Source organism: Equus asinus, chromosome 20 (genome assembly GCF_041296235.1).
Source record: "Equus asinus isolate D_3611 breed Donkey chromosome 20, EquAss-T2T_v2, whole genome shotgun sequence".
Lineage (NCBI taxonomy): Eukaryota > Metazoa > Chordata > Mammalia > Perissodactyla > Equidae > Equus > Equus asinus.
In genome coordinates this window covers 60,344,422-60,488,600 of record NC_091809.1, presented here as the reverse complement: position 1 = coordinate 60,488,600, position 144,179 = coordinate 60,344,422, and the positions used below count along the sequence as shown (strand labels likewise).

Sequence of the window (144,179 nt, the reverse complement as noted above, 5' to 3'; positions counted from 1 at the left end):
TGAGGGACTCCACAGGACCACTGTGACTACGAGGAGGGGTCCAGGCCCAGTCAGTAACAGCTGACAGGGTTCCTGGTTGGTGCAATCCAAACAGCTGCACCCCCCCACACACACCAGTCGCAACAAGCGGAAGCAGCGACCAAACTCTATCTCTATGCAGAGGCACAAATCCACGCCATCAAGCAGTATGAAAAAATATATTAAATCTCCAGAACAGAAGAAAAATGATAAGCACCCAGAAAACAATCCCAAAGACAATGAAATCTATAACCTAAATGATGATGATTTCAAAACTGCCATTATGAAAAAACTCAAGGAGTTAAAAGAGAATTCAGATAGACAACTCAATGAGTTCAGGAGCTATGTCACAAAAGAGCTTGACACTATAAAGAAGAACCAATTAGAAATACTGGAGATGAAGAACACAATGGAGGAGATTAAGAAAAATCTGGACTCTCTGAACAGTAGGGTCGATAATATGGAGGACAGAATTAGCAATTTGGAGGATAGGAAAATAGAAATGCTGCAGGCAGAGAAGGAGAGAGAACTAAGACTAGAAAGAAATGAAGAAGCTCTCCGAGAATTATTCAACTCAATTAGGAGATGCAACATAAGGATTATAGGTATACCAGAGGGAGAAGAGAAGGAGAAGGGTGCAGAAGGCCTGTTCAAAGAAATAATAGCTGAGAACTTTCCAAACTTGGGAAGAGAGATGGAACTTCATGTAACAGAAGCCAATAGATCTCCAAACTTTATTAACTCAAGAAGACCAACTCCAAGGCATACAGTAGTGAAACTAGCAAAAGTCAATGACAAAGAGAAAATACTAAGGGCAGCCAGGCAGAAGAAAGTAACTTACAAAGGAAACCCCATAAGGCTATCAGCAGATTTCTCAGGAGAGACCTTACAGGCTAGAAGAGATTGGAATGAAATATTCAAAACTCTGAGGGACAAAAACCTGCAGCCAAGAATACTCTACCCAGCAAAAATATCCTTCAAATACGATGGAGAAATAAAAACTTTCCCAGATAAACAAAAGTTAAGGGAGTTCATCACCACAAAACCTCCTCTTCAAGAATTGCTCAGGAAGAAACTCATTCCTGAAAAATCAAAAAAAGGAAAGGGGTTACAAAATCCAGAACAAAGGAGATAAGCAGAAGGACAATAACACAAAGGAACAGCTCTCCATCAGGACAAACTGCAAAAGAACTGGAAAACAAGTGATAAAATTGCAACAGTAGGCCCCCACATTTCAATAATCACACTAAACATGAATGGATTGAATTCTCCAATCAAAAGGCACAGAGTGGCAGGATGGATCAAAGAACAAGATCCAACAATATGCTGCCTCCAGGAAACACACCTCAGCCCCAAAGACAAACACAGACTCAAAGTGAAGGGATGGAAGACAATACTCCAAGCTAATAATGAACAAAAGAAAGCAGGTGTTGCCAAACTTATATCAGACAAAGTAGACTTCAAAGCAAAACAGATAAAGGAAGACAAAGAGGGGCAGTATATGATGATAAAAGGGACGCTCCACCAAGATGACATAACACTTATAAATATATACGCACCTAACACAGGAGCACCAAAATTCGTAAAGAAACTATTAACAAAACGAAAAGGAGACATCAACAGCAATACAATACTAGTAGGGGACCTCAACACCCCATTAGCACCAATGGACAGATCATCCAGACAGAAAATCAACAAGGGAATTATAGAATTAAATGAAAAATTAGATCAGATGGACCTAATAGATATATATAGGACACTTCATCCAAAAACAGCAGGTTACACCTTCTTCTCAAGCATGCATGGAACATTCTCAAGGATAGACCATATCTTAGGAAACAAAGCAAGCATCAATAAGTTCAAGAGGGTTGAAATAATATCAAGCAGCTTTTCTGATCACAATGCTATGAAACTAGAAATCAACTACAGGAATAAAGCTGGGAAAGGGCCAAAAATATGGAGACTAAACAACATGCTACTGAACAAACAATGGATTATTGAAGAAATTAAAGAAGAAATCAAATATTATCTGCAGACAAATGAAAATGAAAACACATCATACCAAATTATCTGGGATGCAGCAAAGGCAGTCATAAGAGGGAAATTCATTGCAATACAGGCTCACCTCAATAAGCAAGAAAAATCTTACATAAAAAACCTCAAACGACACCTAACGGAATTAGAAAAAGAAGAACAAACAAAGCTCAAAGTCAGTAGAAGTAGGGAAATAATAAAAATTAGAGCAGAAATAAATGATATTGAAACAAAAAAGACAGTAGAAAGGATCGATGAAACAAAGAGTTGGTTCTTCGAAAAAATTAACAAAATCGACAAACCCTTAGCCAGACTCAGTAAAAAAAAAAAGAGATTAGTCTCAGATAAATAAAATTAGAAATGAGAGAGGAGAAATCACAACAGATACCGAAGAAATACAAAGGATCATAAGAGAATACTATGAAAAACTATATGCCAACAAATTGAACAACCTAGAAGAAATGGCTAAATTCCTAGACTCATATAACCTACCCAAACTGAATCGGGAAGAAATAGAGAATCTGAATAGACCGATCACAAGTAAAGAAATAGAAACAGTAGTCAAAACCCTCCCCAAAAATAAGAGTCCAGGACCAGATGGCTTCTCTGGAGAATTCTACCAAACATTCAAAGATGATTTAATACCTACCCTTCTCAAACTGTTCCAGAAAATAGAGGAAGATGGAGCACTCCCTAATACATTCTATGAAGCCAACATCACCCTGATCCCCAAACCTGACAAGGACAACACAAAGAAGGAAAACTACAGACCAATATCACTGATGAACATAGATGCAAAAATCCTCAACAAAATTTTGGCAAACCGAATACAGCAATATATCAAAAAGATTATACACCATGATCAAGTGGGATTTGTACCAGGGACATAGGGATGGTTCAACATCCGCAAGTCAATCAACGTGATTCACTACATTAACAAAATGAGAAACAAAAACCACATGATCATCTCAATAGATGCAGAGAAAGCATTTGACAAGATCCAACATCCATTTATGATAAAAACCCTCAATAAAATAGGTATAGAAGGAAAGAGTACCTCAACATAATAAAGGCCATATATGACAAACCCACAGCCAACATCACACTCAACAGACAAAAACTCAAACCCATCCCTCTCAGAACAGGAACAAGACAAGGGTGCCCACTTTCACCACTCTTATTCAACATAGTACTGGAGGTTTTGGCCAGAACTATTTGGCAGGAAAAAGAAATAAAAGGAATCCAAATAGGCAATGAAGAAGTAAAACTCTCGCTGTTTGCAGACGACATGATCTTATATATAGAAAACGCCAAAGAATCTATAGAAAAACTATTAGAAACAATCAACAACTACAGCAAAGTTGCAGGGTATAAAATCAACATACACAAATCAGTAGCATCTCTATATGCTAACAATGAACTAACAGAAAAAGATCTCAAGAACCTAATCCCATTTACAATGGCAACAAAAAGAATAAAATACCTTGGGATAAATTTAACCAAGGAAGTGAAAGATCTACAAAAACTACAAGACCTTCTTGAAAGAAATCGACGATGACATAAAGAGATGGAAAGACATTCCATGCACATGGATTGGAAGAATAAACATAGCTAAAATGTCCACACTACCTAAAGCAATCTACAGATTCAACACTATCCCAATCAGAATTCCAATGTCATTCTTTACAGAAATTGAACAAAGAATCCAAAATTTCAGATAGGGCAACAAAAGACCCCGAATTGCTAAAGCAATCCTGAGAAAGAAGAACAAAGCTGGAGGCATCACAATCCCTGACTTCAAAACATGCTACAAAGCTACAGTAATCAAAACAGCATGGTACCGGTACAAAAACAGATGCACAGATCAATGGAACAGAATTGAAAGACCAGAAATAAAACCACACATCTATGGACAGCTAATCTCTGACAAAGGAGCTGAGGGCCTACAATGGAGGAAAGAAAGTCTCTTCAACAAATGGTGCTGGGAAAACTGGACAGCCATGTGTAAAAGAATGAAAATCAACCATTCTTTTTCACCATTTACTAAAATAAACTCAAAATGGATCAAAGACGTAAAGATTAGGCCTGAAACAATAAGTTTTCTAGAAGAGAATATCAGCAGCACACTCTTTGACATCAGCTTCAAAAGAATCTTTTCGGACACCATAACCCTTCACATGAGGGAAACAATAGAAAGAATAAACAAATGGGACTTCATCAGGCTAAAGAGCTTCTTCAAGGCAAGGGAAAACAGGATTGAAACAAAAAAACAGCCCACTAATTTGGAAAAAATATTCACAAGTTATTTATCCAACAAAGAGTTAATCTCCATAATATATAAAGAACTCACACAGCTCAACAACAAAAACTCAAACAACCCTATCAGAAAATGGGCAGGGGACATGAACAGACATTTCTCCAAAGAAGATATACGGATGGCCAATAGACACATGAAAAGATGCTCATCATCACTAATCATCAGGGAAATGCAAATCAAAACTACACTAAGATATCACCTTACACCTGTTACAATGGCAAAAATATCCAAAACCAAGAGTGACAAATGTTGGAGAGGCTGTGGAGAAAAGGGAACCCTCATACACTGTTGGTGGGAATGCAAACTGGTGCAGCCACTATGGAGAACAGTATGAAGATTCCTCAAAAAGTTAAGAATAGAAATACCTTATGACTCAGCCATCCCACTACTGGGTATCTATCCTAAGAACCTGAAATCAGCAATTCCAGAAGTTCCATGCACCCCTATCTTTATTGCAGCATTATTCACAATAACCAAGTCATGGAACCAACCTAAGTGCCCAGCAACTGATGATTGGATAAAGAAGATGTGGTATATATATACAATGGAATACTACTCAGCCATACAAAAGGACAAAGTCGTCCCATTCACAACAACATGGATAGACCTTGAGGGTATTATGTTGAGTGAAATAAGCCAGACAGAGAAAGACGAACTCTGTATGACTCCACTCATAGGTGGTAGTTAACATATGGACAAAGAGAACTGATCAGTGGTTGCCAGGGGAAAGAGGGGTGGGGAGAGGGCACTAGGAGTGAAGTAGTGTACCTACAACATGACTAATAATGATGTACAACTGTAATTTCACAAGGATGTTAACTTTTATAACCTTAATAAAAAAATTTTTTTTAAAAAGTAATACAAAACTAAAAAAAAAATGGGAAGAGGATCTGGATAGACATTTTCGCAAAGAAGACATACAGATGGTCAACAGGTACATGAAAAGGTGCTCAACATCACTAATCATTAGGTAAATGCAAATCAAAATCACAGTGAGATGTCACCTCATAGCTGTTAGAATGGCTGTTATCAAAAAGACAAGAGATAGCAAGTATTGGCGAGGATGTGGAGAAAAGAGAACCCTCGTGCACTCTTGGTGGGACTGTAAATTGGTGCAGCCACTATGGAAAACAGTATGAAAGTTCTTCAAAAAATTAAAAATAGAGCTACCTTATGATCCAGCAATTCCACTTTTGAGTATTTATCTGAAGAAAACAAAAACACTAACTCAAAAAGATATATACACTCCCATTGTTCATTGCAGCATTATGTATAATAGCTAAGTTATGGAAGCAACCTAAGTGCCCATCCATGAATGAATGGATAAAGAAAATGTGATTGGAATAGTATTCAGCCATAAAAAAGGAGAAAATTTTCCCATTTGAAAGATATGGATGGACCTTGAGGGCATTATGCTAATAATATTATCTCACAAGTCAGACAAAGAAAGACAAATATCATACGATCTCACTTATATGTGGAATCTAAAAAGCAAACTAACTAAAAACCAAACTCATAGATGCAAAGAACAGATTGGTGGTTGCTAGAGGCAGGATGTTGCAGGGTTGGGGAAATGGGTGAAGATGGTCAAAATTGGGATGTGATGTACAACGTGGTGACTATGGTTAACAATACCGTGTTGTATATTTGAAAGTTGATCAGAGAGTAGATCATAAAGGTTCTCATCACAAGGAAAAAATTTGTAACTATGTGTGGTGATGGATGTTAACTAGACTTATTGTGTTGATCACTTCACAATATATACATATCAAATCATGTTGTACACTTGAAACTAATATAATGCTATATGTCAATTATATCTCAATAAAAAATAAATAAAATAATATGAGACAAAAAATAAGCTAAAGGAAAGATTGCCCACATTACAGAAGAAATATAAGAAATACAAAAAGACCCAAGATGAAAAGTCCAATGTCTGTGAGGGAAAATGCACTGAATGGAGTAGTAGATAGACATTGAAGAAGAAAAGATTAATGAGTGTGGAAACATAGCCGTAGATGCTATCCAGTATAAAACATAGACAGAAAAAAGACCGAAAAAAAGTGAACAGAGGATCACAGAATTGTGGACAACTTTAATTGGCTCATATGTAGGTGTGCGTGTAATTGAGTTTCCAAGGTGGGGAAGGATAAAAAAGTCACAGAAGTAATGACCAAAAGTTTCAAAATTTGGAGAACACTGTAAACCCACAGGTCTAAGAAGTTCAACAAATCTCAAGAAAGGAAACATGAAGAAAACTAAACCAAGCCACATCATAATTCTGAGAGGGAAATTTATGGTTTTTCTATGCTTATGTTAGAAAGAAGAAAGCTTAATATCAATGACCTAAGCTTCTACGTTAAGAACTTAAAACAATCAAACCCAAAACAAGTAGGAGCAAAGGATTAAAAAGAGTAGAAGTAAATAAAATAGAAAACAGACAAGCAATAGAAAACATTGACAAAGACAAAGGTTGGTCCTTGGAAAAGATGAATAAAACTGATACACCTGTTCTAAAAGTGATAAAAGAAAAAGAAAGAAAACACAAAGTTCCAATTTTGGAATAAAAGAGGGATAAAATTACAGACCCTATAGATATTTAAAAGAAAGTAATGAATAACTTTATGCCAGTAATTCAACAACTTAGGTGAGAAAGGCAAATTCCTGAAAAAAAGAATGCTGACCAAAGTTATGTGAACATTCTAGCAATAAAAATTGGCTTTGCAAATAAAATCTTGTCACAAAAAAAACTTAGTTGCAAACGACTTTACTGATAAATTGTCTAATATTTAGAGAATAAATATATCAACCTTACACAAACTCTTTACGAAAATTGAAGAAGGAACACTTTCTAACTCATTTTCTAAAATCAGCAGAATCCCAATACAAAAAACCTGAAGAGGACATTACCAGAAAGAACGTTACAGAACAATATCTTTCAATAAGATATAAGCAAAAATCCTTAACAAAATATTACAAAATCAAGTCCAGCAATAGATAGAAAGGATAATGTGTCAAGATAAAAATGGGATATATCTCAGGAATGCAAAGCTGGTTTAACATTCAAAAACTAATCAATATAATTTACCATATTAAGAGAATAAAGGAGAAAAAACATATGATAATTTCAACAGATTCAGACAAAAAGGCTTCATGATAAAAACTCAGCACAACCTGATAAAAGACCTCTATGAAAACCTACAACTAACATCATGCTTATAGGTAAAATATTGGATGTGGTTCCCCTAAAATCAGGAACAAGACAAAGATGTCTGCATTGACCATTTCTATTCAGTAGTGTACAGAAGGTCCAAGTTGGTGTAATAAGGCAAGAAAAAGAAGTAGAAGGAATAAAGATTAGAAAGAAAAAGTTAAACTCTGATTATTTGCAAAAGTTATTATTGCTTATGTATAAAATCCTAAGGAATCAATAGAAAAACTGCTAGAACTAATGGGTTAAGTTAGCAATATTTTAGGATGTAAGATCTATAGGCAAAAAATCAATTGCATTTCCATATGCTAGCAAAAAGCAATTGGAAAATAAATGTAAAACAAAATAATTTGCAATATATCAAAAAATGTAAAATATGTAAGAATAAACTTTTAACCTCCCCAAATGTGCAAAATCTCTACTCTAAAAACTTGAAATCACTGCAGAGAGAAATTAAAGAGAAGCTTAATAACTAAGAGCTACACCATGCTCATGAATAGAAACCTCAATAGGACTAAGATATTAATTTTCCCCAAAGTGATCCATAGATTCCAAAGCCAAATCGAAATCTCAGCAGGCATTTTTTTGTAGAAATAGACAAGTTGATTATAAAATATAGAGAGAAATGCAAAGAATCTAGAATAGCCAAAATAATCTTTGAAAAGAATAAAGCTGAAAGATACTATCTGATTGCAAGATTGATTATAAAACTACAGTAATCAAGATGGTGTGGTATTGTCACAAGGATGGGCATATAGATCAATAGAACAAGATAGAGAGTCTAGAAGTAGACTCATTCATATATGCTTAATTGGCTTATGAAAGTCTTTTTAAAAGATGGTGCTGAAACAACTCAATATCCATATGGAAAAACGGTACCTCATTCCCTATCTCACACCATACAAAATTAATTTGAGATAAATCATAAAATCTAAATCTAAAAGACAGACCCATAAACCTTCTAGAAGAAAAAAAGAAGAGTATCTTTGCAATCTTGAAAAAAGCAAGTATTTTATAGGACACAGAAATCATTAACCATAAAAGAAAAAAAAATGATAAATTAAGCTCTAATAAAGTTTAAAAAAATACTCCTGCTCTTAAAAGAAACCAATAAGAAAATAAAAAGCCAAATTATATATATTTATATGTATTTGTCTCAACTTTTGTCCTACAGGATTAAAAAAAATAGGCAACATACTTAAACAAAAACTGCAAAAGAAGATATATGAATAATCAATAAATACATTATAAGATGATCAATATCAGGAAATACAAGCATAAAACCACCATGGAGTACAATTTCAAACTTATGGGTAGAATTAGAAGACTAACAGTGTTGGCAAGAATACACAGCAACTGGAACTCTCATACATTGTTGGTGAGAATATAAACTGATATAACCACTTGTAAACAGTTTATCAGTTTCTCTATACAGTTAAATATGCACTTGCACAGGACACCCCAATTCCACTTCAGACGTTTCCCAGGAGAAATGAAAACGTATGTCCAAAAACCACTTACAAAGTCTCAAGTCCATTCATAAAACTTCATTCATAAGAGTAAAAAAGAAAAACATAAAATAATCCACATATTCTACCAACTGTAGAATGGACAGATTTTGGTGCATTCATTCAATGGAAAACTACTCAGCAACAAAAATGAACAAACTACCAAAACACACACAAGTTGATGACTCTCAAAAACATACTGGATTAAAGAAACAGTATACAAAGAGAAAGGATTGATTAGGAGGAGGATAGAGGGAATGCTACAGAGAGATGATTTGTAAGGTCCTCTATCTTTATTTGAGATGGTTTTGTTACATGAGTGCTTACCTTTATCAAAACATATTGAACTGCACACTTATAATTTACATGCAATAAAATGAATAGATTTTAGCTAAAACAAAAAAATCAGTGGCAGATTTAAGACCGTCATCATTTTATGTGCACGTATTTTAGACATCCAGATAAGCCACCCAGATTCCTCTTTGAAAAAGGACTTGCTACTCAGCCGTGGAAAGTACCGTCTGCAGGCAGGCTCCCAGGTCTCTGCAACTGAGGCAATGACTGAAGGATCTGGCATGCCCAAAGTCGCGTCCTTCCTGGGACAGCCTGCATCCCGTGACTGAGCGAGTCTGGGGTATAAAGGCCCAACCATTTTGGCCTGACCTGGGTAGTAGTGAGAAACAGTACTTGTCCTAGCGCTCCCCCTGCCCATCCTCTCCCCACCCTACCCTCACCCACACTGGGTTGGCCACAGCTTTGCTGAACTGTGACACAGGCTTTATTTCTCTCTCTATCCAATCCTGCTTCCTCTTCTTTCCTTTCACAGGTGTTGACCCCTGATACATATCTCACACTCTAAACTCCTTCTCGGTATTTACTTCCAGAGAACCCAACTTGTGACACCAATGGCATCGCATTCCTGTGGAATTTCTCTGGTAAGTTTCTTTGCCACATGCCTCAAAATCCTTGCTTTGTGTACATTCTGCCTAGCTTGCCTTGGCAGAATGTGAACAGCCCTTCCAGCTGGACTTCCTGAAAACTGATGCCCACCTTTTTACCTTTTCTGATAACACATTGGAATCTTTTCTGGCTGCTCGGCTTCCATTCAGTAGTAAATCAAATCAAGGTAGCAGGAAATTGATGGCATACTCAAACTAGATAATTGGGAAGAACAATTTATAAAGGTTGGACAGGCCGTAGGGAAATCAATGAGGGATAATTCAGTACACTAAGTCTAACACTAATAGGAAATCCTAAGAAACCCCCACTGAGCCTGAAAGTGTAGAGAAGAGTCATGGTAATTGGAACTAGAAGCAAATAGATTTCTGTGCAAAAGGCTGCTGAGAATTACCATGTTTTTTAAGAATAATTTATAATTATTACATAATTTCATTAAAATACTAATCCAATTCAACATTAAAGCTTATAAACAATTGTTTGGCCAATAGTTGTAGGCCAATTATTTTATTGATCCTCTTTGCAGTCACCATCCTTGTCCCCATGACCATTCCATTCCAGTTCAGAGTGACCAGTGGAAAGGCTGACTGATGTCAACTGATCAAAAGATATTATCTATGTTGTTATTCAGTGCCTCTCCTATGGTGGGTACTTGCTTTCTGATGGGCATTTTATGTGATATAAAAATCTTCACACTTCATACCCACTCCCACATGTCCACTCACAAGTCGCTCTCAAACTTCCCTGTATATAATCTTTTAGTTCATTTACTTTCAGGTTCCTGATCAACCAGCCAGACCATTCACCACTGTCCGGGAGTATATATGCGTGTATGTATATGCATACACACATATACACATACAAACATACACACACACATATTCCTATTCTCACCTCAGGCCGCTTATTCTACACAAAGGTAATAATCAGGTTCAACACTTAAAACTCCACAATTAGGGAGGTTATCCCAGCCACCGTCTTTCAAGTACACCTTTAAGTGTGGCTATAATGTACCAACCATTCATTTTTGGATTGCACCCACACCCACATACCAATCCAACCAATACATAAACCAACCTTGGGCTCCTTATCTAGTCAACATGACTCCCCACATGGCCTTAGTTGCAAGCTGAGGAATGGTGCTAACAGCAACCCTAAAAGTGATATGGAGTATGGGCTACTATTGATTCACAAACTGGCTGCCCATACACAGAGGACAAGGAGAGACTGAAGAAAGAGGTAGACCACTCCAGACTGGTGGGTGGCAGTGTTAATAAGCAAGGGAACTTACATGAGAGGCTTGTCTTGGGTGACCGCAGGACGAGTAGATCTACACACTCGCCAGCGAGAATCTTACAAGTTTATAGAGAGGCCTTAACTGAGTTCAGTCACGTGTACCATCCAGATGGTCTCAACAATACTTTGCTCTCTCAAGGCTGCATCCTTGAAAACAGCTCTCACCCAGGGAACAGTGTGTAGAGTGTACATTCCAAGGACAGGGGAGGGGATGTGAAGCCTCTGATTGCCCAGGTCCAGCTTACAGGTCCACCAGTGGTCACATCCTCTCGATGACCTCCTCCAACACCTATTTGCTCGTGCACCTGACTGATGTGCTATAGTCCAGCTTATGCTCAATCCCAGATGTGTCGTTTCCATCTTAAAATAGCTTACTGCTGGGCCCACTCAATATTACAATTTGGTAGTCTAAGAGACTCAGATTATAATTGCTAGTTCTGGCAGTACAGTCATTTGGTGGAAAAGGTCAAGTGTTTCTACTTTACCAGAAACTAAATTTACACCAGAAACTAAATCTCTACTGCTGAAGGCATGGTTATGCTCCAGAAACCCAGGGGTTTGCATTGTACTTCTACCATTGGGGTTTGCTAGAAACTCCGTACTGCATCTTTTCCCACAACTGACGTCTCTAATAGCATAGGGTCAAAATAATATGGCCGAAGCAGTAGAACTAATTGCACCAAAGCCTGGTCCTGATACAGAAATATTTCTTGCCCAAGCCCTACTCAAATCTGGCATCCTTCTGGATTACCCAGTATATAGTCTAGAATACAACTCCTAGGTATGGAATGTGTTGCCCTCAAAACCCAGAGACCTAACAGACTCTGTGCTTCTTTCTTTGTGGTAGAGGATGCAAAATGCAGTAAATTATCTTTCATTTTGGAATAGATGTCCCAGCATGACCCTGACCACTGGACCCCTAAAAGATTCCTTAGTGGCAGGTCACTGAATCTTTTAAAGGCTCATCTCCCATGGTCTGGAACGCAAGTTTCTTATCGTGGTCTCCAGCATGCTAGGCACATCTTGTTCATCTGGCTTAATCAACAAGATGTCATCAATGTAATGGATCAGTGTGATGTTCTATGGGATGTTCAGATGGCCCAGACAGATCTCTTCTGACTATATTATGACAGAGAACCCTGGGGCAAAACTGTCATGTATATTTTTGCCGGTTCCACATAAATGCAAATGGTTTCTGATTTTTTTTTCTGATTTGGATAGAAAACAACACATTTGCCAAATCAATGTCTGCATACCATGTGCCCAAGACCTTATTAACATACTCCAAAAATGATTCCATACCGAACACGGCAGCTGAAATAGGGGCTAATACTTAGTTGAGCTTGTAGTAATCTATAATCTCTTTCGAGGATTCATCTAGCTTTTGTAGAGAGAGACAAGTGAATTAAAAAAACAGATGATGGAGACCACCACCCCTGCATCCTTATGATCTTTAAGGTTGGGACTAATCTCTGCCATATCTCTTGAGATTGAGATGTAATATTGTTTTTTATTTACTATCTTGGCAGAATTTAGAGGGTGGCAGGGAATGTATGCAGTTTTAGAGGCTCCCACTTGGCTTCCTCACTATAGGTCAAGGCCCGGTATGGCAGTTATTCCAATTGCTGTGTATATAAATTCCATTTATACATTCCTGAACTGAGGAAACGATCATCAGACTCCTCAGTCTTGGACTCAGTAGACCCACTGTAAGCTAAAACTTGCCCACTATGCAATTTTTTGCCCAATATGGGGCCACAGTGAGGCTTCTGTTCTCCTGGTAGCAATGTCGACTCAAATCCTGTGTCCAATATTCCTCAGAAGGTCTAGTGCACTGTCACTTAAGTAAATAGTCATGGATCCCTTTGGGAAAAAATCAGAAGAATCATCACTGTGCATATTTGTTGTGATATTGTGCGATCCTTTCTCCAAAAGTAGGGTTGCCAGATTTAGCAAATAAAAACACAAGACACTCAATTAAATTAAAGCACATCCATTCCTGGGAAATGCTTATGCTAAAATATTATTCGTTATTCATCTGAAATTCAAATTTAACTGGGCGTCCAGTATTTTAGCTACCAACCCTACCCTGACCACCTCTTCAGTCAACAAGTTCCAGGTCTGAGAAATGGATTAGGTTCAGGTGCTGATCAAGATATTGTAATGGGGTGAGAGGGAGCGTGACTGACCTCAGTCTCCTGTCCATATATTCTTGCCTCTTTCTGCCTTTTGCACGTAGGGAAAAATCCTATTTTGCCCCTGGGGACACCATGTTCTTTAATCATCTCCATAATTCCCTCAAGGTCAAGCCACTTTGGGGACTGTCTTTCCAACCTTGCTGAACCTTACAGTAATTGTGGCCACCCAGCTTCTGGAAGTTAAACACTACCAACCTCTATTGCTTTGTGGCCCCATCATCATCCTTACTGCAATTAACAAGCCCAGCTCTATGACCAGTTGTCCTACTGTCAACCCTGGCCTGCAGAGAAGAGTCACCACAACACTTTTCAGTGACGCTGGTTTCCCTCTCGCAGGCACCTTCCTGATGATGAACACATCCCTTGGGCTCTCCAGTGAAATAATATAATTTCCTGTTGGGTCTTCTGGCCTCACATAACTTATGTCTCCTTTTCAGCATGTCTCCTTTCCTGCATCTTTTAGCAATTATAAATTTGGATTTTATTTACTCTGTTACAAAATTGGGTGAGCAGGGGCGTATATTTGCACTCCAAAGTTACTTACAGCATACTACCAGTGGTTGGCACCAAGTGGTGACATTATAGGAGAGTTTTTCCTTTATGCTTTTAAATATTGTCAAAGGTCGTTTTTCAGAATAAGGAAAATAATTTTAAAAAAATTAAAGCAACGACAAAAGTAAGCACACTGGAAAAGATACAGAATACCCTTGAGCATCACAAAACATTTCTTCCTATTGTTAGTTTCTGTGGCTGTGCTGGGTTTCGAATACTATACAGAGTAAAGCAGTTTGATGGGTATAAGTACAATGGATGTCAGAGAAACCTAGGAGATCATTTGTAACACTGTTGTATAGGAGCTAAGGAAAATTAAAAGCTCACAAAATTGAAGTAGTATTTTTTAAATTAGAGCCAAACTATAATTCTCATAAAATTCAATCAGTTTTCATTCTTATCTGGAATTATATCATACCTTCTCTCGCTTTAATAGGATTAAATAGATTTAGACTGTGAAAGTAGAAAGCAGGTAGCTCTTTTTCAATTTTATGCAATATGAACAAATTCTCTATTACTGATTGATCTTTCGAACTGCAGCTCTAATTTCATTATTTGGAAATGTACTGGTAGGCACAAGTATTGACTAAGTTTTTCTTAAAACACTGTATTTAATAGTTCAGAAAAATGGAAGAATCACAAGAGATGACCTCTGCACCCACCTCCCACACCAAATATCAGAAGAAGCTCTTTTTTCCAGCCACTTGCCTTTATTTATAATGTGCCCAAGCTACCAGAAAATAAGAGAATCAGGAAAAGACTGAGGGAAACTGGGCCAGAATCATGTATAACCACTGGATTCTCTGTGTTTCTCTTGGCTCATTCCTCCTAGCAGTTTGCAACCAAGACTGAGCAGCCAGACCATATCACATCAGCCTTCACCACATAATGGCAGTTGTAATCACAACTGACACCAAAAGGCAAGTAATTATGATGATGTAACACAATATTCTTTCTTCCCGCCTCATCCTGGTTTTCAGAAGCCTGAAGCAGTAATCCAAGAGAGTCAAATCTCCCCAAAATAAAAAGGTCTCCTGAACCTGCCTCCTTTGTTCCATCCCCATCATTACTATTACTGCAGTGTAAGATTTTGGAGTTGGACAGTCTTGCATTCAAGTTCTAGTTCTCATGTACAACTTTTGACATTACTTAACATCTTCAAGCCTAGATTTCATTATCTATAAAATGAGACTATCTACTGTGTGGCATATTTATAAGGATAAAAGGTAATGTTTAGTAAGTACTTAGCATTATAAGTAGCACAAAGTAGGTGCTCAATAAAATGGTGGTTAACTTGTGTTTCACACTCTCATGTCTAATCTAACCTTGATTATATGACATCCTCCTAATGGGACTCTCTGTCTCTTGTCTCTTCCCTCTTCAGTCCACTATCCTCTCTGTTTTTGCCAAAGTTCCTATATTTAAATCATCATCACACTATTTCCCTACTGAAAAGTTGTATCACAATGCTTACAGAACAACTCTCAAATCCTTGTCTCACCATAAAAGGCCTTTAGGGCTTGACTCTCATTTCTTTCCTCTCCTCTCAATCACTGAGCCAGTGGCGACATTTGAATATCACTATATGCCAGGTATAGTGGATGTGCTGGTAAGCGAGACCCACATCGCTCATATTCATGGGACACACGTAATAATAAGTCACTGCAGTCACTATCAAGTGTTCACTCTTTCCTGGACAAAATGTTTATTTTCTCCATTTTTTTACCTTATTTACAAAGGCATAAATATTCCTGCCTCCAAGTATCAAATAGGGGCTGCAATGGGGACAAAGCTGAGGACAGGATCAAATCTTATCGAGAAAGCTTTCAGAGGAAATGAAGACAATATTAAAATGGTAAATTCTGCCTCTGTTTGGTTTTTACACTAGCCGGGTAGAAAAAAGTACCACAGGAGCCAATGGAGGTATGTACAGCTGGAGGAGAGTTCAAATGCCTTACAGGTGATTGTCAGAGAGAATTCCTGAACAAATTGTCATTAGTGCAGGGCCTTAAAGGTAAATAGAATTTCTACAACTAGAGGAGGTATGACATTCCAACCAGTAGGAAGAGCATCAGACCAGGCCAACCACCTTGCTAGCCAAGCTTAAAGTTACCATCAGAGAAACAAATTGCTCAAGCGGCAATCTTTAGGATTGTTCAGCCACAGGAATTCTGGTTGTCTTAAAACAGCCATTCTCAAACTGCAGTATCAGTCAGCATCACCTGGAGAGCTAATAAAGTATACAACGGCCCAGGTTCATTGAAGTGTGCTAGGATCTGAGCCTATATTTTTCAATTTTCCCAGGTAATTGTGATATACACAAAATATTGAGAACCACTGCCTTAAAAGAGTTAAGCCAATGCTTTGCAACATGTTTCACGACCAGAAGCGTCACCACCTGGGAGCTGGTTATAAATGCAGGAAATCAGAACCCACCCCAGATCTGCTGAATGAAAATCTGTATAAGATCCTCTTGTGATTCATACGGAATTTAAGAAAAACTGATCTAAACCAGTGGCTCTTAACCCTAGCATTACATGAGCATCACACTGGGAGCTTTAAAAATTACTGATACCTAGATCTCACCCTCAGATTCTTGTTTACTTGGTACAGGTGTGGCCTGGATGTGAGCATTTTAAAATCTTCCTAGGTGATTCTAATAGGCAGTAAAGTCTGCGAATCTCTGCTCTAAGCAATTTCAAGGTGTTCCCGATTCTTTGTAAGTATACCAAAGTAATACAGGCTCCTTAATAGTTCTTAGTTTGCCCTGTAAATTAAAAAAAAATCTAACTGAAGGAATTTGACTTAAATTATAGAATACTAGAAGAAACTAACCTTTTCACTAACTTCATTTGACATATATGTACGCATGATTAGTTTATCATATATGTTATTAGAAGGAAGTAATAGAATTTAACAATGTATCATATATGTAAAGCTCTTCAAGTTATAGAAGTGTCCAGATCCAAAATTTAGCAGGTGGTTGCAAAAGTTTCTAAGAATTGTTTAATTGGTTGGGGAAAGCACCTGACTTTAGAAGGACTGCCCTAACGAGTAAGGTCTGACATTTAAAAGAGGATATCTTGAAACTTAGAAATCAATAGTACTTGCATATAGACCATGCCTGAATTGTCATAAATTCAGAATTGGCAAATATAATTTAGTTTGGTTTTATCATTAAACATGTACTCTAATGATACTATACATTTTAAAAGTCATAAAATTAATGACATTTTATGACTTTTAAGTAGACATAAAAAGAAAAGCCATAAAAAGTCTTGGTGCAGGAAAATCATATGGGTGAAACTGAATTTAATGTATGGATTTAATATTTATTTCCATCTTCGGTAAATTATTTAATCATCTGTTACCAGTAATATTTAAGATTATATTGCCATCTGCTGGTGGATATTATAAAAAGAGAATACTTATTTTGTTTTAAATTAACTTTTTGCTATTGTTTTCAATGAATGTGTGCTTCACATTAAAATGTAAAACCTCATAAGAGAAAAACATTGAACCATTATATAAATCTGGAACGTAGTTAAGGCATGTTACAAAATATGCTCTGGGAAAATACACAAACTGAGGATCTGTGAGGAATATTGATTTACACTCAGGGTTTGGCCCATTGTCGTCCTCAATTCTAAGGCTACAGGATACTTGGCCATGCCACTAAAGCTGAAGTTGTCAGCAACCAGAGATAGAGATGCATTCTTTGACAAAGGCATTGAAGCAGAGAAAGCAGACAAGTCCAGCTTTCTTGGTAATCATGAAAGTACAATGCTCTCATAAAAACAACTGGTGGCAAAACAAAAAGAAAGGCAGAGAGAAACAGAAAATCATATATTTGTATTTATATTAGGAGGAAGGTTAAGACTTGTATAGAAAAATATAGGAGATCATTCTACCCCTCTGGATGTCGTTGGCCTCCCGTACCTGAGGAAATAAGTATGTGGAGTCCATAGAAGGGGTCAACATGTGTCTCAACTTTCAAAGCTGGGATCACTCTCTTAGATCCGGGATAAGGCACTGACAGCATTGCTACTGATACAGAGACACTTACACAGACTATCACATACTGAATGCCATCAGTATAGCTCTGTGAATAATTTCCTTTCCTTAAAAATGAAGTATGGACAGGGGCTGGCCCCGTGGCCGAGTGGTTAAGTTCGCGTGCTCCGCTGCAGGCGGCCCAGTGTTTCGTTGGTTCGAGTCCTGGGCGCGGACATGGCACTGCTCATCAGACCACGCTGAGGCGGCGTCCCACATGCCACAACTAGAAGGACCCACAACGAAGAATATACAACTATGTACGGGGGGCTTTGGGGAGAAAAAGGAAAAAAATAAAATCTTTAAAAAAAAAATGAAGTATGGACAGCTGCTAATGTTTATGGCCAGTTTTTAAGTATATGTCCAATGATAAAGTTCACAAATGTTGATTGATACGAATAAGGATAGCTAGTATACATAGGTATTAACATAAGTTAGATGAAGACAAAGCCTAAATAGACTGTGAGCTGAGAATTCTGTTATTTCCTAAATTATGGGTTTGATTTTGTTATGTTCACAGTAACCATTATTATCCCTATGGAGGGAACCTACATGTGTAATCTAAGTAACCTTATAAAATAGGATGGTAACTTCACTGCAAAAAGTGAACATGTTTACATTCCAACTGTTCCCATGCTGGAATCCATGGAATATGGTATCATGGAAAGAGTTAAGAATGCCAGCTTTACCTATATTTTGCAGTGTAGTCTGATGCAAGCCAATTCATCTCTGCTTTCTCAACTGTAAAATTAATGAGTTGAGCAACCTAAGGAAGGCAACCTGTTTTTGTAGTGTAAAGGTTAATTAATTAATTTATTTATTTACTTTTGGTGAAGAAGATTGTCCCTGAGCTAACATCTGTGCCAATCTTCCTCTATTTTGTGTGTGGGATGCTGCCACAGCATGGCTTGAGGAACAGTATGTAGGTCTGTGCCTAGAATCTGAACCCGTGAACCCTGGGCCACCAAAGCAGATCACACAAAATTAACCACTACACCACTGGGCCAGCGATGTTATGACGATGATGTGATGGTTAATTTTATATGTCAACTTGGCTAGACCAGGTTACCCAAATATTTGATCCAAAATTATTCTAGATATTTGTGTGAAGGTATTTTTTAGATGAGATTAGCATTTAAATTTTTTAAAAATTTTGGGTAAAGCAGATTGCCCTCCATAATGTAGACGGGCCTCATTCTATCAGGAGAAGGCCTTAACAGAAAAAGAAAGAGATCTCCTATTGGCTCTGTTTCTCTAGGAAACCCTAATGGTAATGGATTACCGTTAGCTAAAGTTATAAAGAATGTTCATTTATAGGTTAAAATGAAGCGTATTATTCCCTAACACTTTTCCCCATCAAGATAACTGATAAGGCCAAATTAATCATCAGAAAGGGAGATGAATGGCTTTGAAGAATAAAATATTCTAGGCACTTGATATGATAAGGTTATTTTCATATATAGTGCACATTTGCTAGTTGTTTTTTTTTTCAGCTGATCAGTATCTGGGAGGTTGTGGTCAACATACTCTAAGGGACACTTTAAGGTGACCCTTAAAGTAAGTCATGCTGTTGTAGCCCTGGAATATTCTCCCCATCCCCCGGTGTGGGTGGGACCTATGACCAACTTCTATACCAACAGAATATGGCAAAAGTGATGAATGTCACTCTCTTGATTAGCTTACATTATATAAAACTCAGTCTTAGCTAAATGGAAAGAGATACTCTCTGGCCAGTTGGCCTTAAAGAAACAGCCATTTGGGAATGGCCTATAGAGAAGACCACATGAAGGAAACTGAGGGCTTCGGTCCTACAGCCACCAGGAAATGAATTCTGACAAGAATCTTCATGAGCTGGAAGAGGATTCTTCCCTCAGCAGGCCTCCAGATGAGAACTCAGTCTGGCTAACACCTTGATTGAATAAGCTTGTGAGATTCTGAGCAGAAAACACAGCTAAGCCATGCCCAGACTCTGGCCCCACAGAAACTGTGAGATAATAAATGTGTTTTGTTATAACTTACTAGTCTTTAGTAATTTGTTAAACAGCAATAAGGAACTAATACAGAGATGTTCTCATTGTTTTAATCCTGCTATGAGGTTGTGCTCTGCCTCGTACTATTGAGGCTGAAGGAAGTCAGACATTCTCTCTATCCTCCCCCAGCACTGAAATCAGAATTATGCATTAGGTTTGTTCAATGAGATGCTGTTACTGCACAAAATTGGGGTTCTCTTGCCTGATGTGCATAAACAAACAATTAATTATACCCTTTGGGAAAGAAATCAGCTTTATTCTATGAGATCAATCTTCAGGGAGGCAGGAGGCATGTGCCCTCAGATTTGTCTCCCCAATTCAGCATTGGTCTCTGTTGCTGGCAGGCTGAACATTGAGAGGCAGCAGTAGGTAGATTAGCCTTGGTAAGTGAAAGCCCACACTAGTGGCTCATACATAGCTCCATATATGACCCTATAGCCATTTCGTTCATGTGCCCATTGTGCCAACACAGGGGTGGTCAGTGTGGAGGCTGGCTGATGTCAATTGGCCAAGTCATTTTGTAATTTTGGTTGTTTAGTATTTCTTCCATGGGAAATGCTTTCTGGTGAACAGCATCATGTGATACAAAAACATTTTGTGCCCACTTTAACATATTCATCCAAATGACTACCTTAGAAGTCTTCGTCTCTAATTTTCCAAGTTTTTTCTTCTAAGCACCTGACCAACTGGCCAGGCTTCTTGCAAACTGCCCATAAGTTCCCGCAGAATATAATCATCAATTGATTATTCCAGCTATATATGGCATATCAATTACATCCTGCCTACTTCCCTAAGCCTTTTAATCCCTCCTTCTAAGTGTCTACATAATAATTAAAGCATTTCAACTTCACTCAACTTTAGCCATTTTGTTTTTCCTGCTTCTAGACCCTTCCTAATAGTAAATTTGCCTCATTTCCTGGTGTCCTTGCCAGTCTTAAATGTTTTATCTCAGGAGAGCACTATTAAGTCAATAAACTCTTTCATATTCAATTATGTATATCAGGCCCATGGTAAGTACTGTCACAACCTAGTCTCAGGTTACCCCTCTAACTCCTGCTGGATACTTCTGCACCTCCTTTGGGGTATATTCCAGTTCCTCCCGTATCAAATCCAGCACCTCTCAAACTGGCTTATTCTGTAACTTAACCATGATAGACCTACCGGCCAAATCCAGAGATGGGAAGCAGGTTCTGAGGAGGACAAGCATTAACTTTGCAGGGGAAGTGCCTATGCATTGACTTTCAACACAAGAAACCACTAGCTCTTAATAGGAAGTCATGGGCCATTTCTGCAGATTCAGAGAATTCTGGGGAGCCAAAATTTAGGGCGTATCTACCCAGATATCCTCATCTCAGGTGTTAGGAGTCCAGATTCTCCCACCCAGGGCCCTAAGCTTGAAGTAACAGCTCTGCCTTGATTGGGCATTTCAACCATCTTTGACATTCTATCACTTAGACAGTTGGATCCTGGACTTGGTCATCTTTCTCTGCCTTCCTGATGCAGGAAATAAACATTTCTTCATGTACAATTATACAGGTCCCCTGGATTTCACACCTAATTTCAGTTCCTGTTCATTAGCTTTCTGAAGCATGAAGATGCTCAGCAATAGCCATCCGATTCATTGATTCCTATAGCTTCCATTTTCTCCATTTCTCAAACACCTAAAACACTGCACTTACTAGAGCTTTCCTTTCTCGTGGTAGCTTATCACAACATACCACCACTGAAACTTTGTAAGTACTCCTCCTACCAACAGTGATGAGATCCACATTACCAGTGGGGAAGTGAGTGTTCCAGCTCCAAAACCCCATCTTATCACCTTTTTTTTCTGTCAGTACCACTTCTGGTACTAATTGTGGCCGCTGGGTTTTCCAGAAGCTGTCTGACACTCAATTTTGGGTGCAAGATTTTTTTAGGAATTAGCTCTTATAAGGGGAAGGGGAGGGAAGCAGTAGTGGGCAGAAAGAGAAGTCAAACTGCAATGCAAGCCCAACAAATCTTCTAACCAAACAAAAGGACAGCTCAAGAGTGACTATGGCACACCAGGGCTGTCCTACTTCAGGCTGCAATGCCAAGCCTTTTTCACCATGCGTTACTCAGTCACTGGGTGTGAGTTTCCCTGGCCACTGAGGCAGACCCTGAAGGAGCTGGCAGCCGGAAGCTGTCCGTGCAATGCACTCCGCGACAGTGGTGAGTGGCGCGGTAAATCCTGGAGTGATTTGGGCGGCACATCTCTATGTCTACCACATGGTGGCAGTAGAGGAAGACCTGGGCTGAGATGATAAAAGGAAAACATCTGCCAAAACAATGGCAGGACATTGCTACCTGAAGTTGGCAAAATATGAGAAACGTGTATGGGATTGGATTGGAAAATGTGAAGCTGCCGGACAAAGCAAGTATTAAGTTTTATCTCAGGCTTTATGTAGTGATATGGATATAATTACCAGATTATAGATTCAACCAGAAAAGCTGAAGCAGCTAGATGTTGTTTTCTTGCTTCTCAACTAATTGATTGAAATTTTAACTCAAAGGTGGCTCCTGCTAGGTTCTGGCTTTTATAGTGTCAACAAAGATTTTCTGTCAGTTAAGGACTTCACAAGATAGGAATCCTAAGTGGATTTATAACAGATGAATTAGACAATCACTACCTACCCTCAATTGTCTTCTATTAAACGAGGCGGAAGGCACATTGTCTCCATCAAGACATAGGAGAGGAACATGCCAACATGTTCAAAGTACAGGGTGGTGGTTCTCTGTAAATCAGATATACTAGTGGAAGATGCTGAAAATTAAATGGCCTCCCTAATTTCAATGGTATGAAGGTAATTATGCAGTGGCAAAATCAAGGAACAACACTTCACCAGAAAGCCATATAGTTCACACCTTTCTGTATCAGAGAACTCTACTACGTTTTATAGAAATTATGCTATTTGTTTAAGGTTAAACATTTGAAAATCCACAAGATATTTTTTTGGGGGGACGGGAGGGGGCTAGGAAAGATTCACCCTGAGCTAACATCTGTTGCCAATCTTCCTCTCTTTTTGTTTTTCATCCCCAAATCCGCAGTACATAGTGGTGTATTCTAGTTGTAGGTCCTTCTAGTTCTTCTGTGTGAGCTGCCACTACAAGATGGCGACTGACAGGTGAGTGGTGTGGTTCCACACTGGGGAACTAAACTCAGGCTACCAAAGCAGAGTGTGCTAAACTTTAGGCTCTGGCCATCACAGCTGGCCCAAAATTATGCTATTTTTGACTCTGCTAATTATTTAAATATGAAACCACTAGGATCAAAATATACGGGCAGCCCAATAATGTTCAACTTTATTTGTATAACAAAAATTCTAAGTCTTGAGAATAAGAGTCTAATTTAAGCCTCCAATGCAGAAAACTATAGGCTTTTGCCAAATTCCTAGAGCTCTGTCAGTTCACAGACCAAGAACACTTTGAATACAAGAGAGGCCAGCAGGACCACCATATACAGATAGCAAAATTGTGCACTGCACCACTTTAGAGGGCGCCATTCACTATTACTCTGATTTTGCAGGATTAGGCAATAAGGTTTCTTCAGAACTAAGTGCTGTTTTCAAATCTATCCAAAGTTAGTACTAAAAGAGAGATATACCTGATGGCAAATCCTGCTTTAACATCACAAGTAGGTATGGTAATTCATCCTCCTAGTGTTCTCCAAAAGGAAAAAGCTTAAATTTTCAAGACTAACTGTACATGGAGAAAGGGAAATACCCAAACCTTTCCAAGATTGTTGGACATTGGCCCTCATGTTAATTCCTGGGAAACCAAAATGCTACTGTGGTCTCCTTATCATAATAGAGACTTATGGAGATTAAAATATAAGTGGATATTTGACCCGAGACTGCTCTATCATAAGCCCCCTGGGACCCGAAGACACCACATGGTTATTTCCCCAGTTCCCTCAATGTTTTATTGAGTGGATATTCTCAGCAACTGGCAGAATCTGCACAATAGTTTGGTAGAAAAAGCCAAACAGAAGCTCCTTTGGCTCTCCAACTCTATCAAGAATAAATCAAAAGCAATGCCTCATCCGTGTCATCATCTCTAAAGTCTTGAAGAAATTCAGGGTAACGATTCATTCCACTTCCCACTTAGTTTCCCAGTTTAGCCACTGCTGAATGTAGATAATTCTTAGAAAATGAGAGAGAAATATTTTAAGCTTACTCAGGTGGAGATTCCCTTTATCCATTCTTGTGCATGAAAATCTGATAGAATGTAACTGGATGAATCTGCTACTCTTTGCCAAGGGCTTTCTTGACTGAGTACAAAACAGACCAGAAGTACCAGAGAGTAGCCATCAACCAAGGACTTACGGGATCCCTTGGCTGGGATAACTCTGAGATAATTTCTTCACTGCCTCCCAGAGTTTTCCAGAATGATTGAGACCCAGTTGACCACAGAAGTATCCTACTTGAAAACACACCCCATATTGTTTTCCTTTCTTTTGTTGTTTCCTTCATGCCCCTACTCTCTTACTGGTGCTTCCTGAGATTATCTCCCAAATAATCACTTATATTTAAATCATTGTCTCAGGATTTTCTTCTGAAGGAACCCAATACAAGAGAAATCTATGTCAGTTAGAAACAATGGATTGTAAGTCAGTTCTTTTAGAATTAAAGGAAACTTTGTTTAGAGGGAGAATACTTAGGAATATCCCAAGATCTCATTTATAAAATCATCCCATTACAGAAATTCAGCAATACATCAAGAAGAAAAAGCATTGAAAGATAGCCTCAGCTTGTGAGCCCTCATTCCTGATTTGAAATATCAGGACTCCTCAGCCTCCAGTTCTCTCATAGCTTATCACTGCTATCATGGTCCCTGTGGTCCCCAGTTTCTGAACCTTGTTCCAAGTTGATCTCAGGTTCTTACAAGATTATTCTGTCAGCTTCCCTCCACAGATATAAATGCACATACCCCAGAGGTTGACTTCTACCAAAGTGCTATATGGCCCCTCCTTTCTCTTCCCTTTAATCACATCTGCTTCTCCTCTGCTCAAACCCAGACATCTTGTCACACTAGCCACTCTATAACAGCCCCAAATTCCATTAGCCACTGCAACCAGCTTTGGAGAAGCTAAATGCTCTGTCTTTGAAGGTAATCTGAAAGTCTAGGAACACCTATCTATCCACTTCGATGTGGGGCAGGAAGATGGACATAAGGTATTATAGACCCTGAGCAATTGATGGAGCAGAAATTAAGCTGCAACGTGGATTAGCTTTAATGGGATGTTAAGAAAAGGCCACCGCATTTTGTCAGGATCCATTATCTGAGCAAATTAAATACTTGCTCTCTGCTCCACCATGGCTTAGGAGCATGCTACAATGATGTTGAGGGAGTAATACATAACCTTGTCCCACTGTAGTAATGGGCCTAGAGTGACACCAACATAAAGGGTAAGACTTGAATTCTTGTTTAAAAGTAATGAAAACTCAAGCTCATCTAGCTAAATGGGGCATTTATTTTAATGGTAGTGTCAGTGAAGAGAGAGAAGACCAAGAATCATAACAGAAATTCCTGCTGCCCACCTTCAGGCAGAAAACTGAAAGCCTGTGGTCTGTGCATACACATGTTCCTAAAGGTCAGACTCTAGCATTGGGATCCTATCAAAGAGGATGGATGCATTGCAAGGAGACATCCCTAACTTGTCCCTGGCCCTTAATGACATATAGGGATGGATTCTCCAAAATAGGATCATACTTTAATGTTTGTAAATATATCATCCTAAACCCACCCCAACTGGTGAAACAGCCCTCTCACAGTGAGTGAAGACATATTGAGCCTAGACAAGTATTAGAAACAACCCTATAAACACAAGGAGAACTTCTCACTGATCTCAAACTCTTTCTCTAACGCTCTAAACTCAGGCTGCATTTCTATTACCTAAATGAATTCCTAGGGAGAACATGGCGATAAGGAAGGACACAAGACGAACTTAAGGTTGCAAGAGAAAAGGAAAACAAGTATTCTCCACCCTGTGATGCAATCCCAGGCCAAAGCACCTGTGGATAGGAGCTACTAAACAGGCTCTAGGGGAAAACTTAGACTGTCAGGTCCACTGTGGCCCCACTAGAGGGATCATGAGCCAAGTTGTAGCTGAAGTCATGAAAAGATGTCTGTGCTAAATATGTCCTGATGTTCTGACATTTTGGAGAAGAAGACTAGATAAGACTGGAAAATTAATAGATGCGTGGACTTCACAGGAGAGCAGGAGGGGCAGTCCAAGAACAGAAGTGAGAAGCTTCCACCATGGGGCTGTTCCTTGAGTAGCCAAGGAGTAACCCAAAAACAGCAGGAGAATTCCATAAGAATTCTATTGATATTTTCAATCAGCTGTGGCCATTCAAGAGAAAATCCAGGCCGAATTTGGGACCACATGCTTCAGGCTTTAGGGAGACTTAGAGCAATTCATCCTTCCTTTCTTAGTTAGCAAAGAGGATCAACCTTAAATATAGTGGCAACATTCCCAGAATATAATGCAAGGCCATTATGAATTGGCTCACCCTTATGCCAGGCAAGACCCTGCATTTAACTGTGGCTGATGGTTGAGTTCTTTTCATGCTGAGGTTGTCCTTGAAGATGAGTTGATGTGACTTTTGAGTATATGCCATGAACCCTGAAATCTCACTTTTATAACTTCTCCTAGCAGTAAATTCTGAAGGTACGGTCACTAAGATGGAAGCCGTCACTACATAGTTCTAAGCAAAGTTTGGACAACTAATTGGCCTTCCTTTCCTAGGTTCACAGTTCCTATAGCTATAATTAGTTGTCAGGATCCCTGTTGAGGATCCCCAGCATAAGATGATTTTCTCCCTGTGCCCATGGATATCACTCAGCCTGCTTCATCAGAAGCTTAATCCATAGCTTCTCCCTGACTTCCAGAAGAAAGATGTCATTTGGAAGCTCAAGGTTTTTATACCCTTCATTACCAACACTCTACTCCAGCCTATCCCCAAATGATTTAAATTCCTAATGTAGTAGACATTGGATATTCAAAGGAGACTCTTCCATCAATGCATCAAGCAAGCGAGGAATGTGTTGAAGTTCATAACGAGCCCCTTCTCCCACATTTGAGGCCCTTCTCTATCAAGAAATAAGAATGGCTCTTTCCATTTCAGACAGAAACATTTTGCTACTCACAGGAAATAACCATTTCTAAACTCAGGAAGATAAACTCCTTGTTTGAAAAAGCTTAACTCCAAGCCCTCCTTGGATAAGGGCCTACTCTGTTATTAGCCCTTGTGGGCCCATTTGAACTCCATCCACCCAAACTATAGACCATAGCCACCACAAGACCCTTCCTCACTTCCCACCATATCACTCCCTGTCAGGAGGACATAAAGGGAACTCTGCCTCTTCTGATACTATGAACCATACACAGAAAGCTAAGACATCCCATAGAGGCCAAATTTGCATAAGTTCCACACAAGACAGGTCTCTACTCTCTCAATTGTTTGTACATCACTCAACAACAGCTATTAACTCTCTTGCTTGGGCAGAACTCTCAGGTCCAGCATAGTATCTGGCACACAGGTTGGATAAACCCATCTGAAAAAAGACTCTCCAGCTCCCATGTTGGAGTGGGAGAAAATAAAAAGACCTCTATGCCTGCCCACAGCTGGAGAAGCTGTCCCTCTGCAGAGCTTCAGGCCTGGAGAAAATCAGAGCACCAGGGCATCTGGCAGCTTAGGAAAGCCGTAATTGACCACTGACCCACCCACCCAGGATAAGCCATTTTCTTAGAACAAGAGGCAGATATGCTATAGGGTCATAAAGGAAGTGTCCTTCTAGCCTGAAAGGACCTGAGGCCAAGGTATTTTGAGCATCCAGGGAAAGGGTGCCTATATAGAACCACTATAATGGAAATCAGTAAGAACAATAAAGAAGAACAGAGAGGAAGGGGAACCTGAGGAGGCCTAGGAATAACTAGGGACCAGAACTCTCCCCCCTCCCCACTACAACAGCAGAATATTACTTCAATACAATGATGCACAGGTTCCAGAGCTCATAACTGTTTAGTGCCTTGTTCTTTAAAAAGATTAGATTGATGCTAAATAGCCAGCAAGTCAACAAAGAAATCAAAGAGGAAAACAAAAAAATACCTTGAGACAAATGAAAATGGAAACACAAAGTTCAAAAATCTGCAGGACATAACAAAAGCAGTTCTAAGAGGGAAGTTTATAATGAGGCAGGCCTACCTCAGGAAATGAGAAAAATCTCAAATAAACAATCTGAGCTTGCACCTAAAGGAACTAGACAAAGAACAACCAAAACCTAAAGTTAGTAGAAGGAAAGAGATACTAAAAGTCAGAATGAAAATAAATGAAATAGACACTAAAAAATAATAGAAAAGATCAATGAAGCTAAGAGCTGATTCTTTGAAAAGAAAAACAAAATTGATAAACCTTTAGCCAGGCCAATCAAGAAAAAAAAGAGACAGGGCCCAAATAAATAAAATCAGAAATGAGAGAGGAGATGTTACAACCAATACCACAGAAACACAAGGGATCATAAAAGATTACTACAAACAATTATATGCCAACAAATTGGACAACATAGAAGAAATGGATAAATTCCCAGAAATATACAATCTCCCAAGACTGAATCAGGAAGAAATAGAAAATCTGAACAGATAGCATACTAATAAGGAAATTGAATCAGTAATCAAAAAACTCCCAACAAACAAGTGTCCAGGACCAGATGGCTTCACAGGTGAATTCCACCAAACATTTAAATAAGAGGTAATGCCTAGGCTTCTCAAACTATTCCTAAAAAGTTGAAGAGGAAGTAACTCTTCCAAAATCATTCTATGAAGCCAGCATTACCCCAATACCAAAACCAAAGATATTACAAAAAAAGAAAATTGCAGACCAATATTCCTAATGAAAATAGATGCAAAAATCCTCAAGAAAATATTAGTAAAGTGATGATGAAAGCAGTTCAAATGAAATGTTCCATGCAAGCTTACTGCGGTAGGTTGTGGACTGGAAGGAAGGTTGGAAAGGAAAGGCATCCACAAACATTTCTCTTTCTGGGACTTGGAGGCAGAGGTAAGGATGAAAATATGTCAATTGCTTGAGAGTGAAATTAGGATATTTTAGAATTAAGGAGAATGTTATGTTTGTGTGCATATAGTGTTTGCTGTTAATTAATTAACAATCATGAATATGATCTAATATCTACCTTTTTTTTCAAATTTCTGATTTACACACACACAAAAAGTTTCTCTTAACAGGTGATTAAGTTAGAAACTAATTAAAATTTACACAGTTTTTATTGTGTGTGTATATATATATTAGAAAAGTGAACTCAACAATACATTAAAAGGATTGTACAACATGTTCAAGTGGGATTTATTCCAGGGATGCAAGATGGCTCAACATCCACAAATGAATCAATGTGATGCACCACATTAACAAAATGAAGGATAAAAATCATATGATTATCTCAATAGATGCAGAAAAAGCATTTGACAAAATTCAACATCCATTTATGATAAAAACTCTCAACAAAGTAGATAAAGAGGGAACATACCTCAGCATAATAAAGGCCTTGTATGACAAACCCACATCTAGCATCATATTCAATGGTGAAAAGCTGAAAGCATTTCCTCTAAGATCAAGAACAAGACAAGGATGTCTACTCTTGCCACTTTTATTCAACATAGTATTAGAAGTCCTAGCCACAGCAATCAGACAAGTAAAAAAATAAAAGGAATCCAAATTGGGAAGGAAGAAGTACAATTGTCACTATTTACAGAAGACATGATAATATATACAGAAAACCCTAAAGATTTCACCAAAAAAATCAGAACCAATAAACTAATTCAGTAATTTTGCAGAATACAAAATCAATATACAGAAATCTGTTGCATTTCTATATACTAATAACAAACTACCAGAAACAGAAATTACGAAAACAATCTCATTTACTATTGCATCAAAAAGAATAAAATACCTAGGGAAAAAACTAACCAAGGAGGTGAAAGAACTGTACTCTGAAAACTATAAGACATTGGTGAAAAAAATTGAAGACAACACAAAAAATGGAAAGATTTTTCATGCTTTTGGATTAGAAGAATTAATATTGTTAAAATAACCATACAGCCCAAAGCAATCTGCAGATTCAATGCAGTCCCTATCAAAATACCAATGGCATTTTTTACAGAACTAGAACAAGTAATCCTAACATTTGTATGAAACCACAAAGACCCTCAAGCCAAAGTAGCTTGAGAAACAAGAACAAAGCTGGAGGCATCACACTCCCTGATTTCAAACTATACTACAAAGCTGTAGTAATCGAAACAGTAAGGTATGGACACAAAAACAGACACATAGATCAATGGAATAGAATAGAAAGCCCAGAAATAAACACATGCTTATCTCATCAATTAATCTATGACAAAGTAGGCAAGAATAGGCAATGGGGAAAAGTCTCTTTAATAAATGGCTTTGGGAAAACTGGACAGCTACGTGAAAAAGAATGAAACTGGACCACTTTCTTACACCACATACAAAAATAAACTAAAAATGGATTAAAAACTTAAATGTAAGATCTGAAGCCATAAAACTCCTAGAAGAAAATATAGGCGGTAAGTTCTTTGACATCCCTCTTAGCAACATTTTTTTGGATCTGTCTCCTCAGGAAAAGGCAATAAAAGCAAAAATAAACAAATGGGACTACATAAAACTAAAAAGCTTTTCCACAGAAAAGGAAACCACCAACAAAACAAAAAAGCAACCTATGGAATGGGAAAATATATTTGCAAATGATATATCTGATAAGGGGTTAATATCCAAAATATATAAAGAACTCATACAACTCAATATTGAAAAAGCAAACAACCTGATTAAAAAATGGGGAGAGGATCTGAATAGACATTTTTCCAAAGAAGACATACAGATGGCCAACAGACACATGAAAAGATGCTCAACATCACTAATCATCAGGGAAATGCAAATCAAAACCACAATGATATATCACCTCACATCTGTCACAATTGCTATTATCAAAAAGACAGCAATAACAAGCGTTGATGAGGATATGGAGAAAAGGAAACCCTCACATACTGTTGATAGGAATGTAAATTGGTGCAGCTACTATGGAAGGCAATATGGAGTTTCCTCTAAAAATTGAACCACCATACGACCTGGCAATTCCACTTCTAGGTATTTATCCAAAGAAAACTGAAATGATAATTCAAAAAGATATATGCACCCTATGTTCATTGCAGCATTAATTACAACAGCCAAGATATGGAATCAACCTGACTGTCCCTTGATAGATAAAGATGATGTGGTATATATATAATGGAATATTACCCAGCCATAAAAAAGAATAAAATCTTGCTATTTGAGACAACATAGATGAACCTAGAGGGTATTATGCGAAGTAAAGTAAGTCAGACAGAGAAAGAAAAATACTGTATGATTTCACTTACATGTGGAATCTAAAAAACAAAACAAAACAGAAGCAAACTCATAGGTACAAAGAACAAACTGTTGGTAGCCAGATGCAAGAGGAGTTGGGGAGTGGGCAAATAGATAAAGGAGAATAAGAGCTACAAACTTCCAGTTATAAAATAAATAAGCCAGAGGGATGTAATGTACAGCATAGGTAATATAGTCAATAATATTGTAATAACTCTGTATAGTGGCAGATGGTTACAAGAGTTGTTATGGTAATCATTTTATAGTCTACATAAGTGTCAAATCACTATGTTGTACACTTGAAACTAATATAATATTGTATATCAACTATACTTCAATTTAATTAATTTATTAATTAAAAAGATTAGATTGAGGGAATGAGAACTTTACCATCCGTCAGGGAGGATCAAGGATTCTGTCTTCATGGAAACAAGGCTTAGAATTTCCAGGTAAGGTTTTGAAATGAAGAATCAATGGTTAACAATGGCTACTATCAAAAATACAAAGGATAACAAATGGTAGTGAGGATGTGGACAAAAGGGAATCCTTGTGCACTGTTGGTTGGAATGTAAGTTGGTACAGCCAATATGGAGAACAATATGGAGGTTCCTTGAAAAACTAAAATTGAGCTATCATATGATCCAGCAATCCCACTTCTGGGTATATATCTGAAGGAAATGAAATCACTATCTCGAAGAGATATCTGCACCCCATATTCACTGCAGCAGCCTAAGTGTCCATCAACAGATGAGTGGATAAAGAAAATATGGTATATCTACGCAATGGAATATTATTTAGCCATGAAAAGAAGAAAATCCTGCCATTTGTAACAACATGACTGAATCTTGAGGACATTATACTGAGTGAAATAAGTCAGAGAAAGACAAATACTGTATCATCTCATTTATATGTGGAATCTAAAAGAAATAAAAGCCAAACTCATAGAAACAGATTGTAGATTGGTGGTTGCCATGGACTGAGAGATGAGAGAAATGAGATGTTGGTAAAGGGTACAAACTTCTACTTATAAGAGGAATAAGTTCTGAGGATCTAACATACCACATGTTGGCTAAAGTTAACAATACTATGTTATATACTTGAAAGTTGCTAAGAGAGTAGATCTTAAATGTTGTTACCACCACTACCACCACAAAAAAATAGTAATTATGTGAGGTGAAGGATGTGTTAACTAACCTTATGTTGGTAATCATTTCACAATATATACTTGTATCGAATCATCCTGTTATACTGAGATAAAATTGAATTATAAAAAAGGCTCAATTGATCAAAAAACAGTGAGGTAAAGAATAAAGAATATATGAGACAAATAGAAACAAAGAGTAAGATAGTTGACTCTAACCAAATCATATCAATAATTACGTTAAATGTGTATAGTTGAAAATCCCCAACTTAAAGACAGAGATTTTAAGAGAAAACAAAACTGAACTATATACTGCCTACAATAAATGCACTTTAAAGGCACAAATGTATTTTTTTAAGCATAACGTATCTTTTTCTGTTCCAACACTCGTCAAACAAAAGCTGGGGTGGCTACTCTAAGATCCAACAAAGCAACCTTCGGAGAAAAGAGTATTTTCAGAAATAAAGAAAGCAATTTCCACATAATAAAATGATCAATTTTATCAAAAGAACATAACAATCCTAAATCTTTGTGCACCTAATAATCTAGTTCACAAACGATCTCAGCAAAATAGGAATAGAAGGGAAATTTTCAACCTTATAAAGGGCATCCACAAAAACCTACAGCAAACATCATATTTAATGGTAAAGATTGCATGTTTTCCCTAAGACAGAATGTTCCTGTGATCAGGAACAAGATAACAGTGTCTGCTCTCCATTTCTGTTCAACACCATAATTGAAGTCCTTGCCAGTGCAATAAGGAAAGAAGAAGAAATGAAAGACTCCAAATTGGGAAGGAATAAAACTGTCTTTATTCATAGGCAATGTGAATATCTATGTAGAAAATCTAATTAAATTGATGAAAAACCTACTAGTAGTAATGAGTTTATCAAAGTTACCTGATACATAATCAACATACAAAAATCAATTTTAGAATGGTAAAAGAAATGGTGGTAGATCCAACCACGGAATACTACTCAACAAGAAACAGTAAGAAACTATTGACACACACAACAATTTGGATGAAACTCAAGGAAATTATGCTGAGTGAAAAAAAAGCCAACCTCAAAAGAATACACTATATAATTTCATTTATATAACATTCAATAAATAACATAATTATAGATGTGGAGAGTAGACTGGTGGTTGAGAGAAGAGAGAGAAAGAGTAAGTAAGTCTGCTGCAAGGAGTACAGTCAGAAAACCAATAGCCTCCAATGCCAATGCCAATGCCTCTTGGATTCCTCAATGTTTGATTTAAGGCCACACTCTTCCTAGGCAGCTCCAGCCAGTGACTGATCATGGAGGAGACAATAAGGCCTGGCCATTTCTGCCCAACATTGGGAACGTATAATAGAGAATCTTTGCTCTGGAGCTCCCTGTTGAGCTAGCCAATTCTTTCTCAAACCTGTATCACAATCTGAGGCTCTTATCAATCTTCTTCCTTTTCCATTCATGGGTGTCAGACCTGTATCACATTCCTATTCTATTCTTATTCCTGCTCTGCTCCCCTGGTCCCTTTATCTTTCACAAATATTGCCCCCAATTAATCTATTACAGAGAATCCCTTTCAGAGGTGAGAAGTGGGAACTATTGTCCAGAATGCCAAAAAAAAAAAGATGTTTTTAAATAACACAGCCCCAGATCACTATGTTACTATTAACTTAGGTGATGAGAAAATTTTCCAGATATGGCAGATCTGCTGCATGTCAATTTGTCATCATTTCATGTACCCTAATGCCCATAGACCATGTTTTTGTGAATTGAGGGCAATAATAAAGGTAAAGAATACTAGGCAAACAAACCAACATGAGTTGAGGTGACTTGGTTGGTTTATATACCTACTACTGATAGTCCATTGTCTGCCAAGAGCATCTATGGGAAGTTGTTGGCATACTCAAACTATATTTCAGGTCACTGCTTCTCACGTTGCAATATTCTTCAGAACTCAACATTTTTGGGTCTAGAATATATATTCAAAACTACCCAAGCAATAAGTACTCTATGACAACAACACATTGAGTGAATAAACCAACATTGTTGAAAATACTCTATAAAAGCCCTAGGTGAAAATGAACAGGTCTAGGAGTCCCAGAACAAGCCAAATTTGTCTTTGAAGAAAATAAACATAATGAGAAAAAAATGTATTGGCCCATATTGGATGCTTAGAAATTTATTGCTAAGTTATTTCAGGAGGAAGGGAAAGAATGACAAGCAGCCTGGACAGATATTACAGCTTTGGAGAAGTGAATAAAATAGACTCAACAGATAGCTAGACAGAATGCCATGGATCACACTGACCCAAGGTGGACTGGTAAATATGTTCCTCCAGAACATATTTCCTTCTGGAAACAGAAATAGTTTAAAGAAAATGGCCTTTAAATAAAAGGATCTTGGCAGTGGAAGTTCATAGAATGAACTTATAGATTTGTGCTCCCCTAGCATATGGGAATTCATGGAGAACATAATTTGCACAGATCCTTTCTAAATGCTAAAGCACCATGCAAAACCAAAAACTAAATGTATCCAATTTTGCAGTTAGTAAGAATAGGAAGCCTATTAAACTTGACTAGGATTTTAACATTTAGGAAGATGAAGCCCACTGAGATCTCATGTCAGTATAACATTTAGTATGAAGCATAGCATATGTCTATGGCAACAAGATTTGTAATCCGGAATTAAATGAGACTTGGCCATTGATTTATTCTCCAATCCATGACTATATTTGGTATGTGGGCAAGGACCACTTTCAGTAAGAAAATACTAGTGTAATTATGATTAATTAATTTTGTAATGATTTTATTCTAACTCATAATGTAACCACTATCTGATGTAACTAGAAAGATTAATCTGATTTTTAACAAAGCCTTTGATACTACTAATATCAGCAATAAATGTACTGGGAGATTTAATTAAAGACATCTACAAGATGTTCTTCCATTTGAACCTGATTCTTCCAAATCAGATTCTGCTCTATAATCCTCCAAAAATCTGTAAAAGAAATGAGAACACTGGCCAAAAAAATTGTCAAAATCAACTGTTGCAGAATTCTAGAAATTAACCAAAGGTTTGCAACAATCTAGGGGTAATTTATTCAAGAAAAACAGATGAATCTTTGGAGGAACAATGAGCTTTATAGTTTTACAACTTGATCTATTCCAGCCTCTCCTCCCCAGATCAGCCATATCTTTGAAAACCAATAACCTGCAATCAAAGTGAAAACCGGCAGCCTGGAATACACTGGAGAGGATGGAATGGGGTTGGATAGAATGAAGATAGAATCAGCTCCTTCAAATCACATTCACAGAGAATTGTCTTTATTTTATCTGCCTGGTGGTTCCCTAGAAGAGACTGCTCACAAAGTGAATGTCTTTATTTCACCTTACTTGGAACACTTCCATTCTTAAGAAGGCTTTTTTCTCAGGGGCATTTGTTGAAAACAATTAGAGGTAATTGTGTAACATTGCAGCTGCCTAAAGCAACCAATAAGAGTTGGGACAAACAATAGACTAACCAAAAAGCTTAAAATGAAAAGCTAACAAATACTATGTCCACAGGAGCTTTAAAAAGCTGTATAGTCTTTAGTATGAAGCACGGAAATCTTCCTGGGATTCTTCTAGATTCCTGGGAATCTAGAAGGCCATTTGCATGTGTAGCACATTGTGCACTCATAGGGCTGTGTACTTGCTCAGGAAAGACCTAAGAAAACCCTAAACTCTCACCTATGGCTGACTTTGAGCTTCTTCACAAGGAGAAAGTGATGGCTAAGGCAGAGTTGTCAACTACCTGGCTAAGTGTTGAAGGCATGCCCTCAAAACACACACAGCGCAATTTAGCAGAGATTGCAAGACTTATTGATTCCAGGCATTTAAGGAGATGTTTACCCTATCATTAACTGACCACTAAGCTAACCAAGTAGATGCTTCAATGGCCACACATAAAAAGGAATAAGAAATTTACAAACTTAGTTCTGAAATTGCACTAAACAAACAAATAACAAAAGCAGCAAAAACAACAAGCCCTGAGGATTGGAGAAGAATCTGAATTCCAGAGTTGCCACATTATATTATTTTAAATGTCCAATTTTCAACAGAAAATTTTAAGACATGCAAAGAAACAAAAGAGTATAGCCAATATACAGGACAAAAAAAAAAGACCCAGTCAATAGGAACTGTTTCTAAGGAAGCCCAGATATTGGACTTAGTAGACAAAGACTTTAAATTCACTGTTTACATATATTCAAAGAACTAAAAGAAACCATATCTAAAGACTTACAGGAAAGTATAAGAATGATGGCTCATCAAATAGAGAATATGAATAAAAAGATAGAAATTATTAAAAAGAATCAAATATATATTCTGCAGTTGAAAAGTACAATCACTGAAGTAAAAAATTCATTTGAGGAACACAACAGCAGATTTGAGCAGGAAGAAGAAAGGATCAGCAAACTTGAATATAGGTCAGTTGGGATTACCCGGTCTGAGGATAGAAAGAAAAATGAATAGAGCCTCAGAGTCCTGTGGGACACCATCAACATATGCATAGTGGGAGTCCAAGGAGAAAAGAGAAAGAAAGGAGCATAAAAAATATCTGAAGAAATAATGACCAAAACCCCCTCAAATTTGATTAGAAGGATTAATCTACATATCCAAAAAGCTCATGAAACTCCAAATAGGATACACTCAAAGATGGAATTAAAATATTCTAAAATTGATTGTAGTGATGGTAGTACAACTCTGAATATACTAAATGCCATTGAACTGTACTCTTTAAATGTGTGAATTGTATAGTATGTGAATTATATCTCAATAAAGCTGTTTTTAAAAAATGAAGGGAAAGAAGTACTGATATATCCTACAACATGGGTGCAACTTGAAAACTTTATGCTGAGTGAAAGAAGCCAGTCACAAAAAGTAACATATCGTATGAATCCATTCATATGAAATGTTCATAATAGGCAGTTCCATAGAGATGGAAAGTAAATTTGTGGTTGCAGGGGCTAGGGGGAAGGCCAATGAAGAGTGACTGCTAATAAGTATGGGATTTCTTTTGGGGATGATGAAAAAATTCAGCAATTACATAGTGGTAATGGTTACACAATCTTGTGAATATACTAAAAAAATCATTAACTGTATACTTTTATGGGATGACTTTTATGGTTTGTAAATTATATCTCAATTCTTAAGAAAGCAATCTCCTCTCCCAAAAAATTTTCAGAGGTAGAGGGAGGAAAAACTATTGTGAAGCTTCTACATGATTCTGCTGGAAATTTAGTAAACTGACAAGTTTAAGACAATACCTATTTAAAACAATACTCCCTGGGAGACAGTTATTTCTGTCCTTTTTCTTTTTCTTTTCTATAAAGAGTCAAAGTTTCGGGGGGTGGGGGGAGCGGGAATCACATGCAATATGTAATTTAAAAGGCATGACCAAGCTTCAGAGGGTAGATTGCATAGGATAGCTATCTTACAGTTGGACCAGTACAATTCTGTGCTTATCTCTGGGAATGCCTGGGATTCTGGCACTGACCCTTAGCCAAGATAAGGGCAGCGAGCTAATGATTTATGATGTGCTCTTTAAAGTTCAAACTCTCCTAGTGTCAGCCAGAACCAGTTTGTTTATCAATAGATTATACCCGGTGTAACCAGTTAGACAGTCTGGCTTGGCTACGTGACCAAGAGACACATAAAAGACCCTGATGGAATCTTTAAGTATCTCTTTCAAAACAAAGATCTATCATCACACAACTCTTAGCAATTTGATCTGGAGACAAAGTATATCCTTGTGCCAATAAGGACACTGGGAGCTACATTGGGACATTTTTTGGGCTCCAGATGCTTGCTTGCACTTTCTTTCTCCTGAAGTACTATATCCTTTGCCTTTATTGATCATGCTCTATAAGGCCTTGTAAGTCTTTCAATTATCCCACCTAATGCAGTCTTTGTACTAGTAATGCGTTCCATGCTGCAAAGCTTTTTTCATAAAAAGTAAATGAGGAGCTGTGTCAGAAATTTTATTCTAATGAGGCTCTCAAAATCCTGTGAACAAGTGTAAGGAAAGGGTAGTCCCATCCCTGGGACAGTGCCAACATTTCCAGCCGTTGTTCATGAAAACAGATGCCAAAGAGAATGTTGGCCTTCCCAAACCTGGAAACTCAAACCTGGTTGGCCAAATAAAACCACCAAAATTTGTGCATTCCACAGACAAGGGCGCAAGAGTTATATTTATGGAAGTGAAGTTTATGCAGCTCAAGAACTTTCTCAGTGAGTCCAGGAATTAAGCGTCAGGCAACAACCCCAGAATCTAAGAATCTACTTTTAACCACCAACCCACCCCACATCATCTAGCATCTAGACCATAGGCCTAAGTCAGAGACTCTCGTAATCTTCCAAGGCACTTCAGGAAATGTATCACAAACATCCTCTGATCATGTCTGGTTAGAGAAAGGTTTTGGGTGGAAATTTTCTAGAACAATCCTCGGGCCTGAATATCCAATTCAGGAGGGCAAGATCCCCAAAACTCTCCTACCCCCACAATTCAGAGTCAGCTCCTCTAGACCCACCAGAGCCTTCCTCATATAATCTTAGCTCTCTGGCATAGCGTTCAAATTTCTCCAAATTCCAGCCCTGATAAAGTATCAGGGGCACTTGGATCCATAGCCTCATAGCTTTGGAGTAGGTCTTAGATGCGTCCCTCTGCTTTTCCTGAGTTCACACTATCAGTAAGGTCCCCAGGGAAAGGCATCACTCCCTGAATCTAATTACCAGAACTACCCCTTCTGGTTGCTGTTTAACCACCCTCATTCGTTCTATCATGACCACCTGACTATCAACCTTTGCACTCAAAGTGTAACCAGTGGACAGCTACACCACGTGGAACCATACATCTCTAAAATACGAGCATTCAGACAGTACCCTGGCCCCAGCAGCCAGTTCTTCCCACTTGATTAGGTGATAGAAGGGACTACCATATTCTGCAAGAACGCTGGTGCAGAGATTTCTTCCGGGGAATACTCAGAGCCAGTGCAAACCCCTTCTGAGCCATGGATTCACTTTTCCTCTTTCAAATACCTTTGGATATATCTTTGAAAGCTGACAGCACCAGAGAGGAAATAGATCCTCTTAACTTTTGTTTCTGTTTGTTAATTTTTAGGTGGGAGGGAATCCAATTGACTTTTCCTTCAGGACCACCTATTTCCTAGTGGAGAGAGTAAAAGCTGAGGAAGAATTCTCCAAAAACTCTTTCCCAGGAAAAGGCTCTGGACTTAGTCCTAGCCCCCAGGAGGATGGCTCTAGTTCTCTAACTACCCAGACAAATGGAAAAACACTGAAGGAGTTTAAACACACACACAAACACACACACACACACACACACACACACACACACACACAATAAATACGGCCGACTTCGTTCTTCCTCACACCTTTGTTTAGGGCAGGCATAAATCATTCTTCTGCCCAAACTTCTTCCATTTTAAGTTCAGTGTTAGCTCTGTCAGACCAGTGCATCTCCAACTGAGCACCTAAGAGGAACAATGTGCAGCCTAAGCAATGAAGAATTACCTGGCTATTCGTGTAGATGTCTGCCCCCACTGCCCAGAAGACTCGTAAACACCAGGGGACACAGACACCTAGCAGGGGACTGACTGCACTGAGAACATTTGAACTGAGACAAGACAATGGTTCACACATACAACAGTTGTGCTGTAAAGAAATGTATCTCTGTTTATATGCACATTTATTTGGAATTAAAAGGTTAATTCGAGCACTGTTGTCCAGGTGGTAGAAAACTGAATAAAGTGCTTAATTTTCAGATTATCGGCTGTTTTGATATTTTTGATCTATGATACTAAGTCTTTTTACTTCTTGCATATCTGGCAGGCTTTAGGAATCTTATTTTGAGATAATTATAGAGTCTCACCCCCCTCCAAAATGTATTTTTATAACAAACTTATATCCAAGAGTGAAATTACAGTATTGTTAAAGATGTAAATTAAATGTATTTTCAAATGTGTTTCCAGGAAATTTGTATACCTTACAAGAAATCAAAGTCCTCATTATACCATTTGTTTCCGTTTCAGAAGACTAGGCTTGGTGAAATATAAAACGCTTTGGGCATTAGTGGAAAATGAAATGCCTCGTCTTATTCCCAGCTGTTTAAGGCATTAAGTTCTTAAGTGCCACGTAACAAGTATTTGACTTCTTAAACTCCACTTTTATAAAAAACAAAAACCATGAATACATTAAATGTATAATACTAGGAACCATGAAATGAAAATAGTCTTTTATATGCTTCAACACTGCCAATTTTTCTCATTTCTATTTCTCGAAGTTTTTCCAGTTATGCTTGTTTATCTTTAAAAAGCAGCAAGTTTTCTCTGGCTGGTCTGACTGGCCACAGAAGAGAAAGTTAGAGAGATGTGTTCTTTTTAGCCTGGAAGAAAGCAAATATCCATCCTGTAAACCTCCCATGGAGGCCACAAGGCAAGGAAGAGCAGGCAGCCTTTAGGAGCTAAGAGTGGAACCAGCTCACAGCTGGATGGACAACAGGCACGTCAATCCCAATCACAAAGAAATGAATTTTGTGAACAACCAATGAGCTTAGAAGAGGTCCCTAAACTCAGATGAGAGCTCAGCCTGGATGACAACATGCTTTAAGCCTCATGATACCATGAGCAGAAAACCCACCCACACCTTGCCAGACATCTGACCTACAGAACTGTGCTAATGAGTGTCATTGAAAGCCACTAAGTTTGTGGTAATTTGTTACACAGTAATTATATATATATATATATATGTATATATATGTATATATATACATTTATGATATACTTTCACAATCAATACATCAAGGCCCCATCAATTCTTTTTCACATTTCTTTTTCAATTCTTTTTCAAAGGTATAATGAATGTCCTCATTCATTACACTTACGGAGGGACTTCAGATCTTCTCAAATTTCAAAAAAAAAATCCTGTTGACCTTTTGTGGTGTCCTTATGGTAAATATACGGATTACTTTGGAGACAGATCTCAATAGCCTAAAGGTTCATTGTTTCCCTCCTTTGGCAGCTTATCAAAGAGCAGGCTCAGGTGACCTGCAGTGGCTCAATGGAAAGAGCAGGCTAGTACCAGCCACTGAGCTTCAGTGGGCTCCCCCTTTCAAACAAGGCCATTTCTCAACCATGAAGCTTGTACTGTTACAAAACTGCCCTCCCAGAGCACACAGCTCATTAAGGTAAGTAGGCTCTCCTACCTGCCAGCCTGTACGTTTTTTCCCAATAAACCCTATTTCCTATCACCAGTGAAGTGGTGCATGTTAGTGACCCCCTTGGTATGACCTAAGTCCTCCCCACACATTGTTCCTGCAACTCCAAACAGCTCTTCGTTCTCACACCCACTAGTCAACGTCATACATCTGGGGCCTCTTGCATCAAATCTTTTACTAGAAGATCATGGTTGCGTTGCTCTTTAGAGTCATATGGCTCAATAATGTTTTATAATTATTTTGAAGTTAAATTATTTTTTTAACTGGACACAGTTTCAATGTTTATGGATAATTCAAGTGTAAGTTGTTGAGAGAATAAAGTATTTGTATTTCTAAGTGGCACCATTTATCCAGGGAAGTCCTGAGATCTGGAAAAAAATGAATCTATAATGATATCATGCAGACCATAGTCATGTGACTGTGACCTTTTATGCCCACTTGTATGAAATGTGGACCTGCTGTTGGGGTAGTAGATAGCAAAAATGGAACAGGCATCCTGATCCCTTAGCTTCTTCTCAGGATCAGGTCATTTCATTTCTGGGAGTCTGAGACTCAGAATTATTATCCAAAGTATTCTTTCTCTTTGCAATGGGGTTTGAGCCTTCTTAATATTTTACAGCTTCTCACAAAGCATCCTGGGAGCCATTATCCCTTAGCCATTCAAAATCAAATATATCTTCCCACTCCCAAGCCCAAAGAAATTAACATTTCTTACTGCTCTCTGAGTCTGTCTTTCTCTTAACATCCCCAATTTATTCCCATTCTGCTTTTACCCTCTGTGTTCCGTTATCTCTGTAGCGTTTATGGTGGGATAAAAACGTGAAGCCCTAGACCTTGCAATGCAGTGAAGGATGTTGCCCCTGTACAGACTCAGCAAGAATTTCAAGGTCAAGAATCCACTCATGAGATGTGTCTTGCTAAGTAACAAAATGATTTCCTTAATTTGTAAATAAATTGTTCTGGTGTTTGTATTACTCCAGGTATAAAAAGTGGTGAACCCACACTTGTGCGCTCCTCCAACCTGGTAGACATCTTACTCCACTGCAGAGACATGGGCCTCATCTCTGCCTCTAAGAGATGCATAGGAGGCCATGGGGAAACATGTTCATTCAACTGCAACCTTATCTCATGTACATTCTGCACATCATTTATTCCTGCTTAGAGAAGAGATCAAAGTGAAAGCAATCCTGAAAGGTGACCATGTCATTTTTGCCTAATCCTGAACTCACATCAGATTCTGTGTTCTGATCTAGCTTAGTCCTCTTCTCAGCTCAGATATCTCACCCTCATATCTACATCCTCATATGTAATTTTAATTCAGTCCTCTTCTCATTTTTCAGCTACTTCATTTTTCTACTACTTCTAATGTACTTTGTACATTGTCTAATTATAACTCTGGACAAAGTACTTTTCTGTTCAATACTAATTCTTAATTGTTTCCCTCATCTTTCTTATCAATAATTGACACTTGGCCCAGCATGTTCCCTCTTGTGTTTTCCCATGGAATCCTTACCACTTCAACTCCTTCCAACTTAGTGGAAAAAGTGAAGGGGACCAGCTGCTCCCAGAGCTACCTCTAGGCCACTGATTCATCACTCTTTCTCCACTGTCCTTCATTTAAAGTTCATACCATTCCTATTGAGTTAAATAAGAGTTAAGATAGAAATGTATTTTAGAATGCAACTGATCAAGATATAAACATACAGCAAATGTATTATAAAAACGAATAAAATTATTAACCACAATAAAATGTGAAAATGAGAATGACTCTATTTTTGCAGCAAACTCTTATTACCTGTAGAATATTGTAGAAACACCTGGAAATAGTAAGGTTTTTAAACCATATGAAGTTTATATGTTAATCAGCATGAAGTTATTCTTTTAATTGTCTTCAATAGAAATTATCTGTAGATTATAGAGTTAACCATTTCGAATGAATATAGAAATAAGTATAATGCTCTCTTCAATATTCCTAATAAGCTACTATGGTTTAATGCTTTAAAGAAAAGAGAAAATCCTTTAAAAGAACAACAGACTCCAGGAAGACAAGTTGTAATTTACTTAAAACAAATTTTATTACATATTGTCAATAGAATTAGTAGTAAAAGCCTACATTGAACCATGTTTTCTTTTATAAAACTCTACAAAATTAAAGATTTCTAATTAAACTCTTAAGACCTAGATGTCATCTATAGTTAAATTTTGGCTAGTTTAAAACACTCAGTAAAAAGAGAAACTATGTAAAATCTTATATATTATCAAAAATAACTGTGGAATGTGCATTGGAATTTAAAATGAGATTATTTAAAATACGGATTGTAAGTTCTTCTAATTTTCATTGAAACAGATTTAATCTTGACAGGTGAGTTGTTTTTGGTCCATGTGCCCCACTGAATTCCAGTTGCAAGCAATCTGCCGGGGAAGTGATGGATGCCATTCAGATTTGCTAGACCACATTGGTTGAACCACCAGCCAGTGTTATTATTGAGGTGACTACAGCTCTTTACAGACTGACCATTGATCAGGCATGCAGGGCGACATTCATCATTATCAACATCTGATGTGCTGAAAGGCATTGCATTTTGATTATCTTCTTTTTTGAAGCCCCGGAATGCATCACCTAGATAAAATAAATTTTTTTAAATGACTAAATTTAAAGGCACTTTCTGTAATTTTAATTGACCTTTACCAGCTTATTATGCAAAAGCATTGCATCTAGAAATAAGATTTAAATTATTTTCTACCAGGTATCATATTAAAATATCTCCTCTAGATTGCAATATGTCAAAATCTGATGATGAATTCCTCAACACAATAGGCATCTTTAAGTGGATATTCAATATGAAATCACAATCCAAATGGAAGTTTGGCTGCATAGACAGAATCAGATAAATTAGGCCAAAAAACGATGGTATATACCTGTCATACTTCAAGGAAGAGTAATGTGATGATTGGTAATTTAGGAGAAGAAAATAATTTACATCTAAGAGGTTTTCATATCACTACCATTTTACAACACTTTAGGTAGAGAGGTATGGATGAATGTGAAACTTCTACCTTTAAAAAACTTAGATTTGTAACTCCAAAAGTTGTTTGGTTTCATTTAGGGACCACTAAGTTTATATCCAAAATGCCCATGTCCTCAAGAAAAACTTAGGTACACTACCGAGGTGTGCCTTTTCTTCATGGCTCCCCACAAGATGAATGGACTAATTGGATAGTGGTTAAGACAGTACAATTTCTAAGGAGTTTACATTGGACGTTGTATATATGGTATCTCTGATATTCACAATAACCTTCAAAGATTAAGTATTTTGGCCAAGGAAATCCAGTTAACTAAGTGGCAGGGGTGGGAGTCATGTTTTGTTTTATAAAAATTATATAAATAAAACATTCTAATTAGTCCGTTGTACCTAGATTTCACCTATAGGGAAACTTTGCATATGTTGGAAACACTAACTACAAGTGAAGCTATGTAAAATCTTTGAAGAATTCAAAGCACACGTTTGTTACATCATGCTTCCAAATGTTTGGCATCTCTTGAGATATGTCTTTGAGGAATCTGAAGAACTTCATTAGCAGTCGTGGCCTGTCCTATACCTCTACCCCAGAGCACCTGACTCTGCACTTCACGAAAAACAAAATGCCCACACTGCAAGAATTCGCAGGGAGAATATATTCCCAACACCCACACGGTACAATGCCTTTCAGAAGTTCAAGTGAGAGAGACAATGCTTATGAAGCATTGCCTAAATTATATGATGCCTCCACAGAAACTCTCCCGGGATAAAGTCCAACCGTCGGAAGGCTCATACGTCAAATCGGCTCTTCACTGGATTATATTTAATAAATTTTAAAATACTATGCATAGGTCTATTTTTTAAGAAATAGCCTATGAAAAGTCATTACCATATTTTCTGCAAGAGTGTAGAGAACATGGCATTTAGTTTTCTCTGAGAACCTAGAGCAAAAGTCTCTCGAGTTTTAGAATCAGGAATATTTTCCTTTTCATGGAACAACTGTGTTGCTCACATGTTCAAGTATCATATTTCTATTCTTGCTCTGACACATGATCACACTGAACCCCCTGGTTTTATCTATGTTTCTATCTTTACATTCTATCGATCCTTTTTCTTTATTTTGATTATATTATGTGATCAATAGTTGAAAGTTACTTAACAACCTTATTGGGAAAGTATAGATTAGGGCATGGCAAAATTTGATGGTTCTGTGTTGAAAAAATTTTTTGCCATTAGAAATTTTGTCCCCTAATTAGATCCTAATTGTCTTTAAGAGAAATCTCACATAAACTTTTCCTAACATAGTATGTTCCATATTTAGATGGATCTTTACACGTTTAGAAAGGAAGCATTAAACATTATATATTGTAACTCTTTAAAATTTTGCCTTTATATCAAAATTTTAAAGATTTCAGACTTTCACCTACTATCCCAAGGCTAAGCCCCCTCAGATGTCATAGACTAACCATACCACACAACTCTTCCTGCCTGGTAATTTTCCTCCTCTGTGCCTTAACTCAAGCCACTCTCTTTGCCAACATTCCTTTGCCAAAAGCCTATCTATTCCTCCAAGAGAAGATGAGTGGTTCTCAATTATAAAGATGCCAACATATCCATCTGTAAATGCAAACACCTGGACTCAAATTTACTGAATCAGATTCTGCAGGGCTTTCAAAATCTTCTCAAGGTTAATCTAACGTTAACCTCTTGTTGAAAGCTACTTCTCCATGAAGATTTTTTATATGCAATTCATGAATCATTTTCTCCCTCTCGTTAACCTCCAAAGCTCTATCAGTATTCTGTTTTCAGTTTTATCTATCTACCCCTCTATTTTGTGATCAGTTAAATAGTTGGGAATATATCTCATTCATTTTTGGATTTCTAACAGTAAATACACATGAACAAGTACCATGATGAGCAACAACAGGAAAGTTAAATTTAGTATTTCTTGACTCAAATTTAAAATTTCAGCATCAAAATAGCAAATTTAACATCAAATATTTTGAAGTTCTAACAAATTAAATTTATTTGGAAATGAGTAGATGTACTGAAGTATAGTGAAAAAACACTAAATTAGTTGTTATATCAACCTGGGTCCTGGCCCTGGCTCAGACATAATAAGCTGTGAATCTTGGGCAAGTCACTTAATCTTTCAGGTCTCTTCACTTGTAAAGTTAGAAGAGTAGAGATCAGCTCTAATGTTCTATGATTTCTAAATTCAGCCTCTCTGAACATGAAAATGTAAATAATACCTTCCCAGCCTACCCACAGGCTCTCAAACTAAAGAATCAATTGAGATTACATATGGAAAATTGCTTTGAAGAGTATATAGCACTTCAAAATCAATGATGTGGTGCAACAACCATAGCAGAATTTCAAAACTCAAGACTTGGAGGGTTTTCTCATACCTAATCTATTCTGTTATCAGTTGTGTGTCATATACCAAGAGAAATGCATTACTTTTAACTTCGCCTAATATTGAGTCAGTTATATTTAAATGTCCTGGATAATTTTAGGAATAAAAAGCTTACCAGCAGTTCCTGAATACCGTCCTAAGTGCATTTTAAAAAACCTGGTTTCATCCTCTAGCCAAAAGTTATCATATGATGCATAAGCGAATGTGTCATCTTCAGATTCCAATGTCACATACAGCATAAAACTGGTATTTTTCTGATTTACTATATAAAAAATCTTTTTTAGTCCTAGCCAAAATTCACCTGTAAAAAAAAATGCTTTTTTAAATATATTGTAATGCAAATTAGAATAACCCTTCATTATTTAGTGTTTGGTGGTGTTTAATGTTTCAATAACTCTGAAATGGCTCACCTAAACCCTTTGAGGGACTGGATGGCCCTAGTTCAAATCATCAGTGTTTGCCTAATTTACCAAAAAAAAATATCTCCCCACTTCCACTTCCCTAGACTGGGATAACTAGACTTTGTTTCATTTTTCTCTCTCCAAATTAAATTCAAAAGTACATTTAAAAATTAATTGAGTAAAAAGTCAAGTTTTACCTTAAGGCACGTCAACAAAAAGTCAGTTGACATGTTTTGGCAGGTAACAAAATGATGTAAACTGGTAAATGTAAGAGATTTAACCTCCAAATCAGCAGTTCCTAGAGACAAATTTCCTGATAATGCTCAGTTGAAACTGTTTTTGTCTGTCTTTGAGAATAATGCTTTGAGAACAAATATTTCTTTGTTATAATGAAGCTTGTCAGTTACCTATGAATGCAAACGTAATGTTTCCAATGAATGGAAATCTGAAATATTCCCAGATTTAGAGTCAATATTTCCAAGATGATTGTAGATCTAGGACGAATTATTAACACCCCTAATTCAGACTGCATACTTCTTGCATGCATATTCTAGCCAATGTCTTTCTACCTCCCCCTACTCAATGTGGCATAGCCTAAATGTGTACACTCCTGCTCTGAAATATATCCCTCCACCTGAATTATGAAATTACTACAGGAAGTAAGGGTCTAGTCAGAATAAACTTCAAAAAATTGGGGGACAATGTGACATCATTCAAACTCTTAAAACTATAGCTAAGATAGTAAGCCCCTCTTAGAGGGTTTACAGCAGCATTTTACCTACACACTCACTTAGAATTGAAAAGCATTCTGAACAAGTACAGGAAGAAAGGGGGTACAGAAAGTAAGAAAGAAGTATAGGAAGTAAGACAGGTTCTTAGGGGTCTGTGTAGTGTTTCAAAGTCTATGACTCTCCAATTTGTGTCCCTGCCGTCTTTCCCCTCTACCCCAATGCCAAATTTAAGACTTAACAATATATTTTCCTTAATCCTAAGTTTGTTTTTAAAAATATCCCAAGTGCAAACAGTCTGTTTACATGAAGGATACCTGCCTGAAGACCTTTTCATCAAAATTTATACAACTTCCTCATAGAAATAAGCATAATATAAGGAAGATGACAATTCAAAGCCTCTGGATCCATGACAACTTCATTCAGGAGAAAGCACTCACTGGAAATTTACAGGTAATGCTAAGAAAACGTAAGTATATTAACTGTGCTCCACAGCATCGCAGCTATTTGGCCTTATATGTAACATTTTATTACATTTCATGCCCCTTCTAAAATCACTGGCATGCCGTAGAGTTTTAGCACTAGGATTAACACCACCACTTACTAAATCCTCGGGTAACATTATTACGGGATATTAAAGATTTACATTATAACAACAGTAACTTAAAATAACAGCATAAAAATGCTGAAAATAAGTCGCGTAAGTTCCAACTAATGTAAAATTCTACAGTGTTCAGAAACACTGATGTTTCTATTCGCCAAGAAAAGTGATGCTGCCATCTAGCAATGATGTAAACAGATTTCACAATTCACCTGAGGTTTACATTTTTAAAATTTTCAACATAGTGATTTTAATTGATATTTTTATAAAGCACTACTCCCAGTTGACATGATTCAAATTTGTACAGCCATGTACCTAAATTTTCCATTTCATTTGCTTGCATAGACACAGCATACATCTCAAGAATTTCAAGATCCGTGATAACCCTGCCCATTCAGTTTTTCATTCTGCAAATAGTTGTAGAGCCCTTGCTAGAACTCTAATAGGTACGTGGTAGATACTTAATAAGTACTCGATTTATAATTTTCATTCAAATCACATTTCAACAGGTATCTAAAAATTTCCAAATCCCAATTGAAGAGCTACTTATTTTAAATAAGTTGGCATATGAAGAGAGAGTAATTTAAGTCATATGTTGATATTCACATGGATTTGCTATTTTTACTGACAATTTGACCAATAGAGAGAAACAGTTTATAGGTGTAATGCCAAAAAGAAGAAAAAAAGATAGAAGAGAAATAAATAAAATTTGACCTAAAAGGTCGCCAAATCCATCCAGATAATCACACCACAACCTTTGGAAATCAATTATCCCATCAATCCTTTTCTGTATTACAGTCCATCCACCTCCTCTGTAATCCATGTCACACATTACCTAAAATAGACCCAGAAAAGACAAAAATAACATACGATTATTTTCATTCTTTTATATAAAACTCATGTTTCACCCTTAAGCCTAGAGAAAGAGAAGATACTTCCACTGAAAGGTTCCACTGCAATTGTATGCCATTAATACATGCAGATTTTTTTTAAGTCGCTAGAAAAAATACTGTTTAGCATAAAACAAACTTGTAGTTAACCTGAGTATAGTCCCTACATCAGTCACTTTTTAAAACATATTAAGTGTTTGTAGCATTTTAAGGTCAGCCTTTTACTTCTCAACCTTATAAATAATTTTCAGTTGAGGAATAACTGTACATTCAGATGTAGCAGAATGATGTATTTCTTTATAAATTAACTTTTCCTCTGAATTAAAATACTGATTTTTTTAAACAGTGTTAAATATGCCCATGTGCCTGTCTTTGATTGCTCTTTTCTCCAAAAGCCTAGAAGGCCTGTGTTCAGACTGGAATTTTTAGACAGAAAGGGATGATCTGTATCCCCAGCAGGCACTCATAGGTGCATCTGTTGGTACTGTGTAAAATGCCCTTAAGAGGAAAACTGTAGGGGACCCATGGAAGTGACGTAGGGAGGAAATCAAAGCAATCCTCTCCATCAGAAACTCTCTGCACAGACACAGAGAAAGGCAGTGTGGAAGAAGTAAGGGAACCAATACGCTCCTACAAAAGAGGCAATTATGCATCCCACTCTTCACAAAATTAGAAGTCTTCCCTTTCTACATCTGTTCAGGCCCATTTTTGAATCTGTAGGCGAAGCAATTTAGGTAATTTTAAAATTATTTCCCCCTTAATTCCCAATTTTTTGACGTCTTGTCAATAGATGTCAAAAAATAATGTTAGTAACTCTAAGAAGAGAAACTGGTAGCATCTACTTAGAAAAAATGTATTTTATTGTGTAATAAAGACTATCAATGTGATATCAGTATCATAAACTTTCTTATGTACAAAAAAGTACCCAGGAAAATTTTATATATACAATTTTTATATATATTATTATATTATATATATAATATAATAATATATTTCCTGTCAATAATATACGATTTCTAGTAGAAATGTCTTCTAGAAATCCTAGTATAGAGCTACTAAGGATAGACATAAGAGTAATTTATTTTATTCAGTTTAAGAATGCATCAGCTTCTCAATCTAACACTTTAATGAAAGGTTTTTTAAATTATTAATTTCTTATACAATCACGTAAACTTACTTGTCAGCCAAAGAAATTATAACCATATATAGGAAGGGGAATCAAAAGTATTTTTAGTAAGCTCCAAGGCAAAGCACACCGTTATTTTCCAATACCCATAAGCTAATTAAAGCAACTAAGTATTTATATTGCATAGTTCTACCTGCTATAAGGATAATATAAGATCTTGTACCAAATGGATTTATTTTAAAGAGTGTAACCATGAGAACTCAAATAGAAAGGTGAAAGATAGATTCTCTAGTTCTTTTACTGGTTTGTGGTTTGGGCAATGAATTCCAGAACACCAAAATTTTGAAACTGTAACTTTTACTAATTTATTTAAAATTTTTCAAAAAAACTAAATGTTCAAACAATTAAATTTTTAACATTAATTAAATTGGTTAGATGCTTATTCTATTCCATATAATAATATAATTCCATATAATAAGGGAAAACTTTACCTCAAATGGATAACTAGATCCTTCTGGGTAGATTATATATAAACCACTTGGTGTTTTGGTGACAGACCCAACGGTATCTTTAATATCAGTACAGTCTAAACCTATAAAAGTAAAATTAGTTACTTACGATATTTTCAATTACAATCAAGACAATCATTTTACTATAGAGAATTGACAGTGCTATCTGAAATTATTATTGTAATTTCCATTAATGATATGATGATTTTAACTTCTTGGAAATGAAAAATGATCTCAACTTTAGAAATAAGGAGAAAAATACATGGAAGAACTGAGATTAAAGAATTTATGCTGCAATGAACCTTCACTAATAACATTACTGTTAGTGATTAGTATTCCATACTGTTTAAAAGTTTCATTTGGGATCAACATTTATTTAATATATTTTATAATTATGCATTCTCTTGCCCAACAAATAATGCCCTTTCAGGAGTCTAGGCTTATCTTGGGGGCATAACATGTAAAGGAAACCTATATGAATGGGGAGGAGAAAGCCCAAAGGAATTAAGTAGATTAACTGCTACTGACACATCCTTGATTACTCTATTTAAAACTCCAGAGACTCTAATATGCTAGGGACCACTATTACAAATGGCCAAAGGGAGAAGAGGGGGAAATCACTTTCTTCACAAGGAAGAAATTATGTTTGAAGCTAGAGCCTGCTCTGTTGACAATAGTTAGAACTCCAGCGGGAATTGTAAACATATTATGTGGATATGACATCTTACTCTAAGATACTGTACTCTCTGTATTATGTTTTATAAATGTAAGAAAATAAATTCAACCCTTACAATGTAAATTACCCAGAGAAACAAACCTGAAAGCCTGGGACTCCAGAGCCAGAAGCCTGGTTAGAGCCCTATTTCTATTCTTTACTAGCCCAGAACCATTAGTTAAGTTACTTATCCTCTTTTCTTCATGTGTAATATGCCTAATAATAATACTACCTACTTCATAGTGTTATTCTGACGATTTACATAGTAAGGCATTCTGTAAAGCACTGCACAGTGCCTAGCACACAGTCAGTACACAGAAGATGTCATCTACAAAAAATTAGCTACAAAAAATTGTTTGCTTTCCCCTTCATTTCCAGGAGACATAGATTTGTTGCCTTTGTTCTGAATTGCTGAGATATTCTGATAATACCTTTGTGCTCAGATATATGATAGAAGTTCACAGTGAAGGACTGATCTGGGTTGAAATAGCTACTTTGCCGTCACCATCCAAATAAGTCTGAACAGATTACTTCCATTTCTCTGGGCTGCCTATTCTTCATCTGATGATGATGATAATCATAGCAAATCCTTATATTGTCTTACTACGTATCAGGCAATATTTTAAGAGCTTTTCCTGTATTTACTCATTTAATCCTCACAACAATGGTGTGAGGTAAGCACTATCAGTTCACTGATGAGGAAACTGATAACAAGGACACATGGATCAGGGATTTGAAGGAAGCGGTCTGACATCAGAGTTCATGCTCTGAACCACCATGTTACACTACCTACCTAGGGATGGTGGCGTAATAAATGAGACACAATAAAATAATAAAAAATAACAAAACAACATGTAAAAGTGCCTGTCTTAGTACTCAACACATAGGAGATTCTCAGTAACTGTTTATTCCCTTCCCTTTGTAAGGAAAAAAGAAAGCTCATACACTAGGCCTTCAATAATATTTGCTTGGAATTTTTTGATATTGTTTCACATTTTTCTTAGAAATGTAAGCCTCTAGGAATCGCTACATTGTATTTTAGTACAAAAAGTACTAAATTCCGGTTTATTTCTGTCTTAAGTTTCTTTTCAAATTTTATATCCCAATTTGAAACATTTCAAACACATCAAAAATACTTTTTACAGGTGGGAGGAACTCTGAAACTTTCTTTTCTTCTAACTGAAGATTAATTATTAATAAAATGTAAAGGGAAGCCCAGAATTCAGTTACATAAAGCTATGCTGTTTTCAACAGATTTGGAATAGCTGTGTACAGCCATGGCTTTCAAGTGGTCACAAAAGTTTCCCAATTTAGGGAAGTACACATTGTCTGGGTTGAAATTTGCTTAATGGCAGATATTACTCCTCCAGTCTGTTAGATTCTAGTGAGCAGTATTTTTTAAACAAAACTTCTAAATGCACCAACTTGTCCAGGAAAATTTCAAGCAACGAAAGACAAGTATGAAGAGGCTGAAATACCAAAGTTCTCACCATGTGACTGAACTGGTCTGTGAGGAAAAGGATCCAGCTGTTTTCTAAAAACTTCAGTAGTCAAAAGGAGAACTCGATTCATGAGCTCATTAACCTAAACACACATGCACACATTTAAGCAAATTTATATTTGAAGAAAACTTTAGCTGAATTCTGTAACTGATACCTCTAAGCCTCTTATAAATCCAGCTCTGAAAAATATATAATGCCCATTTTTCTACACTGAATCCTTTACGGCTTTAACAAAGCAGTAAAGGCATAGCTAAACAGCAATCGTTAAATTTAGTACCGTTTATCTCCTGCACATTGCTTTTATCTGCTCATTTTCGCATTTGACTGCTCCTGCAAATCTGTTCTTTCTATCTTGCCTGAACCATCCCTGTAGTTTCTTATCTGGTCTCCCTGCCTCCTCCCTCTGCTCTTCCTCAAGTCATCCTCCACACCAGCTGCCAATCTAATCATTTCATTTCCCTGCTCAGACACTTCGGTGACTCCTTGGTGTGGCACGATTTAGTTCCTGTTTCTTTAAGTCAGTTTTCCCTATATACCCTCAACCTCACCAGCTATTCCACCTGTGCACCAATTTCAAGTAGATCGCCAGAATGGAATGCCTTACCCTTCTTACCTAACCTCTGTGACCTTTGAAATATTTATTCATCTTTCATGACTCAGTTCACAAGCTCTATTATCTGGGAAGATTTCTTGCATCTCAGATCTTGGATATCACTTTTGTGTCATTCTAACAGCAATCACAACATTTTCAATACATTTTCCTGCCCCCCTAGACTGTGTAACGCTTAAGTGGAGGTCCATTTTTTTGTGATTGCTTTCTGTTTGCCTGAGGCTTACAATGATGCATCTAACATAGTAGGCACTAAATAGATGTCTGGACATGAAGGCACTAAAAAATTAATGATTGCACCTCCAGCTAACACTATCATTATACACATGCAATACCAAACACTAAAAAATCCATACCTGATTAGATAAATAATCCAAGGAAGCTTGCTGCTCATCCATCATATTTCTTAGCAGTTTTTTAGTACTTCGTGTGTAAGAAACAATAGAATTTTGCAAATTTCCTTAAATCATAAAAAACGTGTTTGCTAAATATTATATTGTTACAGAAAATAATTACAGTAAAAATAATGAATTTCACATGATTTTGGATAAATATGTAAACACAATATATCTCAATCTATCTAAATACTCAGAATTGTATATTCTAATTAGTATATTTTTCATTTAACTCAAGATTAACCAAGAAAACAACTGTTTCAACACTTCTTAATGAAACTATACCTCCTAATAATTTAGATTGCCCCCAATAATTTAATCCGATATAGTTGAGAGACAATATTCTCAATATCAATTCTCATGTTATAAAATGAGAGGTATAGAAACAGGAGGACTAAGACTTATGAATTCTTACTATATAAGAAAGTAAAAGGCAATAATTTCATATCATGCAAGTTAATTTTAAAAATTAATCGTTCTTCTAATTTTTTCTATTAATGCTATATTTTTATATAAACAAATTGCAAACACATACATATACACACACACAAAATTTTAGTCAAAAGTTTTGATTGGTTAGTTTCTGATTGAACTTTTACTATATATTTTCCTTTTTAAAAAACGCTTTTATTTTAAAACAATCTTACTTATAGAATAGTTTCAAAAACAGTACAAAGAACTTTCCTAAGTCATTCGAGAGCATGTTGCCATGATGTCCCTGGACATCCAATTATACTGATGATGTCCCTTATAAGAAAAAGAAGCACACATTATTGCATACATTATTCTTTTAAAAAAATGTTTTATTTCTATGTTTTTAAATTCACTCTAGCAGTAGAATTACATTAATAACTCTTGATATTTTAAAATCTACCTCACTCAGCCTTATTTCTCTTTTTTACTTTCAATCGCACACTTTCTATGAGATTCTTATTATTCCTGGATTTAGACATCTGTATTAATGGACATAAAGCTGCATTCATTGGTTTCAGAAGCCTGAGACATTTGTGTGATACATAGAATTAAGAACACAAAAGTGAGCTTTTTGTACTTGCTGACCTGGGAGTTACAATCCTATAAGAACTGGATTAGGTTATCATCTTCTCTATTTCTGATCCCCTTCTTCAACCCACTCCCTATGTACATATACTAGACCACGAAAATTACTACACTCTTACTAAATAGTTTTAACAAAAATCAGGATTTTACAACTTTTTATTTTTTATTCTTTGCTGCATAAATCAGCTGTGAATTTGTATTATACCTATTGGAGAAGTTATCCAATATTAGTGAATTTCCTCCTTAAAGCTAAGGTAAAATTTCTCAGCGTTTTAGATGAAAGTAAGAAAATAGCGCTAGGTAAATTGACACAACACTACCATCAGTGCCCTCTGGCTTGTCCCTTCCCTCTGTGGTCACTTTATGCCACAGGGCTATATAGAAGAAGGATTCATTCATTTACCAAATATTTACCAAGTATCTACCACATGCCAAACCCATAAAACCTCTGGCCTAGGATTATCAGGATATATATATAAAAAGAGCCAAACAAAAGTTAAGGTATATTTTTTCCATGTCTATCCTAGAAATAATAAATCATATACCTTTATAATTGTGGTTATTTTTAATACTTACTGCACATGAAATGTTTTTCTTCTCGTGTAATTTTAGTTTTAACATCACATGATTCCTCACATTCTTCCTTATAAACAGTATCATTACTTTTACTCTCATCTTTTGCATTAGACACATCTTCTACAATGTTAACTACTGGAGAATCCTTTACACAAAGAAATAAAAATGAGAAAGAATATATGAAATATGTTATATTACCTAATACATGATAAATAAGAAGACTATAGTGAAAAGATGAGATTTTAGGACATAACACGATGATTGTTAGAAGAAAAACATAATGAAGCAGTCAGTCCTGTGTCCTACTGGTTAAGTTCTGCGTGCTCTGCTTTGGCAGCCCAGGTTGGTTCCTGGGTGCAGGCCTACACCACTCATCAGTGGCCATGCTGTGGTGGCAACCTACATACAAAATAGAGGAAGATTGGCACAGATGTTAGCTCAGGGTGAATCTTCCTCAGCAAAAAATAATAATAATAATAATAATAATGAATTTGTTAGTTCAAGCTTCCATAAATAAACCTTCTGGATAGATTTGGGGTATGAATAAGAAGTATATGTTAATTCAATACTTTTGCTCTCCTCTTTTCTTCTCAAATTCCAAAATGATTTATTTAGAGTCTGCTCTCCATAACTGTGGCTCTATGGCTTTGACATTTAACTTTTGCACATTTCCATGTGTGGTACAGGGCGGAGCCATCCCTTTTCCAAGAATCTTGCAATTTGAAGTTCCTTGAACATGGACTAAGAAAGTTCCCTGAGATACCAACAACATTTCTATGCCACATGGACTTCTGTCACCAATTAAGAAACATGTTGGGGTGTGGGGGGATGTGTAGGAGAATTGTTGCTTTAGTTTAAGCTAAAGTATTTACAGATTTGAGAAGTAAAGTATTTATAGATTTGAAAACTATCAGTGATAACAGAAAAAAAGCATGGAATTTTGCTTCGCAAAATCAACAACAGATGTCATTTTAAAAAGCCAACTACAGCCGTCATTCCAAAGGTATCTATTCTTGTCAATACTATTGGTTTCTTCAATGTTAAAACATTCTTTGGTAGAAGTTATATAGATTTAAATAACTCTGTTATTAAAAGAAAATAATAACAAGCTTTGTCCTCCTTTGACCTGGATATTGAGAGAAAGATAAAGAGCTAATCATATTAGAAAAGGTACTTGCTCCAAAAAGATGCTTACATTTTTGTTACATAGATCTATTTTTAAATTCTTGCTCATTCCCCTCAACTCCTATAATAATTGATATATTAGATGTTTTCAAATCTAGGTTACAACTATATTTTTTCAGATCTAAATAAGATTCTTAAATTTTTAGTATTTTAGAGAATTAAATTATTAATATTTGTGGAACTTTCCTAGAATTTATTCTTGCTTCAACTGTGGAACCATGGAATTTGATACTGATACAATGGGAAATACATTTTATAACTTTTAAAAATTATAAGCCAACATTTAAATATGTATTTAAATAAGTTCAAATCCCCATCTACTCATCTACTCATAGTACTGCATATACTACATTAGCTATCATTCTGACATTGTTTTGAAAAAAATTTCTAATTTCCTAGGTATGCACTCACAAGACTGTATTTGAAATATGAAAGTTTATGGTGTTTTTTATAAAGCAAAGTGAATTTTTTTATTACCCATCAGACATTTCATTATCAAAGTTAACCGGAAAGTTGCTGGCTAGTTTTTAACCTAGGCCTGCAATTTCTTTAAAAATTTTTCACAAGAAATGTGTTAAGAGTCAATACTCAGTTTATGGTTTCCTAAGTTTAAAAATAGTATCATTTAAGCCAAGTCTAAGCATTTCTAAATAAATACTTTAATTATTCCACAAATTATATTGGGTGGCATAATTAATCTTTTCAAACATCTAATACATATCTTGAAAAATATATAACCATGCTTTTCTAGCTAAAATAATATTTCTGAAATTCTTACCGTAGAATGATGTACACAGTTACCTTGTACAGCTTCTCCACAAATAAAAATACATATATTTAAGAATAAGAATGAGGCTTGGGAAAGATACATCATATTTTTCTTGGAGAAATGAAAAGCTTCTTCAAATACCAGTCAGCTCTCTGTGAAAAGAACTACAGTGCCTAGAGACTTCAGTTAAAAACTTCTGGAAGGTGTACAAGAAAAACACAAGCCAATACTTAGTAGTTTCCATGCCCTCGTTTGAAGCAACACCCTTCATTCGAAAAACAAGTTAGCCTCTAGAGATCCTGTCATTTTAAGTTATACAAACATTTTTTATCACTGCATGCCCGCTTCATAAATCCATGCTTTTGAAATAAAGCAATAAATAGATAAATAAATAAAGCAAGAATTGACAAATTCATTCAGTTTTTATGAGTCAGATTTTTTTTTTTTTTGGCCTTAGAAAAAAATGCCTTTCATAAGATATACCTCAATAATTGTGAACTGGTTTGCATAAAACTGGTAAGAAAGTAGAAATCAGTGATGGAGTAGGAATAGTATTACATCAGAACTATTTCTACAAAACGCGAAGTAGAAATTTAATCAATGTGAATATCCAAAGCAGATAATTCAGACTGAAAATATGCTTCTAACTGAATTTAGCTATCAACAATGCTCAGATTAACCATATAAATGCCAAGTTTCCAGGACTTTAATTGATTTGTATGTTTTTCATCTATATAGTTAAAACTTTAAAAATTCTGAATATAAGGGAACTATTGTTACTGAAAATTACCACACTCTGAAAGTTGACAGACCAATGTCTGTGACGAGTCTTCAAATTCTCCCATACAATGGCTCCATCTCTTCATTACATAAACATACCTAAGTCTTCACTATCCTAAAATTAAGAGGCAAAGTAAAACTTTCCTGAGCCTTGCTTCCTGTTCAAGGTATTATTTTCTCTATTTCCTTTCCTAGCCTGAGAACCACAGGGCAGAGATCATAGTTTTTATGGTACTAGCATAGTGACTGGGATAAAATAGGCACTCAAATATAAATTAATGAGGTAATATCTTAAACTATTATCTATTCTCTGACTTTACTTCCTCACCACCGACTATGTGAAACTAAAGGCTCTTATCTATTTTTCTTCTGAAACTTTCTCAGAGTTTCTCCAGTGAGGCAGGGTGGGGTGGTTGAGAGTGCTGGCTCTAGGACAAGACTGCCTACCTTTGAATCTTGATTCCACCATTCCCTTGCTCTGGAAACTTGGGCAAAGTTACCTAATATCTCTATAGCTTAATGACTTCCTTTGCAGAATGGGGATTGTTGGGTGGATTCGATGATTTAATATATGTAAGCGCTTAGCACAGTGCACAGGAAACAACAAGCTCAAATGCTAGGTGGTGTCATTATTATTTGTATTATTATTATTATTTAACTTGGTCTATAATATAGTTCTAATATGGCTGAAAATATTAATGACCTTTAAAATCTATATTAGGAGTAGATGAGTATATATCTTTAATCTTAAATTTCCAGTTGAAGTCTTATGAAATTAAAATGAAGATGGCAGAACTTTAGCAATTTTAAATCAGCCAGAAATTAAAATTCTTTGTTCTTTCACAGCTTGCCCAGAGACAAATTCAGGAAATACTTACTTGAGCAAAAAAAAAATTCAGCAGAAGATGGAAAAAATAGCCTCAGCCAAGATGAAAGTGAAACTCAAAAAATTGTCCATCACAGGCTCCCTCACATAACTCACAAGGTTATAACAGTACTCAAATTAGATAAGTTATGTGAACGTGCTTCATAACCATAAGTGGTTATTATTAGTTTCTTTTGTAAGTAGAACATCATTAACAATTTATGAGACCATGTTAATGAAGTTGGGTGTCTAATGGGCATCTCATATTTAACACATTTGAAGCCTAAATCAGTTCCTTCACCCGTCCTCAACCTATTCCTCCTCATCTTAGTAAATGACAATATCCTTTATCCAGTTATTCCAGTCCCAATCTGAGAGTCGCATTTGACTCTTTTTTTTGTTATTTCCCTCACTTGCCACAACCATTCATCAACACATCTTATTGGCTCAAGGTTAAAATTTTGAACACTTCTTGCCACTTCCATTACTACCACGCTAGTCTGAGCCTCCATAATCTCTCATCTAATGTACTATAACATTCAAACTAGCCTCCTTGTTTCTAGTCTTATCAACTTTAGTCTACGTTTCTCCACAGCAGCTAGAGTGATTCTTTTAAAGGTTAAATTAGATCATATTACTCTCCTACTCAAAATTCTCCAGTGGCTTTCCCACCACTGGAAGTTGGATTTTATATTAATTCCTTGCATACTATATAAGTCTCCGCTGAATCTAAGCACATCCCCATGCACTCCTCCAGTTTCATGTCCTAGCACACTTCCTCTACCTCAGACCCAGTGATCTTGCTGTTCTTTGAACACATCAAACATAATTCCGCCCTCAGAGCCTTTTGTGCTTACAGCATCCTCTGCCTATAACATTCTTCATCTAGATATTTGAATGGTAATCCCCTTTTTTCATTCAGATCTCTGCTCTAATTCCCCTTCCTCAGAGGCCTTCCCTAAGCCCCTATCTAGAACTAACATAAGTCTCTATCTCCCTACATTACTCCATTTTTCCTTATAGCACTTTTTACTACCTAATATATTCTAGTGGGAAAGAAAAATAAATACAAGCTTCTTAAGCATAGAGATTTTTGAAGTTTTTTTACCACTGTATCCCCAGCACCTAGAAAGTGTTTGGCACATGCTCAATATGTGTTTCCTTAATAAATGAATGAACTATTTTATGGTTTTGAAGTGTGAAAGAATTGAGCATTACATTTAACACAGATGTCTCTTCTGACAAAATAGAGATTTTACTACAATTTTTTTTATTTCTTGAATCATACTTGTCTTTTGTGTCAAGAGATACAGTTCATAAATGCCTCAAATTATCTTCCTATTATCCAAATATCTAATCTTAAAGCCTTTTTTTAGAATCTAGGACTACACAATTAAATAAAATGTGGAACATCTGCTTAATATTGCAAAGAAAGAAAGAATTTAAAGGTCAAAAAATAGTTGCTGTTATTAAAAAAAAAAAGCTGGCAACGTTGTGCTTAAAATTTCCTTTCTTCTTGGTTATCATTGTAAAGTAACATTGGAATGAAGAATGTTTATATGAGCAAGCATTTGTAGGCAATTGGGAAACCAAGTCATGCTTCTTAATGCTAATATACCAGCAACAAAGCAGTAAGATGCCTAGAGTTATGAGATACCAAACTAATACTATAGCAAAAGCTAGACTTTCAGGAAGGGTAAACCTGCCTACATACTCCAAACAGCAACCACAACCGCCACACTTTTATTTGCACTTTGCTTAGCCCTACTTTGCTCGCTCTCTCTCTCCTCTCTCTCTCTCTCTCTCTCTCTCCCTCTCTCTCTCTCTCTCTCTCAAATTGGCCCTAGAGAAACAGACTTGTGATGATAGCAGCGGGAATACAATCAAGGTCAATGCCTGTGGCCAGGCCTGCTGAAAACTTGCCACGATAGCTAATTTTCCAAGTGTACACATTTAGCCTTTCTTTGCCAAGATTATATATTCTGTCCTTTTGGCATGGTCCTGAAGGAGGCTTGCATGTTTTATGTTATAAATCAAAACTGGATGTGTTGTGGCACTTTAAAATCTCAGTCACCAGAGCACATTCCAGTTTGAGTCATTGCATCCAACTTTGCAAAAACTCTGTTTTAAATAGTTTCAACTGAAAAAGTTTATTATTTGAACTCTAAAAATGAACAAATTGATTCACAAAGGCAGAGACATTTGAATGGTGGGTGAGTGATCTTTATTTGGTTTGTACATTCTGCTTCCAATCTGGGAGTTTTTCCACAAAAAAAATCCTGGCTGAAATGCAGTCAGAATTTATATGTACTTTTATAATGGGCTCCAACAAAAAGTTTCAGCCTTTTTTCAAATTTTCACTTGCATAGCTATTAAACTCATGGCTCAAAAATTCACTCAATTTTCCATAGCTCCTGAAACAATTTCAATGCGATGATCTCTTCTGGCACATCTTTCCAGGAGATTGCTAGGCTTAATCTGAACTTCTTTCCAGACCACAGACGCTGTGATGGTCTATTTCCAGAATCTGGCAGCAAGGCAGGCACCATTAGGAGCCTTTGAAATGTAGACCTTTTAAGTAGGGAAATGGCAGAGGGAATGGCAGAAGCATCATGGAGTGGGTGAGGGAAGGCAGAGAAAGGAAATTTCCACTTCACTAAGCCTTTTTTAAAGAAATGGTGCTTGGGGATAGTGCTGCCCCCGAAAGACTCACGACTCAAACTCCACAACAGATTCGGTAATCACACAACAAATTCTACTCTGAATTAGCTCCAAGGCAATCATTTCAGAATCCCCATGGTGGCGTTTGCCTGTATCTGGGGATTTTGCATCTCACTGTTTTTCATCACTCTCGATACCCCCATGAAAACGTTGTCATAAAAAGGGAGGTAGAACTGAGTCAGCTCTAACATACAATTCAACTCTCCCCTCCTGCAAAGACTCGGGTCTCTGAGGATGCCAAGGCTCCTGCCCGCCGCCAGCAGGGCGGCGCCAAGCCGGCGAAGAGGGGGCGGAGGGGAGGGGCGGAGAGGAGGGCCTCCGGAGCCTCCTATTGGCTGCCTCGGGCGCCTTGCCCCGCCCCGCCCCACCCCCCTGGTTTCCGTCGCGAAGGACGCGGCGTCGGTTGGTTGTCAAGATGGCGGCTGCGGTGAGGTCGCTGCTGCCACCTCTGCGATTGCTAGGCAAGGTCGCCGCCGCAGCTGCCGTCGCCACCACAGCCACCAGCGTCGCTGCGCGGGAACGAGAGCTGCCGAGGCCAACCGTTCCGCGCCCGTGACGCGGGGCCTAGAGACGAGTGTTGGGAGGGGCCGAGGAGGAGGAGGAAGCCGGAGCTGCCATGAGGGAGGCGCTAGGGGCGAGCGGGGAGGCGGCGCTGAGGTGAAGGATGCTGGCCGGGAGGCCCGGAGTCCAGAGCGCGGTGGCGGGACTGGGCACTGAATCCTCGGACACTCGCGACAGAGCCCCCCTCAGCCCTCGGTTGAGCGGCGGGCGTCACCGACCTGGCGCTTACTTGTATCCTTCCCAGCCGTGGCTGCCGGGGTAGCAGTGTTGGAAGCGGGGCCCATCCTTTCCCCGTTAGATTCCCGTTTACCGCTGACGCAGGGTGACAGCAAGGAGCCAGTCATCTTAGTGCGGATATTTGCTTTAGCAACTGTCGTCGCTCCCCTTAGTCCTGAAATTATACCATTTTATCCTATTCTGTGACCGCTTTCCCTGCCACCTAGTTATCCCACCCTCATTCAACTTGGGTGTAAAATTTTTGCGAATTTTAAAATACATCAACCGTGTGTTTTATGGGGATTATGTTCTTGCCTTGTAGAATTATGCCATTATGTTCTTTGCTTCATATTACCACCTCCTGATTAACCATGCTGCTTGGAGAGAAGAATTCCACCAGGAAGTAAAATGTATTGCTATCCTGAGAGTCAGTTTTTAACAGTTAACCTAACACACCCCTAATTCGTTTACTCGAGCTGCCAATGCCTAGCACACTTGGGTAATTTGTTTTGTTTTTCATCCTCTGCCCAGTCTGTTGTCAGAGAGACGGCAGAGAGAAAATGAGAAGCAAAGGACCTGGACACTTCTCGCTGGCTTGTCTCTGACCTTTCCCTAGGAAGTGGTCGAGCCCACCTTTGATGTTGCCATTGGTTGCATTGCAGAAAATTGAAAGAGTTTTGTTTTCAAAATATGTAAACCATGTTTATTCCTTCAGAGAATGTTACGATAGTTAGAATTTAACCCTTGGACTCTCAAACAAGTTGGTTGGTAGTGATGGTGCTGTATAATCATCTTCTTCGTTCTTGTCGGAGAATGAAGTGTCTTCTCTCTCCCCGTTAACCCCCACTTTCTTATCTCCAGTGTCTCCCACTTCTTCCGGGATGTTGCAATTTTAACAGCATTCAACAAACAGTTTTAATTTAGTGTCTGCTCTTTGGCAGACTCTGTTCTAGGTGCTAGGGGTACAACCCTAGTGAGGAAGACAGGTATGTACAGAGCTTCGCTAAGGTAAAGGTCTCTCCTCTGACATGCTTTCCTCAAGCTTCCATCATTTCTGTCTTTTCTTTCTTTAGCCAAGTTCTCAAAATAGTAGCCTGCAGAAGCAGCTTCTAGTTCTTCTCATCTATTCATTATTAACCCCATTCACTTTGCCTTTTGCCCTTGCTACTCTTTAAAACAGTCCTCTCAAAGATATATTCTGAAATAAACAGTATTGTTTTCTGTATGGATTTGATTCTATCCCCTTGACATTGTATTTTCTTGGACACTCAACTCCTGCTACATGGACCCTGATTTATCTCTCAATCAGAAAATAGGGACGCATTGTAAGTGGCTCATTGATAAAGTGTATCTTTCCATCATTTTCACTAGTGAAATGGTCATAGACCTACTAATTTTTTTTAATTTACGTGGTATGAACGTTGATACAAACATCAAAGAAAATATTTGTAAATACAATCCAGCAGTACTTCGAATAAACAAAACCAAATAGACTTAATTCCAGAATTGGGATGATGATGTCCTATAAAGAAATGCATTACTAAAAATATACTTAAATACTAAATATATGGTTAAAATTAAGAAAGTTGTAAATGATCATTTCAATATATGCCCAAGAGGCTTTGATAAAATCCAACAACTTTTGCCAGTGTGTGTATATATATAATATATATATCTCTACATATGTTTTTTGCTAGTTTACAAATATGTTTGCTACTATATATAAATATATATAGTCTATAGATCTATATTTAAATTGGGATAAAGGAATTTTTGAACATAAAGACTATGACACTAAATCAGGAAAATCATTATTTACTAGTTGGAGAAACACGTAAGCACCTTTTCTAAGTTTTATTTTGGATCTTCTTAGTGTCTGTAATGTTTCTCGTTGGCTATCTGATACAAAGTAGGTGCTCACATTTATTGAATGAATGACTAAATGAAAAAAAAAAGAACTATAGTCTTAAAATAAGCGAATGGCTTGGTAAAATTCCTACATGTAACTTCCAAATATGAACTCAGTACTCAGAAGCCATCCAGCTTCCTGTTGAAGATGTTTTCTCACTTGAGTCAGATTTTCCTGACACTATATAAAGGGCAAAACCTTATAAAGTTCATCTAATTAAAATTAGCTCAAGTTCTATCATTTCAATCTCTTATAGGCATTCAAATAGAAATAGAATAAAGTTTGTTTAAAAAAAAGTGAAAGGTCTTTCATGTCACCTCACTAGGCAACATGAAAGACCTTTTTTTATGAATATGAAAAAATTTTTCATTTTTCTCATAAATATCTCCAGTATTTTTCCCTCTCATTGTATCCTAGCTCCCACCTTGCCTCTTTCTTCCCTACCCAGTTTATACCCTATTCTTCATTATCTACACGTATTTTCTCACTAACATCCTTGGTTCTTTCCACTCATATCCTTCTGCCTCAATCACCCAGTGACTACTACAGTCCTATTTCTCTGCTCCTTCACTCGAATAATAAAAATGCTGTCAGAAATCAAAAAACAATAGACTGGCGCCACTACAGATTGATGGTTTCTAGCTTCACCTGAACAAGAGCAAGGTTCTCTCTTGTTCTCTTAATGCCTATGGCAGATCTTTATCACTTTCCCTCACTCTCAGTAGACAGTCTTACCACTTCTTAAGACAATGGATGCCATGAACTCCCTCAGGTCCCTCCCAACAAACAACACACACCCACATGTTCCCATCACCACCTCAATCCCCTGCCCTGTCTTTTTTCCCAGGCTCACTCTTAGCATATCACCTTTACTGTAGAAGGTGAATCCATTCACTTGTGCCCTTATTTCCATCACATCTCTTCTCCTCTGTAACCCTGGATTATAAATTATTCCATCTCTCTCTTATAATTTACTTTCACCTTCTCTAATGGCCTTCTTTCCTCACAGCCTATAAACATACTCAGGTCTTGGCTATATTTAAAATCAACTAACAGTCAAACCTTTAGAGCATAAGAACCCTTTGAACTATCTTCTGATATCTCCTGTCTCCTTATTTTGACTTCTAAAAAGAGTAGTCTAAATTCACTGTCTGTACTTTGAGTCACACTTTATACTACACTCCAAAATAGACTTGAGCTGATCAAAAGGTAAATATAAAATAAAATTGTGAAAGAAAACTGACAGAAAATAGAATTTCACATTTTTCCTGTTTAAAGTTATAGAAACTTTACCATTTGAAAAGAAGAAATGTCAAATGAAAAATATTTCAAAGATAACTCATTTAACTTAAAACTTTAGTGTAAGGAGAAGTTGTATAAATAAATAAAACTCGAACTATCTTGGGAAAATACTTGCAGTAACTATGATAGAGGATTAATAGCTACACTATTCTATCTCCATTAATTTTACTGAAATTAATTTTTTAAAAACTCAAGTTCTTGAGGCCGGCCCTGTGGCCTAGTGGTTAAGTTCAGTGCACTCCACTTCAGCAGCCCAGGTTTGGTTCCCAGGCACAGACCTATACCACTCATCTGTGGTGATGCTGTGGTGGTGACCCACGTACAAAATAGAGGAAGACTGGCATAGATGTTCACTCAGGGCAAATCTTCCTCAGCAAAAAAATAATCAAATTCCCAATACACAAATGACCAGTGACTGAACTAACAATTCACCAAAGAAGAAAATAAAAATTAGTAATCAAACATGGAAAGCATTCTATTTTGCTAATACACACATAATAAAACATGATTTTCCACTTGGTCTTTAAAAAAAAAAAGTACTACCCTATGCTCATGAGGTTTTGAAACATATATTTCTAATTATATGTAAATTTATAAAACCCTTTTATAAACCAATTTGTCTATAAGGCACAAAAAGCTATAAAAATATGTATGCCTTTGTCCTAGTATATCTACTAAGAATTGTTTCCAAGGAAATCATTCAGCTAGCTTTTATTAAGCCATTGATATATTCTAAGCACCATGCCAGGCATTGGAGTTATAGAAATGTAGGGAAGACACATGTAATGTCCTCATGAAGGTGTCAAGTCATCCCATGGGAGTTAGAAAAAGCTTCATAGGGGACGAATTGCTTTGAGGTATCCCTGAAAAGATGAGGAGAGTTAGCTAAGCTTGTGCCGAGAGATAATGGCATGATACATCATGGCTTGTTTTGTTAATAAGTATCTTTGTGTGGCTGGGCATAGGATTCATGCAGGGAAATGTTGAAAAATGAAGCTGAAAAAACAGACCGGATTGTAGAATGCTTTATATTCCAAGAAATTTGGAATTTATCATGAAGGTGATAGGGAGCTTTTGGAGAACAACAAAGAATGAAAAACCAAATCAGACTTGCGCCTAGCTGGCTTAGTGGAGGTTCAAAAGGAGGATGGCAAGTTTAGGAGTAAGGCGATGAGTTAGAAGACTACTGAGATAGTCCAGGCAAGGCATTTAGAGCGCCTGAGCCTGGGCTGTGGAAGAGAGTACAGAGAAGAATAAAAAGATTCAGGACAGCTCTAATAAATTTGTCATCAATATACATTGTATGATTCATGGTTATTTGTGATAGTACCATATTTAAAATCACCTAAATGAGCTGCAATTAAAGAAAGACTAAATTGGAAGAGGGAGAGATGAGAATGAGTTGGGGTAGATTAGACTATGCTTTTAAATTATAATTATTATGTGTTACTTACCCAATCCTACAACCCATAGTATTCTTGGGTTTGTTTTTTTTTTATATTAAGTATATAAACATTACCTTCCTTTGAACACGTATTTAACAGTGATTCTTATGGAAATATCTTATCTTTCCAAGATAGCTTGTATAGAAAACAAAAATTTAACACATCATCTAATAGTTTTTAAACTTGAATACCAAACTTGAAAAGATGCAAAGGCAGCAGCATTTCTTTATAACTCAGCAGGCAAAAATTATATTTTTATAGAGAGAGAGAGAGTCATTTGATTTAATTTGAGAATATATAGTTGTCAGAACATTACGAACATTACATTTGTGATTTTCTTTATGTTCTTGTGATATCTCAAGCATGTTAATTAAACAGAGAACAGAATTGTCTCCCCCTCCATCATAGTCCTGCATACTTCTCACCTGAGCCAAAGCAACTTCTCGCTGTCCTCCCCATGCAATGTTGCTCTCGTGTACCCTGAAAGGAAGTTACACTTTACTCTACTGTCGTGTTGTGACTTTTAGTAGCTAGCCGTCTTATAGACATCAGACTCCTCCTAATACTCTATTAGAGAAGAACAAGATAAATCTTTAACTGTTTCCAAGCTAAGAAAGAACCAGATTTCCTTCCTTTTTTGTTTCATTTTTATAAATTCTTCAAAAGGAACTTTAAGTAAAATATCACGTGTGCAAGTGTGTGTGGGTATATGTTTATCTTGAGGTTGTGCAAAATTTTATAATAAAACAAAGGTAAAATTAGTTATGGCCAATGGTATAAAGATGGTTAAATAGAAACATAATTGAAAACAAGTGAGTTCCCATTAGGAAAGTTTCAAATGACAAAAAAATTCAAATAAATATGAGTGTTTTGAAGTATATATAATATTGATGTTGAAACACTATAGGATCCTGAAATTAACACATTTTGAGTTAGCAATTATGTACAGCATGATTTATTATTGAATGTATTTATTGTGTTCTGTTTTACCATTAATAATTTATGGCATATAAAAAACCTTGGTTAAATAGACCTCTCAAAGAGAATTTCGAACCTCTGTTATTTGGGGAAAAAGATTTAAACAGGCTATTTATTCTAAAAAGACAAGTTGCATGCCCTGCAATATCTAACTTCAATACCTCATATGCATCTACATCTAATGTTGAGGTACTGAATAATGACAAAATGATAAGTGAATGACCATTTTTTAAAATTTGAAATCATTAAAAACAAAAATACTGTGATAAATTTGGTAAAGGTATTCAATAATGACAGTTGAACCACACCTAAATAAATTGGGACATCAATTAACCACATCAATACAACTTTTTTAAAGTTTCATTTTATATAATAAATTTCAAATGAATGGATGATTAGGATAACTAAAATATTTTCTTCTCTGGCAAACTTCTGAGTAAACATTACTGTGTATGGTTTCCCTACTGTTTTTGTTTTTGTAACACAGGTAAATCAATAAGCAAGTAGACTGTATTCCCAAACTCTCCAGTTATATTGCTATTTGATTTTTTAATATTTGGATGTGACTTTCATACTATAGATTAAAGGATCTACTGAAACATTTAATTAATCTTTCTATTAGCGAAATACAACCTTTCTTCATTTTCCTATATACATGCCTAAGACAGTAACTTGTTAATAAGTACTCAAATATGTGTTTAATGAATCAAAACATATGCAGTCTTCTTATCCGAGTTCATGAAATCTAAAAGTAATTTATTTTTTTTCCAGGGAAAGTGAGGAATATCTTCAGTTCTAATACCAAGTCAGAAATTTTTTACATAAAACATCTGCCAGTCATATACTAACACTAGTGTGTACACATATTAATTGTTCCACAAAAATTGATTACATCATTAGTATGAAGCTATAATTATATTTATCAGATAGCACTGACACTCATCCACTAAAGATGTAAACCATTCTCCTTAACTTAATGCCATCATTAGAGATATGAAAATCCATTTAGAGAAAAATTTAGAAGAAGAGCGCCAAATATTACTGCAGCAACAAAAAATATGTCGAAATCGAGCACGTAGATATTTTGTGGAGTCAAATCGGAGAAAAAAGTAAGTAATTGTATTTTATTCAGAAGTGTAGAAATTCAAATTCATTATAAGTTAATAGTTTCTCTACTTTGTAGCATTTTATAAACTGAAGTCATGGCAGTGCTTTTTCTATAAAATGACCAAGATTTGTGTGGCTTTGCAAATTTTATTATTGTTTTTCTGCCTAAATTACAAATATAGTGGTGTATTGTCTGGTCTACTAACCGTGACCATAGCAGTCTTTTCTTGTTGTAGAACTTTTTATTACAGTATCATATACACTTCTTAAAATGACTGTTAAATGTATTATCTTCTTTGTTTTTTATATTATTTCATGGTAAATTAAAAGATTACCAATTAGCATTTAGTCTCTAATAAAATATAATTCAATTTTAATTTATTATTCACTTCTATATAATTTTTCTATATATGCTACCCTCATTTATCCAATCAGAAAAATGGGGGGAAATATGAATAATGGTGGAAATGTGATAAAAAGAATTTTATAAATGACTACCATAAGAAAAGGAGCTTTCTAGTATAAACTGGAAACTAGAGTAAAAATGCATGTCATTTAATCACTGCTTAACATTTTTCAAAATTTGTTTGAATTATTAGGTTTTTGTTTTGTAGACAGAGTGGTTATGCCATTTTTTAATGTTTTTACCACCTTGTCCATATTTCCACAACATATGAATAGCAGAAAGTCCCCAGAGTTTATTAACTGCATCATTTGGCATATGTTGCAAATCCCATTTGGGGAATACAAAATTGTTTGCCTGTAATTTTTTCCTAGTATTATGTTTCTCTTTAGATTAACCTTTCATTGTCTGGTGTAGTTGAGATGATTTAATAAAGCTTGTTTTTGTTTTTGTTTGTATTCATATATTTCTATTTTTCTCCTACATTTCAGCCCCTGAAGCCTGTAAAAGGCAGATGATAGGTGTTCAATAAAGATGAATAATCATATGTAAAAAGGGTCATGGGCTTTGGAGTCAGAGATCTAGGCTTAACTCCTAGCTCCATGAGTTGGAGCAAGTTATTTAATCTCTTTGAGCCTCAGTTTCTCATTTATGATTGGAATCAATAGTGTCTATTTCAAGGGATTGTTATGTGGAGCAAAAAAAGTGCTTTCTCCTACAAGTAGAGATAGTCTCCTTTCAGTATTTGTCAGTTATACTTTGCCATTGTTTGTGCTGTCTCCCCACTAGTACTCAAAAGATGTTCATAGCACAAAGCGCTCTTTATTTATTTACATTAATTGCCTAAAATTGCACATTTTTAATTTTCTTGTTATTTACTACTTTCTCATTTTTTTATTTCCCAATATTTTTCTTGTATGCTTTTATCACATTCTCAAGTATTCCTTTCTCCCACTCAGTGTCTATATAATGGAGTCTTTGTTTCCCTCCAAGGCCTGCTCCATTCATCAATAGGTACTGCTTCAAGAGATACTGGTTACCTTTAGGCCTAACGCACAACTGGCATCCTGAGACTTCCTTATCCTGCTCTTAGGAGTTGGAGCCACAGTTTCTTGCCTACCATAACATCCCTTTTTTCATTTCATTTTATTCCATTAGTTTGCTGGAGCACATCCTCAAGTAACTTTCTAGATGCTGCTTTGTAGACCAAGTAATTTTAAGTAACACACACATAAAGGAAATTAATTTATTTCCTCCATTGTTTTTAATTTTCAATTTTAGAACTATCTTTTGGTTAATAAATAAATATTCACTCAACAAGCCTAGCTGTTGAGTACCAGTGATTAAACTTTATACCAGGAGAAAACATTATTCTGCCTAATCTATTCTGCCATTAAACTTTAGAAATGACAATAATCAGATTTAATGTGACTTTGTGAAGAGAAGAAATTGAAATAAACTTTAAGAAGAACTCAAAAGGAGCCTTCAGATAGTTTTAAAAGACCGTAATGTAAGCATATAGGCTTAAAAGTTCAGATGATCAAACAAATTTCTTATGTAATTAACTGACAGAATAAGAAAGAAAAGGACAGAATAGGGAAAATTGCCCAAATAAAGAGAAGAGGAAACACTACCAAGTAATAGATGAGGGACAAGCACTTTGGAAGAGTCACTAAAATTTATAATAAAAAAGATTCCTTAAATATCCTAAAGGCAAAAAAATTACCTAGAGAATCATGAGATGATTACTTGGTGAACGTGAAGTTTGAGGTAGCGGCATTATCTATTTGCGAGAATGATGGAGTTTTGATTTCACCATGAAGCAAGAAAAATGTACCCTTAGCATAGATAAGAAGGAATTATACTTTAAGCAATGTTATATTTATCAAACATCCATATATGGATGTATAGTATAAGCTAAAAAATATAAATAGATTCAAATAAGTTTAGATATCAGTAGATTTAAATATCCATGGCTATATTATTTATAATATATTCATCACATATTAAAGGAATTTAGGATATTTGGAAGGTATCTTTGACCATTTAAAATATTGTCATAGAGGACAGCCATTTATTCACTCAGTTGACATTTACTGGGTTTCGTATACTGGTGGATAAAAAATAAAGTGCATGATTCCTGCATTCAAGTTACTAATAGTGAAGTAATAAAGGATGGCAATGCTCTGCAATAAATACTATGATAGAGTTGCCTATGAGGTGCTATGGAAGCACATCTCATATACTACAGAGCGAGGAAGAATTCCTGGAAGAGTAAAGTCTTTTTAGATAAGCAGGAGTTAGCCAGGGGACATGAGGGTTTAAGGTGTTTTATGCAAAGAGAAAAAATGTGAAAAAGCTTGATGTTATGAAATATAAGACGAGTTTTATGTGATTTAAGCACAGGAAAATGTGGAAGAATGTCAGGAGAAAAAGCTATAGAGTTGGTGGGAGACATTTCATAAAATGACTTTTGTGCCAATCTAAAGAAATTAAACCCTATCCTTAGGACTCTGCGATGCTGTTGAAAGAGTAAAATCAGAGAAATGTCATGATCAGATTTATATTTTAGCTTATTATAGCAAAGCGGGTAGAGGATGAATGGAAAGCACAGGCTGGAGGCAAAGAGAACACATAGAAAGCTGTTATACTGACCTAAGAAAGAGAATGAATTTGGAGGTAGAGTTGGGCTTGAGTAGGTAGGGTTAATAGAAGTCAAAGTCAATTAATGGTGATACATAAAGAGCTTTGTCAGAAATGAAATATTTATAGATTATGAAAAATTTGACATTTTTAATATCTTTCTAAATTACAATACACATTACTGTAATCTTTTATACAGATTTTGATAAATGTGGTTTGATCTTTTCTTCATGCTCTAGAATCATTATTATGAGCATCAAATATTCTACTCTATTGCTATATTACCCTTGATCTATTATGCTTTATTTGGTATACAAGAGTAGCCTTTAACAGGTAAGCTTGGTGAATTCTTCTATTAAAGATTTTCTCCCTCACTTTAGTTGTAATTTCTCTTTTTTAAATTAAACTCTTTATTTTGATATCAGTATAGATTCACATGCAGTTGTAAAAAATAATACAGAGAGATCCCATGATACCCTTTACTCTGTTTCCCCCCGTGGTAACATCTTGCAAAACTATAGTTCAATCTCACAAACAGGATAATGACATTTATACAGTCAAGACACAGAACATTTCCTACACCACAAAGATTCCTCACATTGCTCTTCTGTATCCACACCCACTTCCCTCCTACACCCGCCTCCTGGAAATCACTAATCTGTTCTCATTTCTACAATTTTTTTTATTTCTAGAGTGTTATAAAAATGGGATTATTCTGTATGTCACCTTTCAGGATTGGCTTTTTTCGCTCAACACATTTCTGTGGGATTTGTCCCAGTTGTCGTATGCATCAGTAGTTCATTCCTTTTTGTTGCTGAGTAGTATTCCATGTTACCAGTCCATCAAAGTTTGTTTAACCCTTCACTCATTGATGGACATCTGGGTAATTTCCAGTTTGGGGTTACTATGAATAAAGCTGCTATAAATATTTGTGTGTAGGTTTTTGTGTGAATATAAGTTTTTATTTCTCTAAGATAAATGACCTGGAGTACAATTGCTGGGACATATGGTAATTGCGTGTTTAGTGTTTTAAGAAACTGCCAAATTGTTTCTCAGAGTGACTGTACCCACAGCAGTGTAAGAGTAATCCAGTTTTCTACTTCCTCACTAGCACTGGTGTTGTCACTTTTTATTTTTTGTCGTTTTTCTATTTTAGCCATTCTTAATAGATGTGTAGTAATATCTCATTGTGGTTTTAATTTTCATTTCCCTAATGGCTAATGATGCAGAATCTCTTGTCTTGTGCTTATTTGCCACCTGCCTATCCTCTTTAATGAAATTTCTCTCAATGTCTTTTATCTATTTTCTAATTAGATTATCTGCTTTTTTACTGTTGAGTTTGGAGAGCTCTCTGTATATTCTAGGTACTAGTCCTTTGTCAGATAGGTGGTTTACAAATATTTTCTCCTACACTGGAGCTTATCTTTTCACCTTTTTAATTGGGTCTTTCCCAGAGCAAAAGGTTTTTGGTTTTTTGAAGCCCAGTTTATCAGTTCTTCTTTTTATGGATTGTGTTTTGGTGTCAAGTTTAAGAACTCTTTGCTTAGCCCTATATCCTGAAGATTATAGTTTTACAGCTAAGCCCGTGATCCATTTTAAGTTAATTTTTGTATAAGCTGTGAGACTTAGCGCAAGATTCTTTTCTTTTTCTTTTTCTTTTTTCTTTTTTTTTTTTTTTTTTTGCCTATGGTTGTCCAATTAGCCCAGCATCCTTTGTTAGAAAACTATCTTTTCTCCATGAATTGTTTTTGCACTCTTGTCAAAAATCACTTGAGCATATTTATGTGGGTATATTTCTGGGTTCTCTGTTCTATTAAGCTATATATCTGTCCTCCGCCAATACTATACAATTTTGATTACTGTAGCTATATGTGTCTTCAAATCGTCTAGACTGGTTCCTCTCACTTTATTATTCTTTTTCAAAATTGTTTTAGGTATTCTAATTCCTTTGCCTTTACATATAAAATCTAGAATAATCTTGTCTATATCTGCAAGACACTGCCTTGTTACTGATACATGGAGATGGAAGTCTAGGTTTACCACTTAACCTCTGTTAACACCACGTTGGGGGAGGGCTCCTTATTCCTGCTGGGCAGTAGTGGGAGTTCCAGCTCCTCACATGGTTTCTATTGACACCAAGGTGAGAGTGGTCTCATTACTGCTGGATGGTGGTGAAAGTCTTGCCTCTCCACAGCCTCCTCAGACACCGTCCAACTGGGGAGAGATAGGGGCACCTGCTTACTGCTGAGTGGGTGGAAGTCCAGACTCCCCACATTGTCTCTACTAATACTGGGGTGTGGGAGGGCCTCATTACCATCAGGTGGGGATGAAAGCCCGACATTCTACTCAGCTTCTCTGACACCATCCCGGCAGCAGTGTTGGGGGCACCTTGTTAAAGCCTGGCAAGAATGGAAATGAAACCTAGGCTCCCCTCTCAGCCTTTGCCGGCAGGACCATGGCTTTTTTCTGTGGCATTTGGATGGAGTAGTAGGATTATTGTCTTAAAGTTTTCTCTTTTCATAGGTTGCCCTTCCTCATCCTGGGGCTAGAGAAAGCAAGCTTTAGTTGGGACTTTTTTTTTTTTGTCTGAGCCTATTCACATTGCCTGTTTCTCCCACTCCAAGTCTGGAATATATGAAGCCAAAAGAAAACCCAGGGAACTTACCACATGTTTTTCCTCAGGTCCCAATGTCCCTAGCCGGTCTGCCTCCTCCTCTCCACCTTTCAGACTCTTCTTGTTTATTTTTAAGTATATATAATGTCCAGGATTTTTATTTGTACTTAGTGGGAGAAATAGCAAAAAGTATGTTTACCTGTCTCTTCCCAGAAGCTAAATTTCTTTCTTTTTGATGTTAGTATTTCTCTTTCTGGAAGCCCTTTCCCTTTTCTTCCTTTGTATTTCTAGTATATTATGACCTAAGTAAAGAGAGGATTTTGTGGAACTCAATCTAAGATAACAATATATGTGAATAAGTACCTAAGAGACTCTTATGATTAGAGCTTATGAGCTTTAGTTAATTGATATTGACGTTTATTTTGGCTGACACCTCATCCTTTAGAGAAATGAGCTACTATTATATTTTCTCTTTGTAGTATGTACATTCCTAATTCTATGTGATAAATAAGAATATAGATCTTTGTTGTTTTGGTGTTTTCCTCTCCAATAGTGTGATAAGGATCATTTTAGACTTTTCATTTGTTTTCTTTTCCAGTCAAGTGACAGTGACAGACAGTAAGTTAGAAATATGATTTTAATAGAGATTTATGGGATTTCAAATAATTTTAAGTCTTGGCAAGTATAGGATTAATAACCCGGGACACATAAATTTCTTGCCAAGCAGTGAAAACTGACAGTATATTCTTGAGTTTAGTTTTATTTCTTATAGGCTGTTGGCATTACTGTTTGTTAAAAATGTTATGCTTTATTTTTAAAAACTATTTTTCCCCAGTTGCATTTTTTTAATTTGAAAGAGTGATATTTTATCTTTTTCAAAGTTCCTTTAATTTCTAATTGTCTCAAAATATAGTTGTCTTAAACTCAAATATGATCATATCTCTAGAAAGTTGTAACTACCTAAATCTGAAATATGGTTCCATCCAGAAAAAAGAATGCATCACAAAAGGCCAGCTCTCTGTTTCTGCCTGTGTCTCCTGTGACCTCAGATATTCTTAATACTACTTCTTGGGTTCTATTGTTAAAGAAAGTTGTTGCCGTGATGGTTATTTGTTCATTTCTTAAGAGTATTTTCAACAGAAGAAAATGATACTCCATAGTTGTGGGTTCCTGGGAAACCGGAACAAACAGTTTGGCATACAGCCATCATTTGATGAGGTGACTCGCTTTGAGCCAAAATAGTCTACATGTTTCATGAGGCAGAATTGCACATGTTAAACAGACCCTTCAAAAGTTGCTAAGTTACATTATTCACGGTACCCAAAATATGGAAACAATCTAAATGTTTGTTGACAGATGAATGGATAAAGAAAATGTGAGATAGATCTATATATACACATGTATATATATACCTAACATAGAATATTATTCAGCCTTAACAAAGAAGGAAATCCTGCCATTTGTGGCAACATGGATGAACCTGGAGGATGTTACGCTAAGTGAGATAAGTCAGACACAGAAAGACAAATATCGCATGATCTCACTTATGTGTGGAATCTAAAAAAAAGCTGAACTCATAGTAACAGAGTAGAATGGTGGTTTCCAGAGGCTGGGGACAGGGGTGAGAGAAAAGGAGAGAGATTGATCAAAGAGCACAAACTTTCAGTTATAGGATGAATAAGTTCTGGAAAACTAACATGCAGCATGGTGACTATAGTTAATAATAATGTGTTATATACTGGAACTTTACTAAGAGAGTAGAGCCCAAGAGTTCTTAACACACACACACACACACAAAAAGGTTAACTGTGGGAGGTGATAGATATGTTAATTAGTTTGATTGTGGTAATTATAACACACTGTATACATATATCAAAATATGCTTTGCACCTTAAATATAAGCAATTTTTATTTATCATAAATAAGATTTTTTAAGTTGCTAAGGCAGACCATGTTTCTTTTGTGAAAAAGGCTAATTCCAGGGTTAATGGGAAGAAGCAACATACTCTTCCAACTCTAAATTCTACAATGGCAGAGAAGGTATCTTTCTTGTTTTTGTCGCCAGATCCTTTATTCCCACAGCACTTACCGTAGTGCCTGGCACATAATAGCATAAAAGGAAATCAGTAACTAGTCATTAAATGAATAAAGAAATAACTATATTAATTATTGTTACAATTGCTTATTAAAACTTTTTATTATTGGGCCTACTATTGTGTTTAGAACTGGAAACTTCTGCTTTTTGGTCACATTGTATCCCTAGTTTAATTCAATTCAGTCTGGCATAGGCTTTATTCCCTATGATCCTGGAAAGTAGTGTGTGAAATTATTACTATCTGCATATATTTTAGCCCAGAGGACAGAGCCACCATGGAAAATATCACCTCTTAGCTTTGGAAATCCATCATTCCTCATTTCCAAACTTTGCTTAACTAGTGGTATTTCCTCAGTTTCTTAAATGCTAATTTTTTTTTTCTTTTTTCCCAACTCAAGGCCTTTGCGTGCTGTTTCTTCTGCCTAGTGTAGTTTTTCCCCCATTCTTTTTGTGACTGGCCTCCTTAGTCTGAAAATTTTAGCTTAGATGTCATGTCTCCAGAGAAATATTCCCTGTTTACTTTATTTAAAGTGAGTTCCCTTGGTTCCCTATGTTGAACTAGAGTTTCTTCATATCACTTATGACAATTAGTAATTCTTTGTTTACTTGGTTTTGTTAGCTTACCTCACTAGATTATAAATAACTGCATAGATCATATCTGTTTTACTTACTATTATAGCACCAGCAGATAAATTAAGTCAAAATAATAGATAACTGCTTTTTAAAGTGCTGTGATCTATTTGAAGTTGACATATGGTCATCAAGCATTCATTCAACAATGTTTATTAAGCATCTACCAGGTGCAAGGCTTTGTGTTAGGCCCAGGAATTCCAGAAATTAAATTTTTAGCTCCTACACTCAATGAACTCAGTGAACTCAATGAGTCTGATGGGGGAGACAAACAGTTAAAATGCAATTAATTCTTTCAACAATTCTCTGAAGTACCTGCTATATTCCAAGCTCTGTGTGCTATGTGCTGACACAGACACTGTCCTTCTTATGATACTTAGTGTCTAATAAACAATACTGAAGAGTAAATACATCATTATGATTTACTGAGATAAATACTACGATAATGTTAAGCTTAATGTTCCACGGAAGACAAACTTTTGTTGTGTGTGGATATTGGGGATAGAAGTGCTTTGAAGAGAAGAGAAAAATTACAAAAAGGCTGTTACGTAGGGTAATAGAATAATATAGTGGTTCAAAACCAGGCAGAATCAGAAGCCTAGTTTAAACTCCCAGTTCTTCTACTTAGTGATTATGTGACCATGAAAAAATTACTTAACCTTTGTAAGACTCAGTTTTATCTGTCAAATATTCAACTCAGAGAACTGTTGTGAGATAAGACAAGGTAATGAATATAAAATACTTGTCATATGCAGTGCTTGGCCATAGTTAGCACTTGTAATAAGTGACTGCTATCATTACTCCATTTTCACAGGTCACCTTATGTGTAGTGACTAACTTTCCTTTGCTGGTAGCCTTCCCCCAAACTTTCTTTCTCAATCAATCCCTAGAATCCTGATTGTATCCCCTGCCCAAATACAAAAGTCAATTATATAAACACTTACCCACATGTATAGTGCCTTTGGGAAGAAAGTAAACATGGAAAATGTTTACCCCCTCCTAAAGGAAATTAAGATTTAAAGCAATTGAAGACATGTGATTGTATTAGAAACTGTTCCTAGAACCTCAAATTGAGATAAATGTGTACGCAAGTAATTTTTTAGGAGTGTAAAAAATTCTCTGCTTACAGCTTCTATTTTCTCTATCATAAAGAACATAAGAGGGAGGGAGAAGGTGATAGTGGAAAGCATGAAGAGACTAGTAAATATTTAATAGATACAACGGATGAGATATATGGAGCCATTATTGCTCTTCACTGTTGCATCTAACCATTGCTCTCCCTTTTCTTTAAAATCCCCCAGCTCCTTTGAACATCATCCCATTAAACTATACTGCTCACCGTTATCTCTTATTGCAGTCATCTATGGGATCCTTTATGGCATTCCTTGAAAGTTTTAGCACCTGTCTCTTTTTGTCTCCCTGCTGCTATTCCAGTGACCGTTCTTTGTAATTTCATTGTCTGCATAGACTATCCATCTCTGGTGGCCTGTCATTTTCTTGAACTTCACCCATTCAGTGGCACCTCACTTCAGCTATTACCAATTACTCCTCCACCTCCAAAATCTCAGTTTCAGGAATCTCAATCTCTGATCTATACTTCCTGTCTTTCCATGTCACTTCCTCTAATACTTTGAATTCAGCAATTCTAAGACTGCACCTCAGTCCATTTATCTTATCACCCTTTCTCTGTTCATTCCATCCCTTATCTGCTCACTTTTGCTCAAATGGAACTTCTTACTCCCTGGTCTGTCATTATCATTCCTTTGCATTTACCCTCAAATCACTTGTAGTCAACCTCCACCCTCATAGTAAACACTCTTCTCATTTCTGTCATCAGAATCAGTTTTGCCTGTTTTTGCATTTTGTTTCAGGCTTCTTTCACTTAATGTTGAGATTCATCCATATCATTACATGTATCAGTAGTTCATTCTTTTTTCTTGCTGAGTGGTATTCTGTTGTAAAAATATGCTATAATTTGTTTATGCATTCTTCTATTGATGGGCATTAGGTTGTTCTAATTTGGGACTATTAATAAAGCTGCTGGCAGAAAGATAATTTAAGCTGAAATAGTAAAACATGAAAGAATCAATAAGTAAGAAATCTTTTTGTGGATATACGTTTCATTTCTCCCGAGTAAACACCTAAAAGTAGAATTGCTGGGTCTTAAGCTATGTGTAGGTTTATTCATATGTGAAGCTGTCAAACAGTTTTCCATAAAGGCTGATCATTTTACACACCCACCAGCAATGTGCTTGAATCCCAGTGGCTTCATTACCTTCCCACTCAAGCTTTTTAGTTTTAGTCATATAGTAGGTATAAAATGGTTTTATTTTGTGCTTCCCTGATTAGCCATCCCTGTATGTTTTTTGTGAAGTCTCTTTTCAAATATTTTGTCCATTCTTTCATTGAGTTGTTTGTCTTCTTCTTGTTAGGTTGTAAGATTGTTTATATATTTTGAATACAATTCTTTTGTCAGAGATATATGTCACAAGTATTTTCTTTCAATCTGTGGCTTGCCCTTTGGTTTACTTAATGAAATCTTTCAAAAGAAGTTTTAAGTTTTGATGAAGTACAGTTTCTCAATTTTTTTTCTATAGACAGTTCTTTTTCTGTCCTAAGACGTTTTGTCTACCCCAGGTTATAAATATAGTCTTCTTATTTTCTTCCAGAAAGTTTACAATTTTAGCTTTTAGGTTTAGGTTTATCATCAGTCTCAAATTATTTGTGTATGGTGTGATGTAAGGGTTGAGGTTCATTTTTTCCATAAGTTTATCTACTTGCTCCAGCACCATTTGTTGAATAAAACAATCCATTTCTCCATTTAGTGGCCTTGGCACCTCTTTCAAAAGTCAGTGGACCGTATATGTTAGTGTCTACTTGCATGCTCTATATTCTGTTCCATTGGTCTATTTATCCCTATACCAATCCTACACTGCCTTGGTTATTGTAGCATTATAGCAGGAATTCTCAAAAGCCACACTGTTGACACTTTGGAAGAGATCATTCTTTGTTGTGGGGGGCTGCCTATGAACTGTAGGAGGTTTAGCAGCATCCCTGGCCTCTATTCACTAGATACCAGTAACACACCCCTGTCGTGACAATTAAAAATGTCTCCAGACTTTGCCAAAGATCCACTGAGGGGGAAGGAGCAAAATTGCCCCCAGTTGAGAACCACTGTTTTATAGTGAAGTAAGGTAGTGTGAGTCCTCCAATTTTGTTTTAATTCAAGATTGTTTTGCCTATTCTATTTATTTTTGCTTTTCTGTATAAATAAACCTGCCTGGTTTTGCATGGAATTGTGATGAATATATAGATCAACTTAGGGGGACTTGATATCTTAACAATACTGAGTGTTGCAATACGTGAAAGCCATGAATATAGCATATCATTTCCTCCTCATGATTTTTTTTGTTTGTTTAATTTCTCTGAAAAGAAATGTCAGCATTTTCTGATTTTCAGTCTAGAGGTCTTGCGTGTCTTTTGTTAAATGACTCCTAAGTATTTCATATTTTGTGATGCTATATTAAATGAATGTGTTTAAATTTCATTTTCCATTGTTTGCTGCTTATATGTAGAAATACAATTGATTTTTCTATACCAATCCTGTATTCTGAGAACTTGTTAAATTCATTCCTTAGTTCTAGGAGTTATTTTATAAATTCCTTAAAATTTTCTATTTGTATAATTAAGTCATCTGTAAATAAAGGGAATGTAACGTCTACGTTTCCAATTTATATGCCTTTTATTTTTGTGTTGGCTTTATTGAACTTTCTAGGACCTCCAATGCAATGGGGAATATAAGTAATAGGAGTGAGCATCTTTGCCTTCTACCCTTTTGGGAGGAAATATTCACCATTCATCATTATGCTACTAACCTAGGGATTTTTGGTAGATGGCCTTCATCACATTGAGGAAGTTTCCTTTCATTCCTAGTCTGTGGAGAGTTCTTATCATGAATGTGCCTTGAATATTATCAAATACTTCTTATTCATTTGTTTTGGCAATCATATAACTTTTTCCCTTTGTCAATATTGTGAATTGTACTGATTAATTTTGAAATGTTAAGGCAACCATGCATTACAGAGAGAACTCTGTAGGACTTTATAAATTTTACTAACATTTTCATAAACAACTTTAGTCTATGTGATCTCTATTTTTTTGTTCACTATTTCATTGGTTTCTTTTTTTATTTTTGTTAGTTCCTTTCTTCTTACTTTAGGATAAGTTTGCTTATCTTCTAGCTTCTTAAGGTGGAAACTGAAATCATTGATTTTAAACCTATCTCCTTTTCTAATATAGGCATTTAAAGTTATAAATTTCCTTCTGAACAATCTTATAACAAAATTAAACAAATCTGATATCCTGTATTTTCATTTTCATTTAGTCTAAAATGTTTTCTCGCTTTGCTTTTGATTTCTTCTTTGACCCATGGCTTATTTAGAAACATGTTGTTATTGTGGTTTTCAATTTCCAATTATTTGGAGCTTTTCCAGATATCATAATTGATTTCTAATTTGAAACTATTTTGGTCAGAGAACGTGCTCTGTAAAATTTAAATCTTATGAAATTCATTGACATTTATTTTATGGCTCAACGTAAGATTTCTTATGGTGTACTTGAAAAGAATGTGCAATACAACCGTTGGGTATAAATAGTTGTTGCTCTATAAATATCAACAAGGTCAAAGTAGTTGACCATGTTGTTCAAATCTGTATTCTTACTGATATCTTTTATCTGGTTGTTTTGTCAAATATTAAGAAAGGGATGTTACAATATGCACCTATGATTGTGGATTTGCCAGTTTCTCCCTTTAGTTCTGCATTTGCTTCATGTATCTTGAAGGTCTGTTATTAGATATATTTATGATTTTTATGTCTTCCTGATGAATTGACCCTTTTATCATTACAAAACATTGTTTACATCTTTGGTATTACTCCTTGTCTTAAAGCCTACTTTGTCTGATATTAATTTAGTCAAATAAATTTCTTCTGCTTTTCCATCCTTTTGCTTTTGACCTATCTGGATTTGCACTGATCCTCTTGGGTCCTGCTTTATATCCAATCTAGCACGTGCTAAATCAGAAACTGTGAACTGTGAAGGGTCTGAGATTTTAACCTATTTGCAAACCAGTGATTTAGCTTACCACAATTTCATATGTATTTGTAGCAGGCTGAAAAAAAACACAAAATTCCCTCATTCAAAGACAAAGACTGTATATTACTCATGGAAGAAGCAGCAGCCAAAGTAGTATCTTGTATCAGTTCCCCAACCTCCAGTCCCCACAGGGCAATACAGTGAGGGCCAGACAGTACCTGTACATGCAGTGGGGTTCATTATACACTAGGAACCACAAAATTTGAAAACTCTGATCTTATACGTGGCTGCTGCCTATCTTCACCACCAGAGAGAGAGAGAGAGAGAGGCCTTATCTTTACTCTGGAATGTAAGCAAGTATTATCTGGGGAAGCGAAGGAGACACCTCTGTCTTTACTACCCCAGACTGTCTTCATGAAGGGAGACCTCTGTAAGGTTTACTATCCTGGAGTGTTTCCTTATACAAACACTTTTAATTTGGCTGTAAATGCCTTTACTCAGAGGACCTGAACTGTGCAGAAACATGAAATATTCAAAGAGAATGTCTCCCCCAAAATAAGACTTTGCCTTTTAAAGAGCGCTCAGTCCATTTACATTTAATAACTATTGAAATGGTTTGATTTAGTTCTATCATTTAACTATTTTCTATTAATTCTGTATTTTTTCTACTTTTTGTGTTTTCCTCCTTTCCTGCCATTCTTTGAGTTGGTCCACAAAAAATTCAATTTTACTTTTTTTAGTGGCTCCCCTATGATTACAACATTCATACCTAACTATTTAGAGCTCCTATTAGACCATTTCACATCAAAATGTAAAGATCTTTCAATACTGTAAGTCGATTTACCTCACCAACACTGCTGGCATTATTTGTGCTATTGTTGTCATTTCTTTTACATCTATACATGTTATAAGCCTCACAAAACTATGTGGTAATTTTTGCGTTAAATCCTCAGTTGTCTTTTTAACAGTAAGAGAAAAGAGAATAACATATTCTTTTCCATTTTCCCACATACTTATTGTTTCTAGTGTTCTTCATTCCTTTGTGTAGATCCAAGTTTCCATCTGGTATAGTTTCCCTTTTAGCTTGAAGAATTCCTTTGGCATTTCTTGTAGTACAGGACCTCTGGCAACAAACACTCTCAGCTTTTGTTTATCTAAAGATAACTTTATTTTACTTTCATTTTTGAAATATAGTTGCACTGAATATAGAGTTCTGAGCTAGCAGCTATTTTCTTTTAGCACTTTAAAAACACCACTCTATTCTCTTCCAATCTCCATGTTTCTCCTGAGAAGCTGGCTGTCATTCATATTGTTGTTCCCTTATATGTAATGTCCTTTTTCTATGACTACTTTCAAGATTTTATCTTTATCTTTGGTTTTCAGCAGTTTAACTAAAATCTGCCTAGGTCCGTGTTCTTGATATTTATCTTAGTAGGAGTTCACTGAGCTTTCATCTGTAATGTAATATTTTTTCACCAAATTTAGAAAATTTTAAGCCATAGTTATTCAAATGTTTTCTGCCTCATTCTTTTTCTTTCTTTTCTATTTTTGGGACTCTGATTACACATATCTTGTACACATACACGTGATAATGACCACTTATCATTTAGTGACCCATAGATCACTAAAGCTGTTATTCATTATTTTCTGTCTTTTTCACTCTGTTCTTCAAATTAGATAATTTCTATTAATCTGTCCTCATGTTTACTCTCTTCTTATATCTCCAATCTGCTGTTAAGCCTACTAGTAAAATTTTTATTTCAGATACTATAGAACCATTTGGTTCTTCTTTTAAAATAACTTTCATTTCTCTCCTATGTTTTCCTTTAAGTGCTCAAGCTGTAAAAGGTCCTCACACATTCAGTATTTTGAATTTACTAATATAAAACCAATGTAAATATCAATTACATTTTCTCTCTCTTACAATAGTAAAAATGGATAATGGTTAACAAATTTTTATTTATTATTCCTTGCTTCCTAGAATCTTTTCAGGATCTCTTATCTTTACAGTACCAATGAGTTGGTGATTAATTCATTTTGCCTGTTTTGAGATATTAAAGAACAAATAACTTATTTTTTTGTTTTTGTGTCTGCTATGCCACATAAGTGTTCACTGTCTTATTTGACAACTCAGATATGAGATATCACTGAACAACATCACGTACTTGAACTAGAGGAAAGTTTACATAACCATTATTTAATAAATTCTCTTAAGCATGTAGGCAGCCATGGATTTCTCAAGCCAACTGTCAGATTTATCTAGAGTTAGCTCCATATCAACCAGATTAAGGGACAGACCATCAAAGCATTTTCCCAGGAAAAAAACAAATCTATAAGGATCACTGAAACATCACTAAAGTAAATCAGTAATACGTATCAACTAAGGTTTCCTCCTTACCTAGCTAGATAAATGTAAATTGTTCTCATTACCAGTGAAATAGACAGTGTCTTAGAAGAAAAATACAAAAAATACCTTGAACAGACATCTGTTAAAAAATCTTTATATATATATAGTAAGTGTAAATTGTTTTGTACAATTGCATGCTGCACTATCAGCCATGAGACATAGAGGTGACAGTTGCCTAAACTGGCAGTTGCAATGCACTGATACTCTGAAACTGAATAATTTATGGCACAGTGCTATTTACTGAGAACACTTCATTTTATTATCAAAAACTAATTTCCAATATGCCCTTAAATTTTCTTAGAAAAGCATATATAATAAATGGATTTAATAAATCCTTTATAATTAACATAAAGAAGTAAACAATTTCTATTAATAAAGGTTTATCCCCAGCCCACTAAATAAATAACTGATTAAAAAATTATTAAAGTTATTATTCTGGTCACTTATTGCTGTATAACAAAACACCCTAAAACTGAGTGGCTTAAAACAATTTTTACAGTTCTGTGTGTTGACTGGTTCAGGTGGTAGATTCCCACTTGGAAGTCTCATGCTGTTGCACTCAGATTTTGGCTGTGGATGGAGTTATCTGAAGGTTCTACTGTGCTGGACATCCAAGATGGCTTCTGTCACATGTTTTGTGCTTGGGCTGGCATGCCTAGAACAGCTAGAGGCTAGCCATGCGTCTCTCTCCATGCCCTCTCTCCCTTTAGCTAGCTTGGACTTCTCATCATGGTGACCTCAAGGTTGTCGAACTTCTTACACAGAGTCTGGCTTTTCTTAGAGCAAGCATTCCAAAAGACCAAGTTGGAAGCTGCAAAATTTCTAATCTAGTCTAGGAAGTCACACAGCATCACTTATATAACATTCTATTGGTTATAAGAGAGCCATAGGGCCAGACTACTTAGCATGGAAAGGACTATATAATTATGCTTTATTGGAGACTATCTGTGGAGACTAGTTCCATGGGAGTGCACTCATATTTTTATCCCTTGACACTGCCATTTTAATCTCAAGTAATAGCATATGAGTTTAATACTTTGAGTTGACTCCACCAGCTTCTACCAAGCAAGCCTCAGCTCCCTCCTCCTAGCAGAAAGTAGAATACTCTACTAAAGCCTGCATTTAATTGCCTCTGTTTTCTTTATCTCTCTCCAAAGACTACATTAAAAAAAATGAACTGATCTGCCATATATTTTATTTTTCTCTTCTCAACTCCCAATTCTCTCTTTATAGTTGTGTCCAATTTAGGTGTCTTAATATTCACGTCCAACTTGAACCTCTGCCTTCCTCCTTCCTCAAACATTACCTTCCTCTAATCTGGTGGAAATTGGGGTTAGGAATAGGGAAGTAGGTGTTTATCTTACTTCCCACCATAATTGTTCACCTAGTATTATTTCTCCATATAAATTGACCCTAGGTATCGCCAATTTTGTTGAGGCGTGCTGCTGGTTATTGCCAATAATTTTTGGAGCTAGCCCCCTTGATATGCTGTACAGTCTGCGTGCATGGCAACAGAGTCTAAATACCTAACAGGTCCACCATTCTCCAGGATTCCACCACACAAGGCTGCAGGGATGTATCACACTTTATTGAAAGATTTCTGGGTGAAAGTATTTGGAGTAGAACAATTCTTTTTTGTATGGAATTGTCCAATGCATTATATGACATTTAGAGTTCTTGGTCTTCAGGAACTAAAATCTTGTAGCCCACCCCAATAATTGTGACAATCAAAACTCCTCCACAATTTTTCCCAAGCCATCCTGGGGAAGGATAAAAGTCCCAGGTTGGTAGCTACTGGATTAGAGTAATTAAAGGAAACTCTATTTAAAAACAGAAAAATTTTGTAAAATTAAATAACTATGTGTTTTCCTATGGTCTAAGGGAAAACTACTTAAGAAGTTAAATTTATCCCTTTAAAGACCTTCCTAGTTTCTAACCTGTATCCCTTGTCCTCAAGTCTTTGCCTGTCTACAAAAGTCCTTCCTCCTTCAGAAAAGTCACACTGCCTATCAGCAGAGGTTCTAGTCTATTAAGATAACCACCAGTCTCATGTGTCTATTGAGCACTTAAAATGTAACTGGCCCAAATTCAGATGTAAAAATATACTTAGTATGAAAAAGGATACAAAAAACTCCAATACTTTTTATATTGATACACGTTGAAATGATAATATTTTGGATATATTAAGTTAAATAAAATATTGAAGGGCCAGCAAGGTGGCTCAGCAGTTAAGTTTGCATGTTCCGCTTTGGCGGCCTGGGATTTGCTGGTTTGGATCCCGGGTACGGACCTACGCACCTTATCAAGCCATGCTGTGGAAGGAGTCCCACATATAAAGTAGGGAAATATGGGCACAGATGTTAGCTCAGGGCCAGTCTTCCTCAGCAAAAAGAGGAGGATTGGTGGCAGATGTTAGCTCAGGGCTAATCTTCATCAAAAATAAAGAAAGAAAGAAAGAAAGAAAGAAAATATTGAAATTAATTTCTTCCCCTTTTTTTAATGTGGCTACTAGAAAATGTAAAATTACATATACAACTTACATTTTATTTCCAGTAGACAGTGCTAATAAATTGTGTCTTAGTATGGAAGAGCTTAGGGGTTGAATCTGGTTAGACAAAGGAGCTTAAAGCTGCATTCATATTGTACAGTACACAAAGTTGAAAAAACATCCTCAATATCAAGGACCTGGGGAGATTCTTATTTTTTGTTGTGTAAAATATACATAACATAAAATTTACCATTTTAAACATTTTTGAGTGTATAGTTGTGGCATTAAGTACATTCATATTGTTGTGCAACCATTACCATCATCCATCCCCATCTGGGGAACTTTTTCTTCTTCCCCAACAAAAATTCTGTACCCATTAAACACTAACTCCCCATACCCTCACTCCCTCCAGCCCCTGGCAACCACGTTGTACTTTCTATCTCTATGAATTAGACTATTCTACGTACGTCATATAAGTGGAATCATACAATATTTGTCATTTTGTGACAGGCTTATTTTACTTAGCAGAATATCTTCATAGTGCATCGATGTTGTATCACGTGTCAAAATTTCCTTCCTTTTAAGGCTGGGTAATATTCCATTGTGTGTATATGCCACATTTTGATTATCCATTCTTCTGTCAGTGGTCACTTGAGTTGCTTCCACCTTTTGGCTATTGTGAATCATGCTGCTGTGAACATGAGTATATGAATATCTCTTTGAGCCTCTGATTTCACTTCTTTTGAGTAAATTCCCAAAAGTGGAATTGCTGGATCATATGGTAATCATATGGTAATTCTGTGTAATTTTTTGAAGAATCACCATACCGTTTCCTACAGAAGCTGCTCATTTTACATTCCCACCAACAAAACATAAGAGTTTTCATTTCTCTACATCCTTGCCAACAGTTGTAATTTTCCAGATTTTCTATAATAGCCATCCTGATAGGTGTAGAGTGGTATCTCATTGTGGTTTTGATTTGCATTTTCCTAATAATTAGTGTTGCTGAGCATCTGTTCTTGTGCTTATTGGCATTAGTATATCTTTTTTGGAGAAATGTCTATTAAAGTCCTTGTCCCATGGTTTAATCAGGTTATTTTTGTTGTTATTGCATTGTAGGAGTTCTTTATATATTCTTAATATCACTATTTTATCAGATATATGATTTGCAAATATTTTCTCCCATTCCCTGGGTTGCCTTTTCACTATTGATAGTGTTCTTTGATGCATAAAAGTTTTTAATTTTGATGAAGTCAAATTTATTTTTTCTTTTGCTGCCTGTGTTTTTGGTGTCATATCCAAGAAATCATTGCCAAATCCAGTGAAGCTTTCTTCTGTTTTTTTCTAAGAGTTTTATAGTTTTAGCTCTTATGTTTAGGTCTTTGATCCACTTTGAGTTAATTTTTATATATTCTGTAAGATAAGGATCAACTCCATTCTTTTGCATGTGAACATCCAGTTTTCCCAACCCCATTTGCTGAAAAGACTCCTTTCCCCAGGGACACAAGGTTTTGACACGTTTGTGGAAAATCATTTGACCATGAAAGAGTTTATTTCTGGGCTCTCTAATCTACTCCACTGGCCTTTGTGCCAGTACTACACTGCTTTTATTACCATAGATTTCTAGTAAGTTTTAAATCAGGAACTGTGAGAGCTCCATCTTTGTTCTTTTTCAAGATTGTTTTGGCTATTTGGGGTCCATTGAGATTTTATATGAATTTTTGGATAGATTTCTCTATTTCTGTAAAACACATCATTGAGATTTTGATAAGGATTGTCACTTTGGGTAATGTTGACATCTTAACAATATTAAGTCTTCCGTAACATGGGATGTCTTTCCATTTATTTGTGTCTTCTTAAATTTCTTTCATCAGTGTTTCAGGGGAAAAGTCTTTTACCTCTTGGGTTAAGTTTATTCCTAAGTACTTTATTCTTTTTCATGTTATTGTAAATGGAATTGTTTTCTTAATTTCTTTTCCAGATTGTTCGTTGTTAGCATATAAACGCAACTTACTTTTGTATGTTGATTTTGTATCCTGCAACTTTGCTGAATTTGTTTATTTACTCTAACAGTGTTTTGTGGAATCTTTAGGGTTACTTACATATAATATTACATCATCTGTGAACAGACATGATCTTACTTTTTTCTTTCCAATTTGGATACTTTTTATTTATTTTTCTTGCCTAATTTCTCTGACTAGGACTTCTACTACTATGTCAAATCAAGTGGTGAAAACAGGCTTCCTGGTCTTGACCTAAGGGGATTCTTGAAGGAAATTATTTTGGGAGATAAAAATTCTCTGTCCCACCTGTGACACTACACCACTATCTCCTACCTACCCCAGGGGCTGAACTACTTGGAGCTCTATAGCCCTACTGCCCAGAAGTATAGTTCCCTAAATCTAAGTTGTTTAGACTAGAATAATGATCCAGCCAGTGGAGGTCTTTCGAAGGATGGTTACTATTCACCTGTGCACTAAAGATCTTAAAGTGTTCTTAACCAACCACCCCCCAACCCCATGCATTCCAAAGAGGTCACTTTGAGGTTTCTCTACCAGTGAGTTGCGAGCTTGCCTTTTCATTTTTAATATTGTCCATCAGATAATTATTGAAGCACACACACATGCACACGTATTTTCTACAGACAAAATTAATTATTTGAAACAGTTTAAACTAGAGAACATAAACTCAAATACCTAGGAGCAATCAGAAATAAATGAAATGCGAAAGTTAAAAATAGGGAATGGTAAGGATTATGGGCAGGTGTTTGTAGCCATGTGTGACTGAGTCCAAGTCTGCCAAATCTTCCATATTTTCAAGAAAAATTGAGAATAAAGACTTTTATGTAAACTGTCAGAATTACTAGCACAGTTTAGACTTAACATGACAGCCAATTTTAAACTTTTGGTCTAAAAGAAAAAGAGAAATATACAGTATTCTCCTTACAGCCCAATAATTTACAAGGCTGCTTCTTTCACCAATGAATTAGTTCTTCACATTGCTACCAATAATATAGATTTTTAGAAAAGAATTTTTCCACGGCAGTGCTTAGGAGGTGGAAACATGTGTACAGGCCTGCCAGAAATTAGAGAGTCTCATAACAGAGCCTTCTCCTAGTTGCAAAAGACCTAGATAAGGTTCTGAAACTACCACTTACAAGATATTTAACTTCTTAGCCAAGGGCCTTTTGGTTTTTTAATTTAAAATTCATTGTTTCTAAGTAAGTAAACTTTTGAAATATGAAAATACTGTTATATAATAAATGCATAGTTTTGAAACTATTATCTGTGTTGAGATTTTTAAAAACTTATTGCCTAATTCTATCTACTTTATGTTTTAAATATAGAGCTTTTGAAGAGAAACGAAAAGAACAAGAGGAAAGAGAACACCAAATCAGAGAACAAATACTGCAACAAAGAAAACAAAAGTTTGAAGAAGTTACTGAAAAATTCCAACGTGCCCATATTCCTCTTTCACAGCGAAGGAAAGCAGGTGCCTTAATTTCAACAATATGAGAACAAAAATGAAAGTTATACTCACATTCAACTTGAGTAGACAATAAAATGATAAATTAAGAAACAAAATGGAAATTCAAACTAAAAAGGCCAATATGCCTTTTGAGTCAGAGGACTTTAGCCAAATGAAAAACTTTAATTTGATTTAGGTTTAATTTGGAGAATATTTTGTTGACTCTATTAGTAAATTCTGAATGCTCACAAGTTTGATTCTGTTTCATACGCCTTACAATGTTTTATATTTGTAAAATGATTTAGTAAGTATCTTAATAAAAAGAAAATTTAACATTTAGTTTCCTTAAATCAGTGTCACATTCATTATGTCATTTTATTCACATTTTGATTTCATATTTGAGAGACTGGCAAAATAAAAAGAAAGTCTACAGAGTGATATAATACAACAATCTAAGACCTGGAACTAACTAAGAATTTAAATATGATTGTGGTCAATTCTTTGGCATCATATCTTTGATTTTTAAACCATAAAGAGTAACACAGAATTAACAACAAAACGTCAAAGCTTCAAAAAGAAAAAGGACAGGCAGAACTTTTATGTATTAAGCAAACATATATTGTACTATGTAGTACTTAGCCCTGGGCTAAGCTGAGATACAGAAAAATCTAATTATGCTCTACAATTAAACATCTCACAAAAAAGATCTTATTTTGGAGATAAGAGTAATATAAACAATTAATGTCAATAAATATAATGATAATTGCTATGGTAGCAGAATGTGTAAAGTACTGTGAGAGCACATAGGAAAGAAGAGTAAACCTATACAGGGACATCATCTCTGGAAAAATGACTTAATTTGAATCTTAAAGAATGAGCATTTTGAGATGCAAAGAGAAAATTTAAAAACATTCCAGGAGGCCGGCCTGCTGGTATAGTGGTTAAGTTTGCACCCTCTGCTTCAGCGGCCCAGGGTTTGGCATGACAGGGTTTGGCCAGGCTGTGGCATGACAAGCATTCCACATACATAATAGAAGATTGAAGGGCCAGCCAGGTGGCACAGTGGTTAAGTTCACACGTTCCACTTTGGTGGCCTGGGGTTCACCAGTTTGGATCCCAGGTGCGGACCTACACAGCACTTGGCAAGCCATGCTGTGGCAGCCATCCCACATATAAAGTAGAGGAAGATGGGCACGGATGTTAGCTCAGGGCCAGTCTTCCTCAAGCAAAAAGAGGAAGATTGGCAACAGATGTTAGCTCAGGGTCAATCTTCCTCATAAAAAAAAAAAATTCCAGAACAGCTTTTGCAAACAAATTCTGTATTCAGTGTATCCAAAGCATATCATGGGAAAAATAGAAGAAAAATTGACATAAGACTAGAAAAATAAGTTGGAACAAATCCTCAAGGAGCTTTATATGCCATGCTAGGAATTTCGTCTTTATCCAAAATGCAATACTTAAAGTTTTTTAACTGGAAAGCAAGCCATTACTGTGTTATTAAGAGATCTTACTGTAAGTAAGGGCAGCTAGTAACACTGCTAAAAATAACAATAGCTTAAACATGATAAGAGTTTATTTTTCTCTCGTATGAGAGTCCAGATTTAGGGAGTCAAAAGCTGGTTTGATAATTATGCAATGTGACTGGGAACCCAGACTCCTTCTCCTCTCAGCTCAACCATCCTTAGCATGTCATTTGTTTCCTCACTCTCATGGTCATATGGTAGCTGCTGGAGCTCCAATGATCATGTCAGTGTTGTAGGCAGGAAGAAGGAAGAAATGTAAAGGACAAAAGGGTATACCTTTGAGCTCCCTTTAAATTGTTTTCCTAGAGGCACCCATCTATCTGCTTATATCTAATTGCTAACTCCATGTACAAGGGAAACTGAAAAAAAAAATGTATTTAATGTGGCTATACTGCCACCCCAACAATATAGGCTCTCTTGACAAGAAGGAAAGGAAAAATGTATGTTAGGTAAGAAACTAGAGGTCTCTGCTGTAATTAGATTTGTTTGTTAGAAAGATAATTATAGTTACAACGAGGAAGATAGATTGAAGTAGAAACAAACTAATTAAACTGGTAGGAGTCTATTTCAGTCTTTGTGGCAAGAGGTATTAAGCTGCAAAATTAAAACATGGCACTGGATATGGAGATAAGAGGTAATATATCCACGAGAAATAATCAATAGGATTCAGTAACTAATTGATGGAGAGTGGTGGGAGAAGGCTAAGAGGAGAGCAGTGTCCCTAGGACTTAGCAGAGAGCCTCACACATTTTTAGCACTCAATAAATACTTTTTTAATGAATTAATTATTTTGGTGGATGATGATATTAGTCAAGATTACAAATAAAGGAAGAGAATTAGGTTAGAGGTGTCAAAGATCATTTATTAGGTTTTAAATGCATCTATTTTGAGCCTCCCAGGGCTCATCCAAATGGAGAAATCAAATCAGCAACTAGAAATATGGGTCTAAGACTTAACAAAAAGATATGAAATAGAAATATATATTTAAGAGTCAATAATGAATAGATATGTAGTTGATAAATGAAGCCATGGGAAAGATAAGCTAAATAACAGAATATAGACCACAGATTGAGGACAAGGCCTAAAATAAAACCTTAAGGCATACTAGTATTTACTATAGGTTGAGCAAGAAAAGGTAAAACTGGATTTTGAGAAGTAGTTATGAAGAAAGCAGGAGGGGAAACAAAAGCAAACAAAGAAAATAATGAATAAGAAAGCAAAAGAGAAGGTAGTTTTAAGAATGAAGATGTGGTCAATTGGGTTGAGTGCCTTGGAGAAGTAGTCACCAATCCTGAGTATTATTTGCCCCAAAGAGGGTGCTGACTACCAAGAGTCTAGGTAGAAAAAGTCAGGAGTTTCCGTGAAAACAAATGACACAGACATCCACCCAATGGAATATTATACAACTTTAAAACAATATTGGGGAAACGCTGTATGGACTGATATGGAAAGATCGCTGACAGGTAGATTTAGATGAAGCTAATGAGGTTTAAGTTTCCGGAGCCCTCACTGTCTTGGCCCCTAAATCTAATTTTATAATAGTAATTTTGCGTTATTTTTTCTTAATAAGGTCCTCCAAATTGTATAGGCCTTATACTCCCATGCAACCTCGATATATCCCTGATTGCTAGCATATATTGTTAAGTGTAAAAACAAGGTCCAGATCAGTATGCATAATACTCTGCCTTCTATGTAAGACAAGGGGAAAATTAGAATATATATTTATATTTGTTTGTATGCACTTAAAGAAACAGTGAAAGAATGCACAAATGACCAGTGAAAGCAAGACTTCCAAATGTGTATCTATTTGTTTTTTGATTTCTGAATATGAATATATTACATATACAAAATATTAAATTAATATTTTAAGAAAATTCAATGCTATGGATGAAGAGCAAGAACAAAGTTGTGAAAGACAACTATTTATTTGTCTGTTAGTTTATTCCCAAATTATGAGAGTTAAACTAAAAGTTCACCAAGTATGAATGATAGCTGACCTTTCCCCTTGCTACAAAGAAGGACAACAGATTGGGGATTTCAATGAGGTCATAAAATTGTCAGAGTGAGAATATTAGAGTAAAAGAAGTGGAAAGGTTGGAGCTCATGGATTAAATGAGATAATAAAGCCCTAATACACAGTAAGTACTCAAAAAATGTAGGCTTAAATTATCATCAGTGAATGAGAGGTAGTGACTGGGAGGTCATTAGATAACAGCAACAGGAAGCAGTGGTTGTAAATTGACCTCAGTTAGTTTTAAAATTAGTTTTAAGTTCTCTTTGGTAGACAAGAAATGGTGAGGGTTTTAGATGTTAGGTATGCTAATTAGGAAGACAATCAATATATAAAGCCTAATAGTATCTGCCTCAAGAGGATTGGTCCTTTATGATTAGAATATCCAGCAAACCATCCAATAACTGTGCATTCTTCACTAGTATATTATGCCATTGCCCCTTGATTAGAGAAACGGGCTGTCTCTAGACGTCAGTTTGAACTAACCATACATAATATACTGTTTTGCTTAAATATTTTAAGGTAAATAACAAACATTGTAATAGTGGAAAGTCTGATGACATATGGGTTTTTTCAAGGAGAAAGGAGGAAAGACAGTTCAGAGGTGTCAATGGAGAACTAAAGTCACCTACCCTACCTTCAGGCCTTCAGTTATTTGTAGCATGTGATGGGAAGAAAATAATGTCTCCACTTATGAAGGCTACAGGAAAAGCAATATCCTTAAAAGACAGATGTGTTTCAACTCAAACAAGAAGGTGAAAAAAATATTTAGAGAAGTAGGGGAAATAGAGTATGTTGAGTACCAAAGAGCACAGTGAAAGACTTTGGGAACGTGGATGCCTTTGGGAGGTAGGGTTGGATTAGAGGTTGTGCAGAGTAGTAAGTGGATGAGTGTCCATATAATGTATGAACTTGAACAAGTTGCCTACCTTCTCTGTGCCTCAGTTTCCTCAGTTGCAAATTGGAGATTCAAATAGCATCTGCCCATAGGCTGTAATGAGGATTAAATTAGTTAATACTTAAAAAGTGCTTAAAAATATGTCTCTAACAGTAAGAGCTCAGTAAATATTAGTTGGTCTTTTTATATCTTCCCCTTTTCTCATAAGAATATTTATAAATTTTGTCAGAAATGTATGAAAGTATGAGATCAAATATAGTGGGTTTTGCATGCCAAAATAAAGAATCTGGACATTTATCAAGTTTCTTTTTCCTAGATAAATATTCTTAAAATTGGTGATGAGAATTATGAGGTAACAATTTCTCTTTGGGGAATTTTATGTCTAAATTTAAAATATTTACACTATTTTAAAAAAATGTTTTCTTTTTTAAAAAGTTTTAAAGTAGTATTTTATCATTGATCAATTAAATTTATAAAGAGATCATGGAAGATGAAGTGATTCTGTACTATTTGATCTTTCTTTATTATCCTTAGTTTTTCAAAAACCAGTTCCTCCATTAGAAGAGGCCCTCAAACAAATTCAGGAATCTAACTTAAAATCAGAAGTAATCCTTCCCTCTTCCCACAGATCAACAATAAACTGGAGGTGAGTAATTTATGATTATTATGTGTACTTATTAATGTATAATAATTAAATAGCTTTATAGTTGCTGAGTTTGTAGGTTTTTTCATTAGTTACTCCTCACCTCTGTTTTAGAGTTTACTATTTTATTTTCACAGATTAAGTTGAGGTAGAGTGGAATATAAATTGCTTCAAGAATAAGGCAAAATTCTAATTGTTGTCTTCGGTATTACAATGCTGCCTATGTTGAATAATTTTCTATGGAAACTATCATCAAAACCATTTTAAAATATTGATATTGGTTATTCATCTTTCCCAAGAGGAAAAAATTGTGTTGAATTTTAATGACATACATTTAGGTAAAAGGAGTAGCTTCATCATAGAAATGGTTTTTCCTAACTGAAAATCTTTCCTGGATCTCTTGAAAAAGCTGCAGTGTCTCCTAGTTCCTCACCAGATCAGTTTAAATGAATCATCTAGAAGCAATAGGATGGACCAACCCACCATAGAGTACCTCTGACATCCTCTGTTTTCCATTTATTTATTATAAATGCTTATTGAAGCTACTACATGCCTAGCACTAGATCAGGCATCGTCAAGGGGATATGGAGAAGTATAATATTGTAAAATACAATCCCTAGTGTATAATCTAGGAGAGAGGGGAAATAATGCTTTAAAAAGTATAGAATAGTACCAAATGAGTAATGATAATATTTGATATTTATTTATATAAATATATCTACAATTCAGACATAAATTATGTTAATATTTTACCTGTGCATAATGTTATTTACTAAAATACTTCCATTTTTAGAATATTTGTGGCCAATAGTTGCCTTGATCAGAGCTAAGAACAATTAAATTCATCCTGTCAGTCTTAATTATAGTTCAGGAAAGACCTCATGGAAAAGAAGACTCTTCAGCAAAGATTTGAAGAAAATAAGAGTTTATCATGAAACAAGTGGATACATGGTATTCCAGACAGAGGGGTGAGCATGTGCAAAGCCTAGAGTAAAGAAGGAATGATGTGTTTTAGGAGTAAGAGTATGGCTGAATGATAGAATGCAAAACACCAATAACTTGGCTAGATATGAGATTGGAGAGGTAAATGCATCTGTATGCTAAGGAATATAAACTTTATCCTGAGAGTTTAAGAGAAGTCAATGAAGGATTTTAAGCAGATGGATAATAACATCAACTTTTCTTTTTTAACATATCATTCCATTGTGAACAAATGTGCATAATGGATTGAAAGAGAACAAAACAGGAGGCTATCTCAATGTATGTAATTGAACTTATATGGATCTAGAGCTCGAGAGAGAGATCTAGGCTTAAAATATTTTGAAATCAACACAATGGATGAGGTTAGCCATGGAGAATATGTACTGTGATGACAGGACTAGGATAGAACACTGAAGAACAACATTTAAGGAAATGGGGAAAAAGAGAAGCCTGTAAATAAGAACACATGTTTGGTATAAGACTAGGAGAGGTGGTATCACGGAAACTAAGGAATTATAGAGTTTTGTGGAAAAAAACCAGCTTATAGAGACCAAATGGCTTCTTGGGAGTTAGTAACATAAAAAGTTGTATGAGTCAGGATCCTGGCAGGAAACAGGTGGCACAGTTAAAAAGGGTGACTGAAAAGTGGTTTAATAGAGGAACTGGGAAGCCAACAAAGGATGGTGAAGCACCCCCAGAACTGACAACACAGCCAGTATTACCACCACAGACCTGAACAGAAAAGAGCTGTAGCTCTAGAAGAGGGCTCCTGGACAGGACCTGTGGTCCTGGTAGAGGAACATTGCCACTGCTAAAGCAAGCCCAGCAGAGAGGAAGCCAGAGGAATAATTATCAAAAACCTCTTTCTTCTGTCACCCTCCCATCTCTTGCTAGTGCTTTCCAAACTTAGCCATAAATCAAAAGGCAAGGGATCATTCAGTCTCTGCCAGCAGAGATAAGTGGAGAAGTGTGGAATGTGAATCTGGAGGGGCAGAGAGAATATCCAGCACAGAAGCAATGTGTCCACTATATTTCACAACAAAAATATCATACTGGTGACTTTTGTCAGAGCAATCTCAGTGGAGGGATGGAGACAGAAAAGAGATTGCAGAGAGTTGAAAAGAAATGGAGAGCAAGAAAGTAAAGATAACAAGTATAGCTTGGCTGTGAAAGAAAAAGAGAGATAGAGCAATAGCCAGGGGGAATGTGGGGCAAAGATATGGCTTTTTCCCTTAAGATGGAATAGATCTTATCATGTTTAAGTATGGATGTCAAACTGATGAGTAACAGAATTGCAGTCTAGAAAAGCAGAGGAGGATAAAAATGTGAAGTGTCTTAAGTACCTATTCTGTACCGGGCATTGATTAGCACTGTTTACACCTATGAATGAGACATAGCCCTTTGCCCAAGAAGGTTTACATTACATTAAACTATAATACCACACAGTTACATTATAATACCATATAATGATATTTACATTACAATACACATGTAATACTAGGTAATGAAGGCTGTTACAGAAATATTAGCAAAGTGATAAAGAAGTACAAAATTTAAAGTTGGAAAGAAGCCTTAAAGGATGAGTATGAATTGTCTAATGAAGCCTCGGTTGGGTTTAGGCATGTTCAGGCCTATAGTATTGTAAATACAATCCCTTTTAGGGTCCAGGGGGAGTTGAGGGACAAAAATTTCCAAATCATTTAGTATAGAAGTAATTTACGTTTTTGTATACAGGCTTTCTTCACTCTCAGGTTTTTTTTTCTGTGTAGCAGTTGTTATCCTTTGTGTTATCAGATATTTTCAATTAAAAGAGCACTTTGGGGGCCAGCAGGGTGGTATAGTGGTTAAGTTCCCAGGTTCCACTTCAGCAGCCCGAAGTTCACAAGTTCAGATCCCAAGCGCAGACCTATACATCGCTCATCAGGCCATGCTGTGGTGGCATCCCATATACAAAATAGAGGAAGCCTGGCAGGGATGTTAGTTCAGGGACAATCTTCCTCAAGCAAAGAGGTGAGGAATCTTCCTCAGTGAAAAAAAAACAACTCTTTGTACTATGAATGAAAGGGTGGACTTTTTTTGTTCAACAGTGTACAGTTCCTTGAAGTCTTAGAAGAGATAAAGTGTCATAATAACTTTGATTTCTCTATAGCAAACAAATATATTGTTGTCATTATACCAAATCTGTGCTAGGACCTTAAATAACATACGTCATCTTTGTTTTGTGAGAAATGACCTCCTTTCTAAACTAGAATACATAGTTTTTATTTGTTATTGCAATATACTATTATGACTGTGATGTCATGGTACCTATATCTGTCTGGGTATATGTACACGTACACACATATAAGTGTTATGTATTTGGAAAACGACAAATGTATACAATATGTAGAGAGAACACTATGGTTCACTTACTCCAAAATTGAGCTTCTCTCCACAGGTAACTAACAATATTAAATAATGTGTGAAAATGCTTTGTAAACTATAAAATGCTGTAAAAGCATGAAATCTTGGAATATTAAAGATCAGGTATTAGGCGAATAGAAATATTTATATGTGCTATTTATTGAAAATATAATTAAGCTACAAATATTGATAAGCTATTGTCACATTAAAAATACATTTTCTGTGGAGTATAAGCCTAAAATGTGTTAAAGAATAAAATAATGCCAAGAAATGGGAAGCTTCCAAGGAAGTAGAAGTATATCAGTACTCATAAATGATTGTTCTAATGTGGAAAATATTAATGGTAGATAAAAATAACAAGATGTTGGTAATGTGATAATCTAAAAAAGAAAAAAAATGTTTGAAAAAATCGAGGGCACTCACTGCTTAAGCCTCAAGAAAAATCAGAGAATTTTGTCCATATGAAAGTAGAAGCAGCTTTAGGAAATAATGAAATATAAGAATATTAATAAAGGACTAACACTAAAAATGTAAGTAATCGGCCTTCCGTTGCAACCAAATCCTTATCACAAGGATAATATACTTGACCCTTCTGGTAGATGTAGAGTAAAAGAAGCTATATTTCCTGCCATATTAAATTTTTATGCTTTAAGGTGGTGATGTTAGATATCTATCTCCAATATCCATGTAATTTGTGGTGAGACAATTGATCCTGAACTACGTGCTACCCTGAGAAATCTGGCCAGAGCTGAGCAGTGATTTATTTGACCTCTATTTGACTTTTGTACTAGTACTTCAAACCAGATTTTCTGGACCATATTCATTATCTGTATGACTATCAGGCTTCTGAAAGGTGAAAATATTTTAAGAGCAAGGAATGAGAAAAGGGGAACCTAAATAAGCTATGTACATTTCTCAGCCCATGTGAGAGGACACTGGTTGAAAAGAAGAACATCATGCATGGACCCTCAGGCCAAAAAAAATACGAATCAAAAGCCTAGAGGCAGCCCAATAAACTAAACAACCATCTTAATAAGGCTGTCTTTCTACCCGCCTGTCCAAATGCTTTTCCACCTGTGCAGATCCATTCCTGCCTGTCCAGCTGTCTCCACACCTGGCCCCTACTTACCTGATCAGCTATCTCCTTCACGGGCCCCATTTCTATCATACCATTCCCAAATTATTCCTAGCTATCCAACTGTTTCTCCTACCCGCCAGCCCCGTACCCTGCCTATCCCTCCCTCTGTCCCCTCTGCTCTTCCAAAGACCTTTTTACCAGCCCCATTACTGTCCTCCCCAGTCAAATATCTTCCTCGCCCTCCAGCCCCAGTTACTTCCAGCTTTTCTAGCAGTCTCCCTCGCCTACCAGCCCCAGTTCCTTCTGGCCCACCTGACCATCTACCCCACCCACCCCAAAGTTCTCCAATCACTCCTGATTCTGACTCACAGAGCAAGTTATTTTACAAAACTTTTAGACCCAAACATTTCCTTCCAGCACAGCGTTCTACCCCAGCCACTCTAATGCCTGCCCTTGTTCGTCGTTCCCTTCCAGCTCGACTGGTTGTTTCCCCAACCCCTTTGGAAGCTCTCCCTGTTTTGAAGCCTTCCTGTTTGTTCAGTCATCCCCCTCATCAACCAGTCCCCACTCTTTCTTATATCACTCCGTTGCCTGAACATCCTGCTAGTTTAGATACTTTTCAGTCAGACCAGCAATCTGTTCCACAAATCACAACATTGTCAAATCTGCCCCAGGCCTTTGTAGACCATCCATCTGCCTCAGTTCTCTCCTGTCCACCTCCCTGTCGTTCTCCATCCTCTTCTTTGTCTCTGTCTCCTTCTACTTCCACATCCTCTTCTTCACCCTCTATACAGGCTTCTTCCTCTTCATCCATTCTTTCCTCCTCTTCACCCTCCTCTTCTACTTCTCCATTTTTACCTCCTTCATCTATCCCTCTTTTTTCCTCTCCTTTGCAATCAGCTCCCTCTCCGTGGTTGCCCCCAACATATTTAGATTTTCCCCCTCCAGTTCCTCCTGTATCTTCTTCCTTTATGATTTCTTCTTCCTTTCCCCCCATGCTTCACTCTCCCTCTCTTTCTACCTCCCCATCTCCTTTTATTCCTATCCATCCCTTCAATCCTCCTCACTGGGGGAAGAAAGTAGAGAAGAGAAGAGAAGCAAGTGGAGTAGAGAAGAAAGAACTAGAGAAGAAAAAGTTGAGAGACGACAACTTTAAAGGTAAATAAATTGAGTTTATTAGATATTTTGTAGATTTAGCAATATTTTGTTTGGGAAGGGTGATTGAAGGGAAAAGGACTATGTAAGAGTAGGAAAGCCTAAAAGGAAGAGAGAGAAACATCCTCTCAGTGTTCAGGAACTTGTGTTAAATACCTTCTTGCCCTCCCTGATCTCCTTGTGGTCTCAAAAGGATAGTCAGGAATCTAGTAATCATTGACCTTGACTATTTCAGTCTGTCCAAATAAAGATATATATGGGTATTGGAGATAGGTATACGTCACATGTGGCCATGTGTCACCTTCCAAAATATTTTCATCCTCATTGAATTGGGAATAATTCAAATGAATTGGGAGTAAATGCACTTGGGATTCACACTAAGGCCCTAGTCAGCTATTTGATATACCTCATCCCCATCCACTCTGCCCTGCAAATCTTCCTTTGTTCTTTGCTTTTCACTTTGTACATACACTGAAATGTAACATGCTATAAGTTTCCAGAAGATGCAAAATTTTAATAGAAGCTGATGTCATTCACTGATAATCTTTGGGTGGCACTTTTGCACACTAAAAGTAGACTCTGCATTAAATGTATCCCTTCTGTGGCATGAAAACCATGCTTATGTTTGTGGTACACCTGAGAACAAATATGTACACTCTCCTCCATGGAACAAGATCCAAGCTCCCAAACCTAGTAAAGTAGATGGAAATTCCTGACAAGCAAATTTTCTATTTTCTGTCTGCTTGAATCTTCAACTAATTCTATTAGCATTAAAGGAATGCCTACTAGCCATGACACTGGCCTCTGAACTAATGGGTAATGCAGCATATTGTTATCCAGATAGGAATGCTCTTAAAGAACAGAGGACTGACTCTATACATCTGTAGGAATTCCTTCTACATTTATCCCAAACAATAAAGGAATAGGACTTAATAATCAAAGTCATGAATAATTCCTACATGGAGGTGGAGTGCTTTATTGGCACTATAATCCCACAAACATTTTTATTCTATTGTTGACTGCCTTAATTCCCATTCTAATATGTCTATATATTTCTCCAATATCCTTATATGTGATTATCTGGACATATACACACACATATTACCTGAATGTAATATATATATAAAGAAGTTTATTTAAATGTACTAAACATTTTTTATGTATGGTTCACAGAGCTATAAATAATGCCTTGCTTTCATCATTGTCAAAAAATGATCAGAAGCATCAGAAACATCTCTTATCCAAAATCAATTGTGATAAAGAAATGAAGGAAAACAGCAGGGCAAACTTGACTGCTAACAAAGATGTGTTCCAGCTTAAACTGGAGGAAACTCAGAAACTCCTAGAAGATCAGCATCTAAGCAGTTTGCAAGTATGAAACTATAAATATTTTATTAATATTTTAATATCTGGTAATAATTCTGTCCCATTTTTGCTGTGTTCTCCACTAAAGACATGTATGCCATTAGCCAAGGTTAGGATGTGGATGAATCAGTAAAAATTCATCACAGATACAAGAGAAATAATTTTTTAGTTTTTCCCTTTTACTCATTTTTCTCTCTGCTTCCTCTATTTTTTTCCATCATTCGTGCTTAGAAAAATATGCTTTATGACTGTTATTTCCTGACAAACATGAAAGCTATTTGAAAGTGCAATGTAATATAAGTATCATTGTTAGAGACTGGATTATACAAAGCAACCTGAAAATTGTAATCCATGTGGACATTAGATCCTTAATGAAAATATGGCACAATTAGCTAGAAATGGTGTTTCTATTCTGTCTCTAGCAGGGAATTTATTTTGATATTTTCCCACAAACAAGTATAGATTTCAGCTGATTTTCCTGAACTGTTCATGTATTTTATTTTTCATGAGTAATTACACATATTTATGAGATTCTTAATAGGCCAATATCAGGGTTAAATTCTTAACTTTGGCCTGATTTAGCCAACAACTGAGCAATAGTGGCAAGGCTAAAAAAGCAAAGCAGGAGAATTCTTCTGGCTATGATGAAGTGCTTTCCTGCCATAAACAACTATACTTATGAATAAGATATATGAAACAACTGTTTTTAGACATTAGACAACAGAGACTGCAGGTATGATCTTGAAATAAAGGGAAATAAATGAAGTAAGCCCTATGATCACAAAGGCTTTTTACCTGGTCACGTTCTCTGGACAAGCCTCAAAAAAAATCCCCAGGTAACCCAACTACCTGTCAAGAAAACCCTGAACACTCTCTTAAAGAAGACTGAAATCTAAACATACAATATAATGCTTACAGTGTCCAGCATTCAATCAAAACTTGACATGTATAAAAAGCAGGAAAATGTGACCCATAGCCAGGAGAAAAATTAGTCATTATAATCAGACACAGAAATTACAGAGATGATAGAATTCATAGACAAGGATTTTAAAACTGTTTTTATAAATATTTTCAAGGAATTAAAGTAAAAATGAACATAATGAAAAAAGTTATTTTTAAAAAAACTAAATAGACCTTCTAGATCTGAAAAACATATCTGAAATGAAAATTTCACTGAATGGGCTTAACAGTGCAGGCATTACAGACAAAAAGATCAGTGGACTTGAAGACATAACAGTAGAAATCATCCAAATTGAAGGGCTGGAAGAAAAAGACTGGAAAAGAATTGACAGAATGTTAGTAACCTGTGAGACAATATCAAGCAACTTAACATACATTTAATTAAAGTCCCACAAAGGAAAAAGGGAATGTTTAAAGAAACAGTGGCTGAAAATGTTTTAAATCTGATGAAACTATAAATAAACTGATTCAAGAAGCTCAACAAACTTCAAGAAGGACAAGTGTGCTCGCATGTTCACATGCACACACACACCCTGACCAAAGGCATTTCAAAATTGAATTAAGCCAGAGGGAAAAAAAGATACATTACATGCAGGTAGACAAAGATAAGAATGGACCACACTAACTTCAAGCCAGAAGACAGTGAAATAACATTTTTAAAGTTCTGGGGAATAAAAACACTACCAACCTAGAATTCTGTATCCAACTAAATACCCTTCTAAGATGAAGGCAAAATAGGCATTTTCAAACAAACAGCTGAACACCACTGCAGCACACCAGCGTCTGCACTATAAGAAATGCTTCAGAAAGTTTTTCAGGCCAAAGGAAAATGATATCAGATGAAAACTCAGATATATAGTGATGGAAACCAGATTAGTGGTGGTTAGTGATGCGTAGATATTGACTACAAAGAAGCATGAGAGAACTTTCAGCAGATGGAAAGGTTCTATATATTGTTTGGTATGGTGGTGATGGGCGAATAATTTGTCAAAACCCATCAGACTATACATTTAAAATTAGTGCATTTTGTTGTAGATAAGTATACCTCAATAAAGTTGATTTGAAAACTAAAACACAAAGCATGTTAAGTCCAGTGCAGTTCATATCAGTAACTTACAAGAAAAACTTGAAGTTGATCATAATGTTTCATCTTTTAGTGGTGAGGAAAATTCTGGGGAGAAAAAAGTATAGTTTAGTGAAATCAGAAGGTGCTGAACTTCTTCTGAAGTGCTTTGGAAGATGAGGCCATGACAGACCTACGCAAAGAGAAATCTTAGAGCCATGGACATCACACTTATGTCTACAAGGACCTTTTAACCCAGATTTCTACATCTCACTAGATGCAATCTCAAAGGAAGCTCTTCAGGCCTGGTTTCCTTATCATTATCAATTAAAATAACTCAGTTCCAAAAATAGACGTTAAAGGAGCTGGGCTTTGTTTTGTTCTCTTAATTAGGTTAAGTGACCATCACTTTAAAAAAGACATCACAGTACCGAAGGATGTGATAAGCAGGGGGTAAACGCTAGTAATATCAAATTCTCTTGAATCGTTTTCAAAACTTATTTCACAATAATATATCAATAACCATTAACTGTACAAACAAATATTTTTATTCTGTAACTGATTTCCTTGATTGATTTCTTATTTTATTTTCTGGGCTAGAAAAATAATAAATGTTTGTTTAATACCAGAATATTTAAGTTTTCTAAAATTTTTGAAAAATCTTGAGGAACACTAATTTTCTTTCCTTGAGTCCATTTAACTTTTTGACTAGATTTTCAATTTAAAGTCTTGAATTTATTTCTACATTTGTGATACAGATTAATGTATTCTAGATGTGTGTGAGAAATTAGAAATATTTTTAAATATTTACCATACTTTGAAGTGATCGTGAAATTTTATTAAATACTGATAAGTGCCATGAACTTTCATTGAAATAGTTATAGGAATGTCTCTGGAATTCATGGGAATTATTCCTGTGCTGAATCTCCAAAAAGGAGTCATTAAAATCAATTTTTCTCAACTTTAAATACATATTAGAATTACCTGGGGAATTTAAAGATAATAATCCAGTACGTGGACCCCATCCAAGTATTAAATCAGCAGGATCCAGGCATAGATATTTTTACAAAGCTCCTTACATGATTCCAATATGCAGCCAGCACTGAGAACTCTACTATATAGACCATAAGATTAACTTTTATAAAACGATGTAGCCCTACCACCTGTCACAGAGCTTTTAGTCATAGAGCTTTTAGGAGCCTCATTCACATCCAGTGGAGGTTTCAGGAAAAAATACCATCTGTAAATAACTGTTTTTCGTAATTTCACATTCTGTTATGAAACCTTCAAGAAACTCCATACTGTGAGTGGAATAGCAATAGCAAAATTATTTTCTAAGATATACCTGTGGCTAGAATAACTGGGTAGTTACTTTAGGTGTAAAAATTAAGGCAGACAAACTTTATTGTTAAGTCTTTGTTAGTTCCCTCTTTTTCACCCTGAGGACTGCTCCAGAGATATAGATTATTTATATACCTACAGCGTTTATAGTCATTTTACTCTATTTTATACACCAAGGAGAATTGGACTCAGTAACAATGGTGTGTTGAATCGTTAATTTTGGCATTTAAAAATTTCTGTTATAAAACAATGTTCTTTTTTTTCTTTCAGAATTTTTGTGATGAAGTTAATCAGATAACAAATTCTGAAACCCTCTCAAGCGTAGACAGTCTTGAGGCTGGGGAACATGAAGAAATATATTTAACACTTAATAAGGAGCCTTCCACATCAGTTCAGCAGAATTCTAGTTTCCTCAAATCAGCAAATCTGCAATCAACTGATCTAAGCTGCTTTGATGAAGATAAACTGTCATTCTCTAAAACTCAACATATAAATAATTGGCTTACAAATTTAGATGATCCAAATACTCAGATTGTCACATCTTGCTCAGATATTTTTAGTAAACCTAATGCTCTACCTTCCTGTGAATGTTTTAATAGTAAAGAACAAACTGCATCTGCTCTGAGTAGAGCTGTGGAAAGAGCCACAGATACTGCTAATAATTCGGTAGCTTTTGTATATAGTCCACCTACATTTGTTCAAGATAAAAAAAGTGAAAAGACCTCTGAAACTAGTACTCTGAGGACAACTGACTCCTCTTCTGAAGCATTCAAAAGGGAAAGACCATTAGTTACTGACAGCCCAACGTTTAAATTCAGCAAAGCCTGGACCACTCCACATTCTCTAACCCAGGAAATGGCTACATTTTCAGACGAAAAGAAATATTCTGAAATAACTCAAGAAAAAAGAACTACTTCAATTCCTACTTCATTTGTACCTGTGGCAACGCCTTTAGTTTTGCCATCTAATAGACAATCAGCTAGGCCTTTACCAAACAGCAGTATACAGATAAAAGAAATCGACCCAGTGCAGTGTTCTGATAAGTTAGGGGAATTGAAAGATGTTAAAGATGAAAAGATAAAATATTTTAATTGTAATAAGGAAGAGTTGCCTTTATTTTCAAATGACCTTCAAGCTGCCTATATACCTCACAACTCTGATTCAAAAGATAAAAAACAGGAAATAGCTGAAACACCAACGTCATTGTCTAATATGATATCTAATTGTGACTTAGTTGCCCAACACAAAAAAAAGAAATATGACATTCATGAGAGAAATGGGGTGAAGTTTCTTAAAAGTATTTTAAAAAAAGAATCTAAGTACGAACATGATTGTTTTAAGACACTAGTTATAAACCAAGGCTTTGAGTTAGGAAGTCAAAAAGCAGCAGCTATCAGAGATAGTATTGAATTAACAAAAGAAAAAGGAAAAGGTGCAGAAATTCCAAAGACTATTAAAAAACTGAGATGGTTTGATGAAACTGGAGATGCAGAAAAAAATGCTGAAGATAATCATTCACTGAAGAATAGAACAGGAATATCTCAACAGTGGTCTCAACCATTCCACACTCAAAATGAAAGCGGTGCTGCCAACAACATAATTAGTGTTCCTGCCTGTGCTGTAAATTCTGCTGATAGAAAAAAGCCCAAAGATGATTCTAGCTCTGAAAATGTCGCTGCTTTAGGAGGACCTGGAAGAGACTATGTGCCTTTGAACTGTTTTATACCTTCAGATTATAACATTGCTGAACAAGCCTGGCCAGCCTCAAAACAAGAGGAAAGTAAATCCCCTGTATATAGTGGTGATTCTAAAACTCAGAAAGCTAATCCACAAAGAGGTGGAGCAAAAGTAGTTAGAAGAACAAGATCTGCTAAAGTCCAATCAGGCTTTATATACACGAACAGAAAAGGCACTGTTATTCGACCACAGTCTGCAAGCAAAGCCAACACATTTTTACAAGCTCAGGGTAGATTAATTGTACCTCATCCCCCTCCTAAATCTCCATCAAATATTAGGAGTCATAAAAATATACAAGCATCTCAATGTCAATCAGTAAGGTCTGAAAATTCTCAAAACATTATTACACATAACTATTTAAATTCAAAGCCTGTGCTTCCAACAGAAGACAAAGTGAATCAGTGGAATCAAGAAAGTAGTCTTCCACTCTCACGTGTTTGTTCTGACTTAGACACTGTGATGCCATCTCTACCTTATTGTTCTTCTGAGTGCCAAACTTTAGCAAAAGTAAATCATTCAAATGGCACTCACATGGTTGCTCAGCAAGATGGGACGTTACATTATACCCAAAGATGTCCTGTTTATGAAGAAAGTCATCATTCTGTGACTCTTAGAACTACTAAAGAAGAATCTGTTCCCTTGTGGAAAAGACAGTGTAATATTCTGGGTCAAAATGAAAAGGCTGCTGGTAAGAATAAATTTATATATTTTTATAGACAAAATATGTAACTTTTTAAATTCATGTGAAATTTTTCTTACTGAGGTATGGCAATGTGTACCTTATAGATATTAATATTAAATAATAACAGCCTTATAGAAATAACTTATTTCCCTTAATATTGTACCCTTGTCTCTCTAGTAGCTGAAGGTTTTAAGAGAACAACCCAAACTTTACTCAACTAAAATTAGAAACTTTTGCCAGCTTCCATTTTTTCCATGACTTTTCTTGTTCGTTTAAAAGAGGGAGAACAAAGAATAGGGTCTGATTCTTATCCCACATCATTCTGTCATTACCCCAATATTATAGTCAAAATTTTATCAAAGTAAGCACAGAGAAAAATATTGTTTAAATTATTCTAAATAGGTGAATAAATGTGGTTATAGTACTTTCTTTTATTTTTCTTTAAACTGTTTGTTAAACTGAATTGTTATAAGCTAACAATAAGTGTGCCTAACCCTCCCCTCCTCTTTCCAAAAGACTGGCAGTTCTACTTTTATCTGTTATGTATGTTGGTTTTCACATGGAGAAAAAATTATAGCATTCCTATAAAGATTTTTGAAAATTAATTCTCTATAGAATGCCATTGCCCGTAGTTGCTGGTTGAGTCCTGTAAAGCTACTTTCCTCTGAGGGAATTGACAAGAAGACTAGAAATAAATTTTCCTACTAGTAGGAATTAATTGCCTATTGAGAAATAGATAGGACTTGGGAAAAAATCATAAAAGCAACTCTTTTCTTTTCCCAAAGGTATGAATAAACCTTAAGAAGGTATAAAAAGAGGATTAGTTTAAAATTTAATATTCAAAGTCTTCTTCAATTAGACCATGAGATTTTAAGGACAAGAGACCTTTTTTGTAATTCATCACTGTATCCCAAATCCTAACAGTACCTGGCACTTAATAGGCACCAAAACTTTTCTTGAATTGAATGGACACAAGCCATATTAGCAGATGGGAAGCTAAATGCAAAGACTCTAATCTAAAAATCTTCAAGACTTATCTACAAAAACCTTGAGTTTAAAAAATTATTTCTTTCACTAAAGGTTTCATTCTCCTTTTATTCAGCCATTTTGCAGTGTAACTTAAGTTTTCATACTACTTCCAAAAAATGAAAGCATCATACAGATTTGATGTTCTAAAGTAAATAATGATAAATAAATTATGATGGTTACCTTTTTGGGGTTCCTAATCTATGCAGGTTACAGTGCTAAGTGCTTTACCCTTATTGTCTCATTTAAACCTCACAACAAGCCTGAAAAGTAAGTATTTTTTAAAACCTCATTTTGCAAAGAAGGAAATAAAATTGCCCAAAGTCAAGAGCTAGTAAATAGCAAAACTGATATTTTAATCCAAATATCTATGGCTCCAAGTCTAGGGTATCCTCCCTTACTTAAAGCAAACTGATTATGGACTTCAATAATATCTACAAAATACCTTTACAGTAACACCTACATAGTGTTTTATTGAATAACGAAGGACTGTAGATTAGGTGACACATCAAAAAGACCATCACCAATTGTTTTAAAGGCAAAACATTTGAATAGGCTTTTTACAAAGGATAGCCAAATGGTCAATAAACATATGAGAGCCTCAATCCTCAGGAAAATTCACATTAAAACAAGTAGATGCAACTCCACATATATGAATGGCTAAAATTTAAAAGATACAATACTAAGTAAGTGTTGGTAAAGATGTGTAACCCCTGGAAACACATATCTACTAAAGTTGAACATATGCATATTCAAGGACCCAGCAATTCCAGTCCAGGAGATTATGTGTGTATGTGTACATGTGTCAGAAATTCATTCATATGTAACCCAAAAGACATGTACAGGAGCTTTCTTAGCAGCTTGATAACCAGAACCTGGGATTATCTCAAATGTCCTTCAACACTGCAATATGTAAATAGAGTGAAATTCCATGATTCATTCAATGAAATACTGTAATGAAATGAATGAGCCACTAGTAAGAAAGAGTAACATGGATGAATCTCACACCATAATATCGTGTGAAAGAAGCCAGTCATAAAAATGCATACTCCATTTCTATCAGGTTCAAGAACAGATAAAACTATGCTGGGGGGTCTGTGGAAACGGGTAATGAGGGAAGATTTTTTCAGTGATAGAAATGTTCTGTTTCTTGACTCAGGTGGCTGTGCAATCTGGGTGTGAGTATATAATCTGTATACTTATAACTTGTGCATGTTTCTATAGGTGGTTATACTTCAGTTTTTTAAAAAGCCAAATGAGGTTGGCTTATTAAATACTTTGAAATCTGATTTCAGAAAGAATGCATTTTTTTTCTTTTCCAGGAAGGATTAAGAATACCTTCAAGGAATCAAAAATTTGATTACTAGAAAGGACCAAAGATACAATTGAGTTTAACTCTCATATTTTATGGTTGAGAAAATTCACACACATAATAGTGAAACTATATAGCCCAAGATGACACAGCTGGTTCAAAGAAGAGCCAGGATTTTGTTTTGCAGCTCCAGTGTTCTTACCTTAGAACAAACCTAGTTTTCATGAGATCAGAACTTTAATCAGAGACACTGAAGCAAATTGTTAAAAATTAGATAGTATTTACTATGTGCCAATCACTACGCTAAGCACTTTACATGTGGAAAAAAATCTAATTCTCCCAACAACTCTGTGAGGTAAATAGTGTTACTCTCATTTTATAAATGAGGAAACTGAGACAGACAGAGTTAATAACTTGTGTAAGTCATATAGCTAGTATAAATGACATAGCCAGGATTACAATGCAGGCATTCTGTCTCTAGTGTCTGTGCTCTTAGCTACTTAGCTATTAACCTTGTTTAAAAAAAGAAAACTCTCTATGTGAGGGGATGGAGGTGTTAACTAACCTTATTGTGGTAATCATTTTGCAATATATATGTGTATCTAATCATCACATTGTACACCTTAAACTTACCTATGTTATATTGTCAATAGTATCTCAATAAATCTGGAAAATATTAACTAATTTAGTTTAATTTTTAGAACTCTGAATAGTCACAGGTTTTTCATTGATATACATGAAAAAAATATTACATTGATCTATACAGTTTATGGAATGCACGGAGTGGCAAAGGAAGTCATTAATAAAATGGAGGATGGAATCAAGATTCAAAATCATCTTTACTAACTGAAATGATAAACCAAAACTAATGAAGTTCAATTTAGCAGAGATAACTGTAAAGTCATGTACTTGCATTCAATCTACTTTTTAAAGTTCTTTAAATGTGAAATATATCTCACATACAAAAGAATGTATGTAATATATAAGAACAAGTTAAAGACTAGTAATTAAAAAAGAACCCTGTACCCACTGCCCAGTTTTAGAAATGAAAATCACTAGTATCATTGAAATCTCATATGCTCCTCCCCTTCTATTACAGAAGTGACCACCATATAGAATTGTGTTAATTATTCATGTTTTTTAAATAATTTTACCGCATGTAAATGTGTCTCAAACAATATTTAGTTTTGCCTAGTTTTGTAACATATAAATGGAATCCTTTTGTCCCTATTCTTCTATGATTTGCTTTTTTCAATCAATTTAGTTCTTTGGATTCATTATTATTGATTAGTTTAGCTGTACTTCACTTCATTTGTATTCATTGCTATATTACATTCCATTACATGAATGTACAAAAATTTTTCATTCTATCATTGGACATTTGGGTTGCTTCCAGTTTCTTGCTTTTATGAACAATGCTTCTAAGAATAGTTTTGTATGTCTACTGATACACATGTTGCTGCATCGTAGGATATGTGTATTTTCAACTTTACTAGGTAATGCCAAATTATTTTCAAGAGCAATATATGGAACTTCCCCTTACTACATGCTCACCAAAACTGATACACTTTTTAGTGTTTTCAATTTTATGGGTGAGAAATGGTGTTTAATTATAACAATTTGCATTGCCCTGGTTACTAATGAATTGAGGACTTTTCATATATTTATGTTTTTATGTGCATTTCCTCCTCTGTGAAATGTCCACTGTTGATTTTTTTTCTTATTGATTTAAGTTCTTTGTATATTCTGGGATATATAGTTGTATGTGTTGCAGTTACTTTCTGCCACTTTGTGATTTTTGGTTTCACTCTTCTTGATGAATAAAAGTTCATTTTAATGTGGTCTTTTCCTTTGCAGCTTGCTTGTATGTATTTAGTTAGGATTTTTTTAAATTTTACAGTTCCAAGAAGAGAGATATTTGCCTTGACAACCATTCTTTTAAAAAAGAGGGAAAAAATCTGCACAAAACTACACACACACGCACAAAAAGTTTGCTATAGCTGTTAAAAGCTTAATATAATTTTATGCAATAATAACCAGATCTTTGAAAGTACTGCTGTATTCTACAATATTTTAGGCTATGTTCTAAGGGCTATTTAAACAAGCAGGGGTGACTCAGGACTTCAGAAGGAGGGGTTGGATCTGAAAACCAATTAAAGGAGCACAAGCCTAGCTGTGTACATATATTTAAAGGTTTATCGTATGAAAGAAGGAGAAAACAGAACTAAATGAAGGGGTAACAGTTGCAAGGATGTTTTCAGCTCAGCACAAGGAACGGTTTGGGCTAAAACCACCAACAATGGAGGAGGGTGCCCTATGGGGTAATGGCTCCCCATCATATACCATTCAAGCAGAGGTGAGTAATTTAGAGCTTTGAGTAAAAGGTTGAACTTCTAAGATCTCTTCTAAAGGCTGTAATTCTGTAAATGTCTCCAGAATTTTCTCTTACGTTTATAATTAAGAATACTACAAATTTAAAAATATACAATACTTTATTAAAGATTCGTAGCTTTATTTTGAGTTTTGGTAGTAAAACTATCATATCTAGAATTTTTATATGAGACTATAAAGTTGGCCAGATATGCCAGTACAAACTGTATTGTTTTTACAAAAATACCAAGGTTCTCAGCTATTATATTGATTAGGAGATAGTATTTAAGTGCATGTATGTGAATAGAACACTACATAAACAGTTTTAAGCATATAGTGTATCTGTTCCTGGGATCGATAGTCTACAATCCACAAAACTGAATGTTTACACAAAGAACAACAAAGCACAAAGAAAATAATTGTGCTACAGATCAAGAAAGTACAAAAATGTTGGTAGGTCCTACTTCCAGAAGATTTATGAACAGGCTGAAGGAAGGGAAAAACTCTTTTTTTTTTAAAGATTGGCGCCTGAACTAACAACTGTTACCAATCTTTTTTTTTTTTTATTGCTTTTTCTCCCCAAATCCCCCCAGCGCATAGTTGTATATTTTAGTTGTGGGTCCTTCTAGTTGTGGCATGTGGGACGCCACCTCAACATAGCCTGATGAGTGGTGCCATGTCCACACCCAGGATCTGAACCAGTGAAACCCTGGGCCACTGAAGCAGAGCGCGTGACCTTAACCACTCAGCCACAGGGCCGGCCACAGGAAAAACTGTTGATGTAGCAGTCATGTGGCCAAGGAAATTTTCACTTAAGGTATTTTTAAAGCTCTTCAAAAATGGAAAGAGAGAGGAGCCGGCCCTGTGGCCAAGTGGCTAAAGTTCTGTGCACTCTGCTTCAGCAGCCTGGTTTTGCTGTTTGGATCCTGGGCACAGACCTACTTAGCATATTTAGCATTTAGCTTACCCATATGCATGGGAACAAAAATGCTTTTTAAACTATAGGTCATGACTTATTAGAGGATTATGAAATTAACTTAATGAGTGGTGACCAGAACTTTTTTAATGAAATATAATTTTGAATCAAAATGTTCTAGAATAGACACTACCAGAGGGCATCATATATCATCAGGGTAAATAAGTTTCACAAAATTGTGCATAAATATGCATCGTGGGTAACACTGCCAAATCTATTTCTTTCTGTGAGACACAGTCAAATCAGAATGAAAGTTAATAGCACAGAGAGTAAGAGCTAGAATTTTAGATTTTAGAGACTAACTGCTTGGAGCTAAATCCCAGCTTTGCCCTTTACTGGCTCTGTGACCTTGGGCAAGTTACTTATCCTCTACTGTGCCTGAATTTCTTTATCTGTGAAAATAGTAATGATAATAGTAGCTATAGCCCTTGGAACAATGCCTGGGCAATCATAAATGCTCAATAAATATTAGGTAGAACTCTAAAAGGTCAGGTGTTCAATTACTAGCCAACTTTCTTGAAAGTTGAAAGCTTTTGTGTCTTTGTTGTTATATAGATATAGATAGTTATATATAAAGTTTTATATGTAGTTATAGTAGATGCATAAATATATATGTATAGTTGTATATAGAAATATATATATATAACTATAGTAACATGACTTAGATTCACTATTCAAACTTATGTTCTCCAGTACGTAATTTCAGAGCTAAAAATATTTTCGTTTTTTCTCTTACCTGAACTCTTATCACAAAACCACACATGCACACACTCGCATGTACTTCCCAAGACATTTGTGTTTACACACATACTTATAGTCTATGCCCCAGATGAACTGAATTTTCCACCTCTCAGCAAGAAACTTAACTATCCATCATTGTTACTTTACACCTTTGAACGTAATGTTCTTTCTGACTCGGAGAGTTCCTTCCACTTGGGAACCAACTACTCCTTTAAGACCAAGCTCAGCCATTACCTCTTGATTCTCACAAAGACACTCTAGCTTCTGTGCTTTCACTTAATTCTATTTCTAGCTTTACATACAATTTATTCCTTTTACTGTAATAATCCATTTAAATTCATATCCATTATTCTAGACTAATGGACTTCAAGATTTCTTTATTGTACTGCTATTAATAAAAACTATGAGCACATATTGTATATATATGCCATACACATGTATTGCTGTACTAATGTATACATTAAGTACCTTAACCAGAAATAGAAATTTGTAAAGAATAAGATAAAGATGAAGTACAAACTTTTAAAATAATTTTTAAATTTTGTATTTTATAAATAAAACACTTTAAAATAATTAATAAAATAATTTTATGTATTAATATATCCAGTACTTTTTCTCTCATATATTATTAATAATCCTCCGAATGCTTAGTTTCAAATGTCTTAGCAATTATGATGACTTCATTTCACGTACCATAATTAGCTAATATCTCAAGGCACATTATGCATTTAGGGTGAAGTTTATTGTTATAGTTTTTTGATAATTTTTTAATTTGTGATCCTGACTTTGTTACAAATATAATTATACTGTCATTGTTATTATGTGGCAAAGAGTTTGTAATGAGAATAAGAGATGTGTCAGCTCTGCCTTTTTCTTATTCATCTGTGCTTGTATTATTAGTATTATCTTTGATCTATGATTTTGCAAGAATGTTTTCAATTAATCTTGCAAAAATCATAGGAAGATTAGAAATATCCATGTATCCACCATTCATTTTAAATAATAAAACATTACACGTACAGTGGAAGCCCTACAAAAGTGTTTTTTAAGCCTCTTTCCCATTTTGTGAGGACTCATCCAGATACTATGAGATATCCATAAATCCACTTACCAGGGCACACATAAAATTTAGTATATAGCAGAAAGCAGAAGAGCACGATGAATGATAGCACTGCCAACCTCACACACTTAGAACCTCTACTCTTCTCCCAAGACCACTGTTCACTGAATGCAATACGTGAACATCTGCCTTGCAAACTGACAGGGATGCCAGTGTCAACCATATATTGCCATAGTAACATTTAATTTATAATTTTTAGATAATAGATATAAATTAGAATTCTAATATGTTCTTCCTGCACAGCAGAGATTTATTTTGCATGTCCTCCTGACGTTCCAACACCACACTTTCGAGGTCACTGCTCTAAACTATAAAACCCTCAGAAGCAGATATTTTGTTTAATTCATGATTGTAACTGTGCCATGCATAGCACATGTAAGAGAAGCTTATAATGTGGTGGATATATATTATCTACTCAATTTGTCTAACTTTTGACATTGTGCTGGCATTTGTTTAAGATTCTTCTGTTATAAGAAGAAAACGAACTGTTGAAAATAAGCAGAGAAATCTTTTAGAGCAGAAAAGAGAAAACTCTGGATCTGTAGGACAGAAGTACAGTGAACAAATGAATGTAAGTACAGTACTAGTAAAAATCTCTGTTCAATAGTGGAAAATTGCTTGGAAAACAGAATGTTCTTAAAGGACTGTGTTCTTGCTGTAAACTGTGCATCATGACATAACTATAAACATAGCCATTGTGAAGCAGCCTTGGAATCTCTATGCTAGGGGCTTATGGTACTGAACTTATTTGCTGTATTCTAATTAGTCTGTGTGATCAGTTACTAATGAAGATTTTAAACCAACGTTAAGAAATTGCCATTATTATTTTATTTGTTATAATCAACTCTGGAAAAAAACAGATTATTCTCAAAAAGTTACTTAAATATATATTTTTTAAAAAAGTAAATTAGAGCCATGGATAGAGGAAGTATATTAATTATAAAGATTAATATAATTCCTTGTGTTTCAATGTCCTATTTGGATCTGAGCTTCCTGGAAGACATGGCAAAAGGAAAATAGGATGAGTTATATAGTTCTCGGGGGATATCGATAATGATTTTACGTTACACTATATTAAAAGACATTTCCCATTGAGGATCTTCTATAGGGGACCTTGAAGTTCATAATGGATATATCCCTATGAACAGTCAACAAAAAATGAATGACAAGTTTTATAGCTGTTTGAAATAGAGATCTTCAATAATAGTCGAAGCATAATAACATTAATTTAAAAATTAGTGGAGGTAATTCTCAGAAAGCTAAATAAATGTGACCTAAATATGACGTTTTCTAGAGGTCTAGCTTGATACAAGGATTAAATTTTAAAATAATAAAAAAATCTAGATGGATAAGTAAATAGCATTTCACTTGGAGTTTCTACTTTCAATATTACTTCTTTTATCTTTATTTTTTCTATATTTTTATTAATACATTTTTTGTGAAAGTAATGTGTAGTTATAACAAAAAAAATGAACTAAATTTTAAATGCCTGTTATTAGTACCCTCTCTAAATTCATCTTTATTTTTCTGTGTCTTATTTTGTTCTTCTATGTCTTGCTCCTTTGCATTCTATCCACTGCCTTTAGAGTACATTTTTGTCCTGCTTTCCAGAAGCCTCACTTGCACTTTCCCATAGACATCTTCCACTTGCACACCCACTTACAAGTCTTGCGAAGTCTTGTTAGCTTTAGAATAGGTCAGTGTTCCTAAATAAAAATCAGCTTTGAAGTTTAATTTTTTCATCCCTATTGTTTTGTTTTGATTTTTGGTTTTTGGTTTTGTTTCTTCCTTTACTCAAGAGCCTAAAGAAGGGTTTGAGTTACTCTAGCACTGGCACCTGTCACTTTGTGTTAGGAAATGTATTTTATCATACTGGATTTTTCCCAGCCCACTACTTCTATGTGAAGAGAATCTAAAAGAGATCAATGAAAGATAGCAAAAGCACCATCGCCCGTCTGTGCCAGGGTCTCAGTCCAAGGTGTCTCAAGTATATAATGGCGATCATTCAAGGCTATGAAAGCTATTGAAGGAGGGCTGTTGCAGAAACCTGCGTCAGCTACTCTTTAGATTAGACTGAACAAAGGCTAGGTACAGCCATAGCCAGGCAATTTTATCTGAGGGAAACAGTCATTTCTTAAAGTGGAACAGAATGAGAAAAAAGAAGCAAAATAGCCCCCTTGCAGGACATTTGGGCCTGCCCAAAACATCCAGAAGACATTTGGTTCATGCCAAAAGGTCCTTGACAGTTGTTCCTGTCCAAAACATCCATGAGCATATTTGGTACATGCCAAATGGTTTTGGACAGGACCAAATATCAAGGACCTTTTGGCGTGGACCAAATGTCTGATGGACATTTCGGACATGTCCAAATGACTGCTAATCAACTAAAGCACATCCAGGGAAGGAGAGTTGTTATCTCTCAGAGAGTGTCAAATGGCTGTGCTGAGATTTCCCATTTCCCCATTCTAGGCAGCACTGAGGCAGCTATCTCTGTTTTAGGTTTTGTCGTCTAAGATGCTTACCTGTCCTTGGCATTAGCCATAATTAGAGGCTTTTGGCTAGTAGTTGTGATTCACCCTTACAATGATAAACCAGCTAGGTTACCAACCATAAGGTAATTTTTTACCTTCTAATTAGCACTTTTGATTGCTACCCAACTTACTTTCCTCTTCCAAATATCCAACACGACACTGCAGTGCAGTCTGAAAATTTTCCAAAATTGGATTCTTTTCCAAACCATCCTTTTCTCAAAATTCTTTTCCAAACCAAAGAAAATATGCAGCTTATATGAACAGTAATAACTGAAGATATATACAGCAAATAAAAGTTTTTTAAAATTCAAATGTATATATCATGAATTTTAAATATGGAATTATGTTCTGATTTAATATTGTATTTTTATAGAATTTTGGACAAAGTATCCAGCTGAGTTCAAGTGAGCCAAAAAAAACCACAAGGGGTACTTCTAATATTGAAGAAGGTATGTTTTAGTTTAAACATTCTCCTCTGAGCTTTGTTCTCAGTGATTTCTTTCTTGCATGTGTTTTCCCAAGTACTAACATATTACATGACTGTTAAACCACCATTTGGGACCTGAATTCTCCTCACCCTACACATTTAGGTTATTGCCAGTTTTTCTTTAATCTAAATAATAATGTATTGAACATCTTTCTGTATCAAGCTTTTTCCTGACTTCTCCTTATTTCCATAAGATAGATTCCCAGAATTAAAATTATAATACTCGGCATGTAATAGGCACCCAATAAATATTTGTTGAATGAAACTCAGCATATTAAATGACTGCTGGATCAAAGGAAATAAGCACTGTTATACCTTTCCATACATATTCCTAAATTATTTTCCTGAAAAGATTATCATTTAAAATTCTTCTGGGGTATATTCCAACTTGAGGTAGAATCACTTCTACTATTTGCTTATGTGACAAGCAAAGAAATGGCGTTTTATTAGTTTTGATTCATACACGTTTTGTTAATAATATGCTGAATTGTTTTGTGTGTATATTTAATTTTGGTGAATTGTTTCAACATATCATTTTTCCCTGTAGATACTGGAGCTTTGATATTTTCTTACTTATTTCTGAAAATTCTTTGAATATCAAGGATTCTAATCCTTATATTAGTTGCAAATGTTTTTGCTACTTTATTATTTCCATTTTATTTCACTTATATTGTATTTTTACATATAGAAGTGTTGCTTTTCATTTTTCTTTCAGTAAATGATTGTTGAGAGCTAATTTCCTCCCTGCAACTAGATATTGGATATACAATAATGAATAAAATATTAAAAAGTCTTGACCTTCAGAAATTTAAAGTCTCTTAGAGAAGACTGGCCTTAAATAAACATGTTTTTAGTCTTTTCTTAGTGATCTCTCCATTAAGTTTCTTTTAAGCTCAAAGAAACTTCCCAATACAAAAATTTAGAAATATTTATTTCTTTTCCCTCTAGATTGCTTTAATAGTTTGATTCATTAAAGTTAATTCTTTAACTTTGGAGTTTGTTTAAATGGATGGTGTGAAGTGAAATCCCAAATTGTTTCTTTCATAAACAACAAACTAATGTATTGAGTCCTCTCTCCCTTCTCTCAAGTCTTTGATGCTGCTTTAATCATTTGTTAAGTTCTTATATCTCACTGGGTCTGTTTCTAGGCTGTCAGTTCTATTCAGCTGATAATCTAATTTTCTAATCTTCCCTTAAATTCCTTTTCTCTTACTCTTTTATTTATAACTCATCTTCATTGCTATTATAAAGACAATCTACTTCACCTTCTCTTTGTACTTCCAAAGAATAACAAAAACACAACAAAAGATAATCTAAACATAATGTATTTTTTCTTTAGTTCAGGTAATACTCTAGGAATTTTTATTACCTCACTACCACCATTTTGAATATTTTTTTAAATTAAGGATGGGAAAATACTAGATATACAGGATCCTGATAAATAAAATGCAAAGTAATAGATTTACTGAGTTTCTGTTTGTGAAATGAATACATACAGATATATGTCAGTTAAGTATGTATAAGGGCTGATCCAAAAGACGAAAAGAGATCAAAGAATAGTTAATGTAGAATTTCTGTAGTTTCAGACAGTACTTCTGAGTTTTTGATGGCTGAAAACCTGGTGAAAGCTTCAGTGCCTGAGGATGAAATTCTAACTGTCATGAATAGCAAGCAGCTGCAGAAACCAAATCTGGCTTTAAATAAGACCCAGCGATTCAACATCTGTGCACTATCAGCTGAAGAACAGAAGATCCTACAATCCCTAAATCGTCTCAATGAAAGGTTACACTTACTGTAAGTATGGAAAAACACCTTTTGAAAGAAATGTTCTATTTTGCACTTAAACAATTTTAATTTAAAAGTTGAAAATAAAAATGCAAAATGTGTCCAGATTATCATCTACTTAAATCAAGTATGTAATAATTAGAAACATATTTGAATATACCATACTGTTTCAAGTATACTATACTCATGTCATTTATGATGATGCCAGTTTCTTGGGCAGGCTTAACTGTCTTTTATAATGTATGAATACACTTCCATTTCAGCAATGTGACAAGCCAGCTATCTACTGACCATCCATCAAAAACAACCTCAAATTCTGGATTAAGCTCTTTAAAAATCTTAAATATAGCAATAAGCTGGTAGGACTATAAGAAATTCCTAAGACCAGGAACTGAATATAGATAAGAACCCAGAAAGATAAGGAGAGTGCTGCAGCTAGCCTTTGTCTTGAGGACGTTTACAAAGAGTGAAATTGAGTTTTGCTTTTCGTCACCTCACAGAAAAAAGGGAACAGGAAACAAAATCCAGGGTCTACTCAAGATGAGTAGTCTCGTAGAAGATCCTCCCAGCCTCAAGTGGGGTTTCCCAAAGCGCTACAACCTACACAAACATACACACACACACACACACACACACACACACACACACTCACACTCACAGAAGGGAAAAAAGCTTGCATATCTTGAACTTCAGTATGGAGCAGATGAAGGTACTGGGACAGACACAGCAAACTTTGTTGATTGCCCCCAGGGCACAGGTGAAAACTTACTGAGGGTAGGGAAAAGGTAAAAGAAAAAAACTTCTACTCCTGGGGGAGGAGCAAGAAATAGGCATGGGCCCAGATTATTAGAGATATCCTGCTATTGGAGGAGGGGCACAAAATTCTCTTGCACAAAACCTGCCAAGAAGACAAGGCAAAGTTGACTGCCAAGGGAGGGAGAAGCAGGATGACTAAGAAGGTACAGAGGACATGCCTAAGCCTGAGGCTGGACCAGGACAATCTAAAAACTCTCCTACTTCCCAACCATGAGGCTGGCAATTACTAAGTAACAAGCAATAGAAATCTGCTGGAAGAGAGGCAAGAGCATAGTGAGAGCCTCCTTCTATTGTGCAGACACCAAGAGTGGAGCAGGAACATTGAAGGAAACAAACCTCCATGACCCCAGCAGAAGCACAAAATAACACTGGAATAGTTTGAAACCAGTGATGTACTGAAAGGTAACCATAACAACAACAAAACCCAAACCCAGCTAAGTTGATTGACTACACACACACACACACACACAGCCCAATTGCCTAGCAGAAGAGGCATGTCCATTTCCAGGCACAAATATATACCTCAGTATACGCTATTCTAAACATGAAGTTCAACATTCAATCAAAAATTATGAGACAGGGACTGGCCCCATGGCGTAGTGGTCAAGTTCACATGCTCCACTTTGGCAGTTTGGAGTTCATGGGTTTGGATCCCGGGCACAAAACTACACACCGCTCATCAAGCCATGCTGTGGCAGTGTCCCACATACAAAATAGAGGTAGACTGGCATAGATGTTAGCTCAGCAACAATCTTCCTCCAGCAAAAAGAGGAAGATTGGCAACAGATGTTAGCTCAGGGCTAATCTTCCTCACACACAAAAAAATTGTGAGACACACAAAAAAAGCAAGGAAAAAAATTCACTGTCAAGGGACAAAACAATCAACAAATTGAGACACAGAAATGATCCAGATGTTGGAACTATCAGTTAATTTTAAATAACTATTACTAATATCTTAAAGGTTATAGTGGAAAAGGTGGACAACATGGGAGAGAGAGACAACATGCATGAGCAGATGGGGAATTTCAGCAGAGAGATGGAAACTTTAAGAAAGAGTCAAATAGAAATCTGAGAAATAAAAACACTGTAACAGAATTGAAAAATGTTTTCTGTGGGCTTATCAGTAGACTCAACAGGGCTAAGGAAACAATCAGTGAATTTGAAGATAGGTAATAAAAAATTTCCAAACTGAAACACCAAGAGAGAAAACAAAAAAATGACAGAAAAAAACCAGGACAGAGGATCTAAGAACTGTGGACAATATAAAGCAGTCTAACAAACACATAATTGGAATCCCAGTGTGAGAAATTGCAGCTCTTTTTGCTGGGAGAAGGAACGACCAATTTCATAAGAAGCTGGATTTAGGCACAGCCCCTCTCTTATGAGGTGAAAACATGTTCTTGGTTCCAAGATAGCACACTGACGGAAAAGCTATAAAGAATGTGAGGGGTCATTTTCAGAAAAGCTGTTTGTCACTTCATATTGGAATAATTAGATACCAAATATAAAGAGATTAAATTGAACTGGCACCAAATACCATACATAAAAACCAGTTCCAAAGTGATTAAAAATTAAATGTGAAAGAAAATATATAAAGCTTTTAGGAGATAACATAAGAAAATTTTTTCTAACCTCAGGGTAAGGAAAGATTTCTCAAGTAGAGCACAAGGAACATAATCCATGTGGCTGTAATAAAATTGCAAATTTCTCTTCATACCAAAACATCACTAAAAAAATGAAAAGACACACCACAAATGAGAGAAATTATTTATAATACATAGAATAAAGGACTCATTCAAAATATATAAAGAACTCCTGTAGATCAATAAGAAAAAAAGACAACTCGTTAGAAAAACAGGGAGGAAAAATACTTGAACAGAAACTTCACAACGAAGAAAATACAAATGACAATAAACATTAATAGATATTCAACATCATTAGTAACAGGGAAATGCACATTAAAACAATAAGATAGTTGTATACTCATCAGAAAGAGATAAGTTTAAAAGCCTGGCAATGCTCAGTGTTGGTAAAGACGTGCAGCAATCAGAGTTCTTGTACAATGCTGGTGGGAGTGCAAACTGGGGCTACCTCTTAAGGAAATGTTTTGTCACCACCTAATAAACTGAACATGAACATACCCTACAACCCAACAATTTCACTTCTACATGCATACCCTAGAGAAAACCCTGCACATGTGCATCAGGAGACATGTATAAGTATATAGAGATCATCCTTGTTTATAAAAGCCAAAAATTGAAAACATCTATACATGGTATATTTATGTGCTAGAATACTATCCAGCAAGGAAAATGACAAACTACAGCTATACACGTCATCATGGATGAATCTAAATAATGTATAATTTTGAGCAAATTATGGCAAATCGCAGGGGAATATGAAGTTCAGAAACAGGCAAAACTAAACAATATTATTTGGGGGTTGTATTTATATATGTTAAAACTATAAATAAACAAAGTCAGTATAGCGGGTTACCTCTGTGGGCAAGGGAAAGGAGTGGAATCCACCGGCTATGTGGAGGCGAGGAGCTCCAGGAAGCTTCTAAAGTAGTGACAATGTTCAAATTTCTTAATCTGGGCAATTACACAGACATTAGCTTTATTATGATTAATTAAAATGTGCATATATTTCTCATGTTAATTTCAAAATTAAATTTTAAAATAATATATTAATAAAAGGCAAGGTGCTACAACCACAAAAGCAACATAGAACTAAAGCTGTAAGTTTAAGATGTAAAATTATGAGATAAAGAGTAAAAACTTCAAGGCAGCTTTTTGGGGAAGGCTTTTTTTATTCTATTAGGTACTTCCACATATTTCAATCAATGCTTCGTGTAAAAAGTTCTGCCTGAATCTTGTTTTATTTTGCCCAGACCCTTGCTATTATACTCACAAAAACTTAAACATTGAAAAGGCAAAAGTTGACCAAATTACTCAACGTTTTTCTGCCTTTAGTGAAAATAAACATCTCCTCGTCCTTCTTGAGATGCTCCATCAGTGAAATTCATTTTTGGTTTAAAAAAAGAAGAAAAATAAAAAAGGAAAGAAAGAAAACCTAGCATTTGAACAAAGATTATTATAGAGTAGTCAAAGTACTAGGAATTCTTTTTTATCAACATAAATTTTATGTAACTGTTTTTAATCAAATTACATAAAGACTGTTTCTGGGGACAATAGAAAAAAGTCTCGCACTCAACTTTGAATATTTTAACACAGCAGAATTTAATATGTGATTCTTTAGTCATTCGTCTCTTTCAATATACATAACTAAATTATTTTGTATCATGGTATAATTATTTCAGATGTACAAGAAACTATTTGCAAAAATCCACGCATCAAAAATACCTTACAAATAATATCACTTCCGGTAAGTATTTTAAGAATTTTTTTCTCTTATTTTAAGAAACTTCATGATTTTTGTGTGTAAGAATCCTGTATTGATATTAATTTTTCTTGAGATTGACTTTTAGAGAGTTTTTCTCCCCAATAAATGTTCAACTATAAGATGTTTTATTAGAATCAAACAAATATCCTCTCATTTAAAAAAATCACAATATGAAGATTTTTACATCCAGAGTATTTCATCAGTCATGGGAACAGAAGCAGCCATCAGTGCACTACTCTTCAAATAATTTTAGATATGTAGCCTAACTGGATAATTGTTAAGAAATTTACATTGCTGATGATCCCATCCTTGCCCATATCCCTTTCAGAGTTCAAAACTAGACATTACTATTTTGATTTTTTTTTTTTTTTTGCCTTGGCACTGGATTCTGGTAAAGATACACATATAAATGAAAAACAGTCATTGCATTCAGGAATTTTCAGTCTAACAGGGAGAAAGATACACATGGATAGGATATACAAATAACTGAAATACAAAGTAAGATAAGAGGATCTGAGGCACAGTCTTAGGAAATCACAGAAGGAAGACATCATATCTGGCTAGAGGTGATCAGGAGACATTCCGGTCATAGAAAGGGCATCCTCAAACAACGACACTACCTGTTCTCTCACAATCCACAATTGAGGTGTGCAACAAAGAAATGTTTTGTTAGAGAATTAATTGGATGCTTGCTCAATTGTTTCTCATCAAGTGCCCTCAGTTCTGAAATCTTGACAGGAAAAAGCAATATTATGCAAATACACTTCATTTCTTGTTTGCTTTTATCTAAATAAAGTTATACATTTCTTACCCGTGTTTCAGAGTTTTGCTATACTCTGGGTACAGTAATGAATAATCGTTAGTAAGAAAGAGGCTGTCCCTGCCCTCATGAAGCTTGTTGTTTACCTCTGAGCACATGGTTCCTAGAAGCGACCTTTTTGGTGTGGCTTTTTTTTTTTTTTTTTTTTTTTGAGGAAGATTAGCCCTGAGCTAACTACTGCCAATCCTCCTCTTTTTGCTGAGGAAGCCTGGCCCTGAGCTAACATCCATGCCCATCTTCCTCTACTTTATATGTGGGACACATACCACAGCATGGCTTGGCAAGCAGTGCCATGTCTGCACCCGGGATCTGAACCGGCAAACCCAGGGCCGCCGAAGCAGGACGTGCACACTTAACCGCTGCGACACCTGGCCAGCATCTGGTGTGGCATTTTTGAAGCTGTGATTGTTAAGCACAACTCTTGGCAATGGTCACTGTGACTCCTGATACATGTTTTCATGGTTATTTTTTGCATGCTAGTTTGGCTTCTTGCTCAATTTTTCATCTCCACCGATTTAGCGAGTTAAGTAATTTTTGCAGTGCTAATTTTTCTTTCTCTGAATTTTGACTGTGACAATTTTCTGTCATTTATGACATTTATGATTCTTATTTCCCCTTAGCGATATAATACCTTTTAGTGACTGAGATCACTCTTCTGTACACTTCAACTCAACCTGAAAACAGTGTACTAAACACAACACAACTAACTGAGCAAGAATTGTAAATACTACTCACTAAGGAGAAAAAGTTACTAATCAGCAAATTACTCTGTTATCACATGGGTGCGCCATGTCATTATATTCCCAGAGTATCTGACTAGTAACTGAAAAGTTAATGGTGTGGATTAGGGCCTATTGGTAGGCTTAAAATCATTTTTATCTTACATCTTTTTCATTCTTTATGACAGTTAGTAACCATTAGTTTTCCTCAGGTCTTTCAACTCCAAAGATGTTACTCTTCCTTATTTTAACATCACTAACATGGGTCAGAAACCTTCCATTTATTTTCAGGGAAAATGGTAAAAAAAAGAAAACCCACAAAATTACTGCCTGTTTAAATAGCTGGCATCAAAATTACCCCATCTCCCTTCTCCATCAAAACTGTTTCATTTGCCATACTCTGCATGTGGATTTGAGCATTTTATTCCTGTTTCCTCTTGTTTCTGCTATCTTTATTTTATGCTATTTTACCCTTCACTTGGATTCACCCGTCGTTAACATTTTGCCATGCTTGCTTTATATGATGGATGGATGCATGGATGGATGGATGAATAGATAAATGCATGGACAGATGGACAGATGGGAGAAAGAAAGAAGGAAGGAAAGAAAGAAAGAAACAAGAAAGAAGGGAAGGAGGGGAGGAGAAGAGAAAATAAATACAATACAATAAAGATACATACATACACATATACAAACATACATTTTAATGGTGATTCTTCCTCCCTAAAAACTTCAGTATACATGTTCTTCTAAGAACAGAACTTCTCCTACATAACCACAATACCAACATCACCTCCAAGAAATTGAATATTGGTAAAATATTATCTGATACGTACTCCATATTCCAAATCCCTAAGCTGTCTGAAAAAACTATTTTGTTTCTCTGATCCAGGATCCAACCCAGGATTACACATTGAATATTGTTGTCAAGTCTTTTAATCTAGAAAAGTCTCCACTCTTTTTCAATCTTTCATGCACATTGATAGTTTTGAAGATTCCAGGCCAGTTTTCTTGCTGAATATCCCATGATCTGGATTTGTCCAATTGTTTTCTCATTATTGGATTCAGGTTAACATTTATGGTGGGTGACAAGTTTCAAAGTTTATGTTTTTATGGCCTGTTTGTTTTCTTTTTATCACCTGGGTTTATTTCTACCTATATCTTGCCTTCAAGTCTTCTATTTAGCTGCCTACAATTTATTTTGACTCCAGAAAACAGATGTCCAACCTGTTAAAGTTATGTTTAAAGCAAGAATAGATAGGTACTGGGTCCGGCCTAGTGGTGTAGTGGTTAAGTTTGTGCACTCTGCTTCAGCAGCCTGGGGTTTGCAGGTTTGGATCCTGGCCGCAGACCTAGCACTGCTGCTCAAGCCATGCTGTGGTGGCATCCTGCATAAAATAGAAAAAGATTGGCACAGATTTTAGCTCAGCAACAATCTTCCTCAAGCAAAAAGAAGAGGATTGGCAACACATGTTAGCTGCGAGCCAATCTTCCTCACACACAGACAAAAAAGAATAGATAGGCACTTGGTGCCTCCCCTGGAAATAAAGTATATGGACTTTAGATATATTTTAATCTTTTAAAAGCTATCAAAATTTGTTTCTAGATCTCCATTGCATTTCAAATAAGTAAAATCATTTAATATGTAAGTTCTAGAAAGGCAATATATAACCATATTCCTACACTTTCTGTATACATGACAGAAGAGACCACCAAAACTATATTGTATACACCAGGACAGTTGTGGTATGCCCTAGTTCTAGTCAATAAGAGTTTTTCTAAAAGGAGATTTCCATCTCTTTCCATCTCCAAACAATGACGAAACTACCTATTTGGGAGTGTTTGTTGTTTTAGAGATGTTGCAGGTAAGCTTTTTTTATTAATGTTTTTATTTCATCTTACATTTCAGATCCAATGTTTTCATACCCATATGAACGTACAAGAATTTTTTAATTATAACGTGTCAAATAATATATGTCTAGCTTTATAATTTACATGTATTATATAGTTAATTCAGGAATTAATTTCTCAGCCTAGCAACGTCAATTATATAATAAATCTACCAGGTACCCCAATACTGAAAACTCAAATGCCATTGGCTTAAGGTTTGAGAATTGATGTTTAATTACCACAAATTATATATCTCTCTGGAAAACTCACCAACTGGGTGAAGTTTATATATTAATTCACTACCACCCACCCCACACATGCATGTTTTTCTTGTTGTTGCTTTTCGCTTATTTCTCCCATTCTATTGTCCTTTGGGTTTCTTTTCCCCCACAGTGCTTGGTGGTATTGATTTGGGTTTCTCTCAGGCAAGGAACTAATACGTTTATTCATGCTAAGGTGTTTAGCATGAATTTTAAAAGATGATTTGTCATTTTTAAAAATCATTTTAAAGGACTTAAAGCCATTTAAATCGTTTAAAAAACAGTATCTGGAGAGAAAATAGTGAATTTCTAATAAGGGGATTTCAAACACTTTAACACTTGAATGAGAGGAATAATTTGGAGCAGGAAAGCCTTCTCAGTATCTCTCATAGCGCAGGCAATCAGCTACCATTGCTTAGAGCAAGTGCTGTTCTGAGATTTCAGAAGAAAGAAATTCACCCCACCCTTTCCTGTGTCCCTTCGACGAACACTCCTGATCATCTTAATAATAATAGTATCTAACCCACAGATGGCGTGTGAAGATACACTATGAAGATTGTGTGAGATAATCACCCATGTAAAACACTTACCACAGTGCCTGTAACATAGTGCATGCTAAATATGTGTTAGGTTGCATTATTTTTATTGCCACTGTTGCGGTCATCTTAGCTGTTTAAATTATCTCAAAAAAATGTAACATTCCTGAAAGTACTTAAGTGGGATTTATATGCAAAGCGTAACTTTCCCTTCTAAAAGGTAGGAATTATTCTAACAACAATTTGTAGTCCCACTTGCCTTTCCTCTTACAGTGTGAATCTTCCGTTCCAGCCAAACACGCTTAATATATTGTCCATCGTTTGCAATACTCTGTTTCTGCCTCCATGTTTTTCTCATGCTTTGTTTATGTTCATGCCCAGTTCCCAACTGCACTGTACCTTTGCTCTACTTTCCAAATCCAGCTCATCTGAGCACCAACTTAATGTCATTTCCACCATGAAGCCTTCCGTAACCAATCCAACCTTCCTCGGAAGGGTCACTGTGGTATCTTTAGTTTTGTGCTTGTACCCCATAGGCATTTTTGTTAGTTGTCTTTGTACATTAATAATCTTCTTTGGAACTATATTCTTGAGGTTATTTTTCACTTATATTTGTCTAATACATAGAAGCTAGTACATACTAAATATTTTAAAATATCGGTTGAGTCTTTATGATTTTTTTATACGTGGTCTTTGAATATATAAATTGTTTCTCCTTTTCAGACTGCAATAAAATGCAGTGATTTGCTCAATCCTGAAAGTTTTTTTTAATATTCTGAAGCAAGACTTTATACTCCATCAAAATACCTCTGTTTCTGGAGTTCTTCCAAAGCCCTTTAATGAGTGTTAACATTGAATCAATTAGTACTCTTTAGTGGCAACTGAACATTGTTGAGATGTAATTAGAGAGAAAAAAGGAAACACATTTACTGGGCTTCTATCATCAAAAAGTACTGTGCCAAATGGTTTCACACATGTTCTCTTGTTTAATCTTCTAAGTTAGGGATGTCAAATAATTTGCTCAAGCCTTAGAACTGTTCAGTGGCAGATCCAAGATTTATATTTTCCCCTTTTCTCCCCAAAATCTGTTCTATATTTTATAGTTCTTATTTCAATTAATGACACAATCATCCACCAAATCTCCCAGACAGAAATTTGTGTCTCATCCGCCTTCTCATTCCCCCACACCCCTAGTCAATAAATCCTCCCAGTTATACTTACTAAATGCATCTCATATCCATCCACTCCTCTCCATTCCTGCTGACAGTGTCTTAGTTCAGGAATTCATTGTGTCTCATATGAACCATTTCAACAGCCTCCAGGTTTGCTCTCTCCATATCATCACCACCAGGGTAATCTTTATAAAACACGAATATGAACATATCACTCTCCTGCTTAAAACCCAACCTCAGTAGTTACCCATCACCAAAAAGATAAAATTGCAACTCCAGAGAACGGCATTCAACACCTTTCCACCTTCACCTCCAGTTGCTCCCCCGCTCATAACTTACACTGCTGAGTAACAAGCAGGTCTCTCTGGAACTCCTTGCATTCTTCCAGGGCCCATATTACTCCTACTGCCTCAAGGACTTGCTCTCCAAATGCCTCTCTCCCACTTACTCTTTAATACTTGACTTCAGTGTCATCCCCTCTAGGAAGGCTTATTCAGTTCAAGCTTTGTCCTGTCTAAAATTTAGAATTTCCTTCTTTTGGCAACCAAAGCAGCCTAATTTTTTCTTTTGTAAAAGTTATCATATTGGTCTCTTTTTATTCATTGAACAGAGATTGCCTGAGTTCTTACCATGTGTCAGGCACTCTGCTAGGGCTGGGACTGGAAAGAGAAAACATTTTCCTGTCCTCAAGTAGCTTGCATTCCAATAGAGACAACATGCAAACAGTATAGTATAGTGGGGTTGCTGCAAACCATCCTCAAGATACCTGCCATGATTTTCAATGGAAAAACTGAATCTTAGAAGCAGAATTTTCACTTTGGAGTATTATATTTACGTTTTAAAATAAAATAAATTTAATGAATTTTTAACAATTATCCTCCCAAGCAACTTATTTCTTTAGCCCAATATATGTTAATCTGCTCCTAGGGTGTTAGATGGGCTCCAAGTGCTTCCTGTAGAAAATAAAATTATTAAATTTTGCCTATTTACAGAGCAAATTATGATGAAAAGCACCTCTGAATCACATCTTACCAATAGCAAAGAGCGAAGATTATGAATTATTATAATTACTAGGATGCCTTACATAAAGTGGTACTTGTTATGTTGAGATTGATGTATATGTGGCATTTGAGAATTTGAATTATAAGTTTAGTCTTATTAAAATCTGTAATCTGTAAGGCCATTTACCTGTTAAAGTCTATGAATACTACAGTAAAAGAATATTCTGAAATTATGTTACAGAACAGCCAGCCAAGGGCCAGTCTCTCTCGTGATGTCGGACCCAGACTGCAGAGGCGACACTGACGAAGCACAACAGCAACTGTGAAATGGAATCATTATCTTCGAGAATCTTGTATAAATATATAATACAGTTCTGCATTTGTTAATGACTTAAAACACTGTCACCACAAAATAAAGGTAAATCATAATATGGGTAATGCAGATAAATTGACTAGTTTACATTTATGCTACAAATTCTACTTCATTATGTATTTTATTGTTAAATACATTTTTAATGAATGGAAATACTTTATTGTTTTTAATGAGCATGCTACTGGAAATAAATTCATTATATTTAAAAATACAACAGAGGATATTTTGTTATTCAAATTATGTATTAACTATAGTTGTGAAGCTTTGTTTTTCTGTAATTCCTAATAAATTCTATTAAATTTTTGTACAATGATGTAAAAAGTTTATGACTAATAATATCCCATATATATAGTAAAGCTGTTTATTTAGGGCTTTGAAGGACCTCTGTACTTTGGAGATGTTACCAAAAGGTCTTGTTCTCAATTTTGCATGTTCAGAAATTAAAGTTATCACTTTATCCATGGGTAATTGGTCTCTAAAGAACTGACTATACTAGCAAAGCTCACGAGGTAAATGGTAAATATAAGAAATAAACTGCAATCCCAACTGGATTACTTGAATTGCCTGATCAATATGTTCTTTTCCCATTAGGATTGTCTGCTGGGGAAACCAGGTTTATATTAGAAACAAAGCCAAAAGTTGCATGATCATAAAAAAAAAATTTTTCATAGAATTACTATAGTCTCAAACATATTTTTATTTTCCCTCAATTATTTCTATGTCAGGCTCTCCTCACATCTCATCTGGTCTATTTCAAGCTGAATTTCTTACCTCTGGCACCAATAAAGCTGCTAGAATGGCATTTCTAAAGTGCGAGTGAAATGGCCAGAGTGAAAATCTATCATATCAATCCCATCTTAAAACTTACACTGTGGGGCCAGCCCCGTGGCCAAGTGGTCAAGTTCGCAGGCTCCGCTTCAGGGGCCCAGGGTCTCACCAGTTCGAATCCCGGGCACGGACATGGTACCACTCATCAGGCCATGCTGAGGCAGCACCCCACATTCCACAACTAGAACGGCACACAACTAAAAATACACAACTATGTACCTGGGGGCTTTGGGGACAAAAAGGAAAAATAAAATCTTTAAAAAAAAAAAAAGTTTCCAGAGCTTCCCCTTCCGCTGCTGGAGAAAATTTGCATTCTTTATCATGGCATATAAGGCTCTTCCTATTGTGACTCCTCCCTGCCTACCTAGCTTCATCTTTACCACCTTTCCCACCACGCCACTCCTTCCAATGTACCAAACGCCTTAGAGTTCCCCAAATACAACCTTCTATTTCATGCCTCTCTGCCTGTACGTACACTATACCCTTGGTTTGGAATGCCTTCTCTCTCACTCCACTTACACCTGCCTGATAAACTTGTATTCATTTTTTTAAATTCTGCTCAGGTTGAACTTTCTCTAATTTTTCCTATTAATCTTCTCTACTACCTCTGCTATGTAAATTATATCCTCTATAGCCTGAACCATAATTATTTGTGGGTGTATATATGTCTCTTCTTCTAGATCAAGAGCTCCTGGAAAGGGGAGATTGTCATTCATTTCTTTGCCCTGAGGAATTAAAATAGGATACATAATGACAGATCAATATAACAAATAAAGGAAAAAATATTCAATTGTTCAATTTATGAAGCCCTACTATGTGCTAGGTTCTGCTCTATATGTTAGGAATACAATAAAAGACAAAAGAAATTGTTTGCCACCATGAAATTTAAATTTTAGTGAAAGACAGATTTTAAAATGTAAGACTATGCCATCAGATAGTTATAAGTATACTGAATGAAAAGCAGAGCTGGTAAAGGGACAGAGAGTGAGGGGAGTACTGATTTAGATAGAAAGGTAGAGTGGTCAGAGAGGGTCTCTGAGGTGACATTTCAGCAAAGATCTGAGTGAAGTAAGGGAGCTAAACTTGGTGGTAGTGGGAGAATAGCATTCTACATAGAGGGAACTGTACAAAGGACCTTATACGGGAGCATGCTTAACATGTTTAAGAACAGAAAGGCCAGTGTGGCTAGTGAGCAGCAAACAAGGCAAAATTAGTGGGAAATGAGGTTGGAATGGTAGCCACAAGCAGGATCATATAGGGCTTGTAGGCCATTGGAAGGATTTTGGATTTCAATCTAGAGTAATATGAATGGATCCTTTGCAGGGTTTAGAGTAAGGGAGGGATAGGATCCTTTTAAAAGGATCACTCTGGAGGCCAGTCCAGTGGCGTAGTGGTTAAGTTCCCACACTTGGCTTTGGCAGCCTGGGGTTTACAGGTTTGGAATCCCAGGCGCAGACCTAGCACTGCTCGTCAAGCCACACTGTGGCGGCATCACACATAAAATAGAGGAAGATTAGCACAGATGTTAGCTCAGCGACAATCTTCCTCAGGCAAAAAGAAGACTGGCAACAGATGTTGGCTCAGGGCCAAATCTTCCTCACAAAAAAATAAATAAATAAATCAAAAGATCACTCTGGTATCTGGAAAATACACTTAAGGGAGGAAAGGAGGTAGCAAGTATTTAAGAAGGGGGACCAATTAGCTTCTGCAATAACCTAAATGAGATAAGTTTATGGCTTGGATAAGATTAGTAGTGGTGATGGTAATAAGAAGTGGTAAGGGGCCGGCCCTGCGGCGGAGTGGTGAAGTTCACATGCTCTGCTTCGGTGGCCAAGGGTTTCGCTGGTTCGGATCCTGGGCACAGACATGGCACTGCTCATCAGGCCACACTGAGGTGGTGTCCCACACGCCACAACTAGAAGGACCCACAACTAAAATGTATAACTATGAACCTGCGGGGCTTTGGGCAGAAAAAGCGAAAAAAAAAAAAAAGATTGGCAACAGTTGTTAGCTCAGGTGCCAGTCTTCAGAAAAAAAAAAGAAATATTTTTACAAAAAGAAGTAGTCAGATATAGGATATATTTTGAAATACTTATTTTATGATAGACTGGATGTGAAGTACAGGAAAAAAGGAGGAATCAAGGATGATTCCAATGTTTTTTGGCCTGGGTAGCTGCGTGAATGATGGAACCATTTACTGAGATGGAGAATATGGGGAGGAGATGCAGGTTTGGGTTGAAAATCAATTTTTAGGTCTATTATGCTTATTAGCTATCCAAGTGATGATATTGAATGGGCTTTAATAAACAAGTCTGGAATTCAGGCTTGAGGTCCTGGCTGAACATATAATTTGAGAATTGTCAGTGTGTAGATGGTGTTTACAGCCATGAAATTGGATGAAATCACCTAGAGAGAGAGTGTAGATAGAGAAGAGATCTGAAGAGCCAAACAAAGAGATTGTTTCAGGAAGAAGGGAGGACTCCACTGGGTCAAAAGCCGGTAACAAGTGTGAGTTAGATTCAGACTGAGAAACTCCCATCGAATTTGGCTACCTGGAGGTCACTGGTGGCTTTGACAAAAATGGTCCCAGTGGAATATTGGGAGAAAAACCTAATTGGAATGGGTTCAAGAGAGAGTGGAAAAAAGATAATAATATATTATTAGCAAATTTATGGTAATAAACTTAAAAGTTAGACAACCTAGAAGTGATAAGCAGAATAATCATCCCCCAAGATGTCCACATCCTCCTCCTCAGGACTTGTGGATTTATGACCTCACATGGCAAAACAGATTTAGGAGATATTATTAAGTTAAGGATCTTGAGGTGAGGATACTATCCTGGATTATCTAGATGGGCCCAATGTGATCATAAGGGTGTTATAAGTGAAAGAGGAAGGCCGGGGACTCAGTAACAGTCAGAGAGAGAGATTTCAATATGCTAAACTGCTGGCTTTGAAGAGAGGGGGTCACAAGCCAAGGAATGCAGGTGGCCTCTAGAAGTGGGAAAAGGCAGAGAAACAGTCTCCCGTAGAGCCTACAGAATCAACAGCCCTAAAAACACCTTAACTTTAGCCCACTAAAACTCATTTCAGATTTCTGAACTTCATAACTGTAAGGTAACAAATTTGTATTGTTTTAAGCCACTAAGTTTGTGGTAATTTGTTATAGCAGCAATAGGAAACTAACACATTATTTTAAATAATATGTTCATGGATAATGGGGATTAGGATGTGAACATCTTTGGGGGATCATTATCCTATCTACCATAATCCACCCTTTGGCCCTCAAAGATACACATCCATCCCACACGCAAAATACATTCACCCCATCCCAAGGTCCCCAAAGGTCTCATCCCATTACAATATTAAGTCAAAGTAAAAAATTTCATCTAAATCTCAGCAGGTCAAAAGTCCCAAATTGCATTATCTAAATTAGGTATGAGTGGGACACAATTCCTCTCCATCTGTTTACGTGTGAAACTGAAAACTCAAATTACCTGTTCTCAAACTACAATGGTGGGACAGGGAGAGGATAATGGTTATGGTTACGGACATTTTCATTCAAAAAGGGAGATAATGGAAGGAAAAAAGGAGTCACTGTTCCCAAAAAATTTCAAAATCCAGCTGAACAAACTCCATCAGGTTTTAAGGCCTGAGAATAACTCCCCCCACCCTCTGGCTCTCTGCTCCACTCTCTGGGCCATCCTCTCTTTCTTACGAAAGGTGGAACATGTTTGTAGCTGAGTAGTTTTATCAGCCTGTTTCCTGCCTATAGAGTTTTGAGTATCAGACAGCCTTCTTTGATTTCATATTTTACCTATCCTTTTTGGTCCCAGTTGGCAATGTTTCTGCTGATATAAAATTCTCAAAAACCTTGTGGGTCTCCTGGGGATGTTATAGGAAGTCCCTCCATTAGACGAGAGGCTCCCCCAAGACAGTCACATCCCTATTTCTAGCTTCTACTGAGGTAACTGAGGGAATCTATGAGTCACACACTTAATCTCTTTAAAGAGGCATTTTTGTGACTGAATACTGTGATCTTTTGATCTTTCTGTGATATTAGGAAAAGGTTTTACAGCCACATCCTTAGCTTTTTGTATCCTGACAGTGAATCTCTTAAGTTTAGCATCTTTTGAAATCTGGTTAGGTTGAGAATTTCTTAAACCAAGTCATATTTCCTTTTTCTTTAACAGTTCTTCCCTCAATCCATCTCTTTCCTCTGGCGCTTTATTATAAACAGCAAGAAGACATCAGACTGCACCTTCAACACTTGGAAATCTCCTCAGCTAAATGTCCGATTTATTGTTTATAGGTTCCACTTTTCCACTTAACTACAGGACACAATTCCACTAAGCTTCCTGCTATTGTAGAACAAGGATGCCCTTTCCTCAAGTTTCCAAGAATATATTCCTCATTTCCATTCTGAGCCTTTACCAGCAGCTCCTTTAACATTCCACATTTCTACCAACAATCTGTTCATGATGATTTAGGTATTCTCCAAAATGATATATGTTTTCTCTACCAGGCTCTTCACTTCCTTCTGAGTCCTCACTAGCAGAGTCATTAACATCCGTATTTCTTCTAACAGTCTGTTCAAGGCACCCTGGGCTTTTTCTGCCTTGCTCCTCGAAATTCTCCCAGCCTCTGTCCATTGCCCAATTTCAAAGCCATTTCCACATTTTCAGGTACTTTTTTCAGCAGCTCCCTATATCCAATACAAAATCTGTGTTCGTTTCCCATTGCTGCTATGACAAATTACCACAAACATAATGGCTTAAAACAACACAGATTTATTATCTTACAATTCTGAAGGTTAGAAGTTTGACACTGGTCTCACTGGGCTGAAATCCAGGTGTCAGCAGGGCTATGTTCCTTTCTCAAGGCTCTAGGGAAGCCTCTCTTTCCTTGCTTTTTCTGGCTTCTATAGGCCGCTCAAAGTCCTAAACTCACGGCCCTCTTCTTCCATCTTCTAAGCTAGCAATGGTGGGTCAAGTCCTTCTCCCATCACATCACTTTGACTTCCTCTTCTGCCTCCCTCTTCCACTTTTAAGGACCCTAACAATTATATTGGGCCTCCCCAGATAATCCCAGATATCTGCCAAATTCAGCTGATTAACCAACTTAATTCCATCAGCAAACTTAATTGCCCTTTGTGACATAACCTAACATATTTACAGGTTCTGGGATTAGAAAGTGGACATCCCTGACCGAGGAGGCATTATTCTGCCTACTATAGGAATGTAAAGCCAAGAGAAGATTCGGGGGACAGAGACTATAAGTCGTCCTCTACTATTCATTCTCCTCTTTCTTTTCTTCTTAGTAATAAAAGCTGTTTTACAGGTACTTGGCCACCAGAATAAAAACAATGTTACCCAGCCTCTCTGGTAGATAAACAAGGTCATATGACTAAGCTTGGAGCTGTGCCCTTAAGGGCATGGGGCAAGCCCTCCTTTTCCCCTTCTACCTTTTCCTTTTCCACGCTGGCTGGAGTGCAGACTTAAGGTGTATCATTGTGCCATGCAGATGTGGCTCATAAGCTAGGGATGGTGGGGAAGCAAGCTAGAAGAGACCTGGGCCCCTGGTGATGTTACAGGGCAGTCACCACATCAGTTAGACCTTTATGCAAGCAAGAAATAAATTTCTATCTTGTTTAGGCCACTGTTATTTTGAATCTCTGTTGAAATAGCTTAACTTAAATCCTAGCTAACACATTTTTTTAAAGGTGGGAAGTGTTGTAGTGTTACAACCACTCTTTAGAAGCAGATGGACCCCCACCCAATTTGATTCGGAAGGAGAGACTGATGATGCCACACACACACCAAGAGGGTATGAAATGTTTTATTACTTACATAATGAAGTCTCTAAGGGGAGCAGGTCAGGCCTCTCAAGCAGATATGAATGGTCTGATGGCTTGAGAGAACGAGGAAAAGAGACTGGCTCAGGGTTTTTATTGTTGTTAGGGGGTGGGGCCAGGCTAAGGGTGCCCAAGCTTAGGCTGGGGCTTAAATCTCCTGGTTTGCATTTTCCACTGGAACCAACAGAGGAAGCAAGCGCTCAGCCTCTCTTATCACCTTCCTCAGACGTGAAGCAGAGGGGAAGAAGGAAGGGTGAATCTTAAAAGCTGTCAGCAGTCAGACATCACAAAATGGAGTCAGACTCTTTTTTACATATAGCATAATTGTCATGCAGTTAAGAATGATTCAAGAGAGAAAAAGGTAGCTACAGGAGCCAAGTTCTTGTGTAGGTAATGGTGGTTAGGCTCTAGTGCAAGAGGAGAAGCTGCCTACACAGAAGAGCTGTGACAGGAAAACAGATATTTGGGTTCAGAAACAGGTAGATTTAGAGATATGGTAGTAGAAATATGAGGAAGTTCTCTCTGCTAGCTTTTATTTTCTGTTAAATAAGAAGCAAACTCATGAATTGAGTAAGGAGAAGGAAGAGGGACTGAAGACTTGAGAAGAGAGAAGATGTGAAAAAGTTGCCTCTCAGAACTTAAGAATGAATTGTAGAGAAACTTGAGGTATCTGGTCATAAACTTAAAGAGGGATTATTCATCAAGGTTGTGTTTTGCACCAAACTTCGTCAGTTCATCTAGAAGAGTGATTGGATTTGACCAGGGTTGGGTTTTTACCAACTGTTCTAGCCCATCTTCCCTAGAAAGCAGCCTGAGGCAAAGGACTTATGTACTATTATTGGAGGGACAAGGGGCACGAAGCAGGGAAGGAGGGAAAGCCAATATGAGGATGAGATCATATTCATATGATCATATTCATGTTTATCATATTCTTCTGAGGATAAGATTAGGTACGAAAAGGCCAAGAAACTGAGTTGCCAGAGTATTGGGTGGATTGTTATGTGGCTATTGAAATCACCAGAAATGATAATAAGCACAGCAGTGAAAAGAAAATAAGCCAGGTACTAAAGTCTGTTGAATTATGAGGAGTTTCCAGGATGAAGGCTGATGAATCAACCAGAGGGAAGAAGTAGAATATTTTCATAGCACATAGCATATATTTCAAAGGAGGTGGGGCTTTTTAAGAAGAAGAGAGGAACAATGGTTTGGAACAGTACTTCTCAAACTTTAATGTACATTCCAATCACCTAAGGATGCTGGTAAAATACATTTTCTAATTTAATAGGTCTGGGGTAGGACCCAGATAATACCAATGCTGCTGGGCCATGGACCACATTTAGAAAAACAAGGGTCTAGAACATACCCTTGGCTGCACATTGAAATTGGATGGGGAACTTTAAAAAATACTGAAGGCCGAGTTACATCAGGGTGCAGCTTGGGCATGTGGATTTTTTAAATCTCCCCCAAAGAATTCTAATGGGCAACCAAGGTTGAGAAATACTGGTTTAGAAGTGCAATGAGAAACACTAAAATCACCTTTCCTTCCTCCAAGTCCAGTAACACAGGGCTGGGGAATGAAAATGTAGCCTGCACTACTGAGGAATGCCAGTGAAGCAGTCGGGCTGGGTACCCTCTCCCGCTGACAGTCCTGGAAATACACTGACAAATTATTCTTCTTTAGACAGTCTTTTTCTGGACCTCCCTTAGTCCCCAATCTATCAATAAAATAGCAGTACTACAGAAATGTTTAATTAACTATTAGTAACAGTCAAGTATATTGGATTTATGAAATACTCATATCTTAGGAGCAAATTTTTTTATGGGCCCAAAACTTTGCCACATTCTCAGAATACATCATAAGCGTGAAATAGCCCGTGTTTTGTCAAATTTGCTAAGGCTGGGGTTCACATTTCCAGGTTAGAATTGCCCAAAAGAGGAAGGAGAAAATGACCATAAGCTGTTATTCTTAGAAGGCCACCATGGACACTTACAATGACAAACAGACACAAAGGTGCTTCAGACCCACACCTGCAGACCCACAGAGACAGCTTCACTGAAGCAGAGTTTTCCCACATGCGGCAGTTTCCATAGATTTCTCATCAAGGTTCTCTTCGTGTTTCCACTTTGGCAGCTGGGCATGCTTGGACTATCAGATTTCTCTGCAAGCTTCAACCCGCCTGCCCATGCAGTGCATCAGACCACCTGTATCCTGACTGTGTCTCTGATCCTCACTGGCTCTCCCTACTAGTGCAGTCTAGATTTTGATCCTCTGCCCCCAGTACTCTGGTCCTCCAATTCTCCCCTTCCAGACCTTCATTCTCCAGCTTCGCACATATTTGGTAGAATGTCATTCCTGTAATAAATCCCTTAGTCCTGTAATTCTTACAACGGCTTTCTTGACTGATACAGTCAGATGGAGGAGACACACAAATGAGCACCTGTAAATCAGTGTAAAAATTGCTAACCTCACAAGCTATATGAACACATGGAGATGAATGACATTTTGAATTCTGAAAAAAGCTTTGGAGTTAGCCAAATGAATATCGTTTCAGAGAAGGAAAAGGAGGAAAAAACCTCTGAGGCCCAGATGAGGCAGAGAGCCAGGAAAAGAGTGAGAGACGAAGCTGGAGAGAGAAATGGGGGCTAAAGGACTCCGTAGGCTTCCCTCTGAAGGACCCTAACCATGTGGGCTCCAGGCCCTTTCATCAATAGTGCCATCGATGTCATTTTCACAAGTTCACCCCCAGAACTTCCCTTTCAGCTATACAACACTGTAGTCTTTCTCAAGACTCAGAATTTATCCAGAAATAATTTTTTAAGTAAAGAATTTTAAACACAGATGCAAATAAATTAGAATTTATAACCATTCTCTCAAACCTGAATTTTTAATGAAATTATAAAATGGACTTTTCCAAAATGGAAATTTTACCTTTTAGAACAAAAAGGTCCTGTTGAAAATAACACAAGGATTGAGGTCAATGATCCTGGGAGAATTATAGTGGGATTCATTGAAGGTGTTGTTATTTGCCATGCTGGCCTGGTTTGTAGCTGCAGGGTTTGGCATGTGTTTGTATGTTTGTTCCTTCCATTTCTAGAAGAACGGGTAAGAGAGAAGACAGGACTAACAGCCACAGAGACAAGAGATAATTGCAGCCAAATCTGCCTGAGAGGACTTTTCATATACTTCTCTGGTACTAGAGGCACACCATTTGCCAGAACAATCTATAGGAAAGCAGGTGTGCAACAGAACCCCTGAATGTTTGTCCTAACTCAGAACTGGAGAGTCGTAAAGTTTGGCCGAATTCCGAGAATACCGTGAAAGACATTATGCCTGCTTGAACCAAAAGCAGGACACAAACTAGCTCTGAATACATGTACAGGATGAGCGCCCAGCATTGATACTTTCAAGTAGAGCAAGTATGCAGTTTTTCCAAGAATTCACGGTGGTCCTTTGCAGTTATAGATTCAATGATTAAAATATATGTTACACAGAAATTTCTGTTTCTTAAACCTCTTGCTCTAACTTTGTGAGAAAATTTTTATAAAGAATGGCATTTTGGATTTTTTTAATTGCCCATTTTGGTATTTATTCCCAAAGTTACCACATCCCTTGGTGGCAACACCAAGCCCTTGGTGGCAACAATAGAGCAGAGGTTATCTTTCTGTGTGGTGAAGGGAGGCCCTCCTAAGGTGCTGGGACCACATTGTGTCTTCCAAATTTAACAGCTGGTACTTTGGAATACCAAAAAAAACAAAAGTGGGTTTTTTTATTAAAAGGTGATGAATCAAAATTAAAAATTTTAAGAGAACAAATCATTGTGGCCCTTTGTTAATGACACTGTTAAATTCTGGTTTGCAAAGCTTCATGTAGTGGGAAATACTTACCATATGCCAAATGCTGGGCATATAGTTTTATTTAATCCAGCCAGCCAGCCAAAACATGGATATTTTCATCTTCATTTACAGATGAAAGATCAGAGGTTCAAAATGTTAAACCCATCCAGATTTACACAGCCACTCAGTGACAGAATCAAGATTCAAACCCAGGTCTAT

General features: G+C 36.1%; 2 protein-coding genes across 5 annotated transcripts; one reads left to right on the top strand and one right to left on the bottom strand.

Annotated features, from left to right (window-relative positions):
- Positions 1 to 44,074: 44,074 nt before the first annotated feature.
- On the bottom strand, positions 44,075 to 58,819 carry ANGPTL5 (angiopoietin like 5). Its single transcript, XM_014864318.3, has 8 exons — positions 58,549 to 58,819; positions 56,586 to 56,730; positions 54,912 to 55,015; positions 53,934 to 54,027; positions 51,711 to 51,811; positions 49,918 to 50,038; positions 47,589 to 47,774; positions 44,075 to 44,657 (listed from the first exon to the last, which is right to left on the bottom strand). Exons 1-8 carry the CDS (start codon positions 58,642 to 58,644, stop codon positions 44,338 to 44,340), a joined length of 1,167 nt encoding a protein of 388 aa, XP_014719804.3. The 5' UTR covers positions 58,645 to 58,819; the 3' UTR covers positions 44,075 to 44,337.
- Positions 58,820 to 63,279: 4,460 nt separating this feature from the next.
- On the top strand, positions 63,280 to 134,401 carry CEP126 (centrosomal protein 126). Of its 4 annotated transcripts, XM_014864321.3 has the most exons (11): positions 63,280 to 63,697; positions 70,306 to 70,425; positions 92,144 to 92,289; positions 97,232 to 97,343; positions 104,131 to 104,329; positions 107,957 to 110,111; positions 118,109 to 118,221; positions 120,555 to 120,630; positions 122,249 to 122,462; positions 126,592 to 126,656; positions 133,314 to 134,393. In XM_014864321.3, exons 1-11 carry the CDS (start codon positions 63,570 to 63,572, stop codon positions 133,343 to 133,345), a joined length of 3,360 nt encoding a protein of 1,119 aa, XP_014719807.1. In that variant the 5' UTR covers positions 63,280 to 63,569; the 3' UTR covers positions 133,346 to 134,393. The 4 variants fall into 4 exon arrangements, with proteins under 4 accessions (XP_014719807.1, XP_070346487.1, XP_070346488.1 ...); XM_070490387.1 differs by lacking the exons at positions 63,280 to 63,697; positions 70,306 to 70,425; positions 92,144 to 92,289 and adding an exon at positions 102,879 to 102,960 and having other exon boundaries at positions 133,314 to 134,401; XM_044752696.2 differs by lacking the exons at positions 63,280 to 63,697; positions 70,306 to 70,425; positions 92,144 to 92,289 and adding an exon at positions 102,886 to 102,960 and having other exon boundaries at positions 97,249 to 97,343; positions 133,314 to 134,401.
- Positions 134,402 to 144,179: the final 9,778 nt, after the last annotated feature.

Bases quoted from the DNA above. Each gene is read 5' to 3' on its own strand.
- ANGPTL5 (XM_014864318.3), bottom strand. From the start codon at position 58,644: ATGATGTATCTTTCCCAAGCCTCATTCTTATTCTTAAATATATGTATT. The intron at 51,812-53,933 runs GTGAGAACTTTG...TTACTTTTATAG, and splicing joins CAGACCAGTTCAGTCACATG to GTTTAGACTGTACTGATATT. The intron at 47,775-49,917 runs GTCAAATTTTAT...TTTTTTTTACAG, and splicing joins TGGATTTGGCGACCTTTTAG to GTGAATTTTGGCTAGGACTA.
- CEP126 (XM_014864321.3), top strand. From the start codon at position 63,570: ATGCTGGCCGGGAGGCCCGGAGTCCAGAGCGCGGTGGCGGGACTGGGC. The intron at 70,426-92,143 runs GTAAGTAATTGT...TTTTAAATATAG, and splicing joins GAGTCAAATCGGAGAAAAAA to AGCTTTTGAAGAGAAACGAA. The intron at 92,290-97,231 runs GTGCCTTAATTT...TATTATCCTTAG, and splicing joins TTCACAGCGAAGGAAAGCAG to TTTTTCAAAAACCAGTTCCT.